This window comes from Budorcas taxicolor, chromosome 1 (genome assembly GCF_023091745.1).
Source record: "Budorcas taxicolor isolate Tak-1 chromosome 1, Takin1.1, whole genome shotgun sequence".
NCBI classification, from domain to species: Eukaryota; Metazoa; Chordata; class Mammalia; order Artiodactyla; family Bovidae; genus Budorcas; species Budorcas taxicolor.
Window position 1 is genome coordinate 67,673,183 of NC_068910.1, and position 124,626 is coordinate 67,797,808.

The 124,626-nt window shown below is 47.1% G+C and overlaps 1 protein-coding gene and 1 pseudogene across 1 annotated transcript; both read right to left on the bottom strand.

The window, feature by feature from the left end:
* Window positions 1-840: 840 nt before the first annotated feature.
* Window positions 841-106,655, bottom strand: EVA1C (eva-1 homolog C). Its single transcript, XM_052642284.1, has 8 exons — window positions 106,496-106,655; window positions 54,814-55,010; window positions 51,559-51,682; window positions 41,820-41,972; window positions 26,004-26,147; window positions 14,356-14,436; window positions 12,616-12,705; window positions 841-1,392 (listed from the first exon to the last, which is right to left on the bottom strand). Exons 1-8 carry the CDS (start codon window positions 106,653-106,655, stop codon window positions 1,016-1,018), a joined length of 1,326 nt encoding a protein of 441 aa, XP_052498244.1. The 3' UTR covers window positions 841-1,015.
* An 11,271-nt stretch (window positions 106,656-117,926) lies between these two features.
* LOC128047277 (elongation factor 1-alpha 1-like) lies at window positions 117,927-119,205 on the bottom strand (annotated as a pseudogene).
* Between the last annotated feature and the right edge of the window lie 5,421 nt (window positions 119,206-124,626).

Sequence of the window (124,626 nt, forward strand, 5' to 3'; positions counted from 1 at the left end):
GGGTAGCCTTTCTCTTCTTCAGTGGATCTTCCCAACCCAGGGATCGAACCTGGGTCTCCTGCATTGCAGGCAGATTCTTTACCATTTGAGCCATGAATGAAGCCCCATTGTAAACCACTGTTGTTTTAGTCACTAAACTGTGCCCAACTCTTTTGTGACCGCCCCCCCCGACCATGGATTGTCTCCGGCATTGGCAGACAGATTCTTTACCACTGAGCCACGTAAACCATAATTTATTTATAAAATCAAGACCAAATCCAGTCTACCGCCTGTTTTGTACAGTCCATGAGCTAAGAATGGCTTTTACATTTTAAAATAATTGATTAAGAATATATGACATGCGAAACTTCATTCATTTCAAATGTCAGTTTCCACAAATAAAGTTTTATTGAAACACAGCTGTGTTCATCCAGTATGTATTAGCTGTGGTTGCTTTTGAGCTCCAGTGGCAGAGGTGAGTCGTGGCGGTAGACACTATCTGACCAGAAATGCCTAAAATATTTATTATCTTCACCTTAAAATTTTTTTTGCCAACCCTTTCTCTAAACATAATACCACCAGTGAGCCTGAGGTCACTCAACTCATGCTTGCCATCTTGAATAGTAGTATAATTTCCTGATGGATAGACAGAGATCTTCTGAATATCCATCTGTGAAATGAAAATGACAGCATCATCGCATGAAGTTGTCATGAGTATTAAATAACTTAATGCACGAAAAGCAGCTAGAACAGCGCTGGGCATCATAAGTGCTCGATAAATGTGAACTCGAGCTCTGTTAGCGTATACACATGACTTTAAATAAATAACAGAAGACAAAGATTTCTTCCCTCCACATTTATTTTGGGATGTGCTGTAAACAGTTTGAAATGTCCCTTTAAGAACTTTCTGGCTTCCCCAGTATTGGATGGCATGACAAATTCTCCTTCACAGAAGGTACAAGTGGAACAGAGCTGGAGGGGCTTTTGGAACCTTCCCTCTTCAGAAAGTGTGCTCACATCAGGATGGATCTGGCTCTCAGTAGAACTGGCCCATGTTTCTTGGGAGTGAAGTGTCCAAGCCACTGTTCATCCATATTTCCTGGATGATCTGCTCTCTGCGTTCAATCCTCTCTGCCAGCTCTGCAGCCTCTATGGAACTGTAGACAGGATATGTAGTCCTACCAAACCCCGACAGATCCCCTGGCAAGTCGGAGTCAGAGGAGTCCTCCTCCCCCTCCTCATCCTGGCTGTCCTCCTCAGCCTTGTCGCTTCCTGGCACGAGGTGCTCCCTTGCCAGCTGCAGCTCCTGGAAGTCCTTGGTGCAGGACACTCTGGTGACCAAAGCGCACAACGTGAGTGCCAGACCGACGCAGACGCTGGACACGAACAGCAGGGCGGCTCTCTCCGGATGGGCTGTAAAGGCAAGAGAGCATGTCAGGGCCCGGGGGAGCTCAGCCCTCAGCAGGCCTAAGGCCCACAGGAACAGTTACGCGGCCAGGCAGGAGGGCAGTCAGAATCCCAGTCCTGGACAGAATCCCCGAGACCGGCCACACCTAAGAGCATATGCCCCTACTGAGTAAAACAAACAAAAAAGAGGCTTGGAGCATGTGTAGTCAATATATGTATGTTTATGAGAGGACACATAGCAAAGGACCTGAGAAGCTGAACCTTCCTGAGTTCAAATGCAGACCTGCCACTCACTAGTTGTGTGACTTTTGGCAAATTACATCACCTCTCTCTGCCTCAGATTTTTTCACCTGTAAAATGGAGCCCAAAGCCCCTATCTATCATAAAGTTGCGTTACTTTCTATGATGCTCTCAGAACACTCAATGACACATAATAAGTGTTTAAGAAGCTGTTAGCTATTATTAATTGTAGTAAACTTTGAAAAATGAATTACATATAAAGTATGAGTGTAAGCCCTAAGATATTAAATGTTACACAGCTTAACTTCTTTCAGATTAAAAAATAAATGTAAATAGAGGTTCTGGTAATGAAAGCTCCACATGCAAATGATTGTATAATGGGATCAGAAGCAATGCTAACTTGTATTACGTACCCTAGTCTCTCTGAATCCTAACATATGCTTAATCCTTACATTAAATGTGGAAAGGACTGTTCCTCTTCAGCTCTGTACCCCCTGAGGTGCTAGCATTCCCATTTGGGGAAGTAACAATCCAGTTAACTTTCCTATAATAGAGATCAGGAGTTGACTTTTTTTTTTTTTTCCTGTAAAGGGTCAGAGAGGACCTATTTTAGGATTCGTGGGCCACAGGACCTGTGTGGCAACTTCTCAGCTGTGCTGTTGTAACACGAAAGATGATACAGATATGGCTGTGTTCTAACAAAACTCTATTTACAAAACCAGCCTGTGGGCTGTACTTTGTGAATCCCCAACATAGAGACTCAGACCGAAGTCAAGGGGTGGCATGGGGAGCCACCGTCTGAGCGTGGTTGGCTTCCTTAGGTGGAGCCAGGACGGGAGCCCAGCCCCTGAGCCGTGGGCAGCTTGTGAGATGAACCACTGGCACGTGCTCCTACGTCTCCACAGAACCATCCTCCTCCAGGCACACGGCCCCCCGTTCGCTACACTCGAATAACGAGTTGTCTCTGCCGCCTCGATCCTTCCCAGAGACGCAGACTGGAGGTTCAGATCTCAGCGGCTGTTACGTTTCATGTCCAGCCAAGAAATCCAGCCCCTGTGATCTGACAGCAGAGCTCTAAGTGGGACACGGTATCTTCTTGAAACGTGAAACTTCCCCGGTCGGCTTCCTTCACTCACAGTTCAAGTCACTGGTGAAGTCACCAGCCTCAAATGTTCTTTGTTGCCATCAGCCCTCTGAGCACAGTCTCATCACTCTCCCTAAGTCACAGAAGTCTGAACGCGAAGCTGATTTTGGTAGGGAGAGGGGCAGTGAGCTGTGTCTGCAATGCAGACAATATGTTATAACATTAAAACTAGTAAATTTTAAATTAAGATATTAAAACATTATAAAAATAACAACAACATATTTTTCCCAAGAGTTAAGGTTATTTTGATCCTGGAAGTATTGTTAGTCACTCAGTCCTGACTCTTTGCAACCTCATGGACTGCAGCCCACCAGGCTCCTCTGTCCATGGAATTCTCCAGGCCAGAATACTGGAGTGGGATGCCATTCCCTTCTCTGGGGTATCTTCCCAACCCAGGGATGGAACCCACATCTACTGCACTGCAGGCAGGTTCTTCACTGTCTGAGCCACTGGGGAAGCCCCAAGGTAGTTTGAAGATTCGGTCAACTGGAGGCACATCTTTTGCGTTCTGTTTCTGCGAGTGGTGGTAGGACGGGGATTGGGAGATGCTGGCATTTGGGACACAGTCGAGGAGCCATTAAGCCAGAATATTACACAAAATGATGCTGAGAACCAAGGCCCTGATCTGAGGGGCGAATCCTTTCTCCTTCTCCCCGTGCATGTCAAAGCCTCTGCTGGGGGTGGACTCATTGCTTCTGACTCCGCTGTCACCTTTCTTCCCTTCAAATCCTCCTCCTTTCTTGCCCCTGCTGCCTCCTGCCCCCCGCCTCCCCGCCACTGCCCCACCAAGCCTGCGGCTCATTGTCTTCTCCAACCTTCCTGTCCTCATGGTTCTGATACGGGCTTTTGGTGCAGCCATAACTCAGCTTCCCCTTCTCTTGCGAAAGCATCAACCCTGAGCCCACCTACAGCCAGGCCTACAACATCACCTCCTGCCATGCCTGCAAGAGCTGCTGCCGATGGCGAAACGGACTCCCACCCATTTGGGACCTTTTCCAGCCAGCCCCGTTCAGGACAGGCCAGTTCCAGGCAGAAATACCCCGTGCTGGTCAAGCTTCTGGGAAACAGTGATCACTCACAGCCCCCTTCTCTCCTTGCCCACAAGACCATCATTCCCAGCAATGGTCTCATAGGCGCAGAAGGGGCTCAGGCCAGGACAGAGGCCTGCCTCTGCTCCAGACAGGTGGGCTAGCTACTGTTCCCCCTTCCTTGCTTTCTCTCTCTCTCCTTCCCCAACCCTATTTCTTTTTTAAAGAATTAAACTAACCATGTTGTTGTTTAGTAGCTAAGTTGTGTCTGACTAGTCGCGATCCCATGAACTGCAGCCTGCCAGGCTCCAGGGGATTCTCCAGGCAAGAATACTGGAGTGGGTTGCCAGTTCTTCCTCCAGGGGATCTTCCTGACCCAGGGATCAAACCCACATCTCCTGCTTGGCAGGCAGGTTCTTTACCACAGAGCCACCAGGGAACCCTTAGGATATGACACAGTCTTTATGGGTCAATACATGGCCTTCCTTTGTATTTATTCATTTAATTAAGCAATTTAAATTCTGTCACCAGCACCTGTGCTGTGAATAAGCCCCCTGAGTGGGAGCTGGACCTTGACAACACCTGTGTCTAACCTGTGGGTTCCCCTCCCGCCAGCCTCCCCCCATATCAAGGTAACTACACCTGCATTCCGTGGCCATTCCCCCCCTGCTTGCCTTTTGAGTATAGCTTTCTGCATCTCCACGTATTCCCAACAGCTTTAGGAAAAGGGTGTAACATTACAGCTTAGTGTCTGGGCTTTGGCGTTTGCTTTGAACCCAATAGTATATGGCTGCATGCTACTCCGCTCTCTTGAAGGCACTGTGGTTCGTTCACGCAGTCGCCAGGTGGTGGGCATCCGGGGGCTGCCAGGTTCCTTCTGTGGGCCTTGTAGCCATGACCACTCCTGCAAATGTCCCTGGGTCAACACGTGCAAGTGTTTCTCTCCGGTGCTGACCTAGGAGGGCAACTGAATGAGTCGTAAGACGCGTGACTTTGGGGAAATGTGGGCAGGGTAGCTTCCGGAGTGGCTGCAGTGCCTGGGAAACCGCGTGACTCCTCGTCTTCTCCAGCACTAGGTATGTTCAGGATTCTAGCTTTTTCCCATTTATGGGTACAAAACTATCTCACTGGGGCCTGACTTGTATTTATTTCCCCGATCCCCAATTATGTATCCATCTCTTCAGATGCTTACCTAGTCTCGCTTGTCAAAATGCTGGCTCATGTCACATGTCCACTTTTAAAACTGGGTCTGCGCTGAACGTGAACGTGAAGTCATTCAGTCGTGTCCGACTCTTTGCGACCCCATGGACTGTAGCCTACCAGGCTCCTCCCTCCGTGGGATTTTCTAGGCAATAGTACTGGAGTGGATTGCCATTTCCTTCTTCAAGGGATCTTCCCAACCCAGGGATCGAACCCGGGTCTCCCACATCATAGACAGACACTTTACCGTCTAAGCCACCAGGGAAGTCTATACATACAGGCTCCATATGTTGTTGGTATTAGGCATTAGACAGCATATACATGGTGAATGACCTGTATTTTCCTATCATTAAGGTGCCTTTGGATCTAGTGAATTTATCTGAAAAACAGGAAGGATAACACTTCTCCACCTTTCCCGCCCCTAGCTGGTCTCCTCTCTCCTTTCCTGCCCTCCTCATCCATTTTCCCCATTGGAATTGTAATCTTTTTAAAAATGCACATCAGATCGCATCCTTGTCCTACTTAAAACCTATATAACCTTCTCTCTCTGCCTAACAGATAAAAAGCAAACCCTGACCATCACCTGTGAAGCTTGCTAGAACCTGGCCGGTGCAACCAACCTCCTCAAGTTCAACTCCAAAGACTCGAGCCCCTGCTTTCTGCTTTCCGGCCACTGGCCTCTCTCCAGCCCTCACAGGGGCCAGATGACTTGGCACCTTGGTGCTTTTGCACATGCCGTTCCTTCTGCCTGTGATGTTCTTTCTCCCCCTCCTCATCCAGGCCTCTGTGCCCCATGCCCAGCCTGGACTCAGTCCCCCTGTCATTAGGTCTCATAGCCTCTCGAATGTTGTTAAGTCTATGAGTGTATTTTATCCTTTCTCACCCCAAAGAATGCAAGCTCCCTGAGCACTGGGGCTGAACGGCCTTGTTCTTCGCCCAGTCCCAACTGAGGGTGACACAGCTCTCTGCTGAGTGCTGGAAGGGAGACACCGTGTATCTACAGCACTAGGCTTGGTGGCCTGGGGTCGGGGGCTCCACGATGTTAGCTGCCTTTCTTCCTCTCTCCCTCTGCTCTGGAAGTGGGGGTGGGTGGGGCTGGGGATCAGCTTCTCACTCATCAGACCCTAGGCACCTCTGGCTCCCATGAACCTCTTGCCAAGTGATCACTCTTCAGGCCATTAAACTGAGTCTGCTGAGATCCAATGACCAAAGATGCAAAACGTGGCAACTCTTGGGCCAGCCAATTGGAATCGAGGTTTCTTAGTCAACTCAGCCAACTGGTCTGCAGTCACAGAATCACAGATGTTAGCTGATGGAGCCGTGGCTGGGAACTGGCCCAGTTCCTCCTGTTCTCACTTGCCCAAAGCCACCACCCAGCTGGGACCCATCCTGGGGTCAGAGCTCTGTCCAGAGCCCCAGGCTTTACACTAAGAGGACGCCATCTGTTTTCTAAAATCAACTGGACCACTGTAGGCTTTTGTGACCCCTTTGCCTATCATGCGTGTGCATGCTAAGTTGCTTCAGTCGTGTCTGACTCTTTGTGACCCAACGGGCCGTAGGCTCCTCTGTCCATGGGATGTTCCAGGCGAGAACACCCATGGGGTGGGTTGTCATGCCCTCCTCCAGGGGACCTTCCCGACCCAGGCTCCTGGGAGATCTAAGAACCCACATCTCTTAAATCTCCTGCATTGACAGCTGGGTTCTTTACCACTAGCACTACCAGCGAAGCCCTTTGGGAGGGTAACAGGCAGGAAGGCCAGGGGTCTCCAAATGGAGGAAATAGGCTGCAAGTGTCAGACATTTTTATCTCTCTTAAGTGGCAGGAGGAAACAAACTAGTGATATATATATATATTTTTCCCCCTTCTCTATACAAATTTAAAAAGGAAGTTTCTCTTAAAATACTGTGCTGCCATAATGACACCTGGTTCCACCTGAAGTTAACTATTCTCAAACCTTGAGTTAACCAGTGCATTTTTCTTGTGGAAATGTTTGTCTTGAGCTATGTTAATGTACGATGCATTTACCCCAGCCTCTGTCTTCAAGTCAGTTCCACCTAATGGCTGAGAACCTACTTGACAAACCATTATGTTATACTCAGACATTGTTCTCCTAGTCTATGTAAACGAAACTATTTGTATGGTAATCTCCCTTCTACAAGATTCAAGTCAATCATTTTATGGCCTGGGATGAATCGTCTGGTGCCAAGATTCTCCCAAAATATATCTTATGGATGAGGGGCCTCGTGCCATTCTGAGTTTTAAGACATTCCTTTCTTTCATTAACAGACTGATAGTGACTATATATGGAGAAGGAAATGGCAACCCACTCCAGTGTTCTTGCCTGGAGAATCCCAGGGATGGTGGAGCCTGGTGGGCTGCCATCTCTGGGGTTGCACAGGGTCGGACACGACTGAAGCAACTTAGCAATTGCAGTAGCAGCAGTGACTATATAACATCCAGCTAAAAACTAGCAGGGGGGTACTCTTTCTGCCCCCTTCTGATGCCTATGTCAGAAGCTTTCTCTATCTCCTTTATACTTTAATAAAACTTTATCATACAAAAGCTCTGAGTGATCAAACCTCGCCTCTGGCCCCGGATTGAATTTTTCTCCTCCGGAGGCCAAGAATCCCGGCGTCTTTTCGTGGGTCAGCAACAACCTTTCACCTTTCCTATTATATATTCTGTTAAAATAAAGGCATTAGACTGCTTGTTAAACAGAATCTTCACACTGTGCTATTGTCAGCCTTACGCTCATTTGGCCTTAGTTCCTCACAGGTCCAGTGAAGGACTTGAATTTCATCAGTGGTGGCAAGCCCTGGGGAGTCTCACCAAGGTGGCCTTTAAGGTCTCCTGACTCTTAGAACTCTGGTCTGCAGCCAACAGAGCTCCAGCTCAAACTTACTGTGTCTAAAAAAGACACCAAGAGACTGGGCAAGAGCTCATCCTGGGGGGCCCTGCTACCGTCAGGTGAAAAAACAAGGCGTGCTGGGCCTGGATTGACAGCACCTAGGGATGTGATAGTAACTTTCTGTCATGGAAGCAAAGATTAGAGGCCGTGGGAACACTTCAGAACCCACACTTCCATGACAAGGCGGTGCTGATTTCCCATCCTTCTCCCTGACAGGGGATCATGTAACTCCAACTTCGGAATGTGTTATGATACTTCTGTTTCATTGTGGGTCTGTCTGATATCCTAGAGCTCCCTTCACATGAAACAATGACACCCTTCCAATGCAGGAGAAATGCTGCATTCTCGTCCATGGCCCCACTTACCCCCATGCACCCCAAAAGTCCACAGTGAGCTCCGCCAGAGGCCGAGGACACACAAAGGCCCAGGTCCAAGACAGGGTCAGAAATACTAGGCCGCAAAGGGCAGGAAATATTAATAAAATGCTCACTAGATGGAATGGAAGACATCAAGTTCTGAGCAAGACTAAATAAATGTCCTGTGACACAATCTTCAGCTGAGCCAGCTAACAAAGTCACCTCCCCAAATCTCCAACACACACACACACACACACACACATTCATACACACACACACACTCACACACGCAGAGACACACACACATACACTCACACAGAGAGAGACACACACACATCCATCCCTTTCCATTTCCCTAACTTCGAAAATTTTCTCAGAGCTTCTTCAGACCCATGATCTAAATTCTAGAATGAATTCAATAAATATGTCTATATTATTGAGAAGAGGGTAAATTCAAACGTGGGCTTCCCCAGGGGCACTGTGGTGAAGAATTTTCCTGCCAATGCAGGAGACACAGGAGATGTGGGTTTGATCCTTGGGTCAGGAAGAGCTCCCTGAGAAGGGAACGGCAACCCACTCCAGCATTCTTGCCTGGAAAATTCCACAGAGGGACCTAGTGCAGTCCATGGGGTCACAAAGGGTCAGACATGACTGAGCGATTGAACACACACAAATTCAAACACTCCTGTGAGGATGCCTCACAGACCATTTAAATGGCTCAAAGAGGAACCGTTCATCGGGAACCCTTGCATATTTCTGTGTCCGTTCCACCAGCCTGTGTGTCTCCACATCCCGGGATAAGCCCCTTGACTCCGGGTTCTAGTCTGTCGGTTCCCCATGTGCACTTGGCGGCACTAATGTGACCAAGCTACCTGTAGCCTGACCTGAGGACATGTCCTTCTGATTTGCTCAGTCCGTTGTCTATTTGGTGATTTTGCCAGAATCTTCCCAGCTTACTCTTGGTTGCTTCTGTTGGGACTCCTCCAGTAGGAGGGCCTCCTCCTCTCAGTGGGTGTCCTGGGAGCCTAGTCCAGCCTTCTGATTACGTCCCTACATCGAGGATGAAGATGCCACTGAGAGCTGGCTGGGGCACCACTTTCTAGTGATGATAATGGTGATACTCTCATTGTGCGATGCTTGTGTTGAAACGGCTCAGCCTAAGGTCCTGCCCTTCACTGCAATGTGCTGGCCTAACTAGTGAGGAGGATGCTGTGAGCTGGGGACCATTCAGAAGAACCACCCAGAGAGTAACATGCCCAGGAAATTCACAGGCAGGGTCAGCGGCCCCTGTCCCCCTAAGACTTTGTGAGCCTCTGTGATTTGATGACTGAACTTCTAGTGGCAGCTCCGTTTCATTAACACCTGACACAGCACATTCAGAGTCTTTTTCCCCTTGACGTGAAATTTTGGCTTGGCCTCAGAACGTGCCTAAACATCCCTCGATAAAACCTGATAACCCACTGAGTCTGTACGTTCCTTAAAAATTGGATACTTAGAAACAGCAAATACAGGGTGATGATAAGGTACAAGATAGCTCATGAGACCAGAGGAGGACTCATCATCTGGTCACTAATTAACTGTTAACTGTGCATCTTCTCGGTGCCAGCTCTGTCTCAGTCACTGGGATATGGCAATGACTAGGATGACAAACATCTGCAGCTGAAACCTTAATGTCTAGTGGAGAGATGGGTGCCTAATAAGCAAATCTCTCCAATGACTTCTGATGCTGATGCTGAAGCTCCGATACTCTGGCCCCCTGATGCAAAGAGCTGACTCACTGGAAAATACCCTGATACTTTGAAAGATCAAGGGCAGAAGGAGAAGGAGGCAGCAGAGGATGAGATGGTTAGATAACATCACTGACTCAATGGACATGAGTTTGAGCAAACTCTGGGAGATAGCGAAGGACAGGGAACCTGGTGTGCTGCAGTCCATGGGGTTGGAAAGAGTTGGACGTGACTGAGCGGCTGAACAACAACAGCAAAAGTGACTTCTTGGAGTAATGAGTGTGCAAGAGGATAGATAGGGATGGAGAGAAGCTAATTCAGATCTCTCGAGGATATTAGATTTCCATCCTTCGAAATTCTGAAGGGCACACGTCTCTGCTGGAGAAGCTGGAGGGCAGGTTTGATATCTGTTGAGTCAGATCCTGCCCTGCTGCTGGCCACTCAGTGTCCTCAGGCACATGGCTCAAGTCCTCTGAGTCTCAGCTTCCTTGTGTGCAGAAGAGGGCATGAGTCCCTCTCTCAGGGTCACTACTATGTATTGTAACCTCTGAAATTCATGCACTGAAGCCTTCACCCCCAATGTGACTATATTTGGAGACAGAACCTATAAGGAGGTAATTAAGTTTCAATGGGGTCACACGGGTGAGGCCCTGATCCAACAGGATTAGTGTCCTTGTAAGAGGAGACATCAAATGAAATCTAAACTATGACCCAAATGAACTTATCTACAGAGCAGACTCACAGACATAGAGAATGGGCCTGTGGTTGCCGAGGGGGTGGGGAAGGATGCGAGAGGGTTGGACTGGGAGTTTGGGATTAGCAAATGCAAACTATCATATATGGGATGGATAAAGAAGATCCTAGTGTATAGTACAGGGAACTACATTAATTACACTACTATAGCTTGTGATAAACCATAATGGAAATGAACATGAAAAATAATGAGTATGTATATTAATATGAAAGTGAAAGTGAAGTCGCTCAGTCGTGCCCGACTCTTTGCGACCCCATGGATAGTAGCCTGCACCAAGCTCCTCTGTCCGTGGGATTTTCAAGGCAAGAGTACTGGAGTGGGTTGCCATTTCCTTCTCTAGTATATTAATATATGTATAACTAAATCACTTTGATTACAGCAGAAATTAACACAATGCATTAAATCAACTATAGTTCAGTTAAAAAGAAAAAAGAATAGACACCTAGTGTTTTCTTTCTCTCTTTCCCTCCCTGCTGTGTGAGGATACAGGGAAGGTTGTCTACAAGCCATGAAGACAGCCGTCACTAGGCACCAAGCCTGCTGGAACCTTGATCATGGCCTTCAAGCCAGGAAGAAAATACATTTCTGTCGTTTAAGTCACCCAGTCCACGGTCTCTTGTTAAGGCCGCCGGAGCTGAACAAGACAGTTATCGAGGAGAACAGCACAGCCAGAGTGGCCACAGCATATAAGCCCTGTCACCATTCCTCTGTGTGAAGGATTTTCACGTTGCCTTTCCACCAAGGGGCTCTCTAAGGACTCTGAAAATATGGTATATTTCCAACAATAAAATCTCTTACATCTCTTCAGTGTGACAATTATCCGGAACAGAAATGGGATGGTGGTTAGAAAGGAGAGGATTCTCAACAACCACACAACCACCACACAGAGAGAATATTGGTAAGAAGGTCCCACGCTGGAATACCAGCTCTTGGATTGAGGTGTTTCCTCAAGCCTTTATTATCCTTTACGGAAGGCTTACTCCAAATAGCCCCAGCTCTGGCAAGGGCTCGAATAAGTCATGCCATAATGCATTCTGTTACCATGCATTTTACGGAAGTCTTCAGAAGTTTTGGCTCCCTGAACAGAGTCAGGCAGGCATTGCTAAAACTTGCAGAGTCAACATTCCAAAATACAGTCCATCCGGAGGTGAGCAGAGAGGCTGATGAGGAAAGACGGCATGCACCACGCCCTTGCAGACGAGCCATTCGGGCTCCGCTAATTAAGGAGGATGGAGTCTGATTGATCCTTGAGGGGAAGATTATCCAGGGAAACCTTGGCAACCACAAGCAGTAACACTGGTGACTCAGAAAGGGTCTCTGCCTCCACAGACCACGACCTGTTTTGTTCAGTAAGTCATCTTTCGGCTCAATGTTCTTCCAACCAAGGGTGGAATTCAATAATCCTGTGCCCTTCCCAAGTTTTCAAGCCGGAAAATGCATTCCTCAGCTTCCTACTTTGCAAAGCGGAAAATTCCCCTGGAGACCAGCTGCTGGAGAGTGGGACTTCAGCATTTGTGGTTCTCTTGTTGGTCGCCAGTGGGACCAGTATCTAAATTCAAATCTCTGTGCTTCTGGACTGTAGAAGACTGCAGTTGCTGTGTCAGATTTAAAGTCTGTTTTCTTTAATATTTTATTTGGCTGTGCCGGGTCTTAGTTGAGGCACGTGGGACCTTTTTTGTTGTTGCAGCATATGGGATCTAGTTCCCTGACCAGGGATCCAACAGACCCCCCGAACTGGGAGTGCAGAGTCTTAGCCACTGGACCAGCAGAGAAGTTCCCTGCTTTCTTTAGCCATCCAAGTGTTACAATTAAACAGAGCATTTGTGAACAAGAATTCAGTAAATCCACCTAGGAAGTTTGCAATTACCTACCTCTAATGTAAGCAAATGCTGCCAACGAGTGGCTGACAATCACACCATCTTTCCTCAGAACCCTCGGTTCCCTTGGGTCAAGGTCTACACCTGTTTCATTAAAAAAAAAAAATTGCAAGGCTGATTAATCACAACTGTTCCCAGTTTGCATTTTGTTCCTAAACCAGGATTGCCATCATAAATAAAAAGTCACAGAAATCCAATAAGTGGGCCTTTAACAAAATTAGGGATGACTAAGCCAGAAAATGGAGAAGGCAATGGCAACCCACTCTAGAACTCTTGCCTGGAAAATCCCATGGATGGAGGAGCCTGGTGGGCTGCAGTCCATGGGGTTGCTAAGAGTCAGACACGACTGAGCGACTTCACTTTCACTTTTGACTTTCATGCGTTGGAGAAGGAAATGGCAACCCACTCCAGTGTTCCTGCCTGAAGAATCCCAGGGACAGGGGAGCCTGGTGGGCTGCCGTCTATGGGGTCGCAGAGTCAGATATGACTGAAGCGACTTAGCAGCAGCAGCAGCAGCAAGCCAGAAAGGGCATTTTAGCAGACAGTCTCTGAAAATATTAAGTCATGAAAGGGATTTAGAAATTCTAAAATGTGTTGGTTCCAGCTTCATTCATCCACTGTACTGCAGAAGGGAAGACATTTCTTTTTCCATTCTAAAGGCAATGGCACTCATCATGCCTCTGGGAGATTTAATAATGTCCCACTTAACTATAGAACTGCTGTCTGCTCTGTTGACCACAGATAAGAAGGCCTTGAATTATGGAGGGAGGTTGTGCTGGAAACGTCTTTGGAAATGATAGCAAAATGCAGAGCAGATCTGGTTTCAGATGCCTGGTTAGGTTGCTGTGATGGAGCTTAGGGGGCCCCTAATGGGGCAGCTTATGGGCTCTTGGGACCCCTGGGAATGTTAGATAGGGCTTTCAGGCCTCCACTGCAGGGGGGCCAGGATATTCATGGGAACCTGGTAGGAGCCCTGTGAGAAAGAGAAGAAAGGATGAGAGAGGCAGAACCTGGTGGAGAGTTGGAGGGGCAGAACTAGAATATTAACAATAGTCATCCTGGGCTTTGAGACTAGGGAGGAGTTCTATTTTCTTGATATTTTCCTGTGTGTTCCATATCAAGCATACTTTACCTTTACACTTAGAGGGAAAAGACTTCAGAAATGGAATTCAAGTAACACAAGACCAACTCTTAAACCACAAAGTACAACATCTTACACAGACTCTCTTGGGGGGCTCTGTAGTTCCTATTAGGAGCCCCAAGAGTCTAAATCCATTCTAGATTTGATTTTAAAGACAAACCCCAAATGTTCATTCCCTTATTTACCAAAACCCAGGGAAAGCCTCAGGCAGAAGGGCATGTATGGATGGAGGTCTGCAGGCCAAGCCTGGGTCTAACCCTTCAGGTTCCCAAATGGGATCATCTTTCCAACAAGCCCATCAGATAATCCAGGAACCCCAGATTTACTTCTGAGCAGATCTCCTTTCTCAAGGTGATTTTTTTCCTTTAGGAAATAAGGGGGAACGGAAGGAGGATTTACCCTACTTATAATTCAAAACACCACAGGTTGGCCACCGTGAGTAATCATCTGCCACAGCTCTGCCATCCTCAGAGCTGGCAGCTCACACACCTGAGGTCCCTTTGTATCCTAACCAGTGGGCATCCACCTGTGGTCACGTGGGGCTGTTCACCTTTACTTAACGAGAAATCTTGATAGTAAGCCATAAACATTACCATAGTCTCCATCTTTCTGCTTCACAGAAGGTTTTAGATTAGCAACTGATGGATCAATTGCTGTGAGTATATTCTTGGGAACTGAAAACCAAAAAGAGATATTTTAGATACTTTGGACACTTAACAGATCTTTAAAATGTCCTGTAGATAAGATTTTAAAAGATCGATTTTCAAACCAGTACATATATCATTCACTCTGCTTGTCCAACACACTCACACAGATACACCGATGGTACCCACGTGATCATCAAATGTCCCAAAAAGGTCTATCTTGCAGTATTAAAAAAAAAAACACCATGGAGAACAAATAAAGAAGATATGGTATATCTATCCCATAGAATAATATTTAGTTGGCTTCCCTGGTGGCTCAGTGGTAAAGAATGCAGAGTAAGAGCTGCAGGTTCGATCCCTGCCTTCGGGAGGATCCCTTGGAGAAGGAAATGGCAACCCACTCCAGTATTCTTGCCTGGGAAACCCCATAGACAGAGGAGCCTGGTGGGCTACAGTCCACGGGGTTGCAAATGAGCCAAACAAGACTTAGCGATATGGTGTATCTATCCAATAGAATATATTCAGCAACAGCAAGGAGTGGCGTCCAATCACTGGGGTCCTCTTGGTTTGCTTCCAGGACCCACCTTGGATACCAGGACACACAGGCGCTCAATTCCTTCACATAAAATGGCATCTGATTTGCCATGTAACCCACCCAATATCTATTGTACACTTCAAACCATCTCTAGGTTACTGACAATACTTAATACAACGTAAATAGTCATAAGTGAAAGTGAAGTTGCTCAGTTGTGTCCGACTCTTTGCGACCCCATGAACCCGCAGCACACCAGGCCTCCCTGTCCATCACCAACTCCCGGAGTCCACTCAAACTCATGTCCATCGAGTAGGTGATGCCATCCAGCCATCTCATCCTCTGTTGTCCCCTTCTCCTCTTGCCTCCAATCCCTCCCAGCCTCAGGGTCTTTTCCAATGAGTCAACTCTTCACATGAGGTGGCCAAAGTATTGGAGTTTCAGCTTCAGCATCAGTCCTTCCAATGAACACCCAGGACTGATCTCCTTTAGGATGGACTGGTTGGATCTCCTTGCAGTCCAAGGGACTCTCAAGAGTCTTCTCCAACACCACAGTTCAAAAGCATCAATTCTTCGGCACTCAGCTTTCTTCATAGTCCAACTTTCACATCCATACATGACCACTGGAAAAACCATAGCCTTGACTAGATGGACCTTTGTTGGCAAAGTAATGTCTCTGCTTTTGAATATGCTGTCTAGGTTGGTCATAACTTTCCTTCCAAGGAGTAAGCATCTTTTAATTTCATGGCTGCAATCACCATCTGCAGTGATTTTGGAGCCCAAAAAAATAAAGTCTGACACTGTTTCCACTGTTTCTCCACCGATTTCCCATGAAGTGATGGGACCAGATGCCATGATCTTAGTTTTCTGAATGTTGATAATACTTAATACAATGTAAATAGTCACAAATACAACGTAAATGTATTATTGTAAATAGTTGTCAATGTGGAGTAAATTCAAGTTTTGCTTTTTGGAACTTTCAGGAATTGTTTTTCAAATATGTTCAGTTCTGTGGTGGGTTGAATCCACGGGTGTGGAACCCACAGATACAGAAGGCCGACTGCTACAACATGGATAAACCTCAAAAACATTACACTCAGTGAAAGAAGCCAGACACAGGACCACATACGGTATGATCCCATTCATATGAAATCTCCAGATAAAGTCAAGTTTATAGACACAGAAAGTAAACTAACGGTTCCCGTTGACTCAGTGGTAAGAATCTGCCTGTACTGCAGGAGACAAGGAAGACACGGGCTCCATCCCTGGGTCGGGAAGATCTCCTGGAGGAGGAAATGGCAACCCGCTCCAGTATTCTTGACTGGAGAATCTCATGGACAAAGGAGCCTGGCGAGCTCCAGGCCAGGGAGCTGCAAAAGGGTAGGACAGGACTGAGCGACTGAGCATACCCAAGACCGAGGTGGGGATGGGGACGGACCACATGTGCCCACGAGGGAACTTTGGGGGATCACGGAGATGCGTTAAAATTGGAGGGTGGCGAAAGCTGCACCGCAGCCATGAAATTAAAAGACACTTACTCCTTGGAAGAAAAGTTATGACCAACCTAGATAGCATATCCAAAAGCAGAGACATTACTTTGCCAACTAAGGTCCATCTAGTCAAGGCTATGGTTTTTCCTGTGGTCACGTATGGATGTGAGAGTTGGACTGTGAAGAAAGCTGAGCGCCGAAGAATTGATGCTTAAACTGTGGTGTTGGAGAAGACTCTTGAGAGTCCCTTGGACTGCAAGGAGGTCCAACCAGTCCATTCTGAAGGAGATAAGCCCTTTCTTTGGAAGGAATGATGCTGAAGCTGAAACTCCAATACTTTGGCCACCTCATGTGAAGAGTTGACTCATTGGAAAAGACTCTGATGCTGGGAGGGATTGGGGGCAGGAGGAGAAGGGGACGACCGAGGATGAGATGGCTGGATGGCATCACTGACTCGATGAACGTGAGTCTGAGTGAACTCCGGGAGCTGGTGATGGACAGGCAGGCCTGGCGTGCTGCAATTCATGGGGTCACAAAGAGTCGGACACGACTGAGCGACTGAACTGAACTGAACTGAACTGAACTGAAAGCTGCACTTGTGCAAATGCTCAGTCGTGCCGACTCTGCGTGACCCCAGGCCCCTCTGTCCATGGGATTTCCCAGGTAAGAACGCTGCAGTGGGTTGTCATTTCCTTCTTCGTGGGATCTTTCTGACTCAGGGATCGAACCCACGTCTCCTACCTCGGCAGGCGAATTCTTTACCACTGAGCCACCTGGGAAGCCTGGTGAAGGCTGAACAGCTCTGAATGTTTACCAGAAATCACTGGATTGTTTCTACATGAACTGGGTGAATTTTAAGGTATGTAAATCACACCTCAAGAACATTAATGCTGAACATCAACTTCCCTGAGATACAGTGAAACAAAATGAATGGAACCAACTCAAAACCCACCACTGACCTCTCCCAGCTGCAATTCTGCTTTCTGCCCACAGCTCGTAACTCATCGCTTTGTTAAAAAGCCTACAGAGAATGTGAAGGCTCCGTGCTAGAATGGCAGCTGTCTGTATTGTAAGAAAGGATGACAGAAAGATAAAGACAGGAGGCAGTGTAATAGACTCCTATTGAAGATGGTTCAAGAGTCTGCCAAATTGACCCTAAGAATAAACAACCCAGATCTCACGACCCTCCAGGCAAGGCAGATGTGATGGTGGCAGGAGTCAAAACTGGAGGGCAAAGCACGAGTTCTGAAGACCCCCGCACTGCAGCCCAGCTGGGAGAAGGGAGAGGAAGCCAAGTGTTTTTGCTGCAGAAAACTGTTCATTTTTATTTGTTCTTCGGCCCAGCTGGGATCTGGGAGAAGTGGCAACGGGAAATAGAAGTGACGCCAATACAAACTGGGCAAGTTCAACGGTGCTGCTTTTTTTTTTTTTTTTGTAAAAGCGCTGGTAAGACATTTCTAGCAGCAAGAAAACCTCATTTCCTTTCTCAAAGTGCTTAATAGACGTCTTCTGGGGGAGGTCCCAGGACGTTCCTACATTGTGAATATTCCACGAGCAGGAGGCCCTGGTGCCTTTGTGAGCATCAGCGGCGGGGGTCACTTTTCAGGGCAGCACGGTGACATTGCTGGAGGTGGTGGGCACTGTCCAGCCCTTCCCCAGGAATGCCCCTTGGCCAACAAGCGCACTGCTGATCCCGGGACCCCGGTGGTGCCCCGGAGAGCTGAGCTGTGCTGCCCCAGGTGCTTTCTGATGGAACAGGCTCTCCATCACTTCTGCACCCTGATCCCTCGGCAGGAGCGAGCTTTCTCTGCAGGAGCGGTGCTTCTTTCCCATGTCTCATCTCTTGGTTTGTTCTCAAGATGCAGTGGGAGGAGAGCTGGGATCCCTGAAAATGCCAGAGGCTTTTCAATGCAGGAAAGACGGACTGCTCGGAAATGAAGGGCATTGTGGGATGAGTTTTGCAGAATAAAACATGAATCGCCTGAGTATGCTATAGGTTGGGCTTCCCTTGTGGCTCAAGAATCTGCTTGCAATGTGGGACCTGGGTTCGATCCCTGGGTTGGGAAGATCCCCTGGAGAAGGGAAAGGCTACCCACTCCAGTATTCTGGCCTGGAGAATTCCATGGACTGGAGAGTCCATGGGGTCATAAAGAGTCGGACATGAAGGAAAGACTTTCACTTTTTCCACATGCTATAGTTACAGGGAACTTGCCCATTTACTGCTGGAAAATGGCTCTCACAGTGGGCGAATCTTTTCAGACCTTTAAAATGACAACAGTTATGAACACACCTGTCAGATTCTCGTATCTCCTGTTTCAAACTGATTCAGAATAAGGACAGACACTGGGTGTGAATTACTACCACCCCACAAACCCAGCCCTCTCCATATAAAGTGAAAAGTGTTAGTTGCTCAGTCCTGTCCGACTCTTTGTGGCCCCATGGACTGCAGCCCATCAGGCTCGTCTGCCCATGGAATTCTCCAGGCCAGAATACTGGAGGGGGTTGCCATGCCCTCCTCCAAGGGATCTTCCAGACCCAGGGATCAAACCTGGGATTTCCCGTATTGCAGGTGAATTCTTTACTGTCTGAACCACTGGGGGAGCCACTTTTCATGGAGCTCCCACGAAGTGTGGGCTCCTGTGCTTAGCATGCAGTCCTCTCAGAGAAGGCGTGTAACATCCCCATTCCTGCAGATGGGAAGACTGAGGCTCAGCATGCAGTCCTCTTAGGGACTGAGTCCTCTTAGTGAAGACATGTAACATCCCCATTCCTGCAGATGGGAAGACTGAGGCTCAGAGACGCACCATTACCTGGTAAGCGTGAAGCTTCAATTCCTAGTCTCACTCATACATGCCCTTGCTCTTTTCTGTGACACTGGGACATTCAGTCTCTGGCAACTGGATAAAGGAGAGGATGAGATGGCTGGATGAGTGTGAGCAAGCTCTGGGAGACGGTGAAGGACAGGGAAGCCTGGCGTGCTGCAGTCCGTGGGGTCCCAAAGAGTCGTGGAAAAGTACAATACAATAAGGCAGGCAGATTCTTATTTGGGGGGGTACATGCTCAGGAAATACCAGGGGGAAACCCTGAGGCCTGATTTGCCTTGCCCATCAGGCCTCTGCCGCATGACCTTGTCACGGGTGGGATTCCTCACGCTGGCTCCTGGCAGGACACAACTGAGCAACTGAACAACAACAACGAAGACACGAAGCGATTCCCACTCAGATCGTCCCTCTCCAGTCTGTTACATAAAACCAGAGATGACGATCCTAATGGGCTCCGACAGTTCGCTAAATTTAGGCAGGCCCCCTTCCTTAATTTATTTTCTCCCTGAATAAGTCTGTGTCAAGCCTGGACCAGAGCAGCTTTAATAAAGAAGCCTCCACGGGTTGAAATTAGAGCCCCAAGTAATTTTTCCCATCAGAGACAAAAGAGCTCTGCTTTACTGTTGCTGTTTTTCACGAGGCACCCACGCTGCACGAGCATCTCTGGATCCTGGCATCCCCAGATCCTGCCTGTCCCAAACCTGCACCACCCATTCCTCCCGTCTGCAGTCCCGGCACTTTCTATCCCTCCTGTGCCCCAAGGCCAGCACCACTGAAGGAGGTACCCCGCATTCTGGCACCACCGTCCCTCTTGTCCCCACATCCTCTCGGTGCCCATCTCCTGGGAGGAGCCGCAGACTCCTCATGAGGTCCGCGTGTTTCCTGTCCCTCTCAGGAACTGTCAGGGCAGGGATGCGGGATGTCCCTCTGTCCCGGTGACCCTCAGGATCACTGGCTTTGGGTCCAGGGAGAAGCCCTCTCAGAGAAGGAGAGGGGAAAAGCTGATCGAGTTCTCTGGGTCTGCCTCCTCCTATTAGGAAGAAAGTCTAAAACCTAATCCCACCCAAGAAGTGTGGCTAATAACAAAATTTGGATAAAAATTGAGAGCCAGGACCTCATCTAGCCATGCATTAAAGAAGAGTGCTCAAGCAAAACATCTCCCAGCACAATCAATGACCAAGGGTCTGACATCAGCCAGACCCACTGCCTACAAGTTCAAAGAGCAAAAGGCCCCTGCAGCCTGGATCATCCCCCTGAGGGTACACGGAGAGGCTGAAACTCTAGCCCAGCCAAAGAGCAGTGAGGGAGGGAGAAGCGGGGTTAACTGGAGCCAAAAAATAGGAGGTGTGTTATTAAAATGCAAATTACTTACGGTCCCAGAGAAAACCCTCCAAAGGCTCCCCTCTGCCCTTAGTGTTAAGTTGCTAAGTCACGTCCAGCTCTCTGTAACCCCTGGACTGTAGCCCAGCAGGCTCCTCTGTCCATGGGATTTCCCAGACAAGAATGCTGGAGAGGGTTATCACTGCTTTCTCCAGGGGATCTTCCCAACCCAGGGATTGAACCCAGGTCTCCTGCACTGCAGGCAGATTCTTTTACCATCTGAGCCACCAGGTGCCCTCAGTTACAAGCCAATCCTCAGTCTCCCATCTCCGAGGCCCCTCAGCCCTGTGCTCACCTCCCAGTATGTGCCTGCCCTTCACCTTGCTGACTCTTACCCACCTGGTCTCATTTGGCCCACTCCCCTGGGAAGCCCTCCTGGTCTGCTACATCACCGGGGTCTGGAATCACCACATTTCATCCCATGAGGGCAGGGACCACAGTGCTCACTCCCCCCAACCCAAGGGGTGGGGTAGCCTCCTGCGTGGGCACCTCAAGATTGCTGGGCAGAACAGCAAAGCCCGAGTGGAGACCGCAGTTAGAAGCCAGATATTGGAACAGACATCAGTGGGGTGGACCTTCCCTGAGTCTTGGGCTCCCCTGATAGCTCAGTCAGTAAAGAATCCGCCTGCAATGCAGGAGACCCTGGTTCAATTCCTGGGTCAGGAAGATCCGCTGGAGAAGGGATAGCTACCCACTCCAGTATTCTTGGGCTTCTCTGCTGGCTCAGCTGGTAAAGGATTCGCCTGCCATGCGGGAGACCTGGGTTTGATCCCTGGGTTGGGAAGATCCCCTGGAGAAGGGAAAGGCTACCCACTCCAGTGTTCTGGCCTGGAGAATTCCATGGACTGTATAGTCCTTGGGGTCGCAAAGAGTCAGACGCGACTGAGCGACTTTCCTCACTTCCCTGAGCCTCTTATGTAAGAGCATCTTGATTAGGGTGGGAGGTTGGCTGGGCCGCTCTCTGGCAGCCAAGTTTATAATCATATCATGTCACATGGTCTCCGGCCAAGGCAGATCACAGGAGGGGGCTACCTGACGCCAGCCCAGCCAAAGAAACAGCTCTCTGGTAGGAATTTCAAAGGAAGTTGCCAGATTGGCAGTCTGCATATTGTCAGGACATAAAAGTGTAACGTAAGAATCACCTGGGTTGTGGGGATGACTGTATGTCATCTAGCCCACACTCAGAGAAAACCCGTAGAGGGGAGAGAGAGGAGGAGAGAGACAGACAGGCAGAGAGACTCCATGCTCATAAAGTTTCTGGTTTAGTCCCACCCTGAGGCTTTCTTTCCCGGTCTGGCTTCTGAAGATGGCCTTCTACCCATAAGCTACCTCCCCAACCCAACTCACTTCTGGCTTAAACCGGCTCAAATTGGTTTCTTCACTCATATCCAAAGGAGTAAGACAGATCTGCTTAGAAATTAATTCCTGACATCCTTCATTTCTGTATGAACTTCCACATCAGTGGGAATATTTTTTTTTGATATAAAATGCCCCCATTCCACGCCCCATTCGGTGAACTAACAAAAATACAGAGACATTGCAAATCACTTTCTAATGATTCAAGTTTCACAGTGATGACCCATCTGTCAGGGGGAGAAATGATTTTAAAATGTCAACCACTTAGAAGGTGATTAGAAGTGATGAGAAGTTGCCTGAGAAGGCATCTGTTTGGATGGGGAAGCGGGGAGGAGAGGTTGGGGACCCTGAGTTGCTCAGAGAGTGACAGTCACCCCCTGCCTTTAGAATAACTCCTGGAACCACAGGGAAGACAAGGGGAGAACTGTCCATGGTCCCACATGGGAAACCAAGACGCAAAGCCCCCTCTCTGACCTTGGCCTCCTATCCTCCAATGAACTCACTCAGATGCCTCCCCTACCATCCTCTGACCTCATCCGAGGAGCCCTTGTCCCCCTGGCAGCCTCACGCATCCAGCTGGACGTACCCACCGACCTGGCAGACCAACATCCCTGAGAACTTTGACCACTAACCCCACAGGCCCCCGGCATACCTAGCTCGCATCACCACCGTCCTTTCTGAAGTCAGCCTGTCCTCTGGCCCCCACGGCCCTCACTTCAGACTTTCACCTCCTCTATCCCCTCTCCCCTCCCCACCATGCCCCATCCTCGCAGTCGACCACCCCAGCTCACACTTCTTTTGAGAAGATGAGAGGCACGCGGTTGGAACTCCAGGCCGTCCCTCCATCCACTCCCAGAGCGTCTGCTCCCACCCCCATGGTGAGAAAGGACACATCCGCTGGCCCTCGCCACCTTCTCTGGACCCCAGTCTTTCCAAATAGGCCAGGTGCCTCCAGCATCTCAAATTATCTTCCTACTTTCCCAAACCTCTCCAGTCCACCCAGTTTTTACCTTGTCTTCTAGCCCGCTTCCAGTCTAACTGGTCTCTGCGTCCATCCCACTCCAGCCCAGCCTCTACCTTTTAGCAGGAGGGGTCCTTTAAGAGTCTAAACATCATCACCGAATGAGTCTCCCATTGGCACCTCCTCCCAGGCCCCACAGGACCTGATCCTGGCCCCCTCATGTACCGTCTCACCCACCTCCGTCCTCACCCACTCACCCCTCCTCTCCCACTCAGCACCTGCCAGCTCATGCCTGCCCACCCCTCCGAGCACAGGGGCAAATTCACCCCCAAGGAAGGTTCTCTGTGGAAGATGTCTCAACCTTCCCCCCAAGCTAAAAGGGCCCCTCTACCATTATCCTTCTACACAGCATCCTGGCCTTTTCTCTAACTTATTTGGCTGCACCGGGTCTTACTTGCAGCATGTGGATTCTCCCCGACCAGGGATCTAACCTCGGGCCCCCACACTGGGAGCTGAGTCCTAGCCCCTGGACCGCCAGGGAAGCCCCATCCTACCCTTTGCTGAAGCATCATTCATCGCAGTGGGTAATGACAGGTTTCTTTCTTTGGTGATTTGTTTAATGCTCATCTCTCTTCCCCAGGGCTTTCCTCGTGGCTCAGACGGTAAAGGATGCCTGCTATGTGGGAGACCTGGGTTCAGTCCTTTCCCCTGGAGGAGGGCATGGCAACCCACTTCTTTCCTGGAGAATCCACGGACAGAGGAGCCTGGTGGGCTACAGTCCATGGGGTTGCAAAGAGTCCGACACAACTGAGCCGTTAATTGCATCTCTCTTCCTCCACTGATAATTCATAATGGCGTCTTTTCTTTTTTTAACTAAAACACACCCACAGCACGCTGAATGAGTGATTGAAGGAGAGGGAGCTTGGGCTGGGACGTGCGACTCCTCAGGTCCTGAAAGCCCCCCCGTCTTAGCCAAAAGGAGCCTCAGCCTGGGCACGGCCCTCGCCTCACCCGTGAAGGCACACCAGGAAATCCACCTTATTTGCAGGTTATTGTCCTGCCCTTCCTTCCACACTTATTTAGAGAGACCTGCAGTTACTGGAACTTCAGACTGATCTGTGCAGCTTCTTGGGGTTCCCCAGGTGGTGCTAGTGGTGAAGAACCCGCCTGCGAACACAGGAGACATAAGAGATGCAGGCTCCATCCCTGAGTGCAGAAGATCCCCTGGAGGAGGGCACGGCAACCACTCCAGCATTCTTGCCTTGGAGAATCCCATGGACAGAGGAGCCTGGCAAGGCTGCAGTCCATGGGGTCACACAGAGTCGGACACGACTGAAGCCATTTAGAACACACATGTGACTTCTTGGGTTTCTTGAGGAAACAGCCAGAATAGGTTCCCAGCTACCCAGAGCTGCTTCACACGGGAACCAGTAAAGACTGGAAGGCAAATAAAACCGTGCTCCTGGAACGTGAATGTGGGCGCTATTATTTTGGGAATATATTTCTGTAGTTACTTCACGGTACCTATTCCAGCTCTGATATTACAGAGGACATACTTAGCTCAGGATATAAAAGGCTGGGGTTGCAACAAAATATTATTGAGCTGTAAAAAGGACTGATGTACTGGCATGTACTCCAACATAGATGCACCTTGAAAACACACTAGGTAAAGAAGCCAGTCACAGAGAATCACACATTGTCCAATTCCATTCATACGAAATGTCCAGGAGAGGTAAATCCATAAGATGGAAAGTGCTGGTTGCTTGAGGTGGGACTGGGGGGTGAGGGGTGGATTGGGGGGTGACTGCTAAAGGGTCCGGGGTTTCTTTGGGAGGTGATGAGACTGTTCTTAAATTTTTAGAAAAATTTCATTTATTTTACTGACTGTGCATATGTGATCTTAGTTCCCTGACCAGGGATAGAACTTCTACCCCTTCAGTAGAAGCTTGGAATCTTAACCACTGGGCCACTGAGGAATTCCCAAGAATGTTCCTAAGTTAATTTCAAGGGGAGTTGCACAATTCTGTGACTCTATTGAGACCTCTGATTTGTATAATTAAAGGGTGAACTGTATAGTTTGTGATTTATAGCTCAATAAAGCTGTTTAAAAAAAAGAAGAAGAAAAGGCTAGGGGTATCTGGCAGGGAGAAAAAGGTTTCCATGAGCACAAGTATTGGGTTCTTCAGTTATGACGTTCTTTGTTTTTCCTTTGCTTCTATACTTATTTGAAAAAAGAAAAAAAAAACTAACCCTCAGCAGTCCACGTGTCAGGATTACAAACCAGAAATCCATGGTCCCCTCAGAGGGTAATTAACACTTGATTTTTAAATGTAGCTTTATAAAATTGGAATCAATTGAACCCAGAATTTCATTTTATGATTGGAAGACACTAGGAAAACAAAGTAAGGCTGTCATGTAACATATTTAAAGGCTGCAGGTAAGCCTTTGATCTGTTGGCTTAACCCCAGGAATGCATCGATAAAATGCCTATTGGCAGTCCAGAGAATTAGTCATTTTAGGGCCCAAACACAAGACTGGAAGATTAACTAGGAGTCAAGCAATACTCCGTGAACTTACATGACATATCCATAAATTCTAGAGCCTCCTGAGAACTCAGATTAAAATCGTTCTTCTCAGTGACATCTACTTTATCCCATTTCCTTATTCTTCTCCTTCCGTCCCCTCTTGCTGCCAATCTGGTTACTAAAAGCACTTTTTTTTGGGGGGGGGTGCCACATGGCATGCAGGATCTTAGTTTCCCTACTAGGATCAAACCCATGTCCCCTGCAGTGGAAGGGCAGAGTCCTAACCACTGAACCACAGGGAAGTGGTTCAAAAGTGGGTCAAATTTTGACCCAAGAAAATTCTATCGCTCATGACATGGACATTATAAACAAGGATAAAGGACAGGAGGAAGGCTCATGAGTATGAGAGAAGACAACACAGGGTCCGGGTGTGTTGGGCAGATGCTATGGCTTGTTGCTCCAAACCTCCCAGGAGACAGGGCCTCCCAGGAGACAGGGTCTCCAAACGGCTGGCAGAGGGTGTATCCTTACCACACGCGTAGAAGACTGAGAGGTATTTTTTCACTCCTGGCAGACAGGGGCTTCCGAAGTGGTGGTTGTTGACGAGGACTTTGCACCTCTGCTTCCCGTAACATCTCCTGGATAACACGTGCAGAGCCGAGTAAGATAGACAATCTGAGAGGCAGGAGACATCAAACACTTTTAGGTTAGAATCCATGTATGGCTTCGGTTATTTTCTGAGCCGGACTTCACAGTTCATGGAGATCAGCTGTGATTACTCGATTATTTTCCGTCTCATTAAAGCACCCCACAGTAGGCTGAATACCATACAGGCAATGCTGGAAGGGCTTACTTTAATCAGCTTACTCTAATACTCTGCCATCACGGTCTGAAAACCTATCTATATATTATATTCTGTTATATATCATAATGTTAGCTATTTACTAAAATTTCATTTTCTCTCTTTGGTTTTGATTGGAATATAATTGCTTTATATAATGCTGTGTTGGTTTCTGCCGTACAACATGAATCAGCTATAGGTATGCATCCGTGCCCTCCCTCTTGAGCTTCCCTCTCAGCCACACCCCCATCCCAACCTTCTAGGCCGTCACCGAGCGCCAGACTGAGTTCCCTGTGCTGAGAGCAGCTTCCACTGACGATTCTACACGTAGCAGTGTACACCCGTCAGCGCTCCTCTCTCAGTTCATCGCCCTTCTCGTTTCCCCCGCTGTGTCCACACTTCAGTTCTCTGCATCCACGTCTCTATTTCCGCCCTGCAAACAGGTTCATCTGTACCATTTCCCTGGATTCTGTATATACGCATTAACACGCGATATCTGTTTTTCTCTTTGACTTCACTCTGTACGACAGACTCTAGGTGCACCCGCGTCTCTACAAATGAGCCAATCAGAAATCCTTACATATTTTTGAACAAGGGGGCCTACATTTGTGTTTTACACTGCCTCTGCCCAGTCACGTAACTGGTCTTGCACACACAACAGGCAAAACATGTAGAACACTGAATAAAGATTCTTTCTTTTACTCCTTTAGTTTAGTTATTGGTTACAGCTCTTTGAAACAGTTTAGTTACTGGTTGATTTTGAGAATCCTTCTCTCCTATGTGAACATAAGCACTATGAGGACAGGGGCTATTTCTGTTTTGTTCATCATCTAATTTTTCCAGCCTGACCAGCTGTGGAGATCCAATAGCTGATGAATGAATGAATGAATGAGCAATGGGCGGATGGATGAATAAACATTTGGACAGCTTTTTCAGCACCCTGGCACAAGGTCTTCACAGTTACTAAATATTAACTGAACATGTACGCAGAATGAAGCACTCCGCCATGTGCAGCCAGAAAAAGACAGCGGAGAGAAGCCCGCCTTGCCTCCACAGGCTGTGCGATGCGGCTGGAAGACAGAGCCCACACAGGTGACCTGCCGTCTTACAACATGAAGCCCAGGGTGAGGACCAGCGGTGACTGGTTTAGACAGCACGTGACGGGGTCGGAGGAGGCAGAGATCCCTGGGGACCAGAGTGGCCAAGACAGGCTTTACGGAGGAGGGGGCTTGGTCCTTGGAGAAGGATGAACTGGGTACCGGCAGACCAAGAGAGAAAGGTATGAACACCAAAGTCAGCGAGCCGGAAGCACTTAGCGGGCGTCTAGGCGCTGAGCCTGAGCTGGAACAGCAGGTGCGGGCAGGGAAGCTGCAGTACTCGATGAGGAACAGTGAAAGACAGCAAGGTCCAACTCCTTCTGAACACTGAGCTAGAGACTTGGAGCTCTATTCTGCAAATGCCAGGGGGCCCAAGAAACGCCACGATGCTTGCGTCTTTTGGGGACATCGCTATTGGGTGCCCTGAGAGAGACAAGGAACCAAAAGGAGGGAGACTGGTTTGGAAGCAACTTTAATCATACACATTGGGAGGAGTTCAGGGCTTGAACAGCAGGGAACAGAGAGGGAGAGAATTATAGAGACTTTGCAAAGTTCAGCTGACTTACAGTAAAAGCAAACATTCTGTCGAGGCTGCGTTCTCAGCACTCATGTGTCTTATGAGATAGGTTGTCTATTATACATTTTATATTACATAGAAAATATACAGAGAATATGATATTAGTATCATAAGTTGTTTATATAACAGTATGCAGCTAGATAAAGGTGGGGAAGCTTACATCTCAGAGAAGTTCCATCTCTCTCTCATATTAATATTTTAGAGATCTGTAACAGTCCAGTTGTAAGCAAGAATCTGTGATAAACACCAAAAAGGTGGGAAGTCAACGATCTTAAGGAAATGACAAATAAATCAATTCAGTTCAGTCACTCAGTCGTGTCTGACTCTTTGCGACCCCATGAATCGCAGCACGCCAGGCCTTCCTGTCCATCACCAACTCCTGGAGTTCACTCAGACTCATGTCCATTGAGTCAGTGATACCATCCAGCCATCTCATCCTCGGTCGTCCCCTTCTCCTCGTGCCCCCAATCCCTCCCACCATCAGAGTCTTTTCCAATGAGTCAACTCTTTGCATGAGGTGGCCAAAGTACTGGAGTTTCAGCTTTAGCATCATTCCTTCCAAAGAAATCCCAGGGCTGATCTCCTTCAGAATGGACTGCTTGGATCTCCTTGAAGTCTAAGGGACTCTCAAGAGTCTTCTCCAACACCACAGTTCAAAAGCATCAGTTCTTTGGTGCTCAGCCTTCTTCACAGTCCAACTCTCACATCCATACATGACCACAGGAAAAACCATAGCCTTGACTAGATGGACCTTAGTCGGCAAAGTAATGTCTCTGCTTTTGAATGTACTATCTAGGTTGGTCATAACTTTTCTTCCAAGGAGTAAGCGTCTTTTGATTTCATGGCTGCAATCACCATCTGCAGTGATTTTGGAGCCCAAACAAATAAAGTCTGACACTGTTTCCACTGTTTCCCCATCTATTTCCCAAGAAGTGATGAGACCAGATGCCATGATCTTCGTTTTCTGAATGTTGAGCTTTAAGCCAACTTTTTCACTCTCCTCTTTCACTTTCATCAAGAGGCTTTTTAGCTCCTCTTCACTTTCTGCCATAAGAGTGGTGTCATCTGCATATCTGAGGTTATTGATATTTCTCCCAGCAATCTTGATTCCAGCTTGTGTTTCTTCCAGTCCAGCGTTTCTCATGATGTACTCTGCATAGAAGTTAAATAAGCAGGGTGACAATATACAGCCTTGACATACTCCTTTTCCTATTTGGAACCAGTCTGTTGTTCCATGTCCAGTTCTAACTGTTGCTTCCTGACCTGCATACAGATTTCTCAAGAGACAAGTCAGGTGGTCTGGTAGTCCCATCTCTTTCAGAATTTTCCACAGTTTATTGTGATCCACACAGTCAAAGGCTTTGGCATAGTCAAGAAAGCAGAAATAGATGTTTTTCTGGAACTCTCTTGCTTTTTCCATGATCAGGTGGATGTTGGCAATTTGATCTCTGGTTCCTCTGCCTTTTCTAAAACCAGCTTCAACATCAGGAAGTTCATGGTTCACGTATTGCTGAAGCCTGGCTTGGAGAATTTTGAGCATTACTTTACTAGCATGTGAGATGAGTTCAATTGTGCGGTAGTTTGAGCATTCTTTGGCATTGCCTTTCTTTGGAACTGGAATGAAAACTGACCTTTTCCAGTCCTGTGGCCACTTCTGAGTTTTCCAAATTTGCTGGCATATTGAGTGCAGCACTTTCACAGCATCATCTTTCAGGATTTGAAACAGCTCAATTGGAATGCCATCACCTCCACTAGCTTTGTTCGTAGTGATGCTTTCTAAGGCCCACTTGACTTCACATTCCGGGATGTCTGGCTCTAGGTGAGTGATCACATCATCATGATTATCTGGGTCACGAAGGTCTATTTTGTACAGCTCTTCTGTGTATTCTTGCCACCTCTTCTTAATATCTTCTGCTTCTGTTAGGTGCAGACCATTTCTGTCCTTTATCGAGCCCATCTTTGCATGAAATGTTCCCTTGGTATCTCTAATTTTCTTGAAGATGTCTCTAGTCTTTCCCATTCTGTTCTTTTCCTCTATTTCTTTGCACTGATTGCCGAGGAAGGCTTTCTTATCTCTTCTTGCTATTCTTTGGAACTCTGCATTTAGATGCCTATATCTTTCCTTTTCTCCTTTGCTTTTCGCCTCTCTTCTTTTCACAGCTATTTGTAAGGCCTCCCCAGACAGCCATTTTGCTTTTTGGCATTTCTTTTCCATGGGGATGGTCTTGATCCCTGTCTCCTGTACAATGTCACGAACCTCATTCCATAGTTCATCAGGCACTCTATCTATCAGATCTAGGCCCTTAAATCTATTTCTCACTTCCACTGTATAACCATAAGGGATTTGATTTAGGTCATACCTGTATGGTCTAGTGGTTTTCCCTACTTTCTTCAATTGCAGTCTGAATTTGGCAATAAGGAGTTCATGATCTGAGCCACAGTCAGCTCCTGGTCTTGTTTTTGTTGACTGTATAGAGCTTCTCCATCTTTGGCTGCATAGAAGATAATCAATGTGACTTCGGTGTTGACCATCTGGTGATGTCCATGTGTAGAGTCTTCTCTTATGTTGTTGGAAGAGGGTGTTTGCTATGACCAGTGCACTTTCTTGGCAAAACTCTATTAGCCTTTGCCCTGCTTCATTCTGCATTCCAAGGCCAAATTTGCCTGTTACTCCAGGTGTTTCTTGACTTCCTACTTTTGCATTCCAGTCCCCTATAATGAAAAGGACATCTTTTTTGGGTGTTAGTTCTAAAAGGTCTTGTAGGTCTTCATAGAACCGTTCAACTTCAGCTTCTTCATATATGAAACATATAGATATATTTATTTATATGTGTATATTTTATATTCTCACATATAATAATATATGGAGCATGCTTATATGGACCATATGAACATATGGTTTTTCAAGTGGTCATGTATGGCTGTGAGAGTTGGACTATGAGGAAGGCTGAGCACCGAAGAATTGATGCTTTTGAACTGTGGTGTTGGAGAAGACTCTTGAGAGTCCCTTGGACTGCAAGGAGATCCAACCAGTCCATTCTGAAGGAGATCAGCCCTGGGATTTCTTTGGAAGGAATGATGCTAAAGCTGAAACTCCAGTACTTTGGCCACCTCATGCAAAGAGTTGACTCATTGGAAAAGACTCTGATGGTGGGAGGGATTGGGGGCAGGAGGAGAAGGGGACGACCGAGGATGAGATGGCTGGATGGCATCACTGACTCAATGGACGTGAGTCTGAGTGAACTCCAGGAGTTGGTGATGGACAGGGAGGCCTGGCGTGCTGCGATTCATGGGGTCGCAAAGAGTCGGACATGACTGAGCGACTGAACTGAACTGATAAATGTGTGTGTATATATATGTGCGTATGTATGAATATATATGTACATATTTTGTTTATATCATGTTTGATTTAGTTGCTAAGTCATGTCCAACTCTTTTGTTACCCCATGGACTGTAGCCCACCAGGTTCCTCTGTCTGTTGGATTTTCCAGGCAAGAACCCTGGAGTGGGTTGCCATTTCTTTCTCCATGTTATATACCTAAAAGTATGTAATATGTATATCTCAACAAATGGTGAGGAACATTATGAGGAAGGCACTTGATCTGAATATCTTCATGAAGGTTCTGGTTTATTTGCCAAGTCCAGTCCCACGATGCCTGGTCACTGGAGTGCAGGGCACACAGTAGCCACCCAACAATGATGTATTCAATGAATGGACTGGTGGACCGCCCTGGACACCAGGAAATGCAAACGCCCCATACACCTGGCTTTGGAATGTGTTCTGGGACGGTGACCCTTGAGTTCGAATCTACGCTGAGAAAAGCTGCCTGGAGGGGCCGCCGGAAGCTGTCATCCTCTTGTCAGCCCCTGGGTCAGTTCTACCTGGCAACTTGCATCTGTTTTCTGGCAGCTTCTGAATATTTCGGTCTACAGGATGCATCTTGCTGGACTGAATTTGGTGGGGTTCTCATGAATGACAGAGAAGTAAACGAAGCAAGTCAGGCAGCCATTGAGGACGGAATGAAATGTCTCGAAGTGCCAGAGCATCAAGCATGCCTCTGTGAAGAGTGGAGACTCACGGCCTGGACGGTGTTCTGGCAGCCCACCTAGGGCTCACATGAGACCACGTAAAGTGGGCTCAATAAAGAGACTTTACAAAGGCGGGAATGGGACATGAACACCTCAAAGGATGGGGCAGGGCCCCGAGGAGGGACAGCAGAGAGAGGCTACCAGTCCCAAGCCTGAGGGGCGAGGGTAGGGGTTTCCAGGACACGGGCTGCCCCACCGCGCGGGCTGCTGCATGGAGCTGGGTCTGCAGTGGGCGCTTGTGACGCTCCCGGTGAGTCATGTTGTGTTCCCTTAGCCACTTTTGTGCCCGGATCTCTCATTGGATGGGGAGCTCCTGGAGGGCACTGGGGTCTCTCTGCTGTTTGCCCAGCACCTACTATCTGTTCAGCTCACTGAGATTCTGTGTTCCTCCCCCATAGCTCGAGGAACATCATTTTTACCGTCTTTCTGTGAGACTTGTGCAAAGCAACTGCAGGAGTCAAAGCCCGCGTCAATGTGAGCTGTTCTCACCAGCTGTCGCTGAGGTTGAATGAGCTCCCTCGCGGAGCCTGTTTCCTCAGCGGGACAGTGACGATGCGGAGAGCAGTGCTGGTTTACTGGTTGGCATGACTACTGCACGAAGGTTACATTTAGGGGGCCCAATGGCAGCATCCAGTGTTCGTCAGTTACATCGGGCCACTACCTTAGATAGGAAAGCGGTACTTCTACAAAAGGCCTTTGGGGCTTAGATAATTTATAGTCTAAACTAAATGCCTTCTTTGGTTCTTTCAAGTGAAAACAGGCATCTGGAATGATGAGGCCTATATACTACAGCTTAATCTGCAAATAAACACACACACACACAAATACTGGAAGGAGAATCACTAAGATTCTCAGGGCGCTATTTTTGGCTGATGATTTTTCCCCACTATTGATTTTAAGATACTTTCCAAGTTTTTGTGAGTTTACATTGGTTTGAAATGAAAGCGTACAAAGTGAACTTTCTTAAAAAGAAAAACAAAATTCATATCTGGATAGAAGACAGCTTTCAAATATGAGTGTCTCTGGGGTAACTTTCTTCAGAAATGTAAATTTTTCTGCAAATGTAATGATAAATGATCCGTTTGTACACCTCAACTTGCCCCAGGAGCTATGGGAAGTTTATCTAGGAGGAAAGATATATCCTTTGAATTTTCTTCCAGTTTACTTAAAATTTTTTATTGAAGTAGGATTAATTTACAATGTTGTGTTAGTTTCAAGTGTAAAACTGATTCAGTTATACATATATATTCTTTTTCAGATTCTTTGCCATTACAGGTTATTACAAGACATTGAATGTAGTTTCCTGTGCTATACAGTAGGTCCTTGTTGTTCACCTGCTTTATGTATAGGAGTGTGTATCTGTTAATCCCGAACTCCTAATTTATCTCTCCTACTCTTGCCTGGAAAGTCCCATGGACGGAGGAGCCTCATAGGCTGCAGTCCACGGGGTCGCTAAGAGTCAGACACGACTGAGCGACTTCACTTTCACTTTTCACTTTCCTGCATTGGAGAAGGAAATGGCAACCCACTCCAGTGTTCTTGCCTGGAGAATCCAGGGGATGGAGGAGCCTGGTGGGCTGCTGTCTATGGGGTCGCACAGAGTTGGACATGACTGAAGCGACTCAGCAGCAGCAGCAGTCCCCTTTTTATTACTATTTTTCAATGCTTTGTGGGTGCACAGGGTTGATTGTGAATATTTCTGCTGTCTTTAGGAGCCTTATTATTATTTGGATATTTATCAATTGGAAATTTATCTATTATTAACACATTTATCAATTGGAAAAAACCCTTACATCTCAAGATTGAAAATGAGCTGTATGATTTCTGTATAAGCCACCTATATTGAAAAGAAGTAACAAAAGAATTATGAAGTTATTCTTGGAAGTCCAACAACTATTATTGTTTTTTCTGTAAGCTACTATTTTTCTTCTGTTTCAAACACATGTTTATAGCTGAAAACTTGAAAACCACAAATACTGCTAAACCAGGAAAATAAAAATCCTCAGTAAATGCCACTAATTAAGAAAAACAATGGCTAACCTTTAAAGAGCATCCTTCTAGTCACTTTTCTATATTTAAATGCCCGTCCCCCTCAATGGATCATATACATATGACTCTATGCTACTTTTCCTCATTTATTAGCATATTTATGAAAAATTTTTAACAGAAGCATCATTTTAAAGAGTTGTATAGTTTCTCACTTAATAAATGAACCAGCTCTGTTTACAATACCCTATTGGTAGACGTTCCGATGGTTTCCATCGTTTAATGCCATAAAAAATTCTGCATGAAACATCTTTAGAGCTAAATACTTGCACACAAGCATGACGGTTTATAACTCTTGGAAGTAGATTGCTTTGTCAAAGGGTATTCAAAATATTAAAGCTTTTGATACACACTGCCAAACCGTTCAGAAGGGTTGTATCAGTTCACACCCTTGCCAGAACTGTAGGAGAGCCCCAGAAACTTTATATTTTCTTAGGATGTGTGCCTGATCATATTTCTTAAGGCTAACAGACGAAGAGGGTGGGGAAGACTCTATTTGTAAGACCACAATCCTTTTGGACCCAGGAGGTCCTGTGACCAGCGTGATTTACAGACAGGCTTCAGCACTCATAGTTACCCTGGGAGCAAAAGAATTTATCTTGATGAGAGTGAAAGAACCCACGGTGTATTTTTAGGAAGAGGCCCAAGGTAATTCAGGTCCTATGTAGCTCTGACCATTTCCTTGTTGACACTGAGCTCTGAACCACTGGCAGGATTCTCTCTCTCTCTCTCTTTTTTTTTTTTAAGTGGTTATTTCCCTCCCAGCCTGATTTTGTTTGCACCTCTCTGCCTGGCAGACTACCCTCCACCCCAGTACATGTGATAACAAGATACTCAACTATTTAATTTTTATATTTTTGGCTACTGTTTCACACTGAAACTGCAGTTAATCACTCTTTACAACCTGTGTTTATTTAGATAATTAGGCTGGTTGCTCTTATGAGACTGTCTTGGCAGTGGGAGCCCCTGGCACCTTGATCTTTGGCTGAGAAGTCCAGGCCTGCCCACACTTGGCCTTGGGGTGGCCTTAGTCCAGCCTTTGAGGCCCACTGTGTGGTTTTTCTCAGTCTCTTATTAAGGAAATAGCACCCCTGGAGCCCACCCAGAAAGTGTAACTGCTGCAGGAAATGATGTGCCGTGGTGGACACCCAGGGAGCCTTCTGGAAGCCTGCTTTCCAGAGTCCATGCCCCGGTCTGTGGGAAGGCGTATCCTTTCTTGTGTCAGATGCTGCTCCACTGGGGTTTCTCTGGGACCAGTGCTGATCAGTCACTTTTCTATTTTCTTTCAGTTTCTTTTCCAATAGAGGAGCCATAACTTCTTTCTTTTTTAAAAAACATTTTGGCTGCTCCATGTGACACGTGGGATCTTAGTTCCCTGACCAGGAAATCAAACCCGCGCCCCCTGCATTGGTAGCTCAGAGTCTTAGCCACTGACCCTCCAGGGTGGTCCCAGAAGGAGCTGTACGTTCTGAAGGATCTGACTTGCCTGAAGATCTTTCGGAAATGTCTTTGGGTCATCACCTTCAGTAGAGACACCAGATCTGTGTTTAAACCTGTATGACAGTTCAGTTCAGTCACTCCGTCATGTCTGACTCTCTGAGACCCCATGTACTGCAGTGCACCAGGCTTCCCTGTCCATCACCAACTCCTGGAGCTTACTCAAACTCATGTCCATTGTGTCGGTGATGACATCCAACCATCTCATCCCCTGAGGTCCCCTTCTCCTCCTGCCCTCAATCTTTCCCAGCATCAAGGTCTTTTCAAATGAGTCAGCTCTTCCCATCAGGTGGCCAAAGTATTGGAGTTTCAGCTTGAGCATCAGTCCTTCCGATGAACACCCAGGACTGATCTCCTTCAAAATGGACTGGTTGGATCTCCTTGCAGTCCAAGGGACTCTCAGGAGTCTTCTCCAACACCACAGTTCAAAAGCATCACTTTTTGACAGCTGGCATGGTCATCAGCCTTGCTGCTCTTTCTAATTTTTTTTGCTTGACAGCTGTGATGATCAGCCTTTGTGTTAGTTCCTAGGGCTGCGGTAACAGAGCCCACACATTGGGAGCCTTAAATAATAGAATTTTGTTTCCTCTCAGTTCTGAGGCGGGAAGTTGGAGATGTTCGGCGGGTTGGTCCCTTCCGAGGATCCCTTTCTTGCAAGTGGCCGACCTCTTCCTGCACCCTCACGGTGTCTTCCCTGTGTGCGTCCATGTCCTGAGCTCCCCTTCCTGTGAGGACAGCGGTCACACTGGATGAGGGCCCTCCTATATTACCTCAAATTAGTCACCACTTTAAAAGCGCATCTCCTCAAACAGTCACATTCTGAGGTACTGGGGGTTAGGACATCAACAAGGGGATTTTAGGGGGACACAATTCAGCCCATAACAGCCTTCCGGATGGCCCTCCAAGGAACTCACATCCACGTGTAGCCTCCTCCCTCGAGGAATCAGTTGGTCTCTGTGACAGTAGACTCTGGAGAGGTGACAGGGTATGGCTTCCATTTGCTCCTCTGCCTCTCAGGCTCCGGAAGAAGCCAGCGGCCGTGTTGCAAGGACGCTCAAGACACCCAAGTGGGGAGAACCAAGGCCACCCATGAACAACCAGCACCAACCTGTCCATCACGTCAGGGAGCCTCCTTGGATGCTCAGCCCTCAGATGACCACACCCCAAGCTGATAGCCTGGCTGCAACTCTGCAAGGCCTCACGAGACCCTAAGTAAGAACTTCCCAACCAGGCTACCCTGGAACCCCTGCCCCCCAGAAACTGTGAGGCACCAACTGTTCATTTTTGTTTTGAGCCATTCAACTTGGGAGTATTTCATTACACTGCAGTAGCCTCTGGAGTGCACGCCAGGCCTCCCTGTCCTTCACTATCTCCCAGAGTTTACTCAAGTTCACGTCCACACGTAACCGCCTCATCGTCTTGCCGAGTAACTGAGAGCTAAAGCCTTGCTCCGCTCTGCTTCCTGACCGTGTGTGATGAGCTGCACTGGGTACCCAGACTCTGAGCCTGCGGGACTGCCCCAGACTTTAGCTTATATCACAAAAGGAAAAGCACACATGTCCCCTTGCAGAGGCCCACGGTGAGCTCTGACCACTTGGCCTTCAGGCAGCTATCCTTCCAAGTTCATGCCAGGTTCCAGGGCCAAAAATAAACAGCCCTTTCTCCTTCTTCAAAGCGCTAAGGCTGAGCCTCAGTAATAACTGGGAACCGAGAGCAGAGCTCTCACGCCGGCAGCCGGTGGACCGGATGGGGCCTGCAGGCATGTTTTGTTTGGCTCTCACAGTGTTTTAAAAGTTGGAAAACTTTACATTAAAAAAAAAATCATATTTTCAGCATCTCCCGAGAAGTTGGAAGCTATTGCAACACCAGGCCCACATACCAAGCCGGCAACCATCCACTTGCTGAGCCCAGTGTGGGCACCTCACTTAGGAACAGGGTGGAAGTGGTTCTGATTCATTCATGGGACTCAAGATTCACTTGGGCACCTACTCTGTGGCCAGGCCCTGCTCTGCTGGCTGGGAATCCTCATGGCAGAGACACACAGCACCTCTGCAGTGCTGGCCAGCTCCTGGGCAGACAGACCACAAGCACCTAAGTGACTCCAGACTGTGAAGACCATCAGACAAGGACAGCTTGAGGCGGAGACCAGGATGAGGTGCCATGCTGGTGGGGTGCCTCGGAAGATCTCTGAGATGACGTCTGAGTGGACTCCTGAATGATGAAACGAAGCTGGCCACGCAGAAATGTGGGGTAAGAACATCCCAGCCCAAAGGCAGAGCTTGTGCAAAGACACTGCGGTGTGAATGAGTGTAGAGGGCTCCAGAGGCGGGACCACAACTGGGGACTGGATTTATTCTAATTATGGAAGACAGAGTGGGATGGGGGCTGTGATCTGAGTTGCCTTAGATAAGCTCTCTCCAACTGCTAAGCAAAGAAGGGGCTAAGGGAGAGAACGGAATCAAGGAGAAGGGAGGAGGCCCAGATGGTCTGGATGAGAGAAGTCCAGAGTGGGCTGGGAGCAAAAGGGCTGGATTTGGGATCCTGAGAGCAGGGAGTGCCCACAAGACTTGCAGGCGCAGCGGAAGGGGCATGGGGTCAAAAGAGGGAGTCCAGCTTTCTAAAGTGGGGGATATTAAAGTGTGCTTATACCAGATGGGAAACTGACGATTCTGTGGGACAAACATGCCAAGTGTGGTTAAAAGCCTTCATGGACAGTTTACCTTGCACTGAGGAGTAGAGAATTTCTTAGTGTTCAGTAAGATTAAGAAAGTTCATTGGCCCAGGCAGCCAAGGTTTCCTGGCTCCGCACATACACACACAGTCCCGCCCGTCAGTGCTAACCCGAAAGGCGAGTACCGAGTCAAGGCCTCCACAGGGAGCTGGGGGACGAGAAGAACGGGCATTTCCAGCCTGGGTGGGAGAAGGTTTGGGGGAGAACGGATCCATGTACATGTATGGCTGAGCCCCTCTGCTGTTTCCCTGAAAATTACCACAACACTGTTGATTGGCTATACCCCAATACAAAATGCTTTTGCTGCTTAAAAAAAAAAAAAAAATCAATGGGCATTTGAGATGGTGAGTGGATGGGGACCCAAGGTGGTGAGGTGAATGGGCACTTTCAAGGACACTTTCATTTTCCCCTGGACCCGTTCACACTGCAGAGCTCAGGGCCTGTGGGTCTCTGACACTGGGTGCTGGGTTATGAATGCAGCTGTGGGGGTGGTCGGGGGAGAGGGCAGGGGTTTTGCCATGTGACTCAGCCAGGACTTCAAGCTTTTAAAACTGACCAGCCAAGCAAAGGGCTCAGTGTCTCATTCACAGACTTTTCCTGAGTCAACAAGGCTTATTCACGACTGACCCGAGGGTTCCTTGAACTCTCCATGGGAACCTGTCTTCTAGCCACGGTGTCTGTTAATGTTTTCTTTGGCTGATGCCTTTTCGCTTTTAACCTAACTCCTGAATCCAACTTCCCAGGAATGTAAGGCAGCAACTTCCAGAACATCAGTCATTCAGCCTGCACGTGGACCTACCAACTTCTGCTCAGAAGAACCCCTGATTAATATTAAGTGACCCCACACTGAGGTTAAGAAGTGTAATTCCTTTCTGTAGAGAGAGGTCAGGTCATCCGGGTGCCTTGTTCAGCTAAGCAAACTAGAGGACATAGGGAGCCCTGAAGGACGTGCAAGGGTCAGTGATCAGACTGGCCCTTTAGAAGGCTGCCTCCGGCGACCCTGGGGGGAAAGCCATGTCTGGGGACAGGGGGCCTCCTGAGATGACCAGGCAATGGTCTCTTGATCTAATGCAGCAGCAGGAACAAGGGAGGATGGGGCAGAGACATGAACGCTTGCAGATGTTATATGAGAGGGAAATTGGAGTTTCCAAACTCACAGGTCACTTGCTGGGGCCCCAGGCATGGACAGACAGGGGGAGCCATCCTCATGAGTGTCTCTCTACCCATGTGGCAGCCAAGCCTGTTAAAATGGAGGCCAATTAAGAGGGGCCAGATGCCCACTTCAGGCTGCTTCTACTGTCTGCTGGGCTGCCCTGCAGACACCCTCCACCCTCCTGACCAAGGGCCTGCCTTCCCTGAATGCTGGGCGAGGGGCCTCGGAGACACGGGACACGTGTTCCTTGTGAACTGGTGTTTGGTTCTCTTTCTCTTCTTGCCTGAGAGTCTGTCTGTGTGGCTAGGTCACCTTCGTTCCTTCCCCCACCCACCAAGATCCAAGATATCACTTACACATGAACTTCTTTTTAAAATTAATGTTTCATTTCACATGCGCTCCAGGGATCCACTGTAGCAATCTAACACATCAAGGAGCTCACTTCAGATTTGATGAGTGAGTGCACCTTTTTTGCTGTTTCACAATCGAGTCTGTTCTCCCTGGTAGCACGGCGGGTCTAGGCGAGGCTGTTTCACCACCGCAGATTGGGGCCTGGGATGGCTCATTTCATGTGTCATTTCAGCCAGGTGCCCAGGGGTTTGGTCAGACACCAGTCTAGATGTTGTTTCGAAGGCATTTTTAAGATACGACTAACATTAGACATAGAAAATAAACTTATGATTATCACAGAAGTAAAGAGACGGGATAGATTAGGGATTTGGAATTAACAGACACATTACATTTAAAATAGATAAGCAACAAGGACCTACTGTATAGCACAGGGAATTATATTCAATATCTTGTAATAACCTACAATGGAAAAGAATCTGTAAAAGGTGGCAAAAGGTAAAGAATCCACCTGCCAATGCAGGAGACGCAAGAGACTCAGGTTTGATCCTTGGGTGGGGAGATCCCCTGGAGGAGGAAATGGCAACCCACTCCAGTATTCTTGCCTGGAGAATCCCATGGATGGAGGAGCCTAGTGGGCTACAGCCTATGGGGTCTCAAAGAGTCAGACACAACTGAGCGACTGAGCATGCATGTATATAAAACTGAGTCACTTTGCTGTCCACCTGAAGCACTGTAAGTCAACTGCATTTAAATTTTTAAAAGATATGACTAACATTAAATCCGCAGACTTTGAGTAAAGAAGGTCACCCTCCATAACTTGAGTGGACCTCAACCGACCCATGGAAGGCTTTAAGAGCAAAGACAGGTCATCTGAAAAAGCTTTTTTCCAGGCTGAAATCCAAAACTCTACCAATATTTCCGGTCTGCTGTCCTGTGGAATTCAGACTCAAGACTGAACATCAACTCTTACCTGCATTTTCAGACTGCCAACCTGCCCTGCAGATTCAAACTTGCCAGGCCCCACAACTGCGTGAGTCAATTCTTTAAAAGCAGTCTATGTATCTGTCTAACTATCTATCACCTACTGGTTCTGTTTCTCTGGAGAACTCTAATGATAACAGAAGGTGACTTTGAAGGGTGGAATGTTTCCCTGGTGGCTCAGATGGTAAAGAATCTTCCTGCAATGCAGGAGACCTGGGTTCGATCCCTGGAGGGGAGATCCCCTGGAGGAGGGCATGGCAACCCACTCTAGTATTCTTGCCTGAAGAATCCCTGGACAGAGGAGCCTGGTGGGTTACAGTCCATGGGATTGCAAAGAGTCGGACACAATTGAGCGACTAACCCCTTCACTTTCATTTGAAGGATGGCCTTTCAGACGTCGTCTTAGCTCCACACTGTTGATTTCTCAGAATGACTCATTGAGCTCTTCTTCAGCCTACAGGCTCAGAGCCTTGCACAGGCTCTTCTCTCCACCAGGACACCTTCCCCAGGGTCTGCAAGCTCTCCTCCTCACATCTATGGTCAGCATGCCCATCACCCCTTTACCCTGTGCCTCCCTGCAGCAGCCCCCACCTGCCGGCCGGCCCTCTCTCCTTTCCTCACGTGCTTGTGCCCTTAATGCTTACCAGCACCTGAAATGTGATGTATTCGCTCCTGTATTATCTGCTTTCGTATCGCATCCTCATCCACTGCGGGAAGGTCAGCTCCAGGTAGACTGTCGGTCACTAATGACTTTCCCAAGCCTGGAATGGGCCTTGCATACAGCAGGCACTCAATAATGACAAGGTGCAGACGAACTCAAAGACAGACGGATTATGCAATGGTGGGGTGGGGCAGAAGGAGGCAGACCCTGGTGAGTGGTTCCCCTCGCCCTTGACTTTCCCTCTAGCCAGGGTACCAGCCAATGGGGGCTGGAGCCCCAGTCTCCCCAATAGCACGCTGATAGCACCCACATAAGACACCTACCAAAGGGGGGGAGCCGCTCGGCTTCCGAGGAGCAGACATCCCTCTCCTGGGTCCTCCTGCCGTAGGTCGCAGAGTAGATGTTGAGAAACTTGGACTCGTGGCAGTGCAGTTTCAGCTCGTGGTCTTCACACACGGTTTTGTTTTTTAACTCATCTGAAGCAGAAACCAAAATCAGCGGCACCATCAGCTTCCCCAGAAGGACTCCGTCCGTGAGCATCGCCCGCATCCCCGGCAGCTCCCATCCCCCGCGGGGCTGCATCCCTGGAAGGGGACAGACGGCATGGCCCTGCCTGCCAGGGGCTCTCTGACCCTGTGAGGCTTCTGTGGGCAGGGAGCAATGAGCGGACCAGGACAGAGACCCAGGGATTACTCCGAGGACCAAACGGAGGAGGAGAGACGTCAGGGTGGAGAGGGCAGGGCGCGCTGGGGCAGTCCTAGGACGAGCCTGGCCATAAAGGGAGTTCCTCTCCCTCCCCACCTGAAGACACAGATTTCTTGATTCAAGGGAGCCTTTTTTCAAATGGGACCCACACAGCTGCATGCTCAGTCCCTCAGTTGTGTCCAATTCTTCCCAACCCTATGAACTGTAGCCCGCCAGGCTCTTCTGTCCATGGAATTTCCCAGGCAAGAATCCTGGAGGGGGTTGCTGTTTCCTCCTCCAGGGATCTTCCTGGCCTGGGAATTGAACCCGCGTCTCTTGAGTCTCCTGTATTGGCCAGAGGATTCTTTACCATTAGTGTCACCTGGGAAGCCCCCACACAGGTAAAGACCAAGAATAATCTCAGAGGGAGTGCAGCTAAACCTCACCATCCAACTTCACAACATTCTCACATCCCATCTGTGTATCTACCAAGAGACAGAGAAGCTATGGACAAGCAAATTATTTCCCTTTCTAGGAAAGGAGCGAAAAACAAGGCAGTGTGCCTGTGAACAATCCCTCCTTGAAACACAAGGTCCTATCACAGGGAACTACAGCCAACAGCATGTGAAAGACCCTAATGGAAAAGAATATGAAAAAAAAGAATCCCTCTTTGGAGGTGTGAGGAGCTGGTTCCAAGTCTGGCAGTTCAGGAACAATGGGCTCCCAGGAGAGGAAGATTCCAGCTCATGGTTAATCCCCAGAGAAAGAATTTACTAAAAGTTTATTTGTTTAATCTGAGTACCACAGTGAAATTCTCTTTGCAACATTATACAGAGGTGACATTATAAATGCATCCTGAAGAAAATAGAGTTTATTGGGTTTTTTTTTATGGAGTGTACCAAAAAAAAATTCAATTAATTTAAATGTTTACTAATGAATGGATTTTTTAAAGTAGTAGTATTTTTTAAGTAACAATAGTACTTAAAATAATATTAAATAATAATACTATTATTATAATACTAGTACTAAAAATAATAACACCACAGACAGAGAAGACTACCTAATATGTGATTCCATTTCTGTGAGATATCCAGAAAAGGCAAATGTCTAGAGAAAAAGTGAAGGTTCGTGGTTTTTTGAGGCTGCGGGTTGGGGACATGAAGTGACAATGACTAATGGACACGGGGAAGTGTTTTGAGATGACGGAAATGTTCTGTAGCTGGACCGACGTGCTAGTTGCACGGCTCAGTACAGTTACTAAGAATAGTTGAGCTGGACGCTTAAAACAAGCGGATGCTATGCTGTGTGAATTATACCTCAGCAAAGACATGTCTGTCTTACTTTTATTTATCTGGCTGTGCTGGGCCTTCGTTGCGGGATCTCAGTCTTCGTTGGCATGTGGGATTTTAGTTGCAACATGCAAACTCTTAGCTGTGGCATGTGGGATCTAGTTCCCTGACTAGGAATCGAACCCCAGGCTGCCTGCATTGGGAGTGTGGAGTCTTAGCCACTGGACCACTAGGGAAGTCCCGACAAAGATATTTTAAAAATAACAGCTAATATTTACTGAGCCCTTTCTCTGAACTTGGGGCTTGTTCTAGGATCTCGGTATGTCTCAGTGAATTTAATAATCAAAACAGCCCTTCTGTGAACCACCTCTTCTTATCCTTTGCATGTTATGCTTTGGATTTTTAGAAAATCGTTTGTAGGAAGGATTCATAGATGCTGGATGCTAACTTTTGAACTTTTGTCTCTTACATGTGATAAATATCTTTTCCTAGCCTCCCACTTATTTTGGACTTTGCAAAATAAGAGCAAAGAAAAACCTGAAGAGGACCGTGGTTATTTCTTTGCATGTGTGGTTCTCTCCTGCCCCCATCCAAATGTTTTTATAAGAAAAATCATGAAAAAATGCTAGCCCCACTCTATCACCCCAATCCTAGTTTTTTTCTATTTTGAAATGGCAACCAGGGGTACACCTTACAACCAGACAAGCACTGGCGTCACTAGCAAACAAGAGCTGAATTCCAGGATGGGGAGGAAGAACAAGGAAAACTAGTTCCACACCTCCCATCACCCCCACACCCACCCTTTTATTTCTCTCTCCCACTCATGTTTTTATTCCACTTTTCTTTCCTGGATTGGAGGTGCAGGCTGATCCCTCAAATCAGAGTTTTCCAGTTGTCATCTGAGGCCCATCATGAAATCAATTTTGTGAGTCATGATTAGAAATTTTAAAAAATAGAATAGTTCAGAAAACATCAAAGTGCATCATACAAAGTAAAGATAAACACTATTTAATAACGGATTTCTTTTAGTTGTGTGTGGTTACGTTGGGCCAAAAGGCAAAATGTTTTTCTTACTCTGGGTTGCGATCAAACCGTTCTGAAATTCCCTGAAGGAGAAGGCGAGAGCGGTAAACACCAGGGCAAAGGCGGCCAGTGGGACCCTCATATCCTGGAATTACCACTGCTTAAGCCCCAATCTTAAAACATGAAGGAAAATAATTTCCTAATAGAAATTCCTCCTTTCAGTAACTTGTAAATCCCCATGCCTATAAACACAGAAGGAGCAGTGAGGCCAAGCTTTTGAAGTGCTTGAAGGAAAAATTTTAGTATCTCAAGATTACCATCAGCTCCGGTGCTGGAAAACTTGGGCAATGGTTCCTTAGAACATGTTGATGGGAAGATTCATGAATGAGAGATGTGGAGCAGAAAGCAAGTTACAGATGTTCCCAGAATCCCCATCCTGTCTAGGATTTGCACATACCTGTGAAGACCCATCAGAGGAGGAAAAAGTCAAGTGATGACTAAGCAAATGTTTCGGAAGCCCTTTACCCAACACTGAAATCTTAATAAAGCAGTTTAAACTTAGAGCCAAGAAAAGTTTTGTTTTCTTTTTCTTAATAAAAAGAACATGGAGTCTGACCTTGACATTGGAAGGTTTCATTTCGGTGAGTCATATCCGCACTGCTATGAGTTCTTCAGAGTTTTGATGAGCAAACACTAAATCCCACCAACACCGAAATATTGCCTGACTTCAAAGGTCCAGTGTGAGAGACGACCTTTGATGCAGAACAGAGGGCCCGCATAGACACACCAAATGAGCCCAAGCACCCTTCTAACTAGAAGAATACCAAAAATGCTAAGAATGCCCTGCATTGGCAGAGCTCACCAAAAAAGGAGGGAGAAAGCAGGACGAAAACCAAGCCTTATCTCAGTATTCCGGAAACTTTTGAACAGGAATAGTTTCTTTCTTTTTTATCAGAACTTTTTAAAATTAGAAGAGCTTTTTTAAGGCATGTCATGAAATGCATTTGGTGGTGGTGGTGGTTTAGTTGCTAAGTCATGTCCGACTCCTGCGATCGCATGGAGTGTAGTATTTAGTAGTCCTAATCTGTCTGGTTTTTAAGGTCTATTGATTAAAAGTACCAGCCTCAGTATAAGCCAAAAACTCACCCAGAGTAACACAACACCCCCATGTAAGCCTCCAGTGGTCACTGTCCCCAGATTACGGGCAAATCGACTCCCGGAATGGAGGGACCTGTGAGTGCCACGTTACATGCTTGGGGTTACCACTGTATGCTGCTGAGTCTCTGGGTTCCTTGGGAATGTACTAATTCACTGTCACCAAAGAGTGACATTTCTGGGTTCTAAAAACAATGATGCTAGTAACATAATTGCTGCTTTTCTTGGAGAACTAGAACTTGTGTCAGAGCTGAGTCAGAGCGCTCGATGGTATCCGAAAAGAAAAGGTGTGGGCAGCCTTTGCAGAAATGTGTTGCCAACATCCCTGTGGGTTTGGATGCTTTACCCAGGAGCCTGGGTGGAGGTACAACCACCCAGGTTTAAAGGCGGCAAATTCTCCCTCCTAACTAGAGGTCGACGTGTACGATTCACTCCTCTTTAACGATACACGGACACATCTGCACATCAGCAGCGGCCTTTCAGAGATGCGTAGGGGGAGCGATGAAACTGAGCAGGGCCCTGTGGGACTCCTGGGCATGGAAGGCTTTCTGGCCCCTGTTTCTTGTTTGCAGGGAATAGACTCAAGCCTCCATGATATTCCCTGAACTGCAAAGGGCAGATCAGAACAGTTGCTAATCAGAGAAGAGAGGAAATGCGGAAACTAGAGAAGAGCAGCCAAGAAACAATAGTGCAGCCTTGGGGCAGGGTCCTGGCTCCTTCTCAGGGGATACACAGAGCAATATCTTTGAGCTCTTTACAGAACTAAAACCCCCAATGATTGGAAGGTGTTCAGCTCAGTTCAGTTACTCAGTCGCGTCCGACTCTTTGCGACCCCATGGACTGCAGCACACCAGGCCTCCCTGTTCATCACCAACTCCCATAGTTTACTCAAACTCATGTCCATGGAGTTGGTGATGCCATCCAACCCCCTCATCCTCTGTCGTCCCCTTCTCTTCCCGCCTTCAATCTTTCCCAGCATCAGGGTCTTTTCCAATAAGTCAATTGTTCATATCAGGTGAACATCAGTCCTTCCAATGAATATTCAGGGTTGATGTCCTTTAGGATTGACTGGTTGGATCTCCTTGCACTTCAAGGGACTCTCAAGAGTCTTCTCCAATCCTTTGGAGCTTTTGGAAGGTGTTAGCATTCTTCATTCCAGAGAACACCACCTGAGGCCCGATGAAAGGCTTACAGGCCCTGCACACACCCTAATCCTATTAGCAAGCCCACCCTTGAACTACTACTATAAAACTCCTCACCAAATCCCCATGGGCTGGGACACGCCGTTTTTCGAGGCAGCAGCCTGCTGTGTTCCCCTTTCCCTGGCAAAGCGATAGAGCTGTCCTTTTTCTACTTCACCCAAAACTCTGCCTCTGAGATTCAATTCAGCACCGGTGCACAGAAACCAAGCTTTCAGCACCAGCGCTTTGCCCTGATAGGAATATGTTATTACTGACATTATTCACAGCTGCCAGTGCATGACAATGTTAACATGAAGACAGCTGTTTAGCCTCTTTTATTGTGTTTTTAGGGGCTTCTCCAGTGGTACAGAATCCGCCTGCAATGCAGGAGACTCAGGAGATGCAGGTTTGATCCCTGGGTTGGGAAGATTCCCTGGAGAAGGGCATGGCAACCCACTCCAGTATTCTTGCCTGGAGAATCCCATGGACAGAGGAGCCTGGCAGGCTAGAGTCTATAGTGTCACAGAGTCAGACAGAACTGAAGCAACCAAGCACACACACGCGCATTGTGTTTTTACGTCCTCAACAGACAATGCACCCTGCTATTACCTGGGGCAGAGCACACTCCCCCCACCCCATCATGGGTATGTCATTGCCTTGCAGTCATTCATATCTTTAGCAAGAATTCCTTAAGGACTTTCCTGGTGGTCCAGTGGTTAAGAATCTGCCTGCCAGTGCAGGAGACATGAGTTTGATCCCTGGTCCAGGAAGATTCCACACCATGGGGCAACTAAATCCGTGCACCAAAACTATGGTGCCCATGCTTTACAGCCTGAGGGCTGCAACCACTGAAGCCTGGATGCTCTAGATCCCATGCTCCGCCGCAAGAGAAGTCACCACAGTGCGAAGCCCACTCACCTAGAGAGTGGTCCCTATCACTGCAACTAGAGAAAACCCCCACACAGCAGTGAAGACCCCATGCAGTCAAAAATAAAATAAACAAATAACTTAAAAATTTTTTAAAGACTTACTTTAATCTGTCCCTTGGGATAACAGCTGTCAGTCCCTGAACTCAACTCCCTGACAGGTCCTGTGCTAAGCATTTTACACACAGCACTATATTTTTATTCTTCACAGCACCCATGCATAGAAAGTGTATTGCGTATCATCTTTATTTTACCATTGAGTTATGGAGGCTCAGAACACTTCCTTCTGCTGCCCAAGATCACAGATAGCCCCAAAGCAGACAAGAACATGAGCCCTAAATTCAAAGACCTGCTGCAACCGAAAATTCTCCAAAGGGATGAGATTTAAGGACGAGGTGAAGCATGGCACACAATCAAGGAAAGAAGATTCCAGTGAGGACTGCTGATAAAATACTCTCCAAACAACAAACACACAAATGTGCCCTGATGTGTAGCCTCAGCCGATTTCCCTGGTATAAACACTTCCGTCAAGGTGGCTGTCACTGCACACAAGTAAGAACGGGCCGAGAGGGGCAAACCGGCTCCCATGGTAAGGCTGGCTCTATGCGCCCTGGGTTCTGCAGTGGGGCCTTCGGACACTCAGAGTGTTATGCAGGGACTGGAACTGGGGCCATGGAGAAGAGCCTCTGGAGGTAAGTGCTACAGGAAAAGAGGGAGGAGGGTGTGGGGACAACCTCACTTCCACCACTATTTCATAACCGCCCATAGGAACTCCAGCAAACTTCAGTGCCCCAGGTCACCAATGTCCATCCAGGTCACACAAGATGCTCTGGTCTGAACCCTTGTGTCCCCCTAAAATTCACTTGCTGAAATCCTAATGCCCATGAGATTAGGAAGTGGGATTAGGCATCAGGAGGTGGGGCCTTTGGAAGGGGCTAAGGTCATGGGGGTGCACCCTCATGAATGGGGTTAGTGCCCTTACATACGGGACCCCAGAGAGATTCCTTGCCCTTCTGCCAAGTGTGGTTAGAGTAAAAAGGACAGCTGTCTATGAGAAGCAGGTCATCAGAAGTTATCAAGTCTGTACCTTGATCCTGGCCTTTCCAGCACCCAGAATTAAGAGGAAGAAATGTCTGTTGCTTGTAAGCCACCGCATTGATGGCATTTTGTGATAGCAACTCAGATGGACCGGGACACAGGGCTCGCCCCGCTAGTCTGTTACACATGAGGCAGCCAGAGGGGGCTTTATGCCCATCCGAGGACCCTGCCTGCTTAATGCTGCCCTACAGGAAGACTCCGCCTTCTCCCTGGCCATCAGGGCCCTGAATCCTGCCCCACTCTCTGCCTGGTGCTTCTTTCTGCTCCCTCCAGGCCCCTGCACCTCCGGCAGCAGGCTCCTCTAAGGAGTGAGCTTTCTGTGCCCTGACCTGACCCCAGGAGTTCCTCAACACTTGCTGAGAAAGTCTTCCCTGAACTGAGGTCAATCAGTTCCTCCTTTGAGCTTCTGGCACAGTATCAAGCGCACAGGGGTCTTCTGTAGATATTTTTTGAAGAGAGAGGGTCTTTCTGGGGAAAGGAGATGTTTGGCCTAGCAACTAAGACGCGATCAAGTATGTAAAGATTTGAATAAATGTTTTCTGGATGAAGGGACAATGGAAATCACTCAAGACAGAACAACCATCCGTGAACCCTCTGCCAGATGTGAGTTCTCTTCATAAGCAGGACCTGGCCACACCTGTGCACCTGTGCACCACAGCCTTAGTGAGGGTGTGATGAAGTGAAGTGGGCAGACAGGCCTCACTGCCCGCTGTAGACACAAGGCTGTGACCCGTACCAGCTTTCCCGGGGCCTGCTGATCTCACAGGGCCTTTACACTTCTTTCAGATGCTGGTCCTGCCCAGCCTCTTATCATGAGCAGTTTTCCAACAGAAAATGAGACACTATTGCAACAAATTGGCAGAAGTGGAAAAGAAGGCGAAGCTTAGGCAGACAAGGGTGTGGCCAAGGGTGTCATCTTTTTGGGGGGTGGGGGGGCTCTTTTCTGTTTTTTTTTGCTGTGCTGGGACTTTGTTAGAGCACAAGGGATCTTTAGTTGCTGCATATGGGATCTAGTTCCCGGATCAGGGATTGATCCCCCTGCACTGGGAACGCAGAGTCTTAACCACTGGACCACAAGGGAAGTCCCTGGTGTGGTCACTTCTGAGATCAGGTGCCTCTAAGAGTGTGGGCATCTAGAAGTGAATTTCCTGAGTCTACTGAGTGGGGGAGGAGTTGGTGAGAATTCCTGGGGGCGGGGCAGACTGTTCTGCAAAGTTTGGGTCTACTTGTGGGAGTTTGCGATTGTGTGTACTTGCGAGTGAGTGTGTGGCTACATGAGTGACAATGTGTACGTGTATAATATGGGTGTGATAGTATGCATGTGTGAGAGTCCAGGTGTGTGCATTGTGAGCGTGTGACAGTGGGTGGGGGCACATGTGAGTGTGAGTCTGGGTGTGTGTTTGAATGAATTGCTGCATTGTGGTAGCAGTGCAGAATTTTCCAAAATTTCATCCCTGACCGTTGGCTAAATGTTGTTGCTAGCACACTGCTGTCTTTCCAACAAGTTTTTCAAGTATTACCAGGAACCTGTAATTACCTACGCTTCTCTCAGGCCCTCCATGCCTGGAGGTGTGACCTCCTCACGGAACAGCAATTATTTTGGGACTGCAACGGGTTAACCACAAAAGTGGTGTGCGTTAGAAAGGGGGGAGGTCAGTGGAGAAAGGTGCAAGAATCAGCATGGAAGAGGCTGGAGATGTCCCTAGAGGTCCAGTGGTTAACACTCCAAGTTCCCCTTGCAGGGGGTGCAGGTTCGATCCCTGGTTGGGGAACTGAGATCTCACACGCTGCATACAATGGCCGGAAAATAAAAAAGGATAGAAAAGGTTGCTCCCACCCAGCCCTCTTGTTTCTCTCAGGAAAGATGCTGCTTCAGGATGGCCCACTGAGGACGAGAGTGGGAGGAAGCCAGCTCGTATAGGCCTGTCACTGTGGGCTCAGGTGGTAGTTGTGCCATCGGCCACCCCAGAAGGACAAGCCGCCCTGCAGCTGAGGGGGTGGGGGAGCCTCATAACACGCCCTCCCCTGAAAAGGAGAACCAGCTCCCCATTTTTGGGGAAAAGCAACTGCAGTCTCTTGACGCCCAGTACCTTTAGCATCAGTACCACCGAGTTTTACATATTAGGAAGGATTTTTTTAAAAACTCAGGGGTGGGCTTCCCTGGGGGTCCAGTGGCTAAGAATCTGGCTGCCAATGCAGGGGACACGGGTTTGATCCCTGGTCTGGGAGGATCCCACATGTCGCACAGTAACTAAGCCCACGTGCCATGACTACTGAGCCTGTGCTCTGAAGCCTACAAGCTGTAACTGCTGAGCCCACGTGCCACAGCTACTGAAGCCTGAGTGCCCTGGAGCCTGCACTCTGCAACAAGGAAGCCACTGCAGTGAGAAGCCGGCGCCCTGTCCCCTCAACCAGAGAAAGCCTGCATGCAGCAAGAAAAAGCCCGCGTGCAGTAACGAGGACCCCAGCACAGCCAAATAACTAAATAAACAAGAGAATTAAAAACAAGAAAACTCAGGGGCTTGCAAGAACGTACACAGGTAAGTGTGCACGCACACGAGGCTGGGACCCCAGCATGTCTATTAATAAGCGTTTCAAAGCTGGACGAATACCAACTGGTCCACTGGCGGAGCACTTTCATCAGGCTATGAATGAAACTGAAAGCCCACACCCCCACACACTCTGTCCCCCTCGGCAGTTACTTACTAGGTTGGCATTTAAAGGAGACCAGGAGGTATTTACTGCTTCCTGGACAAAGGTCAGGTCCAAAAACACGGCTGTTGACCAGGAGGTGGCAGGCCCGCTGGTTCTGACACTCGTCCAGCACCTTCTAAAAGGAGAGGGTAGAAAAGGGGCAGGCTTGAGAACCACACGCAGCGTCTGCGGGACCCCACGCCTGGGCTGCTCTGGAAGGACGGGCACCTGCCTGCCTGGCCTGGGGCTCCCATTTAAAGCCTTCACACTGGTATCAGCTGAGTTTAAGACAGATGCCCCCACACGGGGCTGGTTGGATCGGCTCCCAGTCTCCCCATCGCTCCTCACAAAAGAATATCTGCTCCAACAGCGCCAAGCCTCCCACAGAAAACCAGTCTCCAATTAGCCTTGCCTGGCACCACTACTGAAGTTCTGGCAAATGAGTGACATCGTGGAGGCTCCTGAGGACATAAGCCATATCAAGGTAGAGGGTGGACTGGAAGAAACACAGATGTCCACCTCTACCCACCACTGCTGTGTGAAACAACCACAGCTACGCATCCTTAAAAGCGCCCAACACGGGTCACAGGACCCGTCAGCATTTGGGAGACTCCCGGGCTTCCCCGGCTTCTACCCTGCCTCAGGTGGTAAAAGAATCCACCTGCAAGGCAGGAGACCCGGGCTCGATCCCTGGGTTGGGAAGATCCCCTGGGGAAGGGAATGGCTACTCACTCCAGTATTCTTGCCTGGAGAATCCCATGGACAGAGGAGTCCGGAGGGCCACAGTCCATTGAATCACAGAGACAGACACGACTGAGCGACTAACTCTTTCCCTTTCAGTTTTTGGAAACCCCGACTCAAATGCAGGTCAACACATGAAAATTAAAAAGTTGATCCTTACCCTCACCAACCTCAAGGACACAGGACCCACCCACTTCTGGGCGGTATCCCACCCAGCGGAACACTCAGGCTTTCTGTTGAGCCTCTGGCTTTAAACGCTTTCCTTCAAGCCTCTCCTGACCTTTCCCAGGCTGATCACACCTCTGTGAGTGAGTCTGCTCTGGGCAAGCTCGGGGACCACCCACCACTGGGTCTCAGGTAGGCCCCCGTCCCACTGCTGCCCTCTCAGTTCCCACATGGATCAGGACCCCCTCATCATGAACACAGAGGTCCTCTACGCCAAGAACAGGAAAAACGCTCCCAAGAATCTACTTATTCCTGTTGGACTGAATTTAGTGCCAATTCATAAGCCTGTCTGGAGTCACCGTGTTCTCACAGTCGCCCATGGAATATCTCCGTGAAGGATGCTGGCCCTACCGGGTATTCTCTGTCACCTTAGGGCCCTCACAGTTGTGCATAAAATCAGGAAAAATGCCCAGGGAAACCCCCAAGGACCCCCAAAGGATGGTGCATATTCCTTGGCTGAGGGAATCATCAGCCCTTGCAAGGCTCCTCGTGTTACAACCACGGGACCCAAGGCAGCGCTCTTTCCAAAGTGTGTCAGAGCTGAGAGGTGCAGGGAGGGGACTTCCTGTAGCCATTTAGCCTCAGGATGAGGTGGGATGGGCAGGTGTCACCCTCCCTCCTAAGCTGGGCAACCGCCCTCTGAGGAAGCCCCTTGCGTCAGCTCTCAAACACAGGTTAAAAGAGGAAAGAATCTCTTAACCTCTGGAGGAAGAAGAGCAGCGCGCAGGGATGCTTCTGGCAAACGAGCCGACCGAACAACATCCGGATTGTGTTTACAAATGCTGAGTCGTCTGCCTGGTTACGGGAACATCCTCTTCCCTAAGGGTTGCCTGGCAGAGGCAGGCGCCCAGATCGGAGGATGAGGCTGGTGCCCGCGTGTGCCAGGAGTTCATACCTCCCCGAAGTAGGCACTTCCGCCCTGGTGGCACTGGTCACCGTTCTGTGAAAGCCCAAGGGAAAGCCTGGCGCCAGCCAGGTGGGCATGGGCTGCTGGACTGAGGAATGGGGACATTCTCAGGGTGCAGGGAAGGCTGGAGGGAAGGTAGGGCATGCAAGGAAAGGAACTGCTCATCTCCAGAAGAAACACGTTGTCTCTCCTCAGGGCATGGAAACCAGGGATTCATTCAAACACATTTATGTGGTTTCCCGGTGGGTGTCTTCACCAGTCACGTGACTACCCGGATACGGCAGTGCTTGGCATGAAGCAGTAAGTAGTCCAGGCAACAGAAAAACCCTTCCGTTATCACATTCGGTTTGCTTCTCCTCTTCCAGCCTTAGGGAGAGCTGCGCCGTGTAGAAGCTGATCGGATGCATTTCTCCTCAGTCCTCTTCAGAAATTTACCGTTACTCTCATTTCTCACAACGGACAAAAATCAAGCGGACATCTAATTCACCAGCTACTCTAACCAGCCTTGACATCAACGGATTCATAGGGAACTTCGGAGGCATTAAAAAAAAAAAATCCAAACCCAAGTGACTCCATAACGTTGGCCAACTAGTTATATATGTTGAGGGAGCCAGGAAAGCAGGATGGAGGTTGTTTGGGTAACTGAAAGCAAGAATAGTTTAAAGTGATCATGGATACTGGGGTTGGCCAAAAGAGTTCTTTTGGGTTTTCTGTACGCTGTTACAGAATACCTTAGTTTTGACCTCCTCGTAGACCAAGTATTTCCCCAGTGCCAATCGAAAAAAGAACTGGCACCGCAACTCCACCCCCAATTCCTGGTATTATCAAGAGTAAACCAGCAGAGACTGCTCAACATAGATCCAAACCAGAATAACATGATTATCTACAACTGGAGAAGCAAACCATAAAAAATAACAAAGATGATTATTGATATTCCTCTTCCTTGAGTGCATTCTCTAAGAATCTGACCATGACCTCTGATGTCTGCCTTGCGGTTTCTACTAAAGCAAGCATTGCCTTTCCTTGTCTCCTGGGGGTGGGGTGGGGGTGGAGGGGCTGATGAGAGACGTTAAGCCTCAAAGTTGAAACCCAGCATAATGGTAGCTTTATTGCATTTAGCGTTATTGCAGGGAGCAGCATGCCTTTGAATAAATTCATTCTGCAAGTGTTTTAAGGGAGGGCTCCAGTAAGCAGGCATTCTGTATAGACTCAGAAGCAAAGACTAGCTCACTTGCCAAATTTGTGATCTGTCTACACGGAGATTTTCAGGGAACAGGTTTGCTTGGAGTGAACTGGGAAATCACAAGTATATACACAGAGAGAGGGACAGAAAGGCAGAGGCAGAGAAAGAGAAAACCATTTGTCATCTTAGAACATCTTAGGAAAGGCAATACCTGCAGTGTGGTGGGCACCACACAGGTTAGGCTGTCTTCCCTCTGGGAGGCATGCTGCTGCGGACTACACTTTTGGTAATCTTGCCCATAAAATGCCGACTGGACACTTATCGTGGAATGCCGAGGACACTGCAGATTCAAATGGTCCCCGTCACAGGCATAGGCGGTGTGGTTTTGCAGGAGTTTGGTTAGGTAACCTGGAAAATATTCAGCTGGGTTACAAGGGATATAGGAGTTCACCACTCCTTCATGGATTTCGGAGTGGGAGCACCTCGGCTCCCCTGGCGCGGGGGCTGGGCAGTGCCGAAGGTGTGGGCGGGGCTTCCTCCCCTGCTCCCCAGGACAGGACATCAGACAGAGCTGGGGGCCGAAAGGGAGCAGATGCCGGCTTTTCTGTCTGGGCTGGAGCCCTTGGTCTGGGCTGGCCCGTGGCAAGGCTCCGAGAGCGTGTTCCCTCCAGGAAGCACTGAAGGGCTGGCCAGGAGGCAAGAAGTCCTGAAGCATCTCTACAACGTAGGAAGAAATGGCGAGTGGGTGTCCCTGGGGCATGTAAATGCCTGTCCTGAGGGAGACTTGGCTTTTCTGATCTCCCACTAGCTGGGCCAGGCCTTCCTGGAGCAAGGGGATGCCCGTTTTATTTTAGGAAACCAATCCTGGGCCTCCCTCCGTCCTGGAGAAGAAAGCAAGGCAGGCATCCTGCCTAGGGTAAAGGACTTCTCTGAAGGGAGGGGGAGAGGGGATGCTAGGGCTCGGTTATGGGCCCAGCAGTGTCTCCCCCCAAATTGACCTTCACCAGGAACCTCAGCATGTGACCGTATTTGGACACAGGGTCATGGCAGATGTAATTAGTGAAGCTGAGATCAGGAGTGAGAAGGTCTCTGAATCCTATGTGACTGGTGTCCTGACGAGAAGAGAGGAAACACAGGGCGGCAGTCATGTAAAGACTACAGTGATGTCTCTGCAAGCCAAGAACCTCCAGGGTGGTCAGGAGCCAATGGGAACTGGAAGACAGTAGGAAAGATTATTATATTTTTTTTTAGTTAAAAAAAAAATGTGTGTGTGTGTGTGTGTGTTTGGCTGTGCTGCAGTCTGTGGGATCTTAGTTCCCTGACCAGGGATGGAACCTGTGTCACCCGCAATGGAAGCTCAGAGTTTTAACCCCTGGACCACCAGGGAAGTCCCAGAAAAGATTCTTCCAGAGAAACTTTGAAGACAGCACGACCCTGCTGACACCTGATCTAGACTTCTGGCTTCCAGAACTGTGAGAGAATGTATTTCTGCTGTTTTCAGTCATCCAAGTTCACAGTCATTTGTTACAGCAGCCCCAGGAGACTTATACTGGCTCCCTGTCACCGCACCTCCAGCGAGGCTGGCTGAGTCGAAAAGGCCTTGGGCTCGGAGGAGCTGTGGACGGCCTGGCAGGCACCAGCGGCCTGGATGTTTTCTCAGAAAGGAGGAAGGAAGGTTCATCGGAGATGCAGATTCCTTTCCTCCTTCTCACACCTCATGAGGTCAATCGCGAGGCGGCTGGGAGGGAAGCCAGGGACTTTCTGGGGAGGTGTGTGGGAGACGGTTTGGCAGCGTCAGCCTTCGAGGGGAGGAGGGGGTGTGGAGGAAGGCAGCCTCCAAGTGCCCTAGTCCCTACAGGGACGGGCCGTGCTCGAGCTATTCCTGCTTGGGTTTCAAAATCCTCTCTGAACCGTAATTCTTGACAAAAGGCACCTAGTCCAGCTCCCTGGGCTCCCCTGACGGTTACCGAGAAGGGACTCAGATGCTCTGCCCTAGATGGGGCTCACCTGCCAAAGCACACCTGCACAGTGTGAAAGCGAAGACTGGGCGCTCTCACCAGTACTCTGCATTCAGACCTTAGGCGTCCGGCTGTAATTCCTTTTTTCCTTCCCACCCACAACCACCATTGTAAGATCAGCCAAGGAATCAGCCACCCCGAATTAACTTCGCCCTGGAGAATCCCAGGGACGGGGGAGGCTGGTGGGCTGCCATCTATGGGGTCGCACAGAGTCGGACATGACTGAAGCGACTTAGCAGCAGTAGAGAAGTAAAGTCTAGCTTTGAGCAGCAAAACTGCCATTAAGCAGCAGGCCTGCGAATCAGGTGACATTAGTGGTAAAGAACCCGCTTGCCAGTGCAGCAGATGTAAGAGACGTGGATTTGACCCCTGGGTCCAGAAGATCCCCTGGAGGAGGGCACGGCAACCCACTCCAGCATCCTTGTCTGGAGAATCCCATGGACAGAGGAGCCTAGTGGGCTGCGGTCCATGGGATCACAAAGAGTTGGCCACGACTGAAGTGACTTAGCATGCACGCATGCATTGTGAGTCAGGACCCTGCTTGTTGGAATGTTGTTGCTTATAAGGTGAACCCCTCGGGGCACTGAGAGGGACCAGGCAGAGATCCCTTGGTGGTCCTAGGGCCCCAGGTCAGTGTCATCCTGTAGGGTGCACAGGTGGGCCCTGATGAAGCCATGATTTATGCAAGATTCTCTATGGGGTCTTAGGATCCGGGGAACTCAGGGTGGCTCTGAGGCTGCCCGCAGGCTGGTACCCACCCTGAAGCTTTCCAGGCTGGTACTCTCATCCTTGGGTCTCCTCAGCTTTGTTAATAAAATGTTCTTGTCCATCATACCCCATCCTTCATGGGGATGCTCAGCTGGCTGAAATCTTAAATCAGTTCTGGGAGCATGACCTCAGCTTAGTGTTTATGGTCTGTTCGAAAGGCCATGTGTTACTCTGGCTAAATGATGTTAAGGCCCTGGGACAGATGGAGCCACAAGACCAAAGGGGCCTGACTCCCAGATTGATGAAGTGAATTGCTGCCTGCTGCACAGACTATCATGTGAGTGAGAAAGAAACTTCTGCTGTGTTCGGACTATCACCTTTCATCACCCAATTTGTCATGTGTTAATAGGTTGTCTTCAGGAAACAAACTTGATCTCCGTGGGACTGTTTGCATCAAAATACAACCAGATGCACAGCAATGGCCAGAGCCTCCCTGCTATGATCTTCATATCCTGAGAGTCATGTTCTGGAGACAGAAGCTCGATGCACAGAATTGATTAACTGGAGGTCTTTCCGGCCCTTTTGCACTTCAAGGAGAGAGGGGAGCCTCCTTCCCGACACATCAGTTCTGACACTCTACAAGTTCAGCAGGAAAACTTGGTCTAGGCTCGGTCTAATTCCTTCTTTGGAAACCTAGGCCTAAGTCCAGCAATGGAATATTATTCATTCCTTGGACTGCAAGGAGATCAAACCAGTCAACCCTAAAGGAAAGCATCCCTGAATATTCATTGGAAAGACTGACACTGAAGCTGAAGCTCCAGTACTTTGGCCACCTGATGTGAAGACTGACTCACTGGAAAAGACCCTGATGCTGGAAGAGATTGAGGGCAGGAGGAGAAGAGGGCGGCAGACGATGAGATGGTTGGATTGCATCACTGATTCAACGCACATAAGCTTGAGCAAACTCTGGGAGATAGTGGAGGACGGAGGCGTTTGTGTGCTGCAGTCTATGGGGTCACAAAGAATCAGACATGACTTAGTGACTGCACAACAACAGAAAATGAAATGAGCTATGAAGCCACAAAAGACATGGAGGAGATAAGACGTATATGATTAGGTGGAAGAAGCCAATTTGAAAAGGCTCCATACTGCATGATTCCAACTATATGTCATTCAGGAAAAGGTGAAACTATGGACACAGTGAAGATATAAGTGGTTGCCAGGGGTTCGCGGGGGAGACAGGGATGCATAGGTGGAGCACAGAGGAACTGTAGGGCGATGAAACCATCAAAGCCGGCCCAGCATCAAGAGAGAAACTCAGTATGAACCACGGACTCTGGGTGGCAATCTGGTGTCACAGCAGGTTCCCTGGTTGCGACAGTGCACCGCTGGTGCGGGGTGTGTGGGATAGTGGGGGAAGCCGTGGGTGAAATCCCTGAACTTTCTGCTCAATTTCTCTGTGAACCTAAGCCTTCTCAGAAAGAAAGTCTATTTAAAAGGCAAAAATAATCTGGACTTCCCTGGTGGTCCACTGGTTAAGACTCTGCCCTTCCAATGCAGGGGGAACAGGTTTGAGCCCTGGTCAGGGAAGTGAGATCCCACATGCCGTTCAGTGTGGTCAAAAGAATTTTTAAAACTTTAAAATAAGATAATATAAAACATTTGTATGCAGTTAAAAAAAAAAAGGAAAAACTTTAAAAACCACCCATGCATCCCCAGGCTAGTATGACTTAAGGGAAGAGAGGGTTAGGTGACAGGGAGGGGACATGATGGGGAGTGTATGTGAGCTGGCAGAGCTCTTTCTTTCCTTGAAGGGCGGCTGCACATTTCACTGTGTCCAAGTTCACTGGCTGGGCACTCAGGATCTGTGCAAGTTTTTGTTGGGAGATAAATGTTTGTTTAAAAAACCTTTACCTGCAGCTTCGTGACCAATACTTTATACTAATACAGAAAGTCCAGGGAAAGCTCTTAAAACGATCCTCTGCCTCTGTCTCTAACTCTGCTTGTTGTTTTTCAGTTGCTCAGTTGTGTCCCACTCTTTGCGACCCCATGGACTGCAGTCCGCCAGGCTCCTCTGTCCATGGAATTTTCCAGGCAAGAATACTGGAGTGGGCTGCCATTTCCTTCTCCGGGGATCTTCCTGCCCCCGGGATTGACTGAACCCACATCTCCTGCATTGGCAGGCTGACTCTTTGCCTCGGAGCCACCTGGGAAACCCAGCTCTGTGCTTACCATGATGCAAACCTGTAGTCTGCAATTTAAGACTCTGCATGACATTATCCACCCGAAAGGAGAACCCTGAGCTGATGGTCTAACAGTTCTTGAGTCAGAGATTCCCTTATGAAAGTTAATAAGTGGAAGTCTAGGAGACGCTCGTGAGGACCGGCCATCAGCCTGCCCACATTAGGGCCCCCAGAGGTGCTTTCTATGCCCCATTCTGATTGGCTGTGTCAGAAGCTGCTAAGAGATCAAAAGAAGGACAGTTAGAACTACCACTGCTTTCAGCAACATGCGGGTCATCAAGGACCACTTTGAGGGGCATTTGGGATGGTGAGTGGGTAGTGGGAGTCTGTTTAGAAAAGGCTGAACGTGAGCAGAAGTTAAGAAAATGGGGACTTCCCTGGTGGTCCAGTGGTTAAGAATCTGCCCTGCAATGCAGAGGACATGGGTTCAATCCCTGGTTGGAGAACTAAGAGCCTACATGCCACAATGCAACTAAGTCCAGGCGCCACAGCTTGTGAACCCACAAGCCGCAACTAGAGAATCCGTAGGCCACAACAAAAGATCCTGCGTGCTACAACTGAGACCCCACACAGCCAAATGAATAAATAAAAAAGAAGCAAATGGCTCACCTGGTAGACAGAAGAATCCCCCACAAATGTCCACAGGGACCAGTCCCCAGAATCTATAAATATGTTACTTTACATCACAAAAGGGCTTTTGCAGTTATGATTAATTTAAAGATCTTGAGATGGCAAGACACCTTGGATGATCTGGGAGACACCAGTATGTCTCCAAGGTCCTTATAAGATGGAGGCAAGAAGACCAGAGTCAGAGGAAGGAGGTGTAGCCACTGAACTAGAGGTTGTACCATGAGCCAAAAATGCAGGCGGTATCTAGAAACTGGGAAAGACAACGAAACAGATGGTACCCTGAATTCCCCCAAAAGAACACAGCTTTGCCAACACCTTGATGTTAGACTTCTGACCTCCAGAACCGTAAGAGAATCAGTTTATGCTGGGTGAAAATGAGAGCAGCCACAGGAAACTACGAGTTTGTACAGATGACCCTTATAATGACTTGGTGAAGATGAGGAGAGGAAGAAGGCTTAGTCATAAGGACTGATGACCAGGGAGAGATTTTTCAATAATTACGACTGGGTTGAGGTTGGGAGAGAACCTATGTATGTCCGTGTGTGTGTATAAATACAAAGGCACAGGAGTCCGAGGTCATATTTAAACTACATTTCTCACTGTGGGTTAGGACCAGACAAATTTGAAAGGGGGTGTTGGCAAGAGAAAGCTGGAAATGATGAACTGTGGGCTCCAAGCTAAATATGGGTAAGGTGGGACTTCCCTGGAGGTCCAGTGGCTAAGCATCTGTCTGCCAATGCAGGGGACGTGGGTTCGATCCCTGGTCCGGGAAGATCACACATGCTGCGGGTCTACTAAGCCCATGTGTTGGAACTACTGAAATCCGAGCAACTGGAGCCTGTGTTCCACAACAAGAGAGGTCACCACAATAGGGAGCTGAGGGCAGCCCCCACTCACCACAACTCGAGAAAAGCCCGCTTGGAACAGTGAAGATCCAGTGCAGCCAGAAATAAATCAATAAGTACATTTTAAAGAAATAAACAAATAAATACAGGGAAAGAGGCAGTCACAGGAGAGGACCAGGGGCACAGAGGTCTGCTGAGATCCACAGGGTCAGTGGGGGCAGTCATACCAGCAAGCCGGAGAGGGGGGACCCCACGGCCCAAAGTTGCTTGATCAGATTTCAAGGTGGAGCAGTTACAAATGATGGAAATGGACATGGCGGAGGGTGTAAGAAGTCAGTGTAGGAAGAGGTTCTTGGGAAAGAGGACCCCAGGAGCTGGGAAGATGCCCTCTGGATTCAGCCATCTCACAGGATAAAGGTGAGAACTGTGGGGGAACCGAGCCCACTGCCAAGGCTGACCTTGAACGAAGTGCAGAGAGCGGACGACTTGCTCCCAAACTAAAGCCCCTTCCAGCACGCAATCACCCTCCCCACTGAGCATCCCCACCTTTTCCAGTGTGTTGGGCTGAGTCAGCACATCACTGAGCGCCTTCATTCAGGATGGGCCTCCAAGGTGGCCCTAGGGATATAAAGGACCCACCTACCAAGGAGGAGATGCAGGAGAAGCAGGTTTGATCCCTGTTGGGAAGATCCCTTAGAGGAGGAAATGGCAACCCACTCCAGCATTCTAGCCTGGAGAATCCCCATGGGCAGAGGAGACTGGCGGGGCCCATAGGGTCACAAAGAGTCAGACAGTACTGAAGTGACTCAGCACACATGCCATTCAGGATGCACTAATGAAACCCACAGGCAGGGTGGCTTATGAACAATGGAATTCATTTCTCACAGTTCTGGGGACTGGAAGTCCAAGGTCAAGGGACCAACACAGTCACGTTCTGGTGAGGGCCCTCTTCCTGCTTTACAGATGGCCTCCTCTCACTGTGGAAGGGCCAGGGGAACTCTATGGGTCTCTTCCTTAAGAGAGTCATGGGATTAGTGAATCCCACTCACAAAGGCTGGGGAAGATTGAAGGCAAAGAAAGGGGTGGCAGAGGATGAGATGGTTGGATAGCGTCACCACCTCAATGGACATAAACTTTGGCAAACTCTGGGAGACAGTGAGGGCTGCAGTCCATGTGCTCCTAAAGAGTGGGACACAACTTAGCAATGACCATTCATGAAGGCTCCGCCCTCAGGACTTAAGCTCCACCCTTGGCCCCACCTCTTAATACCCTCCCTTTGGGAGTTAGGATTTCAATATGTTGGAGTGGGGGTGGGGCAGGGGGCTGGGGAATACACACACATTCAGACCATAGCACTTAGCTTCCCCCATACCTCGGTTTCTTGGCTGGGATCCTTTTTAAAAAATTAATATAACAACCTAATTTTATTTAATTTGTTTTCTCTTTGTTTTGTTCCTCCACATGGTATGTGGGATATTAGTTTTCTGACCAGGGATCAAATCCATGCCCCCTGAATTAGAAGCACAGAGTTTTAACTACTGCACTGCCAGGGAAGTCCCCAGATGGGATCCTTTTCAAAGATGCAGCTTTTGTTAAGAGTTCTCTCTGGATCAAATGACCCATCACGCTGGGTCAGTCAAAAATGCTTTATGTGTTAATACTCTCAGCCAGCGTTTTCACTGTCTGATTGCCTATTTGTGGGCAAATATTTACTACTCTGAAAGAAGGCAAAAGTGCACACTCTGTTAAGAAATCGCTCCTCAGAATCTGGAATGGCCTGGAAATGCTCCATTGACCCTTGTTTAAACTGGGGGAGAGGGAGCAGTGGGAAGGTGTCGTCTCTCTTCCCTGGTGAACCCTCCACCGTCTATCAGCAGAAATTCCTACAGCCCCAGCCACAGCTCGCACCTTCCACAAAGGCACATCCAGAGAGGCTTCAGCTGGGCAAATCTTAGAGGAGTTTAGATAAAGGCTTTGATGTTTTCCTGTTTCTAAAGGTGGGTGAGAGGTTCATGGGAAAGAACCCCTAAGAGGAACAGAAGCTCTTCTCCATCTTCAGAAAGACCCAGAGAAGACAGTCTTGGAATCATCATGCCCAGTGCATTTCCAAGGAAAAAACCCATTTATACACAAATAATCCAGGGAGCCCTGAAGAACCAAAGAATCAGGGAGCCGGGGTGGGTGGGGCGGTGGAGGGAGCGGGGAGACAACGTGTCCTATGGAAGGAGCAGGTGTTACGCTGGGGGGAAAGAAGGGTCTATCTAAATTAAGGCTTCCCAGGTGGTGCAGTGGTAAAGAACCCACCTGCCAATGCAGGAGATGCAGGTTCGATCCTTGGGTCAGGAAGATCCCCTGGAGAAGGGAAATGGCAACCCACTCCAGTATTCCTGCCTGGGAAATCCCATGGACAGAGGAGCCTGGCGGGCTGCATTCCATGGGATTGCAAGAGTCAGACACAATTGAGCGAGCGCGCACCCAAAATTAATCTTGGAACATACGCGTTAAACCAAGGCAAACTGTTCTTGCCCTTCAGGACTTCTCTGAATCACAGAGACCCCTCTGTGCACTGGGATGTGAGAACAGACATACAGGTGGAATCTCACCCACATATCTGATCAGTTCCCCCCGGCCCCATTAGCATCTGAGGGTTACTGTTAAGCGCATCATTCTGAAGGGAATATATACTGTGTCTGTAGTGGTCAGAGTTACATGGTCAGAGCTAAGAGGTGCATCTAACTTGGATGGTTTCAGAAGGCATTTCAGAATCCCATACAGCTGGAACATCCTCATCCTGAAGCAGGGGGATGGGCAGGGAGGAAGTGGGGGGAGCACAGAGGATTAAAAGCCCCGAGGCCAGGGTTCAACCTAGGATTACAGTGTGTGACTGTGACCATCACCTCTCAGAATTGGTGGGGACAGTATCTTCCATCACCCATAAACCACTGCCTGACACTAAGGTATTGCTATCATAAAGTAAATCTTTTTAAGATTTTTTTTCTGTGTGTGTATAGACCATTTTAAAATTCTTTATTGAATCTGTTACAATATTGTCTCTGTTTTATATTTTGGCTCTTTGGCCACAAGACATATGGGTTCTCAGGAATCCAACCAGTGGTTGAAACCACACCCCCTGCAGCAGAAGGCAAAGTCCTAACCACTGGACCACCAGGGGAGTGAGCCCCTCCCACACGGTCAATCTTGAAGAACATGGGTTTACTCAGCGCTCTCATTGATTCGATGCAGATCACAAGCCTAGCCAGCCCTCTCTGCTCTGAGCCCCAGTGGTTGTATGGTCAACTCAAAAACAAGCACACAGCCCCAGTAGCAGCCATCACGCAATGTCCAGAAATGTCAGCAATGTCACTTGCTGAGCTTGGAAGGAAAAGAAAATTTTCCTCACTTCTTTGCTTCTTCTCTTTCCTTCTTGTTCTTTCTCTTTTTACTTCTTTTAAATAAATAAGGTTTCAGTTCAGTTCAGTTCAGTTCAGTTGCTCAGTCGTGTCCAACTCTTTGCGACCCCATGAATCGCAGCACGCCAGGCCTTCCTGTCCATCACCAACTCCTGGAGTTCACTCAGACTCACGTCCATCAAGTCAGTGATGCCATCCAGCCATCTCATCCTCGGTCATCCCCTTCTCCTCCTGCCCCCAATCCCTCCCAGCATCAGAGTCTTTTCCAATGAATCAACTCTTTGCATGAGTTGGCCAAAGTACTGGAGTTTCAGCTTTAGCATCATTCCTTCCAAAGAACATCCAGGGCTGATCTCCTTCAGAATGGACTAGTTGGATCTCCTTGCAGTCCAAGGGACTCTCAAGAGTCTTCTCCAACCCCACAGTCCAAAAGCATCAATTCTTTGATGCTCAGCTTTCTTCACAGTCCAACTCTCACATTCATACATGACCACAGGAAAAACCATAGCCTTGACTAGAGGGACCTTTGTTGGCAAAGTAATGTCTCTGCTTTTCAATATGCTATCTATGTTGGTCATAACTTTTCTTCCAAGGAGTAAGCATCTTTTAATTTCATGGCTGCAGTCACCATCTGCAGTGATTTTGGAGCCCCCAAAAATAAAGTCTGACACTGTTTCCACTGTTTCCCCATCGATTTCTCATGAAGTCATGGGACCAGATGCCATGATCTTCATTTTCTGAATGTTGAGCTTTAAGCCAACTTTTTCACTCTCTTCTTTCACTTTCATCAAGAGGCTTTTTAGTCCCTCTTCACTTTCTGCTATAAGGGTGGTGTCATCTGCATATCTGAGGTTATTGATATTTCTCCCGGCAATCTTGATTCCAGCTTGTGCTTCTTCCAGCCCAGCGTTTCTCATCATGTACTCTGCATAGAAGTTAAATAAGCGGGGTGACAATATGCAGCCTTGACGTACTCCTTTTCCTATTTGGAACTAGTCTATTGTTCCATGTCCAGTTCTAACTGTTGCTTCCTGACTTGCATATAGATTTCTCAAGAGGCAGGTCAGGTGGTCTGGTATTCCCATCTCTGTCAGAAGTTTCCACAGTTTATTGTGATCCACACAGTCAAAGGCTTTGGCATAGTCAAAAAAGCAGAAATAGATGTTTTTCTGGAACTCTCTTGCTTTTTCCATGATCCAGCGGATGTTTAAGAAGCCACTAATATTTAGTGGCTCAGTGATAAAGAATCCTTCTGCCAATGCAGGAGACTCAGGTCCAACCCTGGGTTGGGAAAATCTCCTGGAGGAGAAAATGACAACCCACTCCAAGATTCTTGCCTGGGAAATCCCATGGACAGAGGAGCCTGGCGGGCTACAGTCCATGGGGTCGCAAAGATTCAGACACGACTTAGTGACTGAGAACACACACAGTATTTAGAAGAGACCAAACATGCTCCAGATTCTTCCTCTTTTTTTCCCCCTGCAGCCAGAAGCCCTCCACGAAAGTCCAAGTTTCCCAAGGGCTGAGGTTGCCTGAGTCAGTCCAAGCTCAGGATGTAAATACATCCCTCCCTGGCTGCACATCTGCATGCTCAAGTCCTCTAATCACCAGGGGCCAATTTCACAACCTTACTTCTGGGAAGAGAATGGAATTCAATTGTATTGTCCTTGTTCTTCCCACCCCTGATTTTCTTACAATAAAGGAGCACCCTTCAGTCCCTTAATGCTTTAGATAAGAGACTACACCCTTTTATTCACAAATATTCAAAAGTGTTTCTACATGTTTGAAGTTCTTTTCCAGAAAAGGGTTTTTTTTTTTTTTTTTTTCTTTTCTTTTCTGTAGGCGAGGGTGTTTAGAGAATTGGCTGGAGCAGGAGAAGGGGGCAGCCCACGTGGCTTTAGAGCAATGAGTCAGTGAGTCTGAGGACGCAGCAAAGGCCCCCGGTGGATAAAGGGCTCAGGGCTGGGCACCGCACCCCCAAGAGCATTAAGATCAAAAAGTGAGTTTAGCCTTTAAGTCTCTTCTTCAGTGCCAGGTTTGGCTCAAAAAAGTTGACTCCAGAGTTTAATTAGGAGAACTAGAGATCGGACGTCTCCTAGATGTCTGACAGGGAATCACAAAGACAGGGACGACTGAGGTAGCTACGCTGCTCTTAAGTGAGGCACTCAGATCCTGGGCCCAAAACAAAACAGCGGAGCACAGAGGTGAAGTGAGAGTCTAGGCAGGGCAGAGACAATACAGTTCTTCCCAAGCACCAGGGAGAAGCAGGTTTTCCAGGTCTGTGACAGTGGAAAGTCCTGGCTAATAGCAAGAGGGCAGAAATGATGCTGGCGACTTGACGGTGGGGCGCTGGAGACTCCTCATGTGGCCCTCTACTCCCTCTGTCTCATCTGCCGTCACACATGGAAGACAAAGCAGGCAAGGACAGGGGCCTCCCTGGTGGTCCAGTGCTTAAGAATCCACTTTTCAATGCAGGGGACACGAGTTCGATTCTTGGTTAAGGAATTAAGATCCCACCTGCTGCAGAGCAACTAAGCCTGTGTGCCACAACCACCGAGGCTTCCAGATGCAGTGAGTGAGCCCACATGACGCAAGGAAGACCCTGAGTGCCACGACTTAGGGCCAGCACAAATAAAGAAATAAGTGCTTTTTAAAAACAAGTTTATTAGCCATCTGTATGTCTTCTTTGGAGAAATGTCTATTTACCCATTTTTTGATTGGGTCGTTTATTTTTCTGGAATTGAGCTGCAGGAGTTGCTTGTATATTTTTGAAATTAGTTGTTTGTCAGTTGCTTCATTTGCTATTATTTTCTCCCATTCAGAAGGCTGTCTTTTCACCTTGCTTATAGTTTCCTTTGTTGTGCAGAAGCTTTTAAGTTTAATTAGGTCCCATTTGTTTATTTTTGCTTTTATTTCCAATATTCTGGGAGGTGGGTCATAGAGGATCCTGCTGTGATTTATGTCGGAGAGTGTTTTGCCTATGTTCTCCTCTGGGAGTTTTCTAGTTTCTGGTCTTACGTTTAGATCTTTAATCCATTTTGAGTTTATTTTTGTGGATGGTGTTAAAAAGTGTTCTAGTTTCATTCTTTTACAAGTGGTTGACCAGTTTTCCCAGCGCCACTTGTTAAAGAGACTGTCTTTAATCCATTGTATATTCTTGTCTCCTTTGTCGAAGATAAGGTGTCCATAGGTGTGTGGATTTATCTCTGGGCTTTCTATTTTGTTCCATTGATCTATATTTTTGTCTTTGTGCCAGTACCATGACTGTGGCTTTGTAGTAGAGCCTGAAGTCAAGCAGGTTGATTCCTCCAGTTCCATTCTTCCTTCTCAAGACTGCTTTGGCTATTCGAGGTTTTTTGTATTTCCATACAAATTGTGAAATTATTTGTTCTAGCTCTGTGAAAAATATCGCTGGTAGCTTGATAGGGATTGCATTGAATCTGTAGATTGCTTTGGGTAGTATACTCATTTTCACTATGTTGATTCTTCCAATCCATGAACATGGTATATTTCTCCATCTATTAGTGTCCTCTTTGATTTCTACATCACTCATTATCAGAGAAATGCAAATCAAGACCACAATGACGTACCATTTCACACCAGTCAGAATGACTGTGATCCAAAAGTCTACAAGCAATAAATGCTGGAGAGGGTGTGGAGAAGAGGGAATCCTCATACACTGTTGGTGGGAATGCAAACTAGTACAGCCACTATGGAAAACAGTGTGGAGATTCCTTAAAAAACTGGAAATAAACTGCCTTATGACCCAGCAATTCCACTGCTGGGCATACACACCAAGGAAACTAGAATTGAAAGAGACACGTGTACCCCAATGTTCATCACAGCACTGTTTATAATAGCCAGGACATGGAAGCAACCTAGATGTCCATCAGCAGATGAATGGATAAGAAAGCTGTGGTACATATACACAATGGAGTATTACTCAGCCGTTAAAAAGAATATATTTGAGTCAGTTCTAATGAGGTGGATGAAACTGGAGCCTATTATACAGAGTGAAGTAAGCCAGGAAGAAAAACACCAATACAGTATACTAATACATATATATGGAATTTAGAAAGATGGTAATGATAACCCTGTATGTGAGACAGCAGGAGAGATGCAGATGTACAGAACAGACTTTTTGACTCTGTGGGGGAGGGAGAGGGTGGGATGATTTGGGAGGATGGCATCAAAGCATGTATAATGTCATATGGGAAGTGAATCGCCAGTCTAGGTTCGACGCGGGATGCAGGATGCTTGGGGCTGGTACACTGCGATGGCCCAGGGGGATGGTTTGGGGGGTGGGGGTGGGAAGGGGGTTCAGGAGTGGGAACTTATGTACACCCGTGGCGGATTCATGTTGATGTATGGCAGAGCCAATACAGTATTGTAAAGTAAAAATAATAATAATAATAAACAAATTTAAAATTATTAATTAAAAATAGATTAAAAAGAAATAAATTTTAAAAATAAAAAAGTTAAAAAAAATAAAATAAAAACAAGTTTAAAAAGAGAGAGACAAGGACAAACTCTGAAGACCCAGAAGATGGGGAAAGCCCAAGACAGAAGGAACCGGGTGCCTGAATGACCACATGGAGCATAGCCTCCCCGCTTGTCCAGTCCCACTAGACCACGGCATGAGCAGGAAAGAGGGCTTTATCCTCATTATCCCAGCAAGATTTGGCAGTTGTGTTGTGGGTTTCAGCAGCTAACCTACCCTGACTAATGGTCTGGCATTCTGTCACCTGGGACTTGTGTTAAGTAGGAATCTACTAAGTCTTTGAGGAGTATACAGAAACTTTCAGCGTTTTAGTGTTTATCTCATTGATTTGTGATGGTGCTGTTGACAACATTCCACATGACTTTCAATCCTCATTTAGGGGAATCATTGAGCTAAGGGCTTCCCTGGTTGCTCAGACAGGAAAGAATCTGCCTGCAGTGCAGGAGACCTGGGTTCAATCTGTGGGTCAGGAAGATCCCCCAGAGAAGGGAATGGCTACCCACTCCAGTATTCTTGCCTGGAGAATTCTATGGATGGAGAAGACTTCGGGCTACAGTCCATGAGGTTGCAAAGAGTCAGACACAACTGAGAGGATAACACTTCCTTTGAGCTAAGACCTTGCTATCATTGAAGTGACTTAAAGGATAAAACACACTGTGTGCTGTGCTTAGTTGCTCAGTCTGTCTGACTCTTTGCAGCCCCAGGCACAGCAGCCCACCAGGCTCCTCTGTCCAAGGGATTCTCCAGGCAAGAATACTGCAGTGGGTTGCCATTTCCTCCTCCAGGGGATCTTCCCAACCTTGGAATCAAACCTGCATCTCTTGCATTGGCAGGCAGATTCTTTACCGTTGTGCCACCTGGGAAGCCCCAGAATTAAATTACTAAGGAGATAAAAAGGATTAGAGGTCTCATTGATTAGCCAACTAATCACCACTCTTCACAATGCCACTGCCTTTTTGAAACTTTTAAAAAAACTTTCAGTGAAAGTGTAAAGCAGAGACTAAGTGGGCTTTCATGGAATGCTCATTAATCAGGCAAGTTTCCCGGTGCTGGTGAGTGTGGGAAGCAGATGGGACAGTGGGCAGAGTGCTGCGGTGCCCCAGAGAATGCTGGCCCCGGATAAAAGTGCCAAAGCACAGATGTGGAGGCCACAGGCTGGGAGGTAGGGAATTGGGGCTTTGAGACCCCTCAGGCCCGGAGCTTTTCAGGGATGTTAAACCTAACTCCTTTACATCTCAGTGTCTCATCTGTAATACAGTGATAGACAGACAAGTCTGGCGTGCAGTCCATGGGGTCACAAAGGTTCAGACATAACTGAAGGGCTGAACTGAATTGACACCTACTTTAGGGGCTTCCCAGGTGGCACTATGGGTAAAGAATCTGCCTGCCAGTGCAGGCTAGACATAAAAGGGTTTGATCCCTGGGTCGGGAAGATCCCCTGGAGGAGGGCACGGCAACCCGCTCCAGTATTCTTGCCTGGAGAATCCCATGGACAGAGGAGCCTCGTGGGCTATAATTCATAGGGTTGCACAGAGTCAGACACGACTGAAGTGACTTAGCACGGCAAGAGCAGCTTGCACAGTGACTGGGCATGCCAGTTTCATTCCCTGAGGGACAGCATGAGTGTACAGGGAAGAAAAGACTGTAAGTCCAATCTCTATGGGAAAGGGAGCCCCAAAACAGGCAAAGACAAGCAGCGCAAAATCTGCTGCTTCCAAGCTTAGCCTGGGTTTGGATTTAAGATAAGACATCTGGTAGCAGAGTAGATGATGCCTGTTTTCACATTTTATAAAACTGCCCAAGAACAGGCTCTTATTCATGATGAGGGTTATACCATTATTCATTTGTCCCCAGGTTTGAAGGTGCCATGGAAGCTTTTTTTATACACATGAGCACACTTCCAAAAAGAACTGGCTGAGTGCTAATTTGGAAATGTTTGCTGGCTTCTGATACATTCCTTTGAACCTACAAATTTAGAAAATCCAGTTTTCTATCACTTTTTTCAGCAAACTCATGCCATTACGTTCTCTTTGACAATAAAGCTGCTTGATTTTCTTCAGTTCAGTTCAGTTCAGTGGCTCAGTTGTGTCTGACTCTTTGCAGCCCCGTGGACTGCAGCACGCCAGGCTTCCCTGTCCATCACCAACTCCCGGAGCTTGCTCAAACTCTGAGTCAGTGATGCCATCCAACCATTTCATCCTCTGTCATCCGCTTCTCCTCCCACCTTCAATCTTCAATGCTTGAGTTTCTTAAAACCAGATAAAAATACAAAATTTTTAAAAGTTTTATTTATGTCTGTGCTGGGTCTTCACCACTGTACGTGAGCTTTTTTCTGCTTGTGGGGAGCATGGGCTGCTCTCTACTCGTGGCGCATGGCTTCTCATCGCAGTAGTTTCTCCTGTTGCAGAGGACAGACTCTGGAGCACAGGCTCAGCGGTTGTGACACAGGGGCTTAGCTGCTCTGAGGCATGTGAGATCTTACCAGAGCAGGGATCGAACCCACGTCTCCTGCAGTGGTAGGTGGATTCTTTACCACTGAGCCACCAGGAAAGCCAAAAAAAAAACCCCACCTATTTCTAAAGGCACATAACCTACAAAATTTGCCATGCTTGCCATCGTTTCAAGAGCATATAAAGAAACCCCAAAGTTTATATGGTTAAAAATATTCTCAAATTTTGATCAATAATAATGGAGAAAATGGAAATTAGTTGCTAACGTTTGACAAGAAAGGTGACAGCCCCCAGCTCTCTGTGACTTTTCCGCCCTGAGGAATGAACACTTTTTCATTTTCCATGAGTGCCACATGGCACCCAGTTTCCATTTACCCACTTCCCCTGGGCTTTGAATTCTCGTATTTAATTCTGGTTTCCAGCAATCACTCATTCAATGATCTCTTATTTTGTTAGTTTTTCTCTCTACATCTCCTTTTTTCTCTGCTCACTGGCCCAAATCGCATACTATGCCCATGTATATTCATACATATGAAGTGGGTTTTTCTGTGTGAAGCCCAGCTGTGTATTTATACACATGGATCAGGTCCTTATGCCTAAGCATTTGTCTACATACGTCAATCCACTATACGGCGTTCAACTCCACTCAAATAAAAAAATCTAAAGTCCTTGTGAGATTGAGGCCTTCCTCCACTACCTATCTGACTTCATCCTTATTTATTTGGCTGTGCCGAGCCTTAGTTGTGGCACATGGGATCTTTAGCTGTGACATGTAAACTCTTAGCTGTGGCATGTGGAATCCAGTTCCCTGACCAGGGATCGAACCCTGGCATCCTACATTGGTAGCATGGAGTCTTAGCCGTTGAACCACCAGGAATGTCCCTGACCTCATCCTCATAACTCTCCCCCTCAGCTCTGGCCACTGTGGTCTTGTTTCTCAACACTGCCGTGTACACTCCCACCTCAGGACCTTTGCTTTGGCTGTTCTGTTCACCAGGAAGCTTCTTCCCTCTAATATCTATTTTCCCCCTCCCTCCCTTCATCCTGCCCTTTGTGCAAAGGTGACCTTATCAGACAGGCTTCCCTGGCTGCTCTGAGAAGCAGGCACTACCTGCCCCCCCAGCCTTGATTCTGCTGCCTTCCACTCCATGCCCCTTCTGCACGGAAGTGGGAACATTGTTTTATTAGCTGCTGTATTCCCAGAACCTAGAAAGAGTCTGACACAGAGTTGGAAGGCAATGGATAGTTTTTAAATGAGTGAGTGAGCAAGCCCAGCAGAGCAAGACCAGAGGAGAATGCCTGAGTAGTAAGTAGATTCTGATTAATCCTCACAGCGCTGACATCATCCAGTCCTCATAGATCTTGCTAGGTAATTGTGCTGGCAATTTTGAAGATCTGTATTCCTAATGGAATGGGCCTTAACACGCCCACAAACAGGCTGTGAGCATCCCACCCAGGCAACCAGGTGCACTGGTGTGATAAGACTAGTCTCTACCACATGCTGTCCTGAGTTTGACCTCAGTTCAGTTCAGTTTAATCACCCAGTCATGTCTGACTCTTTGTCACCTCATGGACTGCAGCACTCCAGGCCCCCCTGTCCATCACCAACTCCTGGAGTTTACTCAAACTCATGTCCATCATGTTGGTGATGCCATCCAACCATCTCATCATCTGTCATCCACTTCTCCTCCCACCTTCAATCTTTCCTAGCATCAGAGTCTTTTCAAATGAGTCAGCTCTTCGCATCAGGTGGCCAAAGTATTGGAGTTTCGGCTTCAGCATCAGTCCTTCCAAAGAATATTCAGGACTGGTTTCCTTGATGATGGACTAGTTGGATCTCCTTGCAGTCCAAGGGACTCTCAAGAGTCTTCTCCAACATCACAGTTCAAAAGCATCAATTCTTCGGTGCTCACCTTTCTTTATAGTCCAGCTCTCACATCCATACATGATGACTGGAAAAACCATAGCTTTGAAGACAGACCTTTGTTGGTAAAGTAATGTCCCTGCTTTTTAATATGCTGTCTAGGTTGGTCATAGCTTTTCTTCCAAGGAGCAAACGTCTCTTAATTTCCTGGCTGCAGTCATCATCTGCAGTGATTTTGGACCCCAAAAAGATAAAGTCTGTCACTGTTTCCATTGTTTCCCCACCTATTTGCCATGAAGTGTTGACCTAGTGTCATTCAAACACACCAACAAACCCCTTGTGACTTCTGTTATGGACTCCACCTTGGCCTCCAATGACGACACTTGCCCGCAGGCCCTCTCTCTGTTGACCCCCACCTGCCTGGCTGAGCTGCTCCCTGGACGCCGCCCCCGCATGGCCCCCTGCGTGGTGTGCCACGTGTGTGTGCGTGTGCTCACCTGTGTCTAGCTCTTTCACAGCCCCAGAGACTGCAGCCCACCAGGCTCCTCTGTCCATGGGATTCTCCAGGCAAGAATCCTGGGATGGGGTGCCATTTTCTACTCCAGGGGATCTTCCCGACCCAGGGATTGAACCCAAGCCTCCTGCAAATCCCGCATTGGCAGGCAGATTCTTTACCACTAAGCCACCTGGGAAGCCCGTGGTGTACTATGCCTCCCTCCTATAGGACCCATACATGTAACCAATCCTTTAGCTTCAAGTAATTTCCATGGCTATGTTGGTGTGATCCTTATACAGCCCAGAAGGAGGACTTTCTCCACTGTTTATGTCACAATAAAAATTTATATATATATACATATATGCTTATATTGGGCTTCCCTGATAGCCCAGCTGGTAAAGAATCCACCTGCAATGCAGGAGACCCTGGTTCAATTCCTGGGTCAGGAAGCTCCCCTGGAGAAGGAATAGGCGACCCACTCCAGTATTCTTGGGCTTCCCTTGTGGCTCAGATGGTACAGAATCCACCTGCAATGCGGGAAACCTGGGTTTGATCACTGGGTTGGAAGATCCCCTGGGGGAGGGCATGGCAAGCCACTCCAGCATTCTTGCTTAGAGAATTCTCATGGACAGAGGAGCCTGGCTGGCTCCAGTCCATGGGGTCGCAAAGAGTCGGACACGACTGAGCAACTAAGCACAGCACAGCACATGCATATATTATGGGTTTCACAGATGGCTCACTGGTAAAGAATCCGACTGCCGAGCAGGAGAAACAGGGTCAATCCCTGGGTCAGGAAGCTCCCCTGGAGAAGGAAATGGCAACCCACTCTAGCATTCTTGCCTGGGAAATCCCATGGGCAGAGGAGCCCAGCAGGCTACAGTCCATGTGGTCACAGAAGAGTTGGACACAACTGAGCGATTAAACCAGAACACCATCCATACGTTATGCATCTGTGCCTATGGGTGCACACAAATACAGACAGAGAAAGATAGGAAATGATTACAAATTGCTCTGGATGGGCTGTGTCACACTTGGATTACAGTTGTATGACAACACTCACTATTTTACTTTTGAACAATCTGCAGGAGCCTTGCTGTGCCTTTCTAACCAAAGATTTCACCTCCTACAAAAACGAACACTTTATTCAGTAGCCAGGTACCCAACCCAGAAAGGTATTCAGCCAACACCATCTGGATTCGAGTTCTTTAAAAGTAACTGGATCAATCCCCATTTGCCCAAAGCATTTACACGGAAAGCTTTTTCTTTTCTTTGGGATGCAGAGTAACTCCCAAACTACAGAGCCACTTGGCGATTAAGGCAGGATGGAGGTGCATTTGATAACTTAATGCAACTTTTTACCAGCACTTAAAACTCAGATATGAAATCTACACTTGATCTTTCCTGCTTGGAACTGGCCAAATTAGTGGCTGTATCCCCATGGACAACAAAAGACTCTCAGAAACACTCAGGGAAGCCGACCAACCAAAGGGCCCAACACAGTCCAACACGAGCATGTAGGGGCGGGCCGGAGCCGCCTCCCCCTCGAGCCCCTCAGACAGCCCTTCAGCTCCAGACGGTTATGTGTAGGATGATCAAGGTAGATGTGATACGCTCAAGGTAGAAATGAGGACTTCAGGGCATGCCTTGCAAGCTTTCTCCAGTTAATTGGAAAATTATATAGTGATTTCACTGCTCATAATAATAAAACTTTTTCTTTTAACTTTAAAGATGATGATGACTGGTGAGCAGCACTAGAAACCTCAGAAAGTTGTCTAGAAGGTTAAAATGACTGGACCGGATTTAGGGGCAGGGCAGATTTGCTGCACTTTTTAAAGAAATCTTTTTATTGTGGGAGAAGTCACGTATTATAAGACATACTATTCTAATCATATTTAATTGCACAGTTCAGTGGCAATGAGGGTGCAACCAGCACCATCATCCAGCTCCTGAATCTTTCACCTTCTTCAACTGAAACTCTGTCCCCATTAAACACTTAACTACGCATGCCCCCTCCCCACCTCCCTCCATCCCACCTCCCCACTCACCAGTCCCTGGCATCTACGAATGTACTTTCTGACTACCAATTTGACTGTTCTAGTGGAACTGGCAGTCACTCAGTCGTGTCCGACTCTGCAAGCCCATGGACTGCAGCCCGCCAGGCTCCTCTGTCCATGGGATTCTCCAGGCAAGAATACTGGAGTGGGTTGCCATGCCCTCCTCCAGGGGATCTTCCCGACTCAGGGATTGAACCCAGGTGTCCCGCATTGCAGGTAGAGTCTTTACTGTCTGAGCCACCAAGGAAGTAACTGTATAAGTGGACTGAAGCAGTATTTGTCTGCACCTACTGTATAATGGAATGCATTTTTAAGGTTAACGATATATGCTCTACAAACAGAAAATCAAAGTGTTACTTGCTCAGTGGTGTCCGACCCTTTGTGACCCCATGGACTGTAGCCTTCCAGGCTCCTCTATCCATGGGATTCTCCAGACAAGTGGGTAGCCAGTCCCTTCTCCATGGAATCTTCGTGACCCAAGGATTGAACCCAGGTCTCCTGCACTGTGGGCAGATTCTTTACCATCTGAGCCACCAGACTACACCTTTTCTCCCCCCTGTACTATAGAGTAGGCCTCACCAGCCATGACTGAATATGTTTTGCTCCCTCGACAGTTAACAAAACAAGAGCAGAGAAGTTTCTAAAATTTGTGACAGATGTCTCCAGCAGTCGGTCCTTAGGGAGTGGCACGCTGATGGACTGTATTACAGCCTCCTGGTGGGTTTAACAGAGGATTTGGGAGTAGGTCATTTTGTTTCCCCCTTCTTTGGTTTCACCCCAGGATTAGGGGAAGTAGCAGCATTTCTTCCTTTGTATTTTGCAGAAACGGGCGAGGCTGGCAAATGTAAAGAAATACGGGCGCCCGCATCATAATCAGGCTGATCAGGCCTTAACCATGACATTCATCCTTAATTGAGTCCCTGGCACACTCTCCCCTGGTGTAAACCCCCAATGGGCTCAGCTTCACTCAGCGGCCCCAGTTCAGTTCAGTTCAGTTCAGTCGCTCAGTCGTGTCTGACTCTTTGCTACCCCATGAACCACAGCACGCCAGACCTCCCTGTCCATCACCAACTCCCGGAGTCCACCCAAACCCATGTCCATCAAATCGGTGATGCCATCCAACCATCTCATTCTCTGTCGTCCCCTTCTCCTCCAGCCCTCAATCTTTCCCAGCATCAGGGTCTTTTCAAATGAGTCAGCTCTCCACATCAGGTGGCCAAAGTACTAGAGTTTCAGCTTCAACATCAGTCCCTCCAACGAACACCCAGGACTGATCTCCTTTAGGATGGACTGGTTGGATCTCCTTGCAGTCCAAGGGACTCTCAAGAGTCTTCTCCAACACTACAGTTCAAAAGCATCAATTCTTTGGCACTCAGCTTTCTTTATAGTCCAAATCTCACGTCCATATACGACTACTGGAAAAACCATAGCCGTGACTAGACAGACTTTGTTGGCAAAGTAATGTCTCTGCTTTTTAATATGCTATCTAGGTTGGTCATAACTTTCTTTCCAAGGAGCAAGCATCTTTTAATTCCATGGCTGCAGTCACCATCTGCAGTGATTTTGGAGCCCAGAAAAATAAAGCCAGGCACTGTTTCCACTGTTTCCCCATCTATTTGCCATGAAGTGAAGGGACTGGATGCCATGATCTTAGTTTTCTGAATGTTGAGCTTTAAGCCAACTTTTTCACTCTCCTCTTTCACTTTCATCAACAGGCTCTTTATGCTATCACATTTGGAAAACTTAGCAGTGGCCATAGGACTGGAAAAAGTCAGTTTTCATTCCAATCCCAAAGAAAGGTAATGCCAAAGAATGCTCAAACGACCGCACAATTGCACTCATCTCACATACTAGTAAAGTAACGCTCAAAATTCTCCAAGCCAGGCTTCAGCAATATGTGAACCGCGAACTTCCAGATGTTCAAGCTGGTTTTAGAGAAGGCAGAGGAACCAGGGATCAAATTGCCAACATCCGCTGGATCATCGAAAAAGCAAGAGAGTTCCAGAAAAACACCTATTTCTGCTTTATTGACTATGCCAAAGCCTTTGACGGTGTGGATCACAATAAACTGGAAAATTCTGAAAGAGATGGGAACACCAGCAGCCCCAAGGACTCACACTTTTCTTCATTCTCCTATGAGTTCCTTATTTACTCTTCCATACCTTTCTCATACAGTAGTCATGTATGGATGTGAGAGTTGGGGTATAAAGAAAGCTGAGCGCCAAAGAATTGAGACTTTTGAGCTGTGGTGTTGGAGAAGACTCTTGAGAATCCTCTGGACTGCAAAGAGATCCAACCAGTCCATCCTAAAGGAAATCAGTCCTGAAAATTCACTGGAAGGACTGATGCTGAAGCTGAAGCTCCAATACTTTGGCCACTTGATGTGAAGAACTGACTCACTGGAAAAGCCCCTGATGCTGGGAATGATTGAAGGTGGAAGGAGAAGGGAATGTCAGAGGATGAGATGGTTGGATGGCACCACTGACACGATGGACATGAGTTTGAGAAGGCTCTGGGAGTTGGTGATGGACAGAGAGGTCTGGTGTGCTGCAGTCCATGGGGTCGCAAAGAGTCGGACACGACTGAGTGACTGAACTGACTGAACTGAACCCTTCTCCGGCTGACACCTGCTAATTCTGACGGCCCTCAGCTGACACTTGCTATTCTGAGTCTGTTGTCTTCTTTTATACATAACCGTCTGGGTGACAGTTGAGTGCTTACATCGCACCAGGTCTACTTGATTCACCACCACACTGGAGTCTTTTTTCTACTGATTGGCTCCTGGCCACCTTCTGGATGGTTAAGTGGAGGAAAATCTGACCCTGGTTCATTGGTATATAAAGCCAACCCTCAGGTTTCCCGACCATGTTTCTGCAAACTCAGAGACTCACTAACATGTTATTTGTAAACATCCAAGTCAGTTCTCCTGGGGCTGTCCCACCATTCTTGGGTAAGATTTGAGTCACCCAATGTGCATGCTCCCAGCCAAAGCGGAACCAGGGGGATGCTCTACCTGCTAGTGTCAGCTCACATACCACAGACACACACCAAAATACATGGTCTATCTTGTTGAGGTTCAGTCACTAAGTCATGTCCAGCTCCTTGCAACCCCATGAACTGTAGCATGTCAGGCTTCCCTGTCCTTCAGTATCTCCCGGAGTTTGCTCAAGCTTCTGTCCCTTGAGTCACAGATGCCATCCAACCATCTCATTCCCTGTTGCCCCCTTCTCCTCTTGCCTTCAATCTTTCCCAGCATCAGGGTCTTTTCCGATGAGTCAGCTCTTCGTATCAGGCGGCCAAAGTATTGGAGCTTCAGCTTCAGCATCAGTCCTTCCAATGAATATTCAGGGTTGATTTTCTTTAGGATGACTGGTTTGATCTCCTTGGACTCTAAGGGGCTCACAAGAGTCTTCTCCAGCACGACAGTTTGAAAGCATTTAGCACCATGCTTTTCACATTTTTGGGCTTTGTGATGGTGATTTTGCTGTGTCAAATAGACCCAAGCACAGTACAGGGCTGTATTGTGTTATTAAGTACAACAACTTGACATGAGCCTCACAAAGAAAATATTTGGGCTTTTCTGTAACATCTTACAGAAATGAACTCTTTGGCCAACCCAATACATCAGAGGGGCTTCATCCAAGCAGGAAGCACAGTGCTGCTGGGCGAGTTCAATGTTAACGAAACAACAATATATTTTAAATAAGGTGTCTTTAAGCAGAAACATGCATAAAACCCCCTACAAACAATGTCTTAATATTTGCTAATTTAGTGCTGTAAAACAGGTCTTAATAGAATATACCACCCTGAGAAAAGGGTACCCTCATACTGTAGGGGGGATTCTTTGCTAGTAGCTGAAACGGTAAAGAATCCGCCTGGTTTGATCCGTAGGTCTCGAAGAAGGCAGATCAGGTGGAGGAGGAAATGGCAACCCACTCCAGGACTCTTGCCTGAAGAATCCCATAGACAGAGGAGTCTGGTGGGCTACAGTTCATGGGTCACAAAGAGTCGGACAAATTTACAGTTCAAAAAATACATGCGCCACTATGTCTATAGCAGCACTGTTCACAATAGCTAAGATACTGGACTCCAATATCTGCTGAATCACTGAAAAAGCAAGAGAGTTCCAAAAAACATCTACTTCTGCTTTACTGACTATGCCAAAGCCTTTGATTGTGGATCACAACAAACTGGAAAATTCTTAGAGATGGGAATACCAAACCACCTGATCTGCCTCCTGAGAAATCTGTATGCAGGTCAAGAAGCAACTGTTAGAACTGGACATGGAACAACAGACTGGCTCCAAATTGGGAAAGGAATACATCAAGGCTGTATATTGTCACTCTGCTTATTTAACTTATATACAGAGTACATCATGCAAAATGCCAGACTGGATGAAGCACAAGCTGGAATCAAGACTGCCAGGAGAATTACCAATGACCCCAGATATACAGATGACACCACCCTTATGGTAGAAAGTGAAGAAGAACTAAAGAGCCTCTTGATGAAAGTGAAAGAGGAGAGTGAAAAAGTTGGCTTAAAACTCAGCATTCAAAAATTAAGATCATGGCATCTGGTCCCATCACTTCATGTCAAATAGATGGGGAAACAACAGAAGCAGTGAGCGACATTATCTTTTGGGGCTCCAAAATCACTGCAGACGGTGACTGCAGCCATGAAATTAAAAGACACTTGCTCCCTGGAAGAAAAACTATGACCAACCTACACAGCATATTAAAAAGCAGAGACATTACTTTGCCGACAATGGTCTATCTAGTCAAAGCTATGGTTTTCCCAGTAGTCATGTATGGATGTGAGAGTTGGACTATAAAGAAAGCTGACCATTGAAGAAATGATGCTTTTGAACTGTGGTGTTACAGAAGACTCCTGAGAGTACCCTAGACTGCAAGGAGATACAACAAGTCAATCCTAAAGGAAATCAGTCCTGAATATACATTGGAAGGACTGATGCTGAAGCTGAAACTCCAATACTTTGGCTAGCTGCTGTGAAGAACAGGCTCATTTGAAAAGACCCTGATGCTGGGAAAGATTGAAGGTGGAAGGAGATGAGGATAACAGAGGATGAGAGGGTTGGATGGCATCACCAACTCAGTGGACATGAGTTTGAGTAGGCTCCGGGAGTTGGTGATGGACTGGTGTGCTACAGTCCATGGGGTTGCAGAGTCGGACACAACTGAACGACTGAACTGAACTGAACTGAAGATATGGAAAGAATGGATGAATGGATAAAGAAGATGTGATATAACGTATATATGTATATACACACACACAATGAAATATTACTCAATCATTAATAAGAATGAAATATTTGCAGGAACATGGATGGATCTAGAGACAGTCATACTGAGTGAAATAAGTCAGAAAGAGACAGATAGACACCAGATGATATCACTTATATGTGGAATCTAAAAAATGACACAAAAGAATCTATCTGTGAAACAGGAAGAGGATCAGAGACATAGAGAAGGGACTGGTCGTCACCAAGGGGAAGGAGCGTGGGAGAGAGATGGGTTGGTTGTTTGAGATTAGCAGATGCAAACCAGTATATTCAGAACGGGTAAACAACAAGGTCCTATAGCACAGCACATGGAACTGTATTCAGTGTTCTGTGATAAACCATAATGGAAAAGTATATGACAAATCGATATACACGTATAACTGAATCACTTTGCTGTACAGCAGAAATTAACACAATATTGTAAATCAACCATACTTCAATAAAAAGTTTAAAAACTAAAATAGAACATATCACTTCAAATAATGAGAACCAGTGTATTTCTATATTAGGGACAGAGTGCTAGCCTTTACATATAATTCAAACAGGCAGAACTACTTTCAGGGATTGCCTTCAGAGCAAGAGCTGTGTCTTTGCTGAACACCCAGGAGGTTCAGTGGTAAAGAATCCACCTGCCAATGCAGGAAACCCAGGAGACTCAGGGTGGATCCCTTGGTTGGAAAGACCCCCTGGAGGAGGAAATGGCAACCCAGTCCAGTATTCTTGCCTGGGAAATTCCAGGGACAGAGGAGCCTGGAGAGTTACGGTCCATGGGGTCACAAAGAGTCGGACATGATGGAGCGACTAAGCACACACACACGCATATACATAGGGACCTCCCTGGTCATCCAGTGGCTGGGAGTCTGCCTTCCGGTGTGGAGGATGTGGGTTCAATCACTGCTCAGGGAACTAAGATCTTACATGCCTCAGAGCTGTTAAGCCCATGTGCCACAATGGAAAATCCACTGCACAGCAACCAGGACCCAACGCAGCCAAAAATTAATTAATTAATTAAAAAAATAAAATTAGTCATTCCTCCTTTTTAAAATGAAATGTTCAACCTTTAATGAAAGCCTTGCTATGAAGAAGGGAAAGGCTACCCACTCCAGCATTCTGGCCCGGAGAAGTCCATGGACTGTATATATAGTCCATGGGGTCACAAAGAGCTGGACACGACTGAGCGACTTTCACTCCACTTGCCACGATTATCCTCATGACAGCTCTCCGATGTGTCAGGGGAGCTGTCCACTTTCACTGACACAGCAGATCTGCTGGCCCACTGGCGGTGAGACGGAGGTGAGTTCCCGCTCCGACTCTCGACTGAGTCTCTACTCCAGGTTCAAGGGCACTTCACGAAGCCTGCCAGAATCCAAGACACTGAATAAAGGAGGAATTGCTCACTTCTTTATATCTGGTGGTGGTGATGGTGGTTTAGCCGCTAAGTCGGGTCTGACTCTTGGGTGTCCAACTCTGTCCCTGGGATTCTCCAGGCAAGAATACTGGAGTGGGTTGCCATTTCCTTCTCTATCTCTATACATACTTGGTTATAATATTATGTTCAGAGTGATTTTTTTTAATTTAAATTTTTTTTGCCTTACCACACAGCATGTGGGATCTTAGTTCCCAGGCCAGGGTTCGAACCCATACCCCTTGTAGTGGAAGCGTGGAGTCTTAACCACTGGACCAGGGAAATCGCCCAGAGTGATTTTAACTGCTGTGGTAGAGGAGCACAGAGGGTGTCTGGTGGGAGGGGGGCAGTAATAAGGAACATGTGACTTACCCAAGAAGGAAGCAGGAAGGCTTCCAGATGGGAGGTGGTGCCTGAAGAAAGTACAGGGGGTAACCAGGTGAAAATCAGCCTCAGGCAGCAGGGGCCACATATGCAGGGGCTCAAAGGAAACTTCTAGACCTTTGGCATGGTCGGTAGACAGGGCATGAGGTCAGGAGCAAAGGCTGGAGAAGTTAGCAGGGCTTCCCTAAGGAGTTTGAAGTTAATCTGAAGTCAGATGGGAGCCACTGAAGGTTGAAGGTAGGCAAGTGATGCTGGTCAGATTTGCAGTTCCGAGAAATCCTGAATCCAGCAGTCCGTGTTGGAGGAACTGGAGAGACCCAGGAAGAAATTCGAGTGACCGCCATCCTATGGGGGGCCAGGATGAAGGCCTGAGCTAAGACAGTGGCCGAGGGACAGGGTCGGAGGGATGGAGATCAGCGTCTACAGCACCAGTGTGCGAGCCAAGCTGGTGCACAGAGCGAGCTCCACACGCAGAAGGGCCAGGCTCTTGGTTTAATGCTCTGCTGTGACCACCTAGACAGTCTTAATAATTTAATCCTTGAACATGTGTTTTGTAAATGAAGCCCAATGGGACAAGAGGCCATGAGCATGGGCAGAGGAGACGCCCACAGTCCCTTGCCATCACAATCTCATAAAGTATTTGAGATGTCCTGAGCAGAGAATTCCACCGAAGTGAAATTCCACCAGCAAAACTCAAAGTGAGCACCAGGAAAGCAAGTTGCATCTCCAGCTGAGTAAGCAGACACGCTGGCAGCACCACACTCGCCCTTAGAACAGGAATGTGCTTTGGATGAGGGAAGCTGGCTGGGACATCGTAGGGAAGCTGGACAACCCAGAAACCCAGCGTATCTTCTTATTCCTGTCAGTGCCACGCATTAGCCAGATACTCATGCTGCAAATGATGGCACAGAAGAAAAGGGAAAGACAGAGATTCCCACAGCTTCTTTTCCTTTCAACCACTGCTTACAAACCAGTAAGACAAAGTAGAGAGCGGTATACACAGAAATGGCAGTATATACACAAAACAAGAAGGCATCATTTCTGTAATTCCATACACCTATTCAATGTTCTTATATTTGTATTTAAAACTAGCGTCACCTAGTATGAAGATGATGATAAAATCCATGCTGCTAATTTAAAGGGTCCACTTTTTTCACTTCGAACAACATTGAAGAGCAAATAAACACAGTGTTAAGAAAGCTCTGAATATTAGTACCTTTAACAGCTCTTCCTCCTTGATTTCTAGACAAGGAGCTCCCATTTTCACTTTGCACTGGGGCCTGCTGATTATGTAGCTGGTGGAGACTGAAATGACAGTGATTTAGCCCTAGAATTGGATGGGGACGAGGTACATAGAAACAGGAGAGACGAAGGGATCCCTCCCAGGTTCTGAACCGGTGGAGCCATCCTCCTGGGAAATTCATCGTTGAAAATAGGGTCTGTGGTTCCACTCTGAGTGCCTGTGGAGTGTCCCAGCAGAGTGTCTGGAGTCAGAAGCTCCGGAGAGGGACCTGGGAGGAGGGAAACCAGAAGGCAATCTGCAAACAAGTAGCGGCTGAAACCCGAGGGGACGGCTAGTGTGAGAAGAACTGAGGGCAGGGGCACCAGGGGTGCAGACTTCGAGGAGATGGGAGGACAGAGAAGACCCTTTAGGGGAGACGGAGAGGGAGGGGAGACAGGAGGGAAGGAGGAAGAGGCCCAGTGTGGCTGCCAAGGAGATGTGAGAAGTAACACAATAGCCACAGGCGGGTATCACGGAGGAAAGCGGGTGTTACCAGCTCTGGGGACCTTGAGGAAACGGTCTGACCTCTCTGAGCCTCAGATGGGTGCCTATAAAATGAAGGTAACAGTAAGGACACATCTCAGGGAACCGGTGTCAAGATTAACTGAGCTGTGTAGGGCTCAGAACTCTCCTGCATTCATTTCCCATGGTTTCTGTAACAAGGTACCACAGACTGGCGGCTGAGGAGAACAGAAACGTATTGCCTCACAGTTCTGGAGGCTGGAAGTCCAAAATCAAGGGGTGGATAGGGCCACACTCCCTCTGAGAGCGCCAGGGAAGACTGTGTTCCAGGCCTCTCCCCCAGCTCTGGTTGTTTCCTGGCTTGTGGCAGTGAAACTCTGATCCTCACGTGGCCTTCTCGCCCTGTGTCTCTGCGTCCAAACCTCCCCTGTTTATAAGAACACTTATCAAATAATTGGCTCTTCACATCAGGTGGCCAAAGTATTGGAACTTCAGCTTCAGCAACAGTCCTTCCAATGAATATTCAGGGTTGATTTCCTTTAGGATTGACTGGTTTGATCTCCTTGCAGTCCACTGGACTCTCAAGAGTCTTCTCCAGCACCACAGTTCAAAAGCAACAATTCTTTGGTGCTCAGCCATCTTTATGGGCCAACTCTCACATCCATACAGAGGGGAAAGAAAACTTACAATCCTAACTGTCGGATTAGGCATCATTGTATAACAACCTCATTACTTCTGTAAAGATTTCGGTAAAGATTACTTCCATAAAGACTCTGTCTCCAAATAAGGGCACAGGTACCATGTAAAGACTCTAGTATCTTTTCAGGGGGGACATCCAGAGTCAGCTGAGGATAAACATTTATCTTTATTATCATTACCTTCATTAGTTGCTGTTTGGTTCAAAGGTATGAGGAAGTGACCCAGGGACAACGTGAGTTTGGGGAACTCAAATTTGTTGTGGCCACCATCTCCATGACAACATGACGTTTCCCCAACAGCCCAGGTGAAGGTAAACATATGAAGTAAGGAGAGAGAGAACAAAGAAAAGGGAATGACGCATTCTGATAATGAGCCAAAGACAAGCATGAGCAGAAATCGCGACAGCAGCTCGAGGGAAGCTGCTTGCTGCCCAGCGAGGCTTGGTATGCCAGATGGCCAGAAATAAATACCATCCCTTCCCTAACTCAGTCAATAATCCACGGTTCCCTACATGCACACAGAAGGAAAACCGAGTTTTGATCATTTATTTAAGAACAGTCTTCGTCTGTGGAGTCACAAGGTCTTCTGAGCCAGAAGCAAAATGGATGCCTTCCACCAACTGAAGTTCTAGCGTTCTTTGAAGTGGTAAGAACCACAACTGATCTGGAGATAAGCAGTCAATAATAAAAATGTTGAGTTGCCAGAAGTGTCAAACTGGTTAACATCTTAACAGGAATTATGTCTGGGGCTAAACTGGAAGCCATCAATCTCAAAGGAAAAGACAGATGGATCTGTGAGGTGCATCAAAGCCTAGAAACAGACAGTTGCTCTGCTTTAGATGGAGGATTGAAAAGGAACATTTTAGTCCTCACCAAAGGCACAGGTAAGCAGAGGCTCTCTTCCTTGCCTCCCTCCCTAATCTGAAGTTCCTTCCAGAACAAATGCTCTCCTGTCACTTCATCCCAACACCAGGAGCAATACTGGCAGTGCCTTTCCTGGACTAGTTCCCTTTGCCAAAGCTCCAGGTTCTGGAACCTTTTCCCTTTCCCCTCTGTACAGATGTGAGAGTTCGATCATAAAGAAGGTTGAGCACTGAGGAATCGATGCTTTTGAACTGTGACCCTAGAGAAGATCTTCCAGAGTCCCTCAGACTGCAAGGAGATCAAACCAGTCACTCCTAAGGAAATCAACCCCAAATATTCATTGGAAGGACTGTGGCTAAAGCTGAAGTTCTAATACTTTGGCCACCTGATGCTCAGAACCCATTTATTCGAAAAGACCTTGAGGGTGGGAAAGACTGAAGGCAGGAGGAGAAGGGGATGACAGAGGATGAGACGGTTGGATGGCATCACCGACTCAATGGCTGTGAGTTTGAGCAAACTCCGGGAGAAAGCGTAGGACAGAGGAACCTGGCGTGTTACAAAGAGTTGGGCATGACTGAGTAATGGCACAACAACTTCTGCTTTAAGACTTGCTTCTCCTGAGTTCAAGGCCCAAAGAACTTTGCTAGACATATTGCTACCTACAGTGACTCAGTCTGTGTGAGGATGGCTGATGATGGCACCTTTCATCTAAAAGTCATCTTCACCAAACATCAAAGTCACTTCAGAGTAACAGGGTTACCAATATCCTATTTCTCACCATGCAATGCACTGACAATAACACAGCTTCATTGCTGGGACATTCTGCACAAATACATAAGAAAAAAAAAAATCAGACAAAGCCAGTCTAAGGGATGCTCTATAAAATGACCATCTCATAATCTTCAAGAATGCCAGTGTCGTGAAGGATACAGACTGGAGAGCAGTTCTGGGTTGCAAGGAGACTAAAGGGACATGATAACTGCGAATAACACACGGCCTGGGATCTTCTTGTGCTCCCAAGCACATTTTTGGAACAAACGGTGAAATCTGAATGAGGTCTGTAGATCAGAAAGCAATAGGGTAGCAAGTTCCTATTTTGATCCTGATTTTGATCATTGTTCTTGATTATGTAAGACAGTATCCTTGTTCTTAAGAAACACAGGGGAGTCCATGGGAGGAAAGGACATCTTATCTGCAACTTAGAAAAGAATAAGGGGAAATCTGACAAAATGGAAACATTCAGGGAATCTGGATGAAGGCTATAAAGGAAGTCTTTGTACTAATATTACAGATTTTCTGTGTCTGGAAAAATAATAAATACTGAGTTAATATATGGGTAGACTTAAGAGTGTGCAATGCTTTCCAGCAAGTCTCAACCGTGACTGAAGGGCAGAACCACCTCAGGAGATTTAAAAATATCCATGCTTAGGTCCCAGCCCAGAAATTCCAATTCAATTAGCCTGGGAAGGAGCTCCAGACATCAGTATATTTGAAAGAACCCCCAAGGTGATTCTAGCAGGAGGCCCAGGGGAGTAATAAGGAGCCAGTTCATCCCGTGGTATTGTCAGATGAGGGGAGAGCTCTGAGCTGGGGTCTTTCTGCACCCTTCATGTCTGTTCCTTTTGAGGGCTGATCCTGAGATCCAGCACAGTGACCCCAAACAGGAGCAGAATCCTCCTGGGTCCAGTCTTGGTCTTGTATCTAATAAGTTGAGAGACCTCGTGGCAAACTCCAGCCTGGGTTCTCTCTGCTGTGGGTTGAGGTTAACAGAGAGCAGCTTCCAAGAGAAATGAGCTTCCAGGAGGAGGATACATCTCTGAGCTCTGATGCCCCGATGCAGCGGGTGTGCAGAGGACAGCCTGATATCCTCATGGCAGAAAGAGATGAAGGCGATTAGGGCTGATCAACTTCTGGTACTGCTGGGAGGTTCTGCCACAGTTGGGTGACTCCCGGCTGCCCTCTCTCCCTTCCCAAGGACCGAAGTCTAGGATGGTTCTCTGGGAAAGGGGTTGGAGGAAGCAGGAGGACACCCATTATCCCCCACATGGAAAGCAGGAGAGCTGGGGAGGCCAAGTTCCCGTGGGGGGACTAGGGTGGCTCCCTCTGGCCCCTCATGACACAGCCTGATGGTGCTCTGTAAAAGGAAGGTGTCCTCACTGAGAACTAAGGCAGCGTGCTGATCCCAGACCTCAAAGCTGCCCTGCTGTGGACTTCTAAAACTTCCATGCCCAGCTCAACCTTCTAACACTGCACTGCTTGGAATGGTGGCCCCAGGTCACACGTGGCTACTGAGCCCTTGAGATGAAGCCAGGCTGAGTTGAGATGAGCTGTAAGTGTAAAACACACCCCAGGTTGTCAAGTCCTCATAAGCAAAAGAGAACAAACTATCTCATTAATAATTAATTTTTAAAAGCTTGAAATAAAAATGTTAGCTTTGAAGTCTCATAAAAATATTTTTTAATTAAAAATTAATAAAGACTACTGATTAAGGTGGAAAGAATCATACTTTGGGAACACTGGGTTAAATAAAATTTCCTATGAAGATTCATTTCACCTCTTTTACTTTTTCTAGTGTGGCTACCTGAATATTCACTGAAAGGACTGATGCTGAAGCTGAAACTCCAATACTTTGGCCACCTGATGTGAGGAGTCAGCTCAAGATTGAAGGGCAGGAAGAGAAGGGGATGACAGAGGATGAGATGGTTGGATGGCATCACCGACTCGATGGACATGAGATTGAGTGAACTCCAGGAGATAGTAAAGGACAGGGAAGCCTGGCATGCTGCAGGCCATGGGGTTGCAAAGAGTCAGACATGACTTACCAACTGAACAATAATGAAAGGATATTTAATATTACCTCCATGGATTACATCATATTTCTGTTGGATAACTCGGTTTCTAAGGTCTGCCTATTGTCCTTTCAAAATTTTAATTCCATGGTGATAGTTAAATTAAAATCCAATTGAGGAAGGATTTAGTATGCAGTGGAGTCGGCCCTGGGCCCCGAATGCCCTGCAGTGAGAAATGCTTAGCTGTTTCCCCTGGTTCTCAGGCTTCGGTGATTCCAGCAAATTCACTCTTCCCCACAACCTGAGAAAATGCAGATATGGACAGGTAACGTCCATACCTCACAGTTTGCTGGAGTAATTATGATAAAGATGTAAATTTACAGCCAGGCACTTAGGCCTGCAATTTTAACCTCATTTGTGAGGCTGAATCACAAACATTTGATCTTCTTAAGACTCTCAGTGTATCAGACTGCTTATATGCTGCCTAATAATTTACCTTTGCCACAGAAAGAAAATACGTAAGTTGGTAATGAAGATGAATGGTGAATACTCTCAAGAAAGACACTAAGGCTGTAGCAAGTCATAGTCCAGAGAAGACTTCCACAGAAGACTGCAGTTTGAGCTTAGGTCACGTGTCACTGTCTGACTACATTCTGAGGATGAAAGGCCCCTCACTTGTGTGAGTGTGTGTTTGTAAGTGTGTGTGCGTGTGCATTCAGTCACACACACAGGAGCGAAAAACTAAGACACTCCCTTTGGCCAGATTTCCTTGCAGTAACAACCTGGGGCCATGGAGAGTCATGGTAGATTTGTCTTCGTTTGGTTTCCAAAGCTCTCCCAGGGACCAATCTTCTCACCCGTGGTCTGACTCTATCTTGGACCACATGTGCAACATGGATAGTGCAATCTGTCTTGTGTATGAGGTCTACATGTTAAATTTCCCATTATGGAAAAAGTATAAACGTTGAATTCAGTGACTGTCCAGGTGTGTAAGGGAGCTTTCCAGAAACCAGGAAGAAGGAAATAGAGGCTGTTTTGCCAAGGACCGGTGGTGCTGTGTGCAGAGCCCAAAAGACTGGTTTGGGTGAAAAGTCACTCCCATAAGGTAGACTGGTGTTTGCAATATCGTAAAAAATTTTCCCGGCCCAGAAGCTTGCAACATACTCAGTATTCACGGTTCAGCTGAATCCAAGGATTGAATACCATGCTTTGGTTCTTTTTTTTTAAAGCACAGTATATAATGTTTATCATACCTCCCCTGGTAGCTCAGACGGTAAAGCGTCTGCCTACAATGTGGGAGACCTGGGTTCAATCCCTGGGTCAGGAAGGTCTCCTGGAGAAGGAAACAGCAACCCACTCCAGTATTCTTGCCTGGAAAATCCCATGGACGGAGGAGCCTGGTGGGCTACATACTCACTGTATTCATGGTTCAGCTGAATCCAAGGGTTGAATACCATGCTTTGGTTCTTTTTTTAAAAAGCCCAGTATATAATGTTTATTAATATTAACACAGAGGCATAGATGATAAATGTGTACTCTATATTAAAATGTCAATAGGGTGAGAAAAAAATCACTGTCCAGTGTTTAATATCTGGGGAAAGAAACAACTAGGAAAGCACAACCTTGCAAAAAAGCTTTTTTCTGCTTATTTTAAAACAACGTTATTTATTTATTTATCCTTGGCTGTGCTGGGTCTTCACTGCTGTTGCAGGGTGTTTGCTCCTTATTTTGGCGGCTTCTCTGGTTGCAGAACACAGGCTGCAGGGCACTCAGGCCTTGGTGGTTGTGGCGCATGGGTTCAGTAGTTGCGGCTCCCAGGCGCTAGAGCACAGGCTCGGCAGCTGTGGCACACAGGCCCAGTCGTTCTGCGGCACGGGGGGTCTCCCAAGACCAGGGGTCGAAACCCTGTCACCTGCATTGGCAGGCAGATTCTCCACCACTAGCTCACTAGAGAAGCCCCTTTTCTGCTTATTTTTACATTTGTACCCACGACTGATGATGAGCTCGGTACCCAGAAGCACATACCAAGTGCAAGGAGCATTTGGGAAAATGAGTAATGTCTCTATGTCTACATCTCAAATGTGTACTGATAAAAAAGAGACTCACAGACATACAGAACAATCCTCTGGTTACCAAAGGGGGAAAGGGGAAGAGAGGGATAAATTGGGAGTTTGAGATTAACAGATACACACTACTATATATAAAAGAGATAAACAGCAAGGACTTACTACAGGGAACTATACTCAGTATCTTGTAATAACCTATAATGGAAAAGATCTGAAAAAGAATATATACATATATATATATGAATCATTTTGCTGTATACCTGAAATGTTGTAAATCAACTATATTTTAATTAAAAATGAAATAAATTTTAAGTGTATTCAAAAAGAGAGAAGATAATGTAAGAAGACGCTCTGTATATGTGTCTATATATACACACATAAAGCTCCCCCAGTGGCTCAGTGGTAAAGAATCTAGCTGTCAAAGCGGGAGCCGCAGAAGACTCAGGTTCAGTCCCTGGGTCAAGAAGATCCCCTGGAGGAGGGTGTGGCAACCCACTCCAGTATTCTTGCCTGGAGAATCCCGTGGTCAGAGGAGCCTGGTGGGCTACAGTCCATGGGGTCACAAAGAGTTGGGCATGACTAAAGTGTGCCATAGAGAGAGGAAAATAACAAATATAGTCAAATATATGTTTAATTTTATTCTAAGAGGTCATATACATTTTAGAGACATACTGTACTTTGCTTTGGAACATGATGCTTTTTCATTAAAACGATGTCAAGGGAAGAGGCTCTGATTTCTAAATATGAATGGATTCAGAGAACTCAAGTTCTCTCACACCAAAATGGGCAGAAATGAGAAAAAGAAGCGAAGCCCTCCTGTTGGACAACATTCTTACATCACCCACTTTAAAATTAAATCTGAAACAGAGTTCTGACAGGCCTGCTATTTTCTTCAGTGCCAAGAGGCACACAATAGACCTTTTTTTTTGGACAAAGCTCTTAAAATGCTTGGAGATTCAGATGTACTGAGTCACAAAACTGTACAAATACTGCACACCCATTCCCGCCGGTGCCCCTGCCCGCTCTTTTGGAAACAATACTATATTTTCTCTGCGTTTGGCAGAAGGAAAGAAATATTTTAATTAGAGCTGCAACCTGTTTGAAAGAAGGGTGACAGGAACGCAAACTCTGACATGGGTAGCTGTCCTCCGGGCTGGTGGCCCCTGGGCAGAGGTGGGTAGTTATCATTTCAGAGGAATCCTCTTGATTCTCCTATTCAGTGTGGGCTCGGTAAGTCCCACGACCACTGAAACTGCAAATGTGGCCTGATAAGGTGATGCCATTCAGCACAGAAGAGTGGACAGGGTCGCCCTGAAGTAGCGCTAAATGATTCACCCATGCAGTCAACACTCTCAGATCCATCTTTGAACGAAAGTCTTTATATAACATGCAGTACAGAGAAGGCGTTCTCACGGCAAGAATATTGGAGTGGTTTGCCATTCCCTCCTCCACCGATTCAATGGACGTGAACTTGGGCAAACTCCAAGAGATGGTGAAGGACAGATAGGCCTGGCGTGCTGCAGTCCCTGGGTCACAAAGAGTTGGACACAACTTGGTGACTGAACAACAACAACGCACAGAAGAGGACTTGACCTTGCATAGAAATATCAGCGGATCTATGTGCTTTCTGTCTGTGGGTGCAAAGGTGGGGGCGGGGGTCAGAGAAGGTGCAAGAGGAACAGAAACGGGAACAGAGAAGGAGGCAAGTAGGGGAGGGCAGTGGGAGGAACCAAATCTGCACGTGGTTTTCGAGACTTGCTGTCTTCCTTTTAAAAATTCAAGTCAAACTGTTCCCCCTCCTACCCCATGCCCACAACTGCCTTGCTGATGTTGTGAAATAACTGAGAAGTGTTGCAAAGACATCCTTGCACTGTGAGCGAGCAACAGACTTCAAGTCTCAACAACTCTCCATCTAGAGGGATATTTTAGACTGACGTTGATGATGGTGAGTGTTTGAGCTTGAAATAAGGAGGACAAAAGGGCCAGTTGTTGTTCAGTCACTAAGACATGTTCAGCTTTTTGAGATCCCATGGACTGCAATATGCCAGGCTTCCCTGTCCTCCACTGTCTCCCTGTTGGCTCAAACTCATTTCCACTGAGTTGATGATGCCACCCAACCATCTCATCCTCTGTTGCCCCCTTCTCTTCCCGCCCTCAATCTTTCCCACCATCAGGGTGTTTTCCAATGAGTTGACTGTTCGTATCAAGTGGCCAAAGTACTACAGCTTCAGTGTCAGTCCTTCCAGTGCACATTCAGGACTGATTTCCTTTAGGATTGACTGGTTTGATCTCCTTGCTGTCCAAAGGACTCTCAGGAGTCTTCTCCAGCACCACAATTTGAAAGCATCAAGTTTTCAGCACAGGCAAGTTCTGTAAGGAAGGTGAGGGTGGAAGGAACATGAATGGAAGTCCCCTAGGGGAGAGTGCGAGGACACACAGCTGTGCCTGGATCTCCATGTCCTTGGCTTCGAGGAACTGAGAGTTTTGGGTGGTTGTGTGAGGCAAGCTGGCCATGAGAAGCGCATCGTGGAGCTGTCTCTAGGTTTTCCACACTCAATTTCAGTGTTTAAAAATATGTCACACCTTCTTGAGATTCCAAATATGTAGAAAATAAAACCATGGAATGTCGGCTGGTCTGGCCCAGTATTCCTCAGCCTCAGCGTGAGGACCGAGGACCAGGTCATTCCCTGCTGTGGGGGCCGCCCCGTGCACTGTAGGAGGTTTAGCAGCATCCCTGGCTTCTACTCACTAGGTGCCAATAGCACCCCTAGTTGTAACAAATCCAATTGCCTCCAGACATTGTCAAATATTCCTCAGGGAACAAATGTTTTCTGGGTTGAGAATCATTGGTTTATCTATTACTTTATTGCTTACTGAAACATAGTTGATGTACAAGGTTGTGTTAGTTTCAGATGTGCAGCACAGCGATTCAGTGTTTTTGCAGAAATAATCCATTACAGGTTATTACAAGATACTGGGTATATTTCCTAGTGAGTGCACGCATGCGTGCACGTGTGCACGTGTGCATGTTCAGTCGTGTCTGACTCTTGGTGGCCCCATGGACTGCAGCCTGCCAGGCTCCTCTGTCCATAGGATTTTCCAGGCAAGAATACTGGAGTGGGTTGCCATTTCCTCCTCTAGGGATCTTCCCAACCCAGGGATCGAAGTTGGGTCTCCTGCATTGGCAGGTGGATTCTTTACCACTGAGTCACCTGGGGGGCCCATAATTCCCACTATTACAGAGTAAATGCTTGCTGCTTATCTATTTTATATATATAGTAGTTTGTATCTGTTAATCTATGTCCCTAGTCTATCCCTCCCACCTCCCCTCTGAACTCTGGTAACCACTAGCTTATATGTCTATGAGTCTGTTTCCGTGCTGTATATTTAGTCAGTTGTATTATTTTTTCAATTCCATATTTAAGTAATACATAGCATTTGTCTTTGTCTTCTTTTGTTAAGCATAATATTGAGAATCACTGGTTTAGACTCAACATTAGAACAAGCAAAATTTGCATTGAGTGAAGATAGTTATCTACTCTAAGGACCACGTGGAATCTTTGGTGAAGACTGACAAGCCCTAACAACCCGCCTTGATCATCTAGAGAGAAACACAGAAGTCCGAGACAAAAGCAGGCCTTTTCCCTCAAAGTGCTAGTTTATGGCTTAGGGACCCATAACACTATTTACACATAACCCTGGGGGAAAAAAATCCTGGGGCCCTTTGCTTTAAAAAAGAACGAGTCCTTCACACTTAAAGTGAGCTTTAAAGAAGTGAAAACACAGAAGACCACAGGCTCTGGTCTGTAGAATTCACAGCCTGCAGGACTGACTCCACGCAGCACTGGGGCCTCGGAGACCCCTTTCCATCCTGAGGCTGTGGAATGGGCAGCCTCAGGATGTCTTTACATCCAGTCTGACTTATTCACAAAGCATTTGGTATGGTTAGCCTTGAGAGGTGTGTTTAGCCTCACAAAACAGAGGAATGTGTTTAAAAACAACTGTCCCTTAATTTCACCATCACATGAACAAAAAAGGCATGTCAGCCTGAACTTGGGTCAGTGTACATTTTTTTTTAATAGAAAGGAGACTCTAATCTTATACACTCCCTTAAGCATATCCCTCAAAAGCTGTACAAATTAGCCTTCTAGATAAGATCATGCGTTCTCATCCCCACCTGTCTCCCGGTGAACAAACAGAGAACAAAAAGGGCTCCCTGACCCATGTCGCTCTCGTTCCAGAGTACAGTACTATGATTGATTTATGATTTCTAAGCCTGAGAACTTTGGAAGCCGCCAAACATGAAAAGAGTGAAAACTCTTCTAAGTCAAGAGAAAAAAGGGAAGGTCTTGGTAGCAGAGCGCCCTTCTCAGGCTCTGAAACACTACTCTGAAAGCTGTCACGAGTATGCATCACTTGGGCCTTTGCAGACAAAAAGGGTTATTTTATCCAGATTATTCCCCCACATTGCAGGGGAAAAGGGACTCATTTGTAATCATCAAAGGAATGCTGACAGGCTTGAAACGGGATTACATTCTATTATCCTCATCCGAATTAAAGATTTGTTTTGGAGATCTTTCTTAGGTTTCTTCCTCCCTGCTCCTCCAACTCCAAATGAGGTGATTTGTATTCGTGGGACATCTGAGGCAGACATGAAATCAGACGGTTTGCAAACATACACTTCAGATTCAGTGGCCTGAGTTTTGAATTTTAATGTTGCCTGGTTCTGTGCGTGTGTGGACAACTAGGCTCTCAGGTTGAGAGTAACCCCAATCATCACTTCACTTCATTCCCTAACTAGTTAATGCAGGAGACATCCAACATCAGGAGCCTGAGTGAACAAGGGATACAGATGTCCAGAAATGCAAGTGTGGAAGTGGAAAATCAACCCATGGGCAGCATTGTCTGCTGGTCTATGGATACTCTTGTTATTGGTGTTATTCAGTTGCTAAGTCATGTCCAACTCTTTGTGACCCCATAGGATGGATATGCTACTAATCCCTCAATTTCAAGCTCTGTGGCTTGGGTACCATTTGAAGAACGTGACTGGCCAAATCTATTCTTCATCCCTTAAATTGCTTTGTGATGAGTGCCCATGAAACCACTGAGAAGGGAGCCTCTCTGGGACAGACTGACTCTTTACAGCAGGACTATATCATACTTAGCATGGCATCTGAGACCCAAAAGACTTGAGAACATTTCCTGTTCTTTCAGACAGACCTTCCACTATATAATCACAACGGAACTGACGCCTACCGTGAAGAAGTCTTGGGTAACTCAGGTTGAAAGCCGTAAGTCAGTGGAAAAGTTCAACTGGGTCGAAAACTTCAACAAGACAAAAAGCTATGTCTTGATCTTAGCTGATGAAAGAGCAAGACATCTTAGAGAAAATCTCAAGGCAAGGAGATGACACTCTCTAAGCAGGAAAGAGCAAAGAATATAGGTAAAGTGCATCAGAAGCTGTACCATGTCTTTGCTCGTCATGTCTTTATACCACAAGCCTTCTTTCTAGACTTACTGTTCTTCAGGAAATATGTCCTCCAGTAGTTCTTTCAGTGAGGATTTATTAGTGGTAAACATGTCCTTATTTCACACTCTTGCAGATAGTTTAGCTGGTTATATAGTTCTGCACTGACAGTTTTTTCCCCCAGAACCTGGAAAATATTTCACTGGTTTCTGATTCTCATTGACATGGCAAAGCCCTTCCAAATGAAAAACTTTCTGCCTGATTGTTTTAAGACCATCACCTTGTTTTAGAATTTTGTAGTTTTAGTATGATAGAAATAAATTTATTTTGCTTGGGATGCTTGACTCTGAGTCATTCATCAGCTCTTCAAAATTGACTCTACGATATTATCACTTTGAGTGTTGTCTCTCCCTCATTTTTCCTATTCTCTTTTTCTAGAATACTGATCACCTGTGTGTTGAATCTTCATTCCATTTTCCATGTCTTATAAGGTGTTTTTTTTTTTTTTTTCATGTCTTTATCTCTTTTACTGCATTCTGGATAATTTTCCTAGCTTTATTTTCCAGTTCACTATTTCTCTCTTCAACTACATTTAATCTATCCATCAAGCCTTGAACCTTGGTGAATATATTTTTTCGTGTTAGTTGATATATTTGATTCTATAAAAAAAAATAGGCCTGCTCTTTCTTGATAGCGTTTCTTCTTCTTCTGGATTCTTTCCTTTATTTCTTTTTATGTTTTATATCCCCTCTTATTTATTAAACACTCTGTGGTTTTGCTGCTGACTGTTATACATACAGTGCATTTTGGATTGCGTGTTCACAATCAGCAGAATTTAATCTACCAGAATCTTGTGGGGCCTGCATTGATGTTGCTATACAGGGAGTATTTGTGGGTTTTTTCCAGGTACCTTGGGGTAACTTTTCTAGTTTCTTAGCTTAGGGTTTCCTGGTAAAGGCAATGTGAATTCAAACCCCAGATTCTTGCAAAGGTAAGTGTGTGGTTACATAGTTTCAACAAAGATTATTTTTTCCTCTAATCCTAAGCCTCCTGAGAAACCTATATGCAGGTCAGGAAGCAACAGTTAGAACTGGACATGGAACACCAGACTGGTTCCAAATAGGAAAAGGAATATGTCAAGGCTGTATATTGTCACCCTGCTTATTTAACTTCCATGCAGAGTACATCATAAGAAATGCTGGGCTGGAAGAAGCACCAGCTGGAATCAAGATTGCCGGGAAAAATATCAATAACCTCAGATATGCAGATGACACCACCCTTATGGTAGAAAGTGAAGAGGAACTAAAAAGCCTCTTAATGAAGAGTGAAAAAGTTGGCTTAAAGCTTAACATTCAGAAAACTAAGATCATGGCATCTGGTCCCATCACTTCATGGGAAATAGATGGGGAAACAGTGGAAACGGTGTCAGACTTTAATTTGGGGGGCTCCAAAATCACTGCAGATGGTGATTGCAGCCATGAAATTAAAAGATGCTTACTCCTTGGAAGGAAAGTTAGACCAACCTAGACAGCATATTGAAAAGCAGAGACTTTACTTTGCCAACAAAGGTCCATCTAGTCAAGGCTGTGATTTTTCCAGTGGTCATATATGGATGTGAGAGTTGGACTGTGAAGAAAGCTGAGTGCCGAAGAATTGATGCTTTTGAACTGTGGTGTTGGAGAAGACTCTTGAGAGTCCCTTGGACTGCAAGGAGATCCAACCAGTTCATCCTAAAGGAGATCAGTCCTGGATGTTCATTGGAAGGACTGATGCTAAAGCTGAAACTCCAATACTTTGGCCACCTCATGCGAAGAGTTGACTCATTGGAAAAAACCCTGATGCTGGGAAGGATTGGGGGCAGGAGGAGAAGGGGACGACAGAGGATGAGATGGCTGGGTGGCATCACCAACTCAATGGACATGAGTTTGGGTAAACTCCGGGAGTTGGTGATGGACGTGCTGTGATTCACGGGGTCGCAAAGAGCTGGACACGACTGAGTGACTGAACTGAACTGAATCCTGAGCCCAAGCTGAGATGTTCCCTTGTCATCTTTCTTTGCAAGAATGCTGATTTGTTTCTCACACACCTTTTTATGAGTGTTTAGCCCTTCCAGGCCCTGGCCTTATAAGGAGATCTTTATTCCAATTCCTCACCTGACATTGGTCTAATGCCTTCTCTCTTGCCCTCACGTACCCAGTAAATTCTAGCTCTAAAACGCATCAAAGGCCCTGGTGTAGCCACAGGTTCAGAGCCAGCTACTTCTTCAGTTCTCTGGTCTCTCTTCATTTTGTTCCCTGGCTACTCCTTGTGTTTATTCACTCACCCAAGCATTTAAAGGATGTTTGCTATATTTTATTCAGCAACTTTAAATGATTTGTTGGGCAAATAGTTCAGTTCAGTCGCTCAGTCGTGTCTGACTCTTTGCGACCCCATGAATCACAGCACGCCAGGCCTCTCTGTCTATCACCAACTCCCGGAGTTTACCCAAATTCATGTCCATCGAGTCAGTGATGCCATTGAGCCATCTCATCCTCTCTCGTCCCCTTCTCCTCCTGCCCCCAATCCTTCCCAGCGTTAGGGTCTTTTCCAAGGTGTCAACTCTTTGCATGAGGTGGCCAAAGTATTGGAGTTTCAGCTTTAGCATCAGTCCTTCCAATGAACATCCAGGACTAATCTCCTTTAGGATGAACACCTCCAGAACACCAGTTCCACCATATTTCCAAGAAATGAATTATAGACCTTATTTTGTAATCAGTTATTTGGGGCTGGATAGTGCTATCTCTTGGTGCCACGTGGAATGGACAATACCTGCAAGTCCTGAGAAAGATCTGGATTTGACATATTAAGAGATAAACATTAAGACGTGACATTGTTTTAAACAACTTATAATTGATTTGCTTTAGTATTAGAAAGCTGCCTGCATTCAAATCTCCAAAAATTACTTAAGCTCTCTGGCTACTATTTCTTCAACTTATAGAGAAATTTCCTTGATAGGGTTGTGAGGATTAAATGAGTTAATAAACATGAAGTTTTTAAAACACTCTGTGGCATAAAGTGCTTTATGTATTTGATATACTATAGTATTTTTAGCTAACTTCTCTTACTTGTGCTAAGAAAACCAAGTAAAGAATTTACCCCTTATGTTGGGTCAGAGTTTAACCTGAGGTAGCGCACACATAGGGGCCAGTGAAGGAGTAGCAGAATTAGAGGCCTCAAGGGGAAAAGAGGGGGCTTCCCGGATGGCTCAGTGATAAAGAATCCGGCTGCCAACGCAGGAGACACAGGTTCAGTCCCTGGGTCAGGAAGATCCCCTGGAAGAGGAAATGGCAACCCACTCCAGTATTCTTGCCTGGAAAATGCCATGGACAGAGGAGCGTGGCAGGCTATAGTCCCTGGGGTCACAAAGAGTCGGACACAACTGAGCATGCACCCAAGGGGAAAGAAAGAAGCTCAAAGAAAACCCTTTAGAATCACCTGGTCAGCCACCCTCCCATCTGAGAGACTCCTTCCAGTGCTGAAACCTAGGTGATTCTAGGACGGATGTTATTCAGGGAAGCTAGTGCATTCTAGAAATATACCAACACACCAGCCTCATTAAAGTATCATAAAAGTTCAGAATGCCTCACCGTATGCATCCACATTCATTACTCAGCTTGAATGACAAGAGTATGGATTTTTGAAGTGAGATAATTACTGGATTCACATTCTTTCTCTAAATTTTACTGGCAGTTGTGGGAACTGGCGTGGGGGGCAAGGAGGCGATAGGGCTGGGCCACAGGGGAGCGGGTGCTGTTTCAGTGTATATTACCCCCAAAGTGGTGCCTTTTCAAGAATTTTGCAAGTGCTGTCAGGATGGCTGAAAATACTAGCGGTCTCAAATAATTTTTAAATCATGAACCTCAACAGCAAAAACATTTTGAGATATTGCATTTAGAAATTGTGTAGTGAATCAACTATAGTTCAATAAAATAACATTTTAAAAAGAAATGGTGAACTGTTGTACTGACAAGTTGTATGCTTTTTGTTTGTTTGTTTGGTTAACCATGCTGCATAGCTTACAGGATCTTATTTCCCTGACCACGGATAGAATCCAGGCCACGGCAGCGAAAGTGCCAAATCTTAGCCACTGGACTGCCAGGGAACTCCCTCAATCTGTATGTTAATTAGAAGCAAGAAATAGCTTCTTTTTTCAAGATAGAAATATGTTCCTTCAAAAGAAGTTCTAACATCTTTCTACTATACCCACTGATTGCCTTGTGCCCACACCTACTGTGGATCAACAGTGTTGAGAAGACGTTGAAGGAAGAAATGAGAAAAGGTCAGTCTACTCAGAGGACAATTGAAATCTCTATGAGGAGTCCAGCTCAGCTCAGTTCAGTCGCTCAGTTGTGTCCGACTCTCTGTGACCCCATGGATCGCAGCACGCCAGGCCTCCCTGTCCATCACCAGCTCCCGGAGTCCACCCAAACAGAGAACTATCTAAAAATGTCAGGCAAATTGAGGCATTTTTTCCTGGCATTGCCCCCGACTCAGCGCCCACACAGGCCAAGTCCTCCAGCCTGGTCCCACCCCTGGGCCCGTGTTAGGGTCTGCCTCTGCTTCCAAGCTGGGGGTCTCCATCAAGTTAACTAAGCCCTCTGAGGCTGCGTAAAGTGAGATTTCTATTTAACTCACAAGGCTGCTATGAGGATGAAGTCAGATAACACTATGCTCAACTAATTTTCACTCCCTTCTTTTCTCTTCCTCCCTCGAAACTACTGCTAGGCTGCCTTTTCCAATAAAGCGCCTGGGAGACCAAAGCCATCAATTATGGGACCACTCGCCTGCCCAGACTCCCCTTCTCGGCTACAGAAAGAGCCATCAGAACACTTTTTGAATGTAGTTATTTTCCATGGAAACAGGCTAGAGCTCTGAGATGCTTACTTTTCATCCCTCTTCTTCTATGAAAGCTGGACAACTCCTTTAGACATCCACTTTGTTTTTCTTTGGTGACGAGCTGCCTTTTGGCTCCGTCAAAGTCTTGAAAGTGAAGACAATCCCGAATTAAAGTATGATATGACCAAGGGATGATAAAAGGCAGACCTGTGTGACGTGCATGTCTGTGTAAGTTTGTGCATACCTGTGTGCTGGGACACAGCAGCAGACTGAGAGCAGGGAACATACATCCTGGTCTCCCTGGCAGCGAGCCCTGGGGAGGGGGTTGGGGGAAGTGAGACCCAGTCACACCCGTGTACCCCTGGATGAACTGCGCATGGTTCATCCCTGCCCTCTGACATGGGCAGCAGTGGTCCTCCACTCTGGCTGCACTCTAGAATTGCCTGGGGGCTTTGGCAAAGAGATCCATGCCTGGATCTCCCAGGTGAATTTCATCAGAAGCCCTGGGTTGCTGCTAGAGCATCCTTATATTTGTTTAGACTCAAGGGATGTTAGTGTGTCAGCCAGGGTTGAGACCCACTGTTTCTCTAAGCAGGAAAGGAAGGTTCAACCTCTTCTAAACGGACCATTCCATCAGGACAGAGTTCCCACTCCAGGGATCCCAACCAATGGAACAACCATTTTTCTATTTTCTGAAATTCTTTTTTTTTTAGTTTTTTTTTTTTCTTTTTAATTTGGCTGCACTGGGTCTTCACTGTTGCTCGTGGGCTTTCTCTAGTTGCAGGGGTTAACTCTCTATTTGCGGAGCTTGGACTTCTCATTGCAATGGCTTCTCTTGTTGCATAGCACAGGCTCTAAGGGAAGCAGGTTTCAGTACTTGCAGCTGGAGGGTTCCAGAGCACAGGCTGAGTAGTTGGTGGTGCATGAGCTTCGTTACCCCGAAGCATGTGGAATCTTCCCACATCAGGGATCAAACCCGCATCCCCTGCATTGGCAGGCGGACTCCTAACCACTGGTCCACAGGGGAGTCCTACATTCTGAAATTCTTGACCAGTGAAATAAGGAGTTAGGGTCAGGCTTATCTGCTAGGCTGCAAATGATCTGATAACAAGCCCCACATCTTGTCTTGGCCCCTTGGGCTACTGATGGAGGCAGGCAGGGTAGGACACCAGCCCGGAGACCCCCTTTGATCATGCAGTGCCCTTTCTTTGAGGTCTGGGGACGTCTGGGAACAAGCAAGGCCTTAAAAGCTGCCCCACTCCCCTTGTTTCTCACTTTCTTTCTGTTTCCCACATTTACCATTCCGTGCCCAAGGGTAAAACCAAACGTGTCAACACATGATCATGACTCTTTTTGTCAAAAGTCAGGAGTTTCCTAGGAATCCAAGTGGGAACGTGATTAATTTTCCATCCGTTCCTTCCCTCCCTCATCAGTCCATCAATCACTTTGAACATCTTTGAGAAGAAAGAAAAGAAAAAAAAAAAAAAGCAAAACAGAAGAGGGAGAAAAGGAAAGAGCAGAGAGAGAAGACCATGCCTGCTCTCTGCAGAGAATAAAGCCATCAAAAATATATAGATAAGTAAACAAGATGGGACGTCCCTGGTGGTCCAGTGGTTAAGAATCTGCCTTGCAATGCAGGGTTCAATCCCTAGCCAGGGAACTACGGATAGGATCCCACATGTCTCAGAGCAGCGAAGCCCAAATGCCACAACTCGAGAGTCCAAAACTAAGATCTGACACAGCCAAATAAGGAAATATTATTTTTTTAAAAAACGAATGAGACCTGAGGGACATGGCAAACTAAGTTCAGAGACACGCTGAAACATCACTCTTGAAAGCCAGACCACATGTAGAAAGGATCTTTAGGATCTTTTTAATCGTTGGAACCAAAATGGCACCCCTCCCTCCCCTCTGCCCTCATCCTGCCTTGTTCTTCGAACAAAGATGATGCTGACATCGTATTTCTATATATGAAAAATATATATATATATCAGTGATCAGTTTGGACCTCTCCGGCTAAATCCTGAAGTTGGGAATGCAGTCAAAAGAACAGAACGCTATCCCAAAGAGGAAAATGGACGAATGCCAAGCCCATTTGAGTTTGGGATTAAGGATCAGAAGCACTAATTTTGCATGAACTGTTCTTGCCTTCCTGGGATGTGTTTTTAATGCAGTGATGATAGCCTTCCAGTGGCCGCTGGCAGCATCTCAATGTCTTCAGGGAGGAGAGGGAAGGGGGTGTTTAGGGAGCCTGTTTCCTAGCAGGCTTGGAGGTGATTAGCACAAGTCACGAGCATGAAGGGGGAGGAGAGGAGGCCCTGATGCAGCCTCTGGCTTATTAAGAGTGAGATGTGATGCTGGAATCCCCGGGGCAAAAAAATCAATGACCCAGGAAAACTACACCAGCTGACAGCCTCAGGGAAAAAAAAAAAAAAAAAAAGCTCAAGGAAGAGTTGCAAAGAAGAGAAAGGCTTAAGCAACTTTCCAAAACTCTGTGCTGCTAATCTCCCAGGAGGCCCAATACTGTACAGACAAAGGCTAGGACCCCTTTCATTTCAGCACTTTCTTTCACCTGGATTCACCATCCTGCTTCCATCCCCTTCTTCACAAAGGCTGAAAGGGTCCCAAGTTCCCTCCGCCCTCCCTCTGTCTGGATTTTTTATGTTTCCTTGTTTAGAAAAACAAGCAAGCAAAGACATTGTCAAATGCTGCTCTCCAGGGCTCAGCTGTCACTGCAGGCTCCGAAGGGGAGGGTCCACCGTCTCTTTCCAGGCACTGGTTTCTACACACCCCTCTGAGTTCAGGAACAGGACCTCTTGCTCCCAGGAAAGCAGGAATCAGGCTTTGAGGCCACAGAGGTGGGAGTTGGGGAGGGGTGTGTGTGTCTCTCTGTGTCTGTGTTGGTTTCACATGACCAGGACCCACTGTGTCAACTAAAGCTTTCAACTCAACCCTCAGACTGTCATCTTTGGAGCTTAGGAATTTTCTTGGATGCTGTATGTCACATGGCTAAGGGGGTCCCTAAAGGTTCATTAAGTTTCAAGTCAAATGAGTCAATTTTGGAAGACATGATCTTTCTCCCTGAGCCTTTTCTAATATTTCCCTAAAGCCATACAAGCTAGAATTTAGATCTAAACATGAGTGTGTCTGTGGTTTCGGGCAAGGTTATTTTTCTTTTCTTCTCCCCAAAAGGCTCCCAGACACTTTCTCCCTGGTCTTCAGATCTCTAAAGAGCAAGGCTGACAAGAGAAAACATGGGGGTTGCCTGGCAATGTCCCCATCGACCGAATATTGGCTCAGGGAGTCTCAAACCCTGGAATCTAGGTTCCCTCTAAAAGCACAAGAAAATTTCTTTTATCATTTAATCATTTAGAGAAATATGTATGAAAACATCCACTTCCAAGTTTAGAGCACCCTGTCTGACAGTTCAAGTTCACCCTCCGAAGCAGCTGGTACCTTTAGACAGTTCCAAACTTGGGTGGTAACCTATAGACTGCTTCAAGGATTGCAACCGCTTCACTAAAGAAACAAGCTCTAAGTGCCTGTAATCTGTGAGAACAATCTAATGGTTACACCGCAACGGTACCTAAAGCAATATTTGTTCAGTTACAGTGATGTCACAAAAGAAAGGCTTGTTGGCTTTCTTCTGTTCTTTGCTCAACAATATTCGCAGCCTGCCGGTGGCTGAATTCAGACTGCTTTCCATAGCTTAAATCAGCAAAGACAGAACTTTTCTAGCAGCCAAGAAAGTTCTAGTACCAAAAAAAAGTCAATAGCACTTGAAATTCAGCATTTTTCCCAGCACATTTACCACAGCGCTCTGACCCTCGGTCTTAAGGACCTCAGTTTCCTTGCCAAATAGGCATGTCTTGGCTTCCTTTGCGAGGTAGAAACACAGCCTTGATATTAAATATTCAAAGCAAAGAACCTCTGACCCGAGGGCTCTCAGCTAACAATGACATTCTCTGTAAGCAAACTAGAAACCCAACTCAGCTTCTGGTTTGCCAGTGTCCCTTGCCATGTACTAGCGTATTGCACAAACAGGGTCTGAGGAAGGAGCCTTGTTGACTGTGATTACACCCCAAAAGACCTTCAAAGCAGAGATGCAGGAAGCCTGGCCTTGACAGGAGATGCTGGAGAAGGCAAAGAATGGGACTCAGAGCTGCTTCCGGGGCTGGGCAGGGGCGAGGAAAGGGTGAAGGGCCACCAGCCTCGCCAGACGGAGACCCAGGTCTGATTCACCTTTGCAGGGATGTCTGGTTCCTCTCAGCAAGCGCAAAGGTAATTTAAGAATGCTGTCCCTCTAGCCCCCATCAATTCAGAAACCTCTCTCCCTTTGTGGCGCCCCACCTACAACCCCAGAACTATCTGAGATCGGCTCAGTCTCCCCCCAGAGAAAAGCCTCATCGGTTACTGGGAGGGGAGGTCGTTGTTCTTTTCTTTTTTTTAAGGCGATGGGGGCTGGAAGGGACCAACTCTGGTGCCTTTTGGCGGTAAAGTCTTACCCCTGAGTCTCCTCTCTCCGTACTGCAAGCTTCTACTCATCTCTCATGGCATCTCCACCGGACCTTCCACCACCCCACCCCCGGGTTTCCCTCAGGTCTGTTGGCAGACTTAAGGTCAAATGTCTCCTGGACTGGTCTCCTTACGTGGGCACCCGCGAGGTCGGCTGGGGCACACCCAAACTGCGCGTAAACCAAACAGGTACAACGTAGACCGCAACACGTGTACCAACAGCGCTGAGCTCGGTGCACAGGACTCAGCCTAAGGTGCTTTAAACCGATACGCATCCTTCGGAGTCTGGCCCCTGACCCTGGGATACTGACGAGGTCAACTTATCGGGAGACAAACTCCAAACACTCTACCCACCCTTCTTTCTTGGGGGACCCCCTCTGCCGGCATCCCACATGTAGTTACTTATATGCGAAGAGTTCGCATCCGGCAAGAAAAAGTTAGGGCTCCTAGCTCGCCCTAACTTTCAAGCGACCCGGCCTTGCCCCCTCGGGCGCCGGCCCCCAACCGAGGGCTCACCTTAGCGCCCCGCGACGCCGGGGGCCGCTCAGCGAGGGAGGTCGCTTCTTACCGGAGAAGTCGGTGAGCGCCGCTATCTCTTTGGAGCAAACCAGGACGGTGCAGTAGAAGAGACGCAGGAGCTGCCCCGGAGGCTCTACCTGCCTGCGGAGGCCGGGATGCTGCGCGGGTTGCTGGGCGGACGGTGGGCGCGCGTGGCCGGGCAGCAGCATGATGTGCCGCGCGACGGAGCGCGGGCGCGGGCCCGGGGCGCACGGGGGATCGCGGGGCGGAGGGCGGCGTCACATGGCAGGACGAGTCGGTAGCCGACGTCTCCGCGGCCCCCTGCCACCTCCCGGCCCAGGCTGCCAGCGCCTCCTCCTTGCCGCGGGCGAGCACCGGCTCCGGAGCGAAGAGGAGGGGGCGGAGACCTGGGGCGGGGCGAGGAGCCCCGGGAAGGATCCGCGTAGTTTCCCCGAGAGGAAATCTCCGCTGCGGGCCGCGCAGGAGGAAACGAGGGCGGGGGGCGAAGGGAAAGTGTAGCCCCTCCGCGCCCCCGAGGCTGCCAGAGGCCGGGGCCCTGGCGCGCTGCGCGCCGCGGAGGGCGCCCCCAACAGCACGCGACTGGAGCGCCTTGCACACCCCGGGTCCCCTCCCCTCTGAGACCGCCCGGCACCCCCGGCCAGGCCCGCGCTGGCCCCGTGCCAGCCTCGCCCTGGCCGCCGGAGGAGCGCCCGTGACGCACTTTGGAGCCAGCGCCGCGCGCTGAGCCCGGGAGCCCCGGGGCGGGGCTGAGGCCGGGGTGGGGGCCTCGGGAAGGTGGAGTCCGGGAGGTGTGGGACCGCAGCACTGACGTCTTTGGCGACCGGCCGCGCTCCACGTGCAGAATCACCAAGCACGCACTGTTATCCCCATTTCACAGGAGAGGAGACTGAGACCCCGAAGCCTTGGCGATCGCCAAAGCTGACGCAGCCCTGACGGGAACCGCCGCGGGGCGGAGCGGGGAGCGGAAAGGGGAGGCACTGTGCGCCAAACGGATCGCATGGTCTAGAACAGGTTTCTTGAAGCTGCCTACTTTTCCTGTGGGTACTGGGAGTCAGCCGCGCTCAGGATCCGACGCTGGGCCTGCCCAGACCCTGGCCGAACGCTAATAAACGGGCTTTCTTTTAAAATGGGGCCACAGCATCTTTCTGAACCTCTCGACGACGCGCGGGGTAACCTACGTTTGGACTCCCAGCCAGTGGGCGAGGAGCGGATTTTCGCACCACCCGGGCTCGGGGGACACCGAGGGCACGGGGGCTCCGTGGATGCGCTCCGGGTGCCGAACCTGGGGGTCCACCGACCCAAACCTGCGCGGGGCATCCGGGCCGGGGGGGAGGGAGGCGGGGCCGGGCGGGAGCGCGCTCGGCACAGAGTGTTCCTGAACACCGCTGGAGCGCCTGCCAAGTTCGCCGCGGGCCTGACGCGGAAACGTACATAATGAGGCCCAAGGGCGGGCCCAGGCGCCCTGCGGGCCCCCTGGGTCTGAACTGCCCGGGGAGGGGAGACGCGCCGCACCGCGGGCCGGGAAGGCCTGGAGAGGGCACCCGGAGCGACTCGCTGGCCTACCTGCGGGAACTTCTTAGAGGTGGGCCGCAAGGACCCGGGGGCTGGATGTCATCGCGTCCCACTCTGTGCTCGGGAAGGGAAGATTCCGGCCATTTCCTCATCTGTCTGGGGTGGGGTGGGGTGGGGCGGGGAGCGCGGCAGATGTAACCACCAACATGTGTTAGTGGGACCCAGTCAGCCAGGCACCAGGATTTTTAAAACCTACATGAAAACGTTCAGTCTTCTCAGTAACCCTTGAACCTCAGTATTCTTGTGCACTTTCAAGGTTGGGGAAACTGAGGCGGGGGCTGGGAAGTGAGGTGGGTAAGGATGCCTAGCACCTAGCAGCCATTCAGTAAGTGACCTTTGCTCAAAACTCAGTTTCCTCCCTGTACCTTGTATTCCATTGATCCATCTAGTTTGGATAGGAGTTAGGTACCTCTGTGGGCTAGGTCCTCTGCTAGGAGCTGAATATGCTGACCCAGGAAGGGAACTGTGTTCCCTCAGGGCTGGGGGCTCCCACCATGGTCTTGCAAGCATGCCTGTGTGGGCACTGCTCCTAATGGGGACAGCATCCCCAGGCTTCCTTATCTGTAAAGGCGGCAGGCTTACTGTGAAGATTTAAGGAGTTGATACAGGTGGGGGGTAGGAACTGGGCCTGGAAGGAGGAAGTGCTCAGTCAACATTAGTGGTTGGCACAGTGAGGAAGAGGCTTCCCTGGGGGCTCCGTGATAAAGAACCCACCTGTGAGTGCACGAGGCTCGGGTTGGATCCCTGGGTTGGGAAGATCCCCTGGAGTAGGAAATGGCAACCCACTCCGGTATTCTTGCCTGGAGAATCCCATGGACAGAGGAGCCTAGCAGGCAACAGTCCATGCGGTCGCACATGATTTAGCAGGTAAGCAACAACAACACGGGTGAGGAAGACAGACATTGAACTGGCAACACCAAATGAACAGCAAGGGACTGCAGGGGCAAGACAGAGGGAGGGTGGGAGGAGGAGAGGGTGTGAGGAAGGCAGGTGTTGGCAACCTTTTTAAGACAGGCACCAGGGAAGCCCTTTTTAAGATTACATGGGTGAGAAAGATGGAAAGAGTTGGTCAAGCAAAAGCTAGGTATTTGGGGAGGATGAACATCTTAGGAGTGTTCTTAGGAGAACACCAAGTCTCAGGTGGCACAGTGGTAAAGAATCCACCTTTTAATGCAGGAGATGCAAGAGATGCAGGTTCAATCCCTGAGTCGGGAAGATCCTCCGGAATAGGAATTGGCAACCCACTCCACTGTTCTTGCCTGGGAAATTCCATGGACAGAGGAGCCTGGCGGGCTACAGTCCATGGGATCGCAAAGAGTCAGACTCGACTGAGCACACACACACGTAACATCTTCGGAAAATGAATGAGCACATGTGAAATCCAAATGGAACATAGCTCCATTGAGAAGCACGGAGGGGACAAAACAGAGAGAAGGGTAGGGCGAGGTGATGTGGAGAGGTCAGCCGCCAGAGCTCAGGGACCAGAGACCTTGGTGAGCGTTGCCATCTTTGTCCTCAGCTTTGTGAGCATTTCCATCTGAAGCTAGCAAACTGTTGTAAGCAGATGAGTGATACAACCAAGTATGTGTTGGTCATAGATGACTCTGCTGAGTGCAGCTGGACTGAAGTGGTCAACAGTGGGTCCAGGGGTGATAATACACCCAAAAGAATCAAATCCAAGAGATATTTGCGCATCTGTGTTCATAGCAGCTTTATTCACAGAATCCAAATGGAGAGCAATCTAAGCGTCCTTGGATGGATGAATGGATGAACAAAGTGTGGAATATTACCCAGTCATAAAAAGGAATGAACTTCTGATACATGCTACAGCATGGAAACAGCTTAAAAACATGCTAGGTGAAATAAAAAAAATGATAAGCATTGCATATATACCACTTACATGAAATATCCATAGCAGACCGATTTATAGAGACAGAGAAGAAATTAGAGGTTACTGAGAGGTGGGATAAAGGAGAAAAGAGAATTATTTCTTAATGGATATGTGGCTTCTGTTTGGGGCAATGAAAAAGTTCTGGAAATAGATGGTGATGATGGGTATGTAACCCTCTGGATGTAATTAATGCCACTGAACGATACACTTAAAGTGGCAGATTTTATGCTGTGTAGTTACCATAACTTCAAAAAAAAAGAATATGCCAAAGCTCCCTGCACTGTAAATGGGTAAGTTTTGTGGTCTGTGCGTTCTATCTCCATAAAGCTTTCTTCTTTGTTTGGCCATGCTACACGGCGTACGGGATCTCAAGCCACAGGGATGAACACAAGCCCCCTGCAGCGAAGGCACAGAGACTTAAGTGCTGGGCTGCCAAGGAATTCCCCAGGAAGCTGCCTGTTCATTCAAAACCTTTTTATTTAGATTCTTTATTGAAGTACAGTTGATTTACAATGTTGTGTTAATTACTGCTATACAGCAAAGTGACTCGTGCATGCTAAGTCGCTTCAGTCGTGTCTGACTGTTTGCGACCCCATGGACTGTGGCCCAACAGTCTCCTCTGTCCACGGAATTCTCCAGCCAACATAATGGAGTGGGTGGCCATGCCCTCCTCCAGGGGATCTTCCCAACCCAGGGATCGAATCCAAGTCTCGTAGGTCTCCTGCTTGGCATATCGGCTTCCCTGGTGGCTCAGTGGTAAAGAACCCACCTGTCACTGCACGAGGCTCGGGTTGGATCCCTGGATTGGGAAGACCCCCTGGAGAAGAAAATGGCAACCCACTCCGGTATTCTCTCCTGGAAAATCCTATGGACAGAGGACCCTGGTAGGTTACAGTCCATGGGGTTGCAAAGAGTCGGACACGACTGAGCGACTTCAACTTTTTTTTTTTTTTAAGTGCAAAGACCACTGGTGAGTCCAGGGAGATGGTCAGGAAGGGAGAGTAACAAGGAGGCTATGACGCACAATGGCCTGGGGCTTTGCAGGCCCAGAGAGAAGGCGGAAGTGGCAAGATTGGAAAGGTGTTCAGGAAGGGTGGAGCAATTCGGCTGCGGGATGTGAGTGATGAAGCTGGAGGACAAGACCCTGCCTGCTCTCTGCTGTGCCCCTCACTTGCTCCCTGTTAAATCACATCTTAGTCCTAATCTGATCTCTTTAAGAATTTTGACATCTTGCAAGAAAATTAAAGAATTCTCTTTATTTTTTTCTCCTTTCCTCATACTTTGTGTGCTCCCAGCAAAATGGAAGCCAGTTACCCCTGCTCCCATTTCCCTCTCTGAAAATAGACCATCAGATACCTACGCTCTGGGGTACTGACTGGGACCAGCTGCAGAATTCACTGTTCTCGTTCAGTCGCTCAGTTGTGTCAGACTCTTTGCGACCTCATGGACCGCAGCACGCCAGGCTTCCCTGTCCCTCATCATCTCCTGGAGCTTGCTCAAACTCATGTCCATTGAGTTGGTGATGCCATCCAACCATCTCGTCCTCTGTCGTCCCCTTCTCCTCCTGCCTTCAATCTTTCCCAGCATCAGGGTCCTTTCCATAAAGTCAGCTCTTCACACCAGGTGGCCAAAGTATTGGAGCTTCAGCTTCAGTGCAAAATGAAAACACATGGCTCCTTGCTCAAAAGTTATTACGAATTTCAAGGTAGTGATGGAAGGGCAGTAAACCCAGCATGGTCTCTTCAAACACAGGGCCCTGAGCGACTGCACAGGCCACGTGCCCATGAAGCTGGCCCAGGCACTACCAGCACGTCCTTGTCTCAGATACAGAAACCGACAATCCAACTCATGCAGATCAACTGCGGCAGGATCTGAAGTCCTCTTAAACTGCAAAGGCACAGGAATTAGGGGACGGCTGCTAAGACGGAGTAAAATAAAAGTGTCGCTTTCTATGGAATGGACCATTGGCCATCTAGCCCCTTCTTGCATAAGAGCTTGAGAAGTGCCTCCGTACCCAGCATAATTGTTCTGTGTCTAAGATGCATCTTTGCTGGACATTGTAAATTACGTACCTTAATTCCTGCCTTTTAAATTTTTTCCTTTTGAAGCCACCCTGTTCCTTCTTCCCGGCTCTAAACTTCCTCCTTATTTTCCTCCTTCCTTGAGATCCTGGCTACTTCCCTCCCCATGTAGCCAAATCTATTTTGAAGGATGTTTGTGTGCTAGGCACTTCAACTCCCAGCCCCGAGCCGGTCCTTTTCCTAAGCCATCAAGGTAAGGCTTTGGGGCTCTCAACAAAGATGGGCTGCAGCTGCTCTGAGAAGACATAAGCCACCATTTGTCAGCTGCAAAGAAACCAACCTTTCAGCTCAGGATACTAAGGCTGAATGTCATCCAGAGCTAAAAAGGCTTATTTTTAGAAAGCAACAAACGGTGGTTTGTTTATAGAGCTGGCACCAAAGAGCCACATCAATAGCAAACAGCATGCTCGCTGAGGACTGTGAAAGCTGGGGATATAGCGGAGAGAGGCTGCAAGGGGAATGTTTGACCCAAAAGTCCTTGGAAGGAGGCCTTGAATGATATGGGCTCAACACTGGGGTTGGTCCAAGGTCAAAGGCGTCAAGTGCAGTAGTCTGTACCTGGCCCTTGCCACCCACAGACAGCCACCCACAGAGGCAATGGACCTCCCTGTCTTTCATTTTTCAAGTTTTGCAAAACGAAAATGCTGGACTCAAAATTCCACTTTGGCTCTAAAAGCCCACACTCTAAATTAGATGTAGGATTTCAGGAAACTGGGCTAAATCTCTACTGGTTCCTTGACATTCCTTAATGCTGTTGCTTGTGTGTGTGTGTGTGTGTGTGTGTGTGTGTGTGTATGTGTGTGTGTGTGAGCTTAGTTGCTCAGTCCTGTCTAACACTTGGTGACCCCATGGACTGTAGTCTGCCAGGCTCCTCTGTCCATGGAATGTCTCCAGGCAAGAATGCTGGAGTGGGTAGCCCTTCCCTTTTGCAGGGGATCTTCCCGATCCAGGGATTGAACCTGAGTCTCCTGTACCACAGGCAGATTCTTTACCATTTGAGCCACCAGGGAAGCCCAGTGTTTTCTTACATACATATTTTCATTTCTTTTTTTTTTGCATGCTATTTCTATGTTGTTCATATTTTTCTCTTTGTAGACGAAGAATATAGTATGAGCAAATTTTTTTCTGGGGGGCTGTTTGGTTCTTGGAGCATTGTGAATGATTCAGTTCAGTTCACTTCAGTAGCTCAGTCGTGTCAGACTCTTTGCGACCCCATGAATCGCAGCAAGCCAAGCCTCCCTGTCCATCACCAACTCCCGGAGTTCACTCACACTCATGTCCATCAAGTCGGTGATGCCATCCAGCCATCTCATCCTCTGTCGTCCCCTTCTCCTCCTGCCCCCAATCCCTCCCAGCATCAGAGTCTTTTCCAATGAGTCAACTCTTCGCATGAAGTGGCCAAAGTACTGGAGTTTCAGCTTTAGCATCATTCCTTCCAAAGAACATCCAGGGCTGATCTCCTTCAGAATGGACTGGTTGGATCTCCTTGCAGTCCAAGGGATTCTCAAGAGTCTTCTCCAACACCACAGTTTAAAAGCATCAATTCTTTGGCACTCAGCTTTCTTCACAGTCCAACTCTTACATCCATACATGACCACTGGAAAAACCATAGCCTTGACTAGATGGACCTTTGTTGACAAAGTAATGTCTCTGGCTTTTCAATATGCTGTCTAGGTTAGTCATAACTTTCCTTCCAAGGAGTAGGTGCCTTTTAATTTCATGGCTGCAATCACCATCTGCAGTGATTTTGGAGCCCAAAAAATAAAGTCTGACACTGTTTCCTCATCTATTTCCCATGAAGTGATGGGACCAGATGCCATAATCTTAGTTTTCTGAATGTTGAGCTTTAAGCCAACTTTTTCACTTTCCTCTTTCATTTTCATCAAAAGGCTTTTTAATTCCTCTTCACTTTCTGCCATAAGGGTGGTGTCATCTGCATATCTGAGGTTATTGATATTTCTCCCAGCAATCTTGATTCCAGCTTGTGCTTCTTCCAGCCCAGCATTTCTCATGATGTACTCTGCATAGAAGTTAAATAAGCAGGGTGACAATATACAGCCTTGATGTCCTCCTCTTCCTATTTGGAACCAGTCTGTTGTGTCATGTCCAGTTCTAACTGTTGCTTCCTGACCTGCATACAGGTTTCTCAAGAGGCAGGTCAGGTGGTCTGGTATTCCCACCTCTTTCAGAATTTTCCACAGTTTATTATGATCCACACATTCAAAAGCTTTGGCATAGTCAATAAAGCAGAAATAGATGTTTTTCTGGAACTCTTGCTTTTTCGATGATCCAGCGGATGTTGGCAATTTGATCTTTGGGTCCTCTGCCTTTTCTAAAACCAGCTTGAACATCTGGAAGTTCAAGGTTCACGTATTGCTGAAACCTGGCTTGAAGAATTTTGAACATTACTTTACTAGCGTGTGTGAATGATTAAATTATGCCAAATCTGACATCAGCTCTTCCAATCCTAAAAGGCCTCACACTGTGTAATCTTGCTTTTTTAAAATTAGTTTTTACTGTGATAAAAATACATATAAAATGTAGCATCTTCACCATTTTTAAAACTTCATTTATTTCTAATTGAAGGATAATTGGTTTACAGTATTGTGTTGGTTTCTACCAAACATCTTCACCATTTTCAAATGAAGGTACAGTTCCTGCAACCCCACAAGGGAAAGTACTAGGAACTGACAAGGGTGCCCTCTATAGGTGAGAATCTTAATTTATGTCTTAGGAATGATCCAAAATCACTGCAGATGGTGACTGCAGCCATGGAATTAAAAGACGCTTACTCCTTGGAAGAAAAGTTACGACCAACCTAGATAGCATATTGAAAAGCAGAGACATTACTTTGCCAACAAAGGTCCATGTAGTCAAGGCTATGGTTTTTCCTGTGGTCATGTATGGATGTGAGAGTTGGACGTGAAGAAAGCTGAGCGCCGAAGAATTGATGGTTTTGAACTGTGGTGTTGGAGAAGACTCTTGAGAGTCCCTTGGACTGCAAGGAGATCCAACCAGTCCATTCTGAAGGAGATCAGCCCTGGATGTTCTTTGGAAGGAATGATGCTAAAGCTGAAACTCCAGTACTTTGGCCACTTCATGCGAAGAGTTGACTCATTGGAAAAGACTCTGATGCTGGGAGGGATTGGGGGCAGGAGGAGAAGGGGACGACCAAGGATGAGATGGCTGGATGGTGTCACTGACTCGATGGACGTGAGTCTGAGTGAACTGCGGGAGTGGTGATGGACAGGGAGGCCTGGCGTGCTGCGATTCATGGGGTTGCAAAGAGTTGGACACGACTGAGTGACTGAACTGACTGAGGAATGATAACCCTGGCCTGTGAAATTCATTTTTTAAAAATTGTGGTAAAACACACCTAACCTAACGTTCACCATTTTAAACATTTTTAAGTGTACAGTTTAGTGGCATTTGGTACATTCACACTGTTGAGCAACTATTACTTCCATCTGTCTCCCTAACATTCTTCATCTTCAAACGCTAGAGCTCTTTCCCCATTATACAAGACCTCTGCTTTCTCCGCTCTCCCCAGGCCCTGACAGTCAACATTCTACCTTCTGTCTGTGGATCTAACTACTCTAGGTCCCTCATATAATTGTGATCATACAGCATTTGTCCTTTGTGTCCGAATTCTTTCACTTAGCATGATGTCTTCAAGGTTCACCATGTTGTAGTATGTATACAATTCCCTTCCTTTTTAAGGCTGGAAAGGATTCCAGTGTAGGTATACAGCACACTTTATTTGTCTTTTTATCTTTTGATGGACACTTGGGTTGTATCTGCCTCTTGATATTGTGAACAATATGGCTATGGACATGGGTATACAAAAAGCAAGGAAGAAATTAAAAATTGAATTTAAATGATCATTTCCCCGAAAGTAAAGTAGTACTAATCACTCAGTTGTGTTGACTGGGGAAATTTAAAGCTACCAAAAAGAAAAAAATCTGAAGTCCATTGATGGGAATTCTGAATCCACAATAAGTGAGTACCAATTAAGGGTATAGAGCAGAGAGTCCTAAACTTTCTCAACTCATGGTGCCCTTAGGGTCTCAGAGACTTTTCCCCAGGGCCCTAGGTAAAAAAAAAAAAAAAATCAAATTACCAAATTACAAATTTATGAAATAGTTAGACCCAAACAACTTAGTAAGTATTTATGTTCTAACAATTAAGTAGCTATGTGGGGGGAAATGCACAGCACTTAAAAGAAAAATATATTTCTTAAATAACCTCAGTTATTTACCAAGGAGATGTGTGCACCTATTAAGCATACTGCTATCTTTCTAACCTTGAAATCAGATTAGACACTTCTACCCTTATTTTCTGTTTCATGTTGATTTTTCTTGGCTCTTACTTTTTATTACAATAACCACTGATATCCCAGCTTTGCAAAACTCTTGATATCTTTGACAGAAAAGTAACACACAGAAAGAAAAAGAAAAAAGAAACGGAGCACAATCGAATGTTCAAACTATGAGATATCTTGAGTTCATTCTTTGCAACGGATGTCAGGAATTGATGCATTTCCCTCCACTTATAAAACTCGTCCAATCTGTGAGTTTTGGGGGGCGTTCTGGGCAGCTGGGTTCCCGGTTTAAGAACTGCAAATCTAGACACTTTGAATACTCCAGAGACCTTATTTTGCCAACAAGAACTGCATAAACTGTGTCTGGATGACTCTTCAACAACCTCGCTTATACGACTCTGGCCCTGCCTCCCTTGCAGACACCCTGGCCCCTTTGCTGCTTCCTGACCCCTCTTATTACGATGCTGTCTTTGCATTTGCCTTTGCGTTTGCCGTGGCTTCTACCTGGAATGGTCCCACTGCCTCCCCGAACTGCCACAGCGCTCCTCTCCAACTCGTTCAGAACTGGCCACCGCTCCCAGTGTACACCATTCAACTTGACCTGCCTGGCATTCCATTGGCCTTCCTGCACTTTCAAGCCATCTATGGGGTTGCACAGAGTCGGACACGACTGAAACGACTTAGCCGCAGCAGCAGCACCACTTTCAAGGCTGATCTGCCCCCATACACACCTCTTTGGAAATATGATTACATGTGAAATTAGTGATCCAGGACTACTTCAATAGCAACAAAGTAAAATTGCAGTGTTAACATAGTTAAAATGTTACAGAGCATAACAACAAAGTAAAATTGCAGTGTTGACTGTTAAAATGTTACGGAGCATCAATGCTCAGAGAGGAGACCTAAAAGAGGAGAAGACAACAGTGCCACTCAGCTGCTGAGACCTCTGATTCCAGATTGTTCCTGGACGGGTGAAGAAACCCTTCCCCGACTGGAGGAAGGGACTGCAATCTTACTGCCCAGGCTGGGAGGGATTTGTGTGCGTGCTTTGCAATGCACCACACCATCATTTTCCCTTTTTTTTTTTTTCTTTTTGCTCATTAAACTTTGTTTTCAAGGGTCTCAAAATTCTGTGCCTAAGTTTTGGTTGAGCTGTTTCCATTAAAAAGTGTTTATTTTAAAAGCTAATAATTTAAAATTGCCCCCCTCCCTGGCTCAGTGGTGAATCTGCCTGCCAATGCAGGAGACATGAGTTCAATCCCGGGACTGGGAAGATCCCCTCGAGGAAGGCATGACATCTCACCCCAGTATTCTTGGCTGGAAAATTCCATGGACAGAGGAGACTGCAGGCTGTAGTCCAAGGGATGGCAAAGAGTCGGACACAACTTAGCGACTGAACAACAGTAATAACCTCTGGCCCCGCCTCCCCACCAGCTCGGCAAACATTCTCTCTCCCTTCTGAAGGCTTTTAATGAAACATTGTTATCATTAACCAGTCTTCTGCTATTACACTTATATGCCAATTGAGGCAAACAGTTCCGAGATCATTCTTTTACCATCTATTAAAACGGGGGTGCAGGCATTGGGGATGATACTACTCTAGCCTCCTGAACTTTCTAGGCGACTCGGTGACCTTGCCAACTCCAGCAGCTTGCTGCTTTGATGACACCCACAGCAACGGGCTGGCCCATGTCACGAACAGTAAGATGACCCTAAGGAGGATCAGAGAATCTCTCAACACACATATTAGCCTCGCAAGATTTCCAGAATATGGACCCACCTTCTAGCTTCTTCTCAGAACGGCAGTCAAAACTCCTCTGTTCAACAAATCTGCAAGCAATGTGAGCTGTGTGACAACTGCACACAGATGCGTGGCGTCACTGGCTTGTCCTGAACGGTTCAGGATGGTCAGGAAGTCAGCTGCTTCCACCGGTAGGTCATAGTTACTGTCGCCATAAGAATGGTGCCATGGCAAACATCTTTGATAGACACCTTCTCGACACTGAAGCCCACGGAATCCCCAGGAAGAGCTTCCCTCAAAGCTTCATGGTGCATTCCAAGGGACTGGACTTCATTTGTATCACTGGCTGGAGCCAAGTGACCACCGTGCTGGGGGTTGAGAACAGCAGTCTCCACGGGGACAGTACCAGTTCCATCAATTTTATAGGCATCCTGGAAGGGCAGACAGAAGGGCTCGTCAGTCGGATAAGTTGGTAGCTGGATGCAATCCAGAGCTTCAGGCGGTATGGTTCTGCTGGCACAGCCATCTTTATGGATTGACTTTCCATGGCTCCAGAATGTCACCATGCCGACCAGAGCTGGCACAAATGCTACTGTGTCAGGCTTATAGCCAGTTTTCCTAATGTAGGTGCTGACTTCCTTAACAAAGGTCTTCGTATCTCTTTCTGGCCGTAGGAACACCAATGGTTACTTGTTTCACACCCAGTGTATAAACCAGAAGGACACGCTCATAGGTCTGGAGACACTAGCTTCAAATTCACCAATGCCGTCAGCAACAATCGGGACAGCCTGCATGGTCTGGCTGAGATGTGCCTGTAGCCATCTTTCTGATAAAGTCTCTGTGTCCTGGGATATCAATGATGGTCACGTCATACTTGCTGACCTTGCATTGCCCCCGGGAGATGTTGACGGTGGTACTACCTATCAGTGGGGATACCACACTCACATTCATCTTTCACTTTATCCAAGACAAGCATCCTTGAAGGAGCCCTTTTCCATCTCAGCGGGCTCTTTCTCAGTGTTTATGGTCAGCGCCCCCCGCCCCCCGCATTTGTAGATCAGATGGGCATGAATGTCAGACTTACCTGAGCTACATGTCCAATGATGACAGAGTTGATATGAGTCTTTTCCTTTGCCACTTGGCTTAGATTCAGTGGTGGGTTTCACGACACCTGTGTTCTGGTGGAAAACCTATTGTTAGCGAGGAGTGCCATCTTTGCCATTTATCAAGTTCCTATATATGCATAGGTCTTGGTTTTCTTTTGAATACCTTTTAAATCTTGGAATAATTCTAGATTTGCAGAAAATCTGGAGAGGAATTTGGTACAGCCTCACCCAGTTTCATCTAATGGCCACAGATTTCATGCATATTTTGGTACTCTTGTTCAAACTAAGAGACCAACTTTGGTACATTGCTATTAACTCCAGACCTTATTTGTTATTTCACTAACTTTTCCATTAGTGTCCCTTTTTCTGTCCCAGAATCCAGTCCAGGGCATCAAAGTGTGTTTAGTTGTCATGTCTCTGCAACCGCATCTGATCTTTGACAGTTTCCTGGGTTTTCCTTGTTTTTCATGATCTCGACAGTTTTAAAGAGCACGGCTGATGTATCTTTTTAGACTGGCCCTCCACTTAGATTTGTCTGACGTCTTTAATATAGTTGGGGTCATGGATTTGGGGAAAGTGAAAGTGAAGCCGCTCAGTTGTGTCCAACTCTTTGTGACCCCATGGACTGTAGCCTATCAGGCTCCTCTGTCCATGGGATTTTCCAGGCAAGAGTGCTGGAGTGGATTGCCATTTCCTTCTCCAGGAGATCTTCCCGACCCAGAAATCGAACCCGGGTCTCCTGAATTGCAAGTAGACGCTTTACCGTCTGAGCCACCAGGAAGATCTGGATCCTCTAAATGGGAAATACCCTTCTCATCACATCAGGGTGCACGGTAGCAACATCACTTACTGCTGGTGATGTTAACTTCGATCACTTAATTAAGGTAGTGGTTGCCATGTTTCTCCACTATAAAGCAACCATTTTTCCTTTGCCATACTCTAATCTTTGGAAGTTGGTCACCAAGCCCACACTGGAGGATGGGGGAGGGAGTATGTGAACTAAGTTCCACTTCTTGGATCAAGGAATATCTACATATATTATTGGGATTACTTTTATAGGAAGTATTTGTACGGAAGTTTACCTTGTAAGGAAGATCTTCTCTCCCATTTATTTATTTTTCAATAATTTTTTATCAATATAGACATTAATTTATATCTGAGATTATAATCCAATTTTTTTGATTATTTTTTCATTCAAATTGTTAATTATTTTGTCACAAATTGTTCCAGTGGGAATGATCTCAGGTTGGTTCCTAGGTCCCTTTGATATATAATTGCCCCTCACTCCCCCACCCACCACTTAAAGCATTTCTTACTTTATGGTACTTCAAGATGCTCTGGGCTCATTTTATATGTGCCCTGTCACAGCCATTTCTCCAAGGAGTCCTGGTTCCTTTTATTTGATAATGGTATTAGAAATCAAGATGTGGGTGTTGGGTATGCTCAGTGTTATTGGGGTATCACTGCTTATAAGTTCTGTCAGTGAAAAGAGCTGGGAAATATATGCATGTGTACAAATCCAGGTACAACAAATATCTATACTTATTTCTGTATCAATTTATCTCTTTATATTAGATTAAATAGGAGGCCACCAATGTCTCCAGGCTTTATCCAGTCCCACAGGTTCATTCTAGCCTTTGTGCTATGTTTAGTCATTCAGTCGTGTAGAACTCTTTGTGAGCCCATGGGCTGTAGCCCACCAGGCTCCTCTGTCCATAGGATTCTCCAGGCAAGAAGACTGGAGTGGATTGCCAAGCCCTCCTCCAGTCTTCCCTACCCCAGGGGTCAAACTCAGGTCCCCTGCATTGCGGGTGGGTTCTTTACCATCTGATCCACCAGAGAAGACCATGAATACTAGAGTGGGTAGCCTATCCCTTCTCCAGGGGATCCTCCCGACCCAGGAACTGAATCTGGGTCTCCTGCACTGCAGGAAGATTCTTTACCAGCTGGGCTACCTGGGAAGCCCTAATTTTAGCCTTACCTTCTTGCTTATAAGTATCTACCCTCTTTAGCAGTGAGAAACCTGACCCCCATTATCATCCATCCATTTGCTTATCAATTCAACTCCAGTATACATGAAAAGCAGTTTCAGAGTTGTTAACCTATACTTCCATGATACAGGTTTTTTTGAGTCTGTATTCTGTTCCCTAAGGTTATTTGATTCCAGCTTGTGCTTCTTCCAGCCCAGCATTTCTCATGATGTACTCTGCATATAAGTTAAATAAGCAGGGTGACAGTATACAGCCTTGACATACTCCTTTTCCTATTTGGAACAAGTCTGTTGTTCCATGTCCAGTTCTAACTGTTGCTTCCTGAACTGCATACAGGTTTCTCAAGAGGCAGGTCAGGTGGTCTGGTATTCCCATCTCTTTCAGAATTTTCCACAGTTTATTGTGATCCACACAGTCAAAGGTTTTGGCATAGTCAATAAAGCAGAAATAGATGTTTTTCTGGAACTCTCTTGCTTTTTTGATGATCCAGTGGATGTTGGCAATTTGCTCTCTGGTTCCTCTGCCTTTTCTAAAACCAGCTGGAACATCTGCAAGATTGCCAGGAGAAATATCAATAACCTCAGATATGCAGATGACACGACCCTTATGGCAGAAAGTGAAGAGGAACTAAAAAGCCTCTTGATGAAAATCAAAGAGGAGAGTGAAAAAGTTGGCTTAAAGCTCAACATTCAGAAAATGAAGATCATGGCATCTGTTCCCATCACTTCATGGTAAAGAGATGGGGAAACAGTGGAAACAATGTCAGACTTCATTTTGGGGGGCTCTAAAATCACTGCAGATGGTGATTGCAGCCATGAAATTAAAAGACACTTACTCCTTGGAAGGAAAGTTATGACCAACCTAGATAGCATATTCAAAAGCAGAGACATTACTTTGCCAACAAAGGTCTGTCTAGTCAAGGCTATGGTTTTTCCAGTGGTCATGTATGGATGTGAGAGTTGGACTGTGAAGAAAGCTGAGTGCTGAAGAATTGATGCTTTTGAACTGTGGTATTGGAGAAGACTCTTGAGAGTCCCTTGGACTGCAAGGAGATCCAGTCAGTCCATCCTAAAGGTGATCAATCCTGGTGTTCATTGGAAGGACTGATGCTGAAGCTGAAACTCCAATACTTTGGCCACCTCATGTGAAGAGTTGATTCACTGGAAAAGACCCTTATGCTGGGAGGGATTGGGGGCAGGGGGAGAAAGGGATGACAGAGGATGAGATGGGTGGATGGCATCACTGACTCGATGGACATGAGTTTGGGTGGACTCCGGGAGTTGGTGATGGACAGGGAGGCCTGACGTGCTGCGATTCATGGGGTCACAGAGAGTCCAACACGACTGAGAGACTGAACTGAACTGAAGGTTATTTGACTTCTTTTTTTTTTCACCATTACCATTCTAATTTGATTATTATAACTTTAAGATATGTCTTTATCCAAAAAAAAAGAAGTCTTTTTGAGTTAGCTATTCATAGACATTTATTTTTATATACAAATTTATTGTGGATTTTTTTAGTTTCTTGATTTTGACTGGAATGGCAATAGTTTCTTTTATAGCTTCACTTAGAAAGACTTAACAAATATGCACCATGAAGACATTCTTCCATGAATATTTTACTACCTAGTTAGTAAGATCTTCTTTTACCATTTTCTCCTTAAAGATGTTGTACAGTCATTTTAACTCTGAGATTACTTTTAGTTTTGAAAGTTTTTTGAATAGTTGTTTCTAAATATGTTTGTAATTATATTTAAATATTTACAATTTACAATTTATGTTTATATAATGTTTTACTCCTGTGTTTTGCTGTTCTGCATCCTTTATTTTTCCATCCTCACTGATCTTGCCGCAGGTATGTTTACTTAATCTAAAAACCAAAGCAGTCAGCTGTTTGTTTGTGAATATTCTCTATTGTTTTTCTCATTCTATTTGTAATTGACTTGGCTCCTTATCTTTGCTTCCTTTTTCTTCTTATTTTGGTTATTCTATTGCACTTTCCCCAATTTCTTGATTTGAATATGTATTATCAGTTCATTTGTTTTCAGTCTTTCTTGCTTTAAGATAAATGTGCTTCAAGCTATAAATTTTCCTCTAAGACTTGTGTCCCACAGATTAAGCAATGTAACGTGCCCATTTTATTGCATTCCAAGTCTTTCATAAATTCCCTAGTGCTTCCCAAGGATTATTTAGAATGTTTTTCCCTCTCAAAGGCTTATGAGATTTTAGAAGTCTATCTTTTTATTATCAAGGTCAAATTTTACTGCCTGATGGTCAGAGAACATGGTCTGTATGATATTAATTTGGGGGGAATGAATTTGGGCCTTCTTTGTGGCCTAGGAGATTGTCCATTTTTATGACAATTCCATTATATTTAAGAATAAAATGTATTCTGTTTATGTGTATAAAGTTCTCATACCATCAATTAATTTGAATACATTGACATTCAGATTGTTTATATTTTTTCATATTTCTGTTCAGTGACTAAGAGGTTAAACTAGTTTTCACAATAGCTTTGAAATTTATTATTAACATTTTAATCTCTAAACTGGGTATGGATTTTGCTCCATTTTGTTGCTGAAAGAATAGGGCCATCAACTCAATAAACCTAGTATTTTTGAAGAGTCTGGTCTGAGATCTGGTCACCAATACAATATATATTTATTGAGGATATGACTTCTGTGGGACTTGTCCTAGCAGAATTGGTGCAGGGGCTTCCCTGATGGCTCAGAGGGTAAAGCGCCTGCCTACAATGTGGGAGACCTGGGTTTGATCCCTGGGTCAGGAAGATCCCCTGGAGAAGGAAATCCCACTCCAGTACTTTTGCCTGCAAAATTCCATGGACGGAGGAGCCTGGTAGGCTACAGTCAGTGGGGTTGCAGAGAATCGGATAAGACTCAGCGACTTCACTTTTTTTCACTCTCAAATGGATTTGGAAGTATATTTTTAAACTTGAGGGCATTTCCCCGCCCCGCACAAGTATAAAATGCAGTATATGGTATAATGGCTGGAATTCACAAGCAGATTCACGCAGAATGTTCAGAATACCCACACCCCAGCCCCCATTCAATGCCACAGTGACTAAAACACACCTACAAGAAATTCTTCTGGGGAGCTGTGATCTCCAAATGTCCTCTTTTAATGTATAGACCATTTGTGGATTGGCTGCAAGTTGATATTATTCTCTAACACCTTGTGGTTATTGTTGTTGTTTGGTCTGTCATCTGTGTCCGACTCTTTGCAATCCCATGGACTGTAGCCCGCCAGGGTCCTCTGTCCATGGGATTCTCCAGGCAAGAATACTGGAGTGGGTTGCTATTTCCTTCTCTTGGGGATTTTCCCAACCGAGGGATGAAAGTCACATCTCCTGCATTGGCAGGTGGATTCTTTACCACTGAGCTAGCCACCAGGAAGCCCCTCTTATGGTGAATTTGCCAAATTTCTCTCTTTTCTGATG

Bases quoted from the DNA above. Each gene is read 5' to 3' on its own strand.
- EVA1C (XM_052642284.1), bottom strand. From the start codon at position 106,655: ATGCTGCTGCCCGGCCACGCGCGCCCACCGTCCGCCCAGCAACCCGCG. The intron at 55,011-106,495 runs GTAAGAAGCGAC...AATATTTTCCAG, and splicing joins GGCGCTCACCGACTTCTCCG to GTTACCTAACCAAACTCCTG. The intron at 51,683-54,813 runs GTATTGCCTTTC...CTCTCCTTTTAG, and splicing joins TGGTGCCCACCACACTGCAG to AAGGTGCTGGACGAGTGTCA.